This window comes from Xiphophorus couchianus, chromosome 8 (assembly GCF_001444195.1).
Source record: "Xiphophorus couchianus chromosome 8, X_couchianus-1.0, whole genome shotgun sequence".
NCBI classification, from domain to species: Eukaryota; Metazoa; Chordata; class Actinopteri; order Cyprinodontiformes; family Poeciliidae; genus Xiphophorus; species Xiphophorus couchianus.
The window spans coordinates 10785477-10907372 of NC_040235.1; the positions used below are offsets into that span (position 1 = coordinate 10785477).

General features: G+C 36.3%; 1 protein-coding gene and 1 long non-coding RNA gene across 3 annotated transcripts; one reads left to right on the forward strand and one right to left on the reverse strand.

The window, feature by feature from the left end:
* Positions 1-60767: 60767 nt before the first annotated feature.
* sfswap (splicing factor SWAP) lies at positions 60768-121076 on the forward strand. 2 transcript variants are annotated; one of them, XM_028025167.1, is made up of 19 exons: positions 60768-61147; positions 62699-62862; positions 66734-66865; positions 69773-69849; positions 73096-73321; positions 73568-73668; positions 75576-75714; positions 77458-77713; positions 77904-78056; positions 78175-78268; positions 84136-84202; positions 86888-86991; positions 87128-87257; positions 91089-91285; positions 106082-106428; positions 108539-108664; positions 109040-109177; positions 110878-110950; positions 120298-121076. In XM_028025167.1, the coding sequence occupies exons 1-19, from the start codon at positions 60948-60950 to the stop codon at positions 120361-120363; spliced, it is 2790 nt and encodes a 929-aa protein (XP_027880968.1). In that variant the 5' UTR covers positions 60768-60947; the 3' UTR covers positions 120364-121076. The 2 variants fall into 2 exon arrangements, with proteins under 2 accessions (XP_027880968.1, XP_027880969.1); XM_028025168.1 differs by having other exon boundaries at positions 61013-62355.
* On the reverse strand, positions 102661-103547 carry LOC114149366 (uncharacterized). Its single transcript, XR_003596489.1, has 2 exons — positions 103145-103547; positions 102661-102992 (listed from the first exon to the last, which is right to left on the reverse strand). It is a non-coding gene; the product is annotated as an uncharacterized LOC114149366 (long non-coding RNA).
* Positions 121077-121896: the final 820 nt, after the last annotated feature.

The window sequence follows — 121896 nt, forward strand, 5'->3', positions numbered from 1 at the left end:
TCGAGAAAACCCCTGCATATTGTGTGAATTAGGGCCACTGGTGGGCCAGAATCCCAACAGCACCCATTTGCCAAAGGTGATGTCAAGGTGTTTTCATGGTTGCTCAGCTCCATTGCAGCTTTGTTGACATTCTTTCTATACTGCGAGTAAAAATACTTGGTTTGCTTTATGGCTCATCTTGCAACTGGAGACATGATTATTAAAAACAAAATGTATTCTTGCAGAAAAATGGAAACCTGTTGTTGACCATGAATTGAACCATTCTTCTCCACACAACAAGTACTGGAAAACATGTATACAGGAGAAATGACTAAGTAGTAGAATATTTTCTGCTTTTGCTCAATATGGACCCGGTCTCTTTTTGATAGACTATAAAAACACGGCTGCTTGTTGTTTAGAGATAAATTAATCCTTAATTAGGCATAAAGATGGACAGAGCTTCATAATTCACAAATCTAAACACTAATGCACAATGTAAAAATCGTTCATAACAACTAAGGCTTTACAAATATTGAATGATGCAGGAAGAATGTTTAACATATTATAAATCTGAATATATGTGAGAAATACTTTTGATTCAAATCAAACACAGATTTTGTAATGTAAATGTTCTTCTGCTTGGCTCTGCTTTGAAGTTTGAATGGTTAAGAAGATGTACATATTTTATGTTTGTTTCTTAAAAATTCATCCTATCTGCTCTGAACTCAGTTGGGCATAATCCAACACAATTTACATGACTTGAGAAGATTTCCTCCTCAGCTTTGCTTCTTTAATGGTCAAAGATCCCAGGCTCATTTAATACTCTGTGGAATAAAGCAGCAAACATCAGCAGGATACCATCTAAGCTTTTGTTAATAACGATGCAGACTGCATTGTCAAGATGGAGCACTCTGCAGGAGGCAGGATGGCTCAGTGGTTACCTCACAGCAGGATGCTCTTATGCCTCAACCCAATGATTATTTGAAATTTGCATGTTCCTCTTCTCTTTGCGACATTTTGCCACCAAAGATTATCCAAGACTGGATGTTAGGAAAATATTTGTAGGGACCTTATGGGTACGTGCTAATACGAGTGGGGTTTTTTTCTCTTCATATTAACATTAATAATTTAAAGAAAGCACAACTTAATTATGCCACTGTTTTAGAGTGTGTAGCTTGGCAATCCTCAGGACAACAGTGTTGCAAAAGCATTTATAGTTTTAATAAAATAATGTGTTTCCCAGTGATGGTTGTTTGTCATGTTAAGAGGACGTTATGAAAATAACAACCTTCAAGCAGATATTGAGCATACTATAATGCACCCCCAGAATTTCCACGGATTCAGGACCACAGATGGAAATATACAAATACCTGAGACTCCTTAAAATGCTTAGAACTGCCTATTTCAGTGGTTCAGACACCAAAGACATCCACAGTGACAACCATCTAAATATTACCTCAGTTTTTTAAAAACATATGTTAGATATGTTCCATGAAAAATCTACAAATGGTGTTTGCAAATAATTTGCAGTCCTTAGATGAATGTGTAGGGGGTCCACTGTATTCATTATGTAGTGATTGACTGATTCCCGTAGCACAAAAATGTAGGTAGTACAACAGCAAAAAAAAGACATACAGTACATTAAAAAAATCACATTGATAATCAATCTAAGATATAAAGAGACTAAAAGCTAATAAGAAAGTATTTTTATTGGTCTAATGTAATATTGTTAAATATTAAATATTGTGTTTTCATTAGCAGCCCGAACGTAGTAGTGTACTACCATGTTTATGGAAATGTCTAGGTTTAATTCTGGCTTGTATCTGATCTGCTTTAATTAAGTGATTAAAAAACTGCATTGGTATCTCAAAATAAGAGCAATTGACATCAACATAACGTAAGTTCTGAAATAGCGTTATTAATGTCAATACCTCATGATATGAATTTCATAGCCAGTGGTACATGGGAAGATATTATTACAACAGTGATGCAATAAGACCAGCTTATTCTGCCAGATTTTGATTTACATATATAAGCATTTATTTCAAATAAAACAAAGTATGTAGGGAGAGCACAGTTCATTTATTTCAGTTTGGTTCATTTTTGCCTAAAAAATTAATTGGTTCAAAAAAGTTTTCATGAGAATGGGTTCATCAGCAGGGGGTAATTAAGAGTATAAATAGAAATATAATATGAAACAAAAATACCCAAAGAGCAATAAAGAGTTCTATTTAACAAAAAGACAAACAGTGAAGAAATAAATAAAGCTTACCACTGAGCTTCTATGTGACAGTGATTGTGAGCCAGTGGGACATCTGGTGTGTTGTGACATACGCCTATCATGTCAGCACTGACATGACTGCTGTGAATGAACACTGTGATGCCAATCATTCTGAAATGATGTCTGACAGCATAACAATCCAAATACTATTTCTGACTGAAAAAAGGTCAGGAACACGCCAGTAGAATGAACAAATCTTTAACCCTAAAAAAGCACAAAGCATTTTTATCTGGTGGCTCAGTGGGCTGCAAAAAGCTGCAAATGCATTTCTAACGCAAGCTTCAGCTGAATTGTGGTTTTATGCTTGCATCAGAGGTAACTAATAAGTTTGAATTAGTTCTTTTTTTCAAATGACAAAACCAGAGGGAAGCTGAAGAAAAACACAATCTGCTGTACGGATGGAAATAAAGACTCATTACGGGGAACATTTCCATGTGGAAAATTACTTTTCTGTGGGTCTGTCTGTTCCTGTAAAAATAGGGAATTGAACAGACACAGAAACCTGCATTTCTGATAAGATCTCACAATTACTAATGAAAAGGGATTAAACTGTGCATTTCTTCAAAGGTTTATTGTGTTCATGCAAATGATACATGCAATTTCTCATGTACTATTAAAATTGTAAAATAATTTTTTTACACAAAACAAAAATTAAAAAGCAAAAATTATAAAACCAGTTCTATTTGGAGTTACCAATGCTTTTATTTAAACATTTATCCAACACAAAAAGAGCATTTGGAATCATCTTTCTCCAAAAACATACTTATACGATGAAGTGTCTTCTGAAACTGAAGAAAACAAAGAAAAGAAAAAAAGAGATAAAAAGAGCTTTGAAATGAGTGGATGTGTGACCACTACTATAGGACAACAAGGAAATTAAATGGTCAAAATGAGAATTTGCTTTCTAGAAAGACTCTGCTATAAAGGAAACAGAGAATGAGTTTCAAGAAATAATTACGTAAATCCTACGACATCAGTTTTGTATGGACTTTGTTTGTTTTCCCTTTGTATGCATAGGTTCTCTCTCGGTGCACCAATGGCCTCCAAGTATTTCAAGTATTAATTGGTGAATTACTCTTAGCTCTGAGTATTTGTGTGCTTTCTTTATTGCTTTTTGCCTCCATAGGGCTATGTAATGGACTGACAGTATATCCAGCGTGTATTCCACCTCTTGCTCAATATCAGACCCCTACAACCTTACACAAATTAGGGAGCTACAGATGATGGATGTTGACACTGTTGATAGTCACAGGTAAACTGAACTTGCCGCAGCCTATTATGTCCCTCAGACAACATATCTTTCAGCTCACTTGTCTCACATTTCAGCTGGAAATTTGACTACTTTTTTCTTTGCTGTTCTGTTGTACATTGATCCTCAGGTTTGATGTTTCCAATTGAAATGTCATGTTTAAGCAATTTTTGCCTGTGTTCCTAGCCTTGCTGTTCTCAGCTAGGAACATTTTTTCTGTCACACATTTTTCAATTATAGACATGGAAATAAATATAACTATAATACACTGAAAGCTTGAAAACAACTGAAAATGAAAGGTTATAAAAATGATGAAAAATGCCTTTTAAAGTGCAACTTTAGCATAGCTAAAAATACATTTAGGTGATGAATGACCTTATGAACAAGTTAAGCAGAGCATGGTGATTTATAATTTTTTATCCACTTTGACCTTTCCATTTCGCTTTGTATTACATTAGATAACCCTCCTGCTGTGGCATGGACTATCGTCTCACCAGCCTTGACAAATATATGACGGGATTTCATATAAATTAATGCCACTCTTATCAAAAATATTTATCTTTTAGTGCAAGGCCGTGCATTATTGATATCATCTGATTGGCTGATTCACAGGATCTACTTCCACCTGACTGAGTTTCTTATGGCTGCACATACTCAGATCACCTTTAAAATTCTCTTTATTTTCATCTCAAATCAGGTTTACTAGCACAACTCCCTTCTGGATCATGGCATTTAATTATTATGCTCAATTACTGAGCTCTGAGGCATGAAAGATGTTTTTGGCTCACTATTGTAAACTCTTGACTTTTGACTGACCCTTCAGCTTCTGTTACATCCTTAACTCAGCTTATACATACAGTTACAGATTCTGCCATTGTAACTGTACTTGAAATCAATTGTTCTGGTGGAAACCTGGTGACCCCAAGATGCCACTCTTTGCTGTCGTACCCTGACAGTGAGATTTAGGGATTTTTTTTTAACCTTCCCTACCATAATTCTCACTGTGCGTGCTGACAAGATGAACGAGTCCTTTTCTAGCTTTAGTTGTCACAGTCTGATCTGTTAAATTACCAAAAGAATAAATGAACGAATGACTAATCAAAAGCTCCTAGACATTATGAATGACGGATATGGACTTACAATTTTATATCATATTTTGTAGCACTCATTGTGATAATAACAAAGGTATGACTGAAAAGTATTTTAAAAGCTACCTTCAGAGCATTACAAAAAAAATCTAAATAGCAGTATAGCAGAGAATACTCTCTGGTGGAGCAGAGTGTTCTGCTGCACACCTGTAATCTATCTACCTCATTATCTGGAAGATAAGAGGAGCTAGTTGCCAGTGTTTTGATGTCTGAGAGTTTACCATTGTGGTGACTGAGCCTTCCAGTGTTTGTTCCTTGCTTTGAGTGCTGACCTTGATCTAATTGCTACCTGTGTTCTTCTTTAAAAGTAACCCTTTCGTTGTTTCCTGGTCTTTGATTCCAAAATCAAGTCTAGAATAACTGCTGGTTTGCTTACCCTCTGCTGGAAACCCTCTTCATCTCCTTGTCACTGCCTACCGGTGTTCATGTGACATTGTTTAAGAAAACAATTATGACCTAATAAACTTAATGAAGTTATGGGGAAAAAGCACAGGTGTCAAACTCCAGTCCTCAAGGGCCGGTGTCCTGCAGTTTTTAGATGTGCCACAGGTATGAAACACTGGAATGAAATGGCTTAATTACCTCCTCCTTGTGTAGATCAGTTCTCCAGAGCCTTGCTAATGACCTAATTATTCTATTCAGCTGTGGTGCAGCAGGGGCACATCTAAAAGTTGCAGTCCTTGAGGACTAAAATTTGACACCCTTGATTTAGAGTTACCTTGAATGTGGAGCAGTTGTTGTTGGCTGGTCTAAATGTTTCATAATTTGCTGATCTGAGATATTTACACACAACCTTCTCTTGAATTTACTGAAAAGGGTCCAAAAAATGTGAAAATATACAGTGAATAGCAATTTCAAGGAAGAAAATGCTGCTTTTGATGGCAAAAGTTGCTCAAATAACTTTTGCCATCAAATAAGTTATTTGATGGCAAAATAACTTATTTGCCATCAATAATGGCAAAAATAATCACTCACTACAACCAATGGATGCAGAATACCATTTGTGAAAGCACATGCCAAACCTTGAAGTTAATGGGCAATAGCAGCCGAAGACAACATTGGGTGATCATCTTGTCAGCTAGAACAATACCCGAGGCTAGGCTACAGTTTGCAGCAAGCATATAATGCTATCATGTCAACATGGACCAAAATCCCTGAAGAAATAAGATATTTTTGAATACAAAATGTGGTTTAGCACAGTGTTAGCAAAGTAGTCCTAATGAAGTGGCTAGTGGGTATCTACATACATCTGGACAGAAAGAAATTGCATACGACCACAACTTTGAAAATACCAAAGAATGGACCACGTAACCTAAAAAATTATTTCAATTTTTGTTTGACAATACTTAAAAAGGTACTTTCACATATCTGATTTACTTTCCATGATAATGATGAAATGTATCATTTCAAAGCTCATCTTTGTGAGCAGTCTTGAATAAAATACCTGTGTTATTTCAGGTCTCTATCTAAAATAACTGAGACAGCTGCATCAGAGTCTGTTATTGTTTGATGCATATAGTTTGAGGTACTACTACTGTTTGTTTGAGTTACTTCAGACTTGACAGATGAATTTCTGGCTACTGCAGTCTAGTCTGAAGCTCTCCAAACACATATGGTTTCATTTTAAAGGTATTTTTAGTCCAGGTTGGTTGGTTAGTAGGAACGCAGAAAACTTGGTCATATGTTCCTCTATTTTAGACATATAAACATTGTACATGTTTTGTGGTGTTTTCAACAGCACTGTAGTACTTATTGGAAATAGAAGACTAAGAGAAATGAAAGTTTTGACCAATTTTGTTCTTTGTCTCTGAATTACATCTTTTTCACAATGTTGCTGAACAGTTTTACTTCATAAATTAACAAACAACTGCACAGTAAAATAAATACAGCTTGAGTATTTCTCAAGTTTGGAAGATCAAAGCACGGAGTTAGGGTTTTAAACATGGCGATCACAAAATCTTGATTGGTTGCTCACTCTCCAGCTTCTGACAAAAGTAGTTCCTTCCTCTGGTCTAACCAACTTGTGCAATAGCACAAGTTCACTATTGCAACCGGGTCAGTGGGAGAAAAAATAAATCTTTTCTTCCTTTAATACTTTGTTATACTCTTCCCCTCACCAATTGTTATTTTATTTTTCTTTCATTGTGCATCCTAAAAAGAAACCTTCTCTAAGGCCTTGCCTTTTGTCCAAATGTACCACAAACTAAATTATTCACAGATACTATAAATGCACAGTTGGCAGACTTTACTTGTATTGTTTGAAGTCTTGCTCCAAAAACAAAAATACCACAGGGAAACAGGAACAAGGAGTTCATTGTTGCCAGAGCCAACCTGCTCTAAAGTATCTCGGCTTCCAGTTCTTCCATGCTCCACCTTCTGACATCAATATTTCAAGTTTAATGTACAAAATATAGACAAAAGGAACTGTTTCACCCACTGAGCACTATTTGGTCGTGTGTACAAAGGATATGAACAAAGGTGCATTTGCATAAAGGCACCTGGATGAACCTGAACTACATTTCTGTAAAATTTGTTAAATATTTCTCTTTTCTGCCCACTGTAGAATTTAATGTGAGGTTTAAACACCCTTATGGGTGAACCCAGAAAAACAACATTCTGTAAAATGGAAAACCAACAATGATAGGATAGGAAAGAAAAGCAGAAAAGGAAAGAGTCCAAACACAGTGACAGGCTGACGAGGCAAACTTGTTAAATGATGTGGGAGAATAAACAACACGGACAAATTTTGTCTCGTGTCCATGATAGATGAGAATGAAATGTAGAAAGGGCGGCTGGAATCCTGCTGAGTGTTTAAGAAGCGAAAAGAAGGAGGAGGCAGAGTGAGAATAAATATTCTATCCCTTGTATTGCTCTGTCTTGCTGTGCCGTCTTTTCTCTGCTGTGTGGGTGTGAGCAGAGGCGGATGAAGAGGTCGCCTGTGGTGTGCAGTAGAAGGATGGTTAGGGGATATTTGTGTCACTGTGTGCCCAAACCAAAATGCGCCTAGAGACAAGCTGTGCCAACATACAATGACAAGAGGTATTTGGATCTTGATACACGCTTATTTGTACACTTCTAAAATGTTTTTTTTTTTGGATGCCTGTCCATTCCTGTGACCCATGGTACAAAATAAATAAATATATAAAAACAGCAAAACAAAAAAAAACCTCTATGTGGTAGAAGAGGGAGCAGGAAGTTCCTGTATGCCGTGGGTCACTTTGACAGCTAGTTAGAGCACGGGTCTTCAGAGCATCTTACAGATCCATATAGTTCCCTGCAAAGTGAATCTGAAGTGGAAGCTGGCAGACTGAGATATTTATAATACTATTCAAGGAAGTCATTGACATTGAAGTTCTCAAGACAACAGAAAACGATTTAACTAATTTTTTTTTGTTTAAATTGCAAGCCAACATTGAAGGCTTAAGGTCATAAACAAATACCTTACACTAGCTTTTTAGGCACTAATTATTAGAGCAAAACCAGAAGTGTATGATATTTCTATACACTATAGATAGATAAGACACAAAAGATAAATAAGCAGTAGACTTACTGAGATGGTTATGTCCTTTTGGGTAGGAAGTGGGGATCTGAAGACTGAGGGTACTTGCCAATGCCCGCTAGTGTCTGGGTTCCTGGCTGGTTTCTTGATTCTGGGCTGTCTTGTTGCCAGGTACTCGTATGGCCCTTGGCCACAACAAAACTTTAACTGTATTTAAACTAAATTAACTGCAAGAATTTCATCATTTATTTGAAATTCTAAAAACGTACGATGTTATCTTTGCCAACCACTCACTGGGATATGGTCAAAAGAAGCACACACATGCACATAATTATTCATACATACGGCTTGCTGTGACTCCCACCCACAAGGAAGTACAAATGCTAACTCACCACACTTAAAATGTGAAAATGTGGCAAGAAAAATGAGCTTGTGCTGATAGTTACAAATTTAGTTGCAACAAAACCATGTTGACTCAAATTAATGGGAGTTTTGAAAAAACACAAACATGATGGGTTACATGTAATGATCTCGGATGCATCCATAAAATTCTGCATAATTATTTTTGCTGTTTGATTTATGAGATGCCTAAATTATAATATGTTATACAAATGATTTAACATCCAACTTTAGGACATACAGCTTTGAGGAACTAAAAGCAAACATTGTGGTTTCCACAAACACAGTAAGGACAACATGCCCACAGAAGTAGCTAAATTAACTTAAATGCACTAAATATGGACAACAAATGCTTCATAAAACTTTCTATGTTGTGCTAAAGGACATACGTTGGCATGAAGTAGTTTTAAATTTTAATGAAGAAAATTAAAACTGATTTCAAAAACTTAAAACTAAGTCTGTGTAAAAATATTTGTTTTTATTTGTATGCTTGTAATGTTGATTGTGTATTAGGCCCACATAAACAGTCTATGTTATATTTTGGGAAATGGCTTTATTTAAATTGCCTCTTGTGAGATATTTTGTTTAATGGTAGATTGAAATCTCATCATTTGCAGCATTTTGATGATCAACATAACAAAAAATAAATTTACTCACATATGCTAAGTAACTAATTGCTTTTATCAAGTTCTTTTTAGTAAATACCTTGCTGAGGTGAGAAATTTAGAAAAGGATATCAGAGGCTGCATGAATCAGTTCACATCAACTAATTTATTCAAGGACGTTGCAAAGGTGTTTAGGACAGACGTTCCTGAGACTGAGTTTCATCCTGAACTAAACACTGTGGATTAGATATTATTCTTTCAGTTAAAGAAGTTTAGTCATCCATTTCACATTATCATTATTATTCTTTTCTATTTTTGGAAGAAGATTGTTAAATTTTATCTATTGCACGGTAATATGTTGTTCTTATATTGATTGTCTATAGCAGGACTACAGATGAAAACTAGCCTTTATGACTAACTCTGGCATACTATTTAATTTGCATTGTCCCTTTTGAAATAAATACACAACATATTGTAGAAGATGTTTGACAGCTCCGCACAAGTTAAACTTTTTCCTGGTGAAGGTTGGACAATGTTTGGGTCCTTGGTCCTATTTATAGAGTTCTTACTCCAGACCTCACGATGTAGATTTTGAAAGGAGGGTGTCTGGATTGGAAACCTCAAGATTTCATCTTTTCTTTTTACAAATGAATTTCCTTGGTTTGGTTTTTCATGGATGGACAGAGACCTAAAATCATACTGCAAAAGTGTCAGTATGTTTGTATGATAATGTTTAATGGCTGTGTGGGTGGATTCCCTGTCTAGAGAAGGAAGTGATTGTTCACAACTGTTGGCTTATTGTCCTGGCAAAGCTTAATAGTCTCTGAGATGGTTATTCTCTCTCTGTGTGTGGGTGGGAGTGTGTTTGTGCCCGTAATTATTACAGGAGACGAGACAGGGGTACATATGTGTGTGGATTTAGGTGCAAACCCATCTTAGTGTGAGCTTCTTCTCAGCATCACCTGGGTTTGTCTCTTGGGATTAATGAGTTGTGTTTATCTGCCTGCTTCTGCAACATTCAGACGCTCTGGCCTTACTTAATCAAACTGCAGGTATGTTTTCTCTGCAGGACAGTTGAATGCTGAGAAGGTCTGATGGCAATGCCACAGAAATGCAAAGTTTGCAGAGCTAAGTTACTTTATCTGTTTAGCTAAAAAAAAAAGCCCTCATATTATCAGCAGGTGCAAATTGCATGTTTACTCAAAGCATTCCTTAAAACAGCTTAACTTGGCAAACATGTTAGTACAGGAAATAATTATCATATGTGGGATCCACGCCCCTGTTGTTAACTAAGCCATTACTGAATCATTAGCAATTTTCACTGTGGAACTTATTCTAAATAGGGCAGTATTTTCAATATCACATTTACATAAATATTATTATGAATATGAGGTTATAGCCTTGCCAAGAGATTTAGTCATGCTTGTCTTGGATGGGACCTTTTATATGTACAATTAAAACATCTTCCTCATGTGTGAATTATTTTTTGGTTTTGGGGTGTCTTGTTACATTTGACTGCTTTGCAACTTTAAACTCCTCTGAGTTTTAAATGTGCATGTGTAATTTTTCTATCCAACAATGTTGTTTGAGGTGTCAGCCCAGGGAGGGGTTGTTTTGGAGTTGAATGAGAAATAAATGTAATACTCTGCTTTTTAAATGTTTTAAATGGTGTCTGCATAGTTTAGTCTTGCATTTAGTGACATTATTGAGTCATTGCTGTAAAATTTGGGTTGCAGAATAACTGTTTGTGCTGCACGTGTGCAGTGCACATGATATGTGGGAGCTGTTTTGCTTATATAATGAAAATTTTCAACAAATCCAAAAAAAATCCACATCAGTAGTTTTAGTTGTGATCACATTGTGTATGTTAAAGTATATACCACTGAAAAGAAAGTTTGATACACAAAAGTGTGACATGGGTATAATATTTGACCATGACCCTAAACTGAGGAACGAACCAAACCATAATTTATGCATACTACAACACCTTCTCGGTATAAAACATTGTATTTTTAATATGAACTGACAATACAATAGTCATTAAAATGAAACATCTCTTTGCCCAGCGGTAAAATCTGCTAACATAGTGTTTTCTCTGTCATCTGAAATAAATGATGGTCTTACTTGGAAACTGAGGAGCAAAAAAAATAAATCAATCAAATTTTCATGTCCAGTTAAGCATGAAGAAAAATGTGTAATGTTTCTTTGAATTGTGTTATGAAAACTTATTAGACAATAAAATACAAACTGAACAAAATATAACTAATCATAAACTTAAATTATAAACTATGGTTGAAGAGAGACTGCAGTGAGCATAAACAAAACACACAGACTTCATAATGTAAATATGTAGAGTTATTTATTTATACGCTAATGTTTCTTCTGAAGCGTAATGTCATTTGAGTTACTAGTTCGTGGAAAAATCCAATTTAGTGTAATGGCACTTTGTAAAAACAAAATATATAGATTCATACTTTTCCGTATTTAACTCACCATTCTATACATCCACTCTCCCATGTGGAGGTTACAGTCCTGAGAAAACTGATGGTCAGAAATACTATGGAGACCTTTTGTCTTCAAAACATTTTGATTTTGTCTTTGAGCGCATGGTTTTTGTCAAGCATCTTGTGAAATTTGAGGAAACAAATTCAATATTTTATATTTCATTATAAACAATGTCTTGTATTTGCTTGATAACTTAGTAGCATTAAAGCACAACAGTGATATTTCTAATAATGTATCTGATTTGACACATGTAGCTACAGTCTTCTAAAAGATTCTGTCTTGCTTCTGCTGGTGTATTACACTTGAACAGTCTGCAGAACTGTAAGGCTAATGTATGCATGTTTGCTTTCTGTTTTGATACAGCTTGATTGTAATTTGGCTCATGATGTTTGCTGAGTTTTATTTGTGGCACATACAGAAAAAAGTTGTTCTCCTGCTTTATAAATATGGCACTTTGCTTGTATTATATAAGGAAATGACCTGTGTTTAAACTGGGCTCTTTTCAGCTTTCTTTCCCCAAGCCAACAGCTGTATGGACAAGAACACAGAGAAGAGGGAAATTGACTTAAGGAGGCAGAAAAGAAATCCTATTGGAAAGAGTGAAAAGAAATATTAATGGAAAATCCAGATTTTTTAAGATGAAATAACTTACAAACCCAAATCCCTACAGACTTGTGTAATGCACATCCCATGTATATATGAGATCAGGAATTTTTTAATTGCTACACCTGTCATAATCTTAACCTTAGTAATTTTTCAACTGCCATGATGTTTGATGTAGTAGTCATCACTTATTTCCCAGTCTGGATCTGGAATTTTGACAGGATCTTGGCAAAGCAAAGAATAACACTTCCAAACAACACTTGGGACAGTTCACATATTGTTCTCTACCCACTTTTGTTGTTGAATTTCACCCTATTATGTGTTGGATTATAACAAAGGTTAGCTAAAGTTTAGATTTGGACATCTGTAAAATTGTATCACAGTTTATGCTGTATACATGTGAAATGGTATCCAAAAGAAGCAAAGTGATTGTTTTTGACACGTTAAGTCAACCATAAGGCACAAATGCAAGTGAATGTTTGTGTGAATGGATGAATAACTGAATGTAGTGTGAAGCGCTTTGGGATCCTCTGGACTTAAATCAAATACAAGTACAGGCCATTTACCATTTACCAATGCAAATGTTGAAAACAGCAACCAGGAAGAGGCCTTGAGGAAGTTATCAACTGCCACAAAGAGTAAGACAGATGCTTGTGAACAATGCTGATGCTATCAACACACTCTTATGTCAGGTATCAGGTTCTCTGCTGGCAAAAAGAGATCACCGCAAGCAAGTCACTCACAATGTATGAAGGAGTCCACTCCAAATTAAGTGCCTGATAAGAAAGTGTTGATGGCTTCAGCATTGTTCACAAGGGTCTGACACAGGGCGCAGCTGTGAGGGGAAAGCAGATGGCTGATTGAGGGAGAGAAAGATAGGTGACACAGAGGAGCAAGGAGGAGAAAACAAACTAGGGAACAGATGGATAATAAAAAAAAACATTTGTGGTCAAAGAGTTACTTAAATCCTTTCTTTTAGTTTTTAATTGAATAATAATAATAAAAATAAACACCAACATTTTTGCACAGAAGTATCACATAAACACAGTGATGATCCATCAAATTTGACAACATTTCAAGATATGGTGTAGAAAGTGGATTATAAATATTATTGTCTTTTCCTCCTTTGACTGAAACGTCCTTTCACATGGATAGTTTGGCCAAAGAGGGAAACAATAAGAAGTGAAAAAAATCAAACCCTTGAGGTTAATGTCAGAGAGGAAGCTACAGGCAGTCTACTTTTGTACATTTTAATTATTCAGAAAGACAAGATTTTTTGTCATCATTAATCTCCAGCTTTGTTAAAGTTTAATTGTATGACTGAATCATGGTTTAGGGCTATTCCCGGGGCAATGGTCCAATTAAGATAGAACTTTAAGGATTCATGTGATCACGTTTTGAAAATAACTTTGGGAAAAAACACTGCAGAAATGTGCTCTGTTGCATGTATTTTTTTTAAAACCATGTTTTTCCATCACATGTGGAGAAAACTGCTAAAGTTACAAATATTTCCTGAACTTTGCTATGTTTCGTTGAGAGGTTACTCATGATTCCATACAGAAAACTGTGTAAAACGTGGTCCTTTCTGTAGTGTCCCACATCAACTGGCCTAGTTGATTTGTGAACAAATAGGAGGGAAATAAGAAAAAAGCAGAAAATCACAGGAGGATTCTAAACTGATTTGACAGAGAATTGGTGTGAACTGAAGGACAGTCTCTCCTGCATACTGAACAGAGTGAACCAGATAAAAAAAAAATATCAAGCCACAAATATTTGTTTAAAAAAATAGCCTGTCAGCTGCACTATACCTCAGGGAGTCCATCTGTCCTATTTCCTTTGAAATTACTTTTTTATACACACGCTACAACATGATAAAAAAATAACAATCAGAAAATAAGAATTATTAAAACATAACAAGGTGATGTTTGTTACTGGTTTATCAATTGGTGACTGTATGTTGTTTTTAAGACTGGTTATTTTTGTTTTTTTATGATATAGAAGCACTTTACCTTGTTGCTGAAATGTGCTATACAAACAAAGTTGACTGATTAAAATCTCCAGCTGGCATTCCTCTAAGTGCTACTCTGATTGATTAATTTAAACTCAGATAGAGTCCAAAAGGTGGTGGTGGCAAAATCATTTTGTAAATCTGTTTCTCTTGTCTCACTTGCATAGAAGAATAAGATATGTCTACTAATAATTTTACACTTCCTGCAAAGCTACAATGGGCCTCCTGGATGCTTCTCTAAATAATGTACTTCTTCTTCATAGTTGATGCATTCTCTGAAAACTATGTTTCATTGTTCTTCCACTTTGTCATTAAACACTACTTTGAATTGGTCCATCACAAAAAAATTCAATAACACAAATTGAGGTTTGTGGGTAAGAGGTGAATAAAGATATGAAGTTTCAAGGCATAATAATACTTTGTCAAGGCACTGTAGCAACATAAAAGATCATACCTTTTAAAGCTGTTTGAAATCATTAACTCTATAGATTTTATAACTCTAAAAATGATAGCTGCAGTTGTAGTGTTCAGTATCAAACTCTTGACAGCACAATGAAAGTTTTTGATGTCATCTGTTTTCAGAGAATTGAAAGATTACTGGAGACTGATCACAGAGTGGTATAAATTTTGACAACCTTGTATTAGAAGGTACAGTTACTGGCATGCTGTAGTGAATGAGAAAACACTGGTTGTCACAGGACAGTTACATGCAATAAAAGCCAAAAGCACTAAGAAATGATTTTCAGCCCCATGTGAGCTACAGTCCCCTGCTGTGAGAAGACCAATATTCAGCTGGGTTTCCACTTTTTAAAGCATTTCAGGGGCCTGTCAAATATAAATGAGCTTCTGTACACAAGGCAAGATTAAACAAAAAACTTTCACACTGGTAGAATTTGGCAGAATGGGAAAATATTTATTTGCTATCTGTTTTTGTTATTTTCATAAAGCAACATCAAGAGCTTAGACTACAAGAATGACAATGTGTGTTTTTTTTCTTGGACAACTTAAAAATACATACATTAATTTACATTAACATTAATAAGAAAGAAAAATTAACATTAATAAGAAAGAAAGGCCAAGGTAGTATGGAAAAGTATTCACTGAAACACTCTAAATGTTCTTACAGAAGGAGTGTGTTTTTTTCCAGGGCTGACATCTGGCAAGGTTGGTAATACCACGGTCTTAGATCTTGAAAAGTTGAAAGAAAGGTATTCATTTGACAAGAGTTTATATGTCTGTACATTGGCTTATTTATTTTTATTTTCACATTACTCTTCCTTGCTGTACATAACTTCTCTAAAAGAGAAATCATCTTGCCAAATATCAGAAGAGCTAATCATTCCAGACAGCCTTGCAGAAAGATTTGTTCACTTTAAAATTATTTTCACTGTCTCCCATCCATCAGCACCTTTCAGCTGTGGGTTCCCTGTTCATTATCCTGATCTTTCATCTCTGTAGCTGCAGGGCAAACAGCAGTTTTTTAGGGTAATCTCCACAAACGGTTGCACTTGTGAAATCCAAATTGCATGTGCACACATGATAAAACACAAAATGCTTGCAATAAGCCTTGGTATTAAATGAGTACTAGCCTCTATGAGATCAAAGGGGTGGGTATGACACCATATTTCATAACATGGTGGACAGATTCCTCCAGGCTCTATTCTTGTTCTTAGTCTGATTGCTACAACCCGTCTAGGGGTGGCCAGATCATAACATGAAGGATCCATCCTCTTCAGATCCCAAGCAGCCAACACACACGAAGTTGAACATTTTATAATGATATTTATTTTAAAAAGATGTATTTTTGATTAGGATATTACAAATGGAGCATATGGCTTCAGAGTGAGCTATAATGCCGAAAACAACAAACAAAAGGAAACTATCTGAATATTGATCGAAACTTACCTAATTGAAAGTAAATAAACCAAAAGACAAAAACTTACCTCCCTAATTAAGAAAAGCATGAGAAAACTAAGCAAACATAAACGGCAGCTCACTCCTACAAATTCCACAACTTTACATGGTGTTAACAGACAAACAGTATGGCCGGTTGAGATGAGCTGAGGATGGATGGCAGGTAGTCCGCGTCTGCAGCTTTTACATCCGTCACCTCCGGGAGGCCACCGATTGGACGTCTCCGTCGTCTTCTATAAACCAATCAGAGACAGCCACCTGGACCCTCATATTTACATAATTAAGTTGACGACGCCAGTCGTAACACTGATACATCCTGCTACCTTTACTTACCTTGGTTTCAGTAAATTGAGCAAACCACTGATGCCTCTAGACTCAGGCTGTATCTAAGGGAATTCCACTGGTTACATCATGAATTAGTCAGGGAGCTTGGAAGGAAAACAAGAACATAATTAGGGAAGACCACCATCACGCTATGTATCCTGTAAGGCTATAGTTTCTGCTATATATCCCCAAAAATAAGCACAGGCAGAAGAAAAGCTCCTCATATATGTCCAACATCACAACACTTGTGTTCAAATCAAGAGAATAATTGATTTAGCAGAAGAAAATGAAAAATGAAAAACATTTAGATGTTCTCATAGTAAATGATCTTATATCACAAAAAACGTGGTGTTTTAAAAAGGGCCTGGGGTCTCTGGAGGAATAATGGCATAGAGGAGCAGTACTTACCTCTAGAACTATCCACTCCATTCCTCTACCTTCTCAAAGAGATCAAAATTGTACTCCAATCAATTTTCAGGCATTGTCAATTAGCTGTGCTGATAAGGAATATCCTCTTCTTCTCTGTTTGATTAACTGTCTTGTGATAGTGTCTGTCCCCATAGATTTAGTGGCAGGTTGGACTTATCCACTGCCATCTCCAGCTGTGTAGTTCCCACCACTTCTAAGCTCCAGCTATCAGTCATGATTGGAGCACTCCGATGTGATACTAAGGTCTGGCCTACAGCATTAAGACATGCTCAGTAATCCTTCATGTCAGCCTGTAATGCACTGAGAGCACCTGGAGTGATGGATGGTCATTGTTGCCCACACTCCTTCATTTGGTTTCCAGATCTTCTTCCTGCTGTTACACTCCTTCTTTCAGTTGAGTCTTTTCTCATTTTTTCCACATTGTTCCATTTGTCTCCAGGTTTCTTCCTATGTTTACTTCTGCCTCCTCCCTCAGGCGTGACTTTATTCCCACGGTGGTAACGATTGGGCCGGTCTCACTGCAGGAAGCACAAAGAGAACAAAAAGCTATGATTACACAAACAGTGTGTCAAAAGCTAATGTCTGTTCATAAACACAAGTAAAACAGTGTGGTAAAAAAATAATTTTCTTGAGACTGAACTATTGCTTACATGGTGTTTGCTTTTTTTTTTTTAGTTTTTTTTTCAACTCCTGGCATATAGATTTTAAGATCAAATTCACAAAGAAACTTTCTTGCTATGTTCAAATATACCTTCTTTATATTTTTGTTTAGTTCTTTGGTCTGTGATTTTGTCTTCACTATGTGTGTGGTGGCTCCAGAAAAGCCCTCTAATTATGCACTCATTTAGACAGATTTTTTTTACTTGTTGCTTTTTATTCTCTGTGCTAGGGAAAAAACAACCATTAAAAAGCTGCAACATACACATTGCAGATTTTTAAAGATTATTTAGTCCGACAGGTCAGTCTGGCTGAATGTCTGAAAAAAATGCAGTTTTTTAAAAATATTTGTACTATGCCTATATATGTTCTGACCAAGTCTACCAAAAGAAGTTACCTTCCCACATTATTCAACAAGAGTACAGCCTATTTTTTGGGAGGGGGAACAAGCTTTCCTTATGCATTCTCCAAAATGATTTTCAGCATTGTAAAGATGTGCTAAAATTATAAAATAAACTAACCCTTCTCAATAATGAGTATGGCAAAATATGGCAAATAAAAAGATCTCTAAAGGTGACTCTGGTTTGGTGGAAAAAAAACAACTACAGTGTAAGGTGGCCTGACACAGTCACTAAGTGTCGATAACAACCAATTCACTCTATTGATATGCCAATTGTCTGGCAGCCACTATCAACGCTCAAATGATCTGGGCTAACGGATTACTGATTCCCGTTTTAATAAGAAGATATGAATCATCAAACGGGTTGATTCAGCTCTACAATATATAATTGTTCTTATTTAAGTTCTGGTAGAAGTCAGGATGTGTATTAAGATACTTCCTAGTTTGATACTTTGCCAAGATGTTGTTTTAATTCTTTCTTTTATTTTGTCAGGAAAAAAAATCCCTTTTAATTAAATCCTTACAGTGTGAGGGATAAAGACACGCTGATATGAGTAAAGAGAATGGAAGTGGAATTTCAAGTCTGACAAAGAAGCATACATTTTCTACACTGCAATGTCAAGACTAAATACCAACAAAAGACCAAAACATTTCTTAAAGATTTTTATATCTTATTTTATGATCTATTCATAGTGAAATCCCACAGGGGAAACACTTTATATTTAGATGTACATTTCTGTCTGCTCCTTCCATGGCAGTGCAGCTCTGTTTCCAGTGTGCGACTTAAAGAGCTACTTAAACAGATTACATTTGGAATATTATTTCTCCTGCAAGCTGCACTGATCAGATTGGTCATGGATCAGGGGGCAGATGGGTTTAAGCAGAAATAGATATTGCAAAGCTCCTGTCTTCCAAATGTTATTGCAAACCATTAAAACATTTTGCACTCTTCCCTCTTTAATACCATTTCCTTCCTCCTGAGAGGAATCTAGTTTTGCTTAATGGAATTCCAATAACAGACTTGATGCTGCCTTAATGAAAAGCAAATTGAAGGGAAACAAATCAAGGAGTAGTCTGACTCTCTGTATATTTGAATGTACTTATTTTAAGTGTTATGCTTTAAGGTGAAGTAAAGCTAAAGGTATTAAATATAACAGCCTGGTTTTGGTTGTTTTTTCTCTCTATGAAATGAGTAAAACTTGAATCTTAGACTGTTTTTTTTTGTGATTCTCATATATTATGGTAAGGAAAATGTACCCCAAAATCCTAAATAAAATGATCCTATAACAGAGGCAGGATAATTCAAAATTGTAACTTGTATCATGCTGGGATTTCTTTTAGTCTTAGCATGAACTGATTGAATGTCTTACCACAGTTAACCTGCCCTAAGAGTCAGTTGTGGTCAAATTATATATAAAAAAATACATTATTTTCTTTTAGCATAAGCCCCTAAGAGAAAACATCTACTCAATATTGTAACTACCAAAAACTATTTGAAAACAGTAAAATACCTGGCTTAGGATATTGACATTTTGATCCCTCTTGCTGAACCGGCTCCTGGGACTGATGGATGTGCCGACTGGCCTTGATTTAAGCATCCGAGTTGATAAGGCGGACTGTATTAAGACTGTTTGCAATCTAACAGGTGGGTAAAGTGGTCCAAGGGAGAAATGATATGAGCGAGTTGTAAACTAGTGAATGCACTTGAAGAAATTAAAAAGAGGAGTGGAGGCTTTAGCAATTACAGAAATGATTTCTGGAAAATCAGGAAAGCTGGGACAGCTGAACGGGTGTTGCATGTTGAGAGCTGAGATGTTGTGAAAATATAATAACTTAGAGTTGTTTAGACCAAAGGCAGTTGGTCTAAAATATTAGTCATTAGTATGACTAATACTTAATACTAATTAAGTATTAGTATTTTAGTACTAATACTAGTACTGGTATTAGTATTAGTATTAGTACTAATAAGACTTAGTATTAGTACTAATACTAATACACTAATACTAGTACTACAAAAGGATATCTCAAGATGGTATTCTAATTCTTGACTGACTTTATTAAATCAAGACTTCCTCTGGTATAAAAGCAGAGATGTTGTTCAGCCAATCAGATTTGCTTTCGTGCTAAAAATAAACATTATATATTAAGCTATTTTATACCAATTGTTCCCATGATTTTAAGTCATTATTTGTTTTTGTTATGTGTTTTGTAATTGTTTTTCTTGGATGGCTTTTAGTTCAAATTTTTTCATGGCATTACTTATTCAAGTTTAACCTTTAAATCTTCTGTTAAGAGATTGAAAGGAACAGATGCTGATAGAAAGAAGGCCTTCTCATCTCAGGGCCTGACGTTTATCAGTTATTTTAAGGTAACAGAGGAATCAAGCAATTTTGAGATTCTTATCCTTTAAGGCTTGTATTTTTACCATTTCTGTCTCCTATTTATCACCAGGAGACACTTCTAAGCTTTGACTCTGAGTGTGTTTGAGTATTAATGAAAGAACTTAAAGTCCCCAGCCTGTGGTGCAAAGGACTGGAATATCCTCCAAAAAGATGCCTTCAAACATTCACAGTAAATAAATGAAAATGTTGATTTCATTTTAAATCTATTGCGTCATTATATTTTGTTTGAGGAGACTGAATGATAGGTACGCCATTTATATTTACTTTAAAAGATTTTAAAATAAATTGACCGTGATCACACTATTAAAGGTCATTTTGTCAACATGCAAAGGACAGGTCCTTGAATTTCAATGCAAATAAAGGTTGACGATTTATCTCTTTTTTTTTTCGGAATGCAAACAAACTTAGGTGATTCAAGCATTTTAGATGAGTAATTTTCATAGAAGACACCTTCTATGAATCCACGCAGACCTTTCAAAAATGCAATGTTTTCCTTGAAGCCACCACTATGAGAAGGAAAAGCTATATTTCCAAATCACTTTCAATCACTCTGTAGGAGGGCTGTTGCTGCACAGATGCATTCTGATTATCGCATCAGCTGAAAGGTCAATCTACAGGTTGACTCTCATTCCATCATATGCTGCCATTAATGAGCTTAAAAGCTTTCCTACACGAACACTATCAGCATTTGCTGTTTTTGAGTGTTCTTCATCTAAATGCACTGCACATTTCTTTCGAGCAATTAGTCCTTTTTTTTAATTGCATGTGCTTTTTTCACTGTATATAAAATTTACACTGAAAGTACAACAGCCAAGCATAGATTTGAAGCATAAATGAACTACGAGCTCATGTGAATTTATAGTTTGATGTTACTAATATGGTCAACAGACAAAACATAAATATTGCATCAATATTAATGGATGGGTGAAATTTTGGACAATGTGATCTGGAAATGCAAATAATGTTTCTCTCTCATGGAGAACTAAAAATCTCTTAAATGTAATAATTTCCAGGACCTTTCCAAGGTTCAAGTGAATAGAATATTCTTAACTGAATTAAACCTTAATTTTCAAAGTAAATTTGCCATGTTTTGTTTTCTTGTTGGACACAAATGCAGGCAGACGTTAAGGTGGAAAGTTTTAATAATAAAACAAAAGAGCTGTCACGGATGGAAGGGGACAGTAACTAGCATAAGTGTCACAGCGACTCCAGCAAGGAGTAAATGAAAACCAGATGCTTAAAAACTGAGGCAGGGGTGGAAAATGAAAAAGGAACTAGATGAACTAATCACAGATGTGGTACAGCTGTGGCAGAAAGAAGCAGGGAAACTGAGTGAGGGAGACCAACTAACACAAAGGGAGCAGAAATAAAGGCCCAGAAGGAACTACAATCAAAGAGGAAAAACTAACACTGATTTAAGATGCACAATGAACAGAATCGAGAAACTGAACACAAAGGAATTAACTAATATGGGAACACTTTAAAATGATGATGGACACATAGAAGTAAGCAGAATATGTCAAGAGATACAGAGCATAAATGAAGATTGAGAAAATGACCAGGACACAAAAAACAACACACCCAAGGATCATAAGAAAAATTGTTTCACTTGAGATAAATAACACTAATTTCTTAATATACTTAACAGCTGCATGGTGGTTTTGTGCTTTCCTTCCTTTTTCCTCTTCAGTGTTTTTATCTATCTCGCAGAGAAATGAATCCCATCAGACATTACAGAAATGTACCACAGAGGCTGAACACAGCAAACTTTAAATCTTAATTTCCTGTGCTCAGAAAGCGATACCGTGCTCTTTCCAAAAATCAATTTCAAACCAATAAACAATACATTAGCATGCTGAAGCCGCAGCAGGGCTTGATGCTGCGAGTCATCGGTGAAACACGGGTGGAATGTGTGGAACTTCAAGTCATCCTCAAAGTTCATGGTATTTAGATTTTTGCCTCTGTCAAAGCACAGCCTGTTTCACACATACCCCATAAAATCAGTGCAATCAGCTGGAGAAAATGGTACTGTTCCACATCCTCAATCCCTTTGCAGCAACTTTTACTTTAGGAAAAACAACTGCAGCTGATTACAAGTAATCTGATCATTTAAGTTTTCAGCATTTTACTAAAAACAGAATCAAGAATCCTCATCAGCTGTACCTGTTTCCTTGGTTTAGCCATAAAGGTACTGCAAAAGTTTACCTTTTTCATGTTATTTATTCTTTTATATAAATATGCTTTTTTTTTTGCTTCGTACGTATTCACAGTAATTCAGTCACTGAGCTTTCCAGTGCTAAAAGACATCCATTAAACATTAAACCTGCTCCTCCTGTTGGTTTTAGTGCTGGGCTGACCTCACTTGTTATTGAGTTCATTGTGCAGAGACCATTTACAATTGTTTGCGATCTGAATTGGCAACCATGCTGTGCCCCGCCGATGGTGTACGCTGTGGGGGGATGCTTTCTGGTGCAGAATTTGGCAAAATAAAAACACACCTGCTGGTCTAAAGTCTAATTTTCCAAAATGTTTGATGTGTTAAATGTGGTAGCATGGCATCATAACTGTGAAAATAAATCTGTGGGACATAGTCTGTAGCACTAACAGCCTGGGCAGTTTGTTGGATGGAGCCTGGCAGGTGTCTTCATTCTCTGATTCCTGCAGAGGAGAAATGATTGAAGTAAGTTGACTGGCTTCACTTAACTACAGAAAACCAGTGGGTAATTTTCAGTTGCTTCAATCTCCTTCAACTCCACCTTATATCTAACAGAATCACAATGTTTTTTTAAAAAGTTAGCATCCTGCTGCAAAAAAATAGAGTTGCAAATATCTGAACTATTTAAAGTCTTGTAAGGAGTTCTATATGTTGCTTAATCGGTTTAGTCTTGGGTTTGTAAGACACCATTGTCAGGAAATACTTAGACATGGCCGTGATTCAAAATGTATTGTGTGCTTATGGTTATTCACATATTCTCACTTTTTGTCACAGAACACAAACACATGCCCAAGTGATGCTCTTCAGCTCCTCCTTTATGGAAAATCAAACTGTTCCTTCAGGCAGAAGGGATTAATCTTTCCAGTGATTTCTTGATTTGATGGGTTTCTCCCAGTTGGAAGGATTGAGAGAATTTCCAGAGGTGAGCAGGATACATCCTGATCAGATGCCCAATCTGTCACACTAGCTATTTTTTAGCTCTTTTTGAAGTAGGAGAGAAAGAGCTTTACTCTCAGCTTCTTCTAAATGTTGAGCATTGTGGCGCTGTAACAAACTCCTTGATTTGATCCATCATCTGTTGGTTTCCTCCATTGACATTCATGTTTCTTCTCAGCTTCATGCTCAAAGTTTGACCACTTCCATTTTTGTTTGATTTCATTCGTTGACATGGCCTTGTTTACCTTTTTTTATTAAATGTTTTTCTTTTCCCTCTGAAAGAACTTATCCTTTTTTTTTTTTAAAGGTTTTATTGGCTCTAGCGGCCTTTATTTGATAGTTACTTGACAGGAAAGTGGGTAATGAGAGAAGGGGGAAGACATGCGGCAAAGGTCGCCAGGCCGGGAATCGAACCTGCGACAGCCGCAACGAAGACTAAGGCCTCCTTATGTGGGTTGTGCTTAACCCCTGCGCCACCACAGCACATCCCTGAAAGAACTTATCCTGCTACCTATCTCCTTTGAACAGTCCCATAAAAATGTGTGACAGAATCAGTCATCTTTGATTTTTCAGGTGTTCATGATGTTGTCTATCAAGTTGGATGCAGCTGTCCAACTGCAACAGGTTGTTAGTCTTCGTGTTATGGGTGATTATAGGGGATGTCTGAAGGCTTTTCCTATCTCTCAGATAGGAATTGACAAGTGGAAGCCTTGAAGACAATCACTTACATTGCTTTGAAAATGTATTCATACTTGTTAAAGGTTTTTCACATTTGACATGTTCCCATTGCGATTTTCAACATACTTTTTCAAATAAAAGTCCAAGTTCTAAAGACAACGTTTTTAAGTAAATGAAATCTATTGCAACTGCCTTTGGAAGTCACGCAATTTAAACGGTTATTCTGTAACAGCCTCAGAGGTTTAGCGGAAAACATTGGCAAACAAACATCTTGAAGACCAAAGAAAGAAAAAGTTGTGCACTAATATTTTTAATTGAAATCTTGACCTACTTGCAAAATGTAATGTTTGAAACTAACACTGAGTGTCAGATCCGGGTTGGTGGCAGCATGATGATAGGGGGAAGCATTTTGTTTAGAAGAGTTTGGCAGAAATAATCAATGGTTTGTGGTTAGAACCTGACAAAATGAGGAAAAGATCAAGGTAGTGCATGAATCATGTTGCTTGGAAATTGCAAAGACTTCCATTAATGAGGTTCACCAAAGAAAAAAACAGTAAAAACAAACTTATTGATGGTATTAAGTTGTGTATTGACAGATGAATTCTTTAACATGTAGTTTTTAGGGGCATATGTGTCATGTTTTTTTTTATTTACTTTAAACTATTATATAATTTTACATACAAAGGGAAGTTTTGGTTACCTATCACAATTTACTTTCTTATAATCCTTAAGACTTTAGAAGCTCATGGCTGTTTTTGATTGCAGTTATAAATGTACAATGAGGATGGCTTGTTCCATGTTGAAAGCAGTAGAATTGTTGATGTCTGCCAAGCTTGCAGATCATTCTTTTATGTTATGCTGGTGCATTGGCATTATGTTCAATCATAAACTCCCATCTGTCCGTTTCACTCTTCACAAGGCCCTTGGCGGTCTTTTGCATCATTTTTGACTGTGATCTACAACTACAAATGTTTTAGTACATTCTTCAACTTAACATGTGAGCTATGTAGATGAAATCAGTGATTCGTTGCATTTTACTTTACTAACTCTTTCACAGCTCATTAAGAACAAACAAAATCAAAGTTATACTGCAAGGCACATAAGACAGAAGGGAGGATGAAATAGGGAAAAAGAGATGAAGATAAAATGGAAATATAGTAATTACAGTGGCTGGCTTTAAAAGGCCAATACAGTAAAGGAAGTTAAACAAACTTTGCATTCATTGGTCCTGCACATGTAAGTTGCAAATAAAAGTTAGCTCATTCTGACAAGTGTCTATTTATTCAATGCTCTATAAAGTTTCTTGATTTAGTGCCATCCACTAAGATGGCCGTCTCTTCAAACCTTTCATATATATAGAAACTGATTTTCTCTACGTTTATCACAGAAAAATCAGAGGGGAATCTCTGAAGAACACGTCCAATAAAAATATCAGCTATTAAGTGGAGAAATCTGTCTTGAACACTAAGGAGGATAAATAAAGTCAACTTGATTAATAAACAATGTTGAGTTCCGATGAAAAAAAATACACAATTACAAATTACCTAAATAAGGCTATCATAATACCAAAAGATTCAGATATCACACATCATCATACAAAAACATCTGAAGGTGTCTATCTTGATGTGATTAGCTCAAGCGTTTGAGTAAAAAAAAAAAAAACCCGCAGATTTTGAATTTTGTGTGCATAAAACCTTTATTGCACCGTTTTGAGATATGTGCAAATGGCTGTTCACGGTTAAAGTTAATATTATTACTGTCAAAGAACAGTGCTTCAAAATGGTTTTGGAGAGCGTGGCGAGCATGGAGCAGTATCAATCCAAAGTGACAGGTGCTGAAGTAATAGCAGCATGAAATCACTTGGTTCAAAGCAATTGTTGTTTAAAACATTTATACTAAGAATGCTGGAGATTTCAATAAGGAGATTTAAAACCTAAAACAATAAGAAAATGTTCTGCATGTCAACTTATGTGTAAAAACTCCTACCTCTTAGAGACCCTTTACTTGAAAAGCTCAGTCTGCCGATAAAACGCATCAATTAAATACAAGGTCCAGGACCACTATCTTCCAAGGAAGTACAATTTAAAAAACACACAGCAGGATTTAATAAAAGTTGATTTTATAAGAAGTCTGAAATTTAAGATCTAATAAAACCCTGAAATACGTCCCCTTTTGATCTTGTGTGTTCTGTTGTCCTGCTGCACTGTGGACCAATATTAAATCAAGTTCATTCAGCTGTGATGTACAAATTGATCCCACAAACATAGAAAGAGGAAGCTTCTCTCCTTTGCTATTTCTCCTGAGAAATACATGCCTGCCTTCTGGTATTTTGGTTTCCAAACATGAAGACAGACAGGGACTTTATTGTTTATTTTTAGTGTAGGTGTTAAAGACGAGTGGTGACGGTGAAGGATTTCTAGCAAAGAGTTGAGACGAGAAGGGAATAGGTTGGAAATGCAAAACATGGCTGGAAAGATAAATGACAAGTGAGAAGAAGTGCAGTGGCATAGCAGAATAACCGGCTGAGAGAGTTGTGTGTCAAATGAGATGATTGACGGTAAATGAAGGGATGCTGGGTAAAGCTGAGCAAGCATGCTGGAGAAGTGCAGGAATCATGAGAAAGAAAATAGACAGGAGCAAAAATAAGGAGGCGTTAATCTGTGAAAAACACAGGTGGACTGATCAGTTTAAGCTGACATGCTGAAGTTGAACACTGGCTTATGTACAGTTACCGGAGGGACACAAAAGAAAATAGAACATATAGGCATGCAAACATCATTAATGAAACAGGGCAAGAGTACTGAAAAGCCCAGTAAACATAAGGAAAAGAAGAAGCTTTTACTTTTAGAAGAAAGTAAAAGCTATATTGACAAACTTTATGCAAAATATAGGTTTTCTCACTGCAGATATAAAACAAGGAAAACTTTAACAATTTATTTTGTACCATCCTGAGGAAAGTAAATTTTTATAGACTCTGTTTAAGTCTATGCAAACTATTAACTGAAAAAGGACTTTAAATGCAGAGCAAAGAAGATTTTCCTCTCTCCTAAAGGGATGCTTTGCTGGGCTTGGACAGCTCTCGCTAGCTACACTAGCAGTAAACATCTGGTGTCATTTGTTCTCCATCTGTGGGTTCCATTTATAACAACTTGCTGGTAGATGTTCCTGTCTGCAGTCTGACGGTTTGGTTTTCATCTTCTTTTTTTTCCTCCTCATAATTCTGTTTGCCATTTTTTACATATATATTTAGTCTTATAAATTCTTAGTCAGACTTTTGCCATTGAAAGTGTATGTTGTAATAATACTGTATCAGTAACTTAACCAAAGCACATCTCACACAATCTCCTGAAACTTTAACATTTGAGGCAGAATTAGTTTACTTGTTTTACGACCTTTATTATCTGGGTTTTGTAATCACAAATTTAAAGGATGCATCAGTTTTAGGATCATGACAAATCATGACAATTACTTATTCCAATTTATCTCTGAAATAAACATTAAATTTAAAAAAAATATGAAAAGCACCAGGAACACTAAGTGTCTTACTATGAGTAGCTTTAGCTTTATCTAACTTCTATACCCCTTAAACCTGTTTGGCATTTACACATAAAAAGCTATATCAAAATACAGCCATGTGTAAAATAATTGCAAGTGCAAACACAGAAAAGGAAAAAACACAAACTATCATGTAAAAGATACCAATAATATATAAATAAAAACAAACCAAAAAATGAGTATAATAAAATGAATAACATATAATAAAATAACAAAACAATTAAAAAAAGACATTTCCAAAGACCTGCTCTACTTGGCAAAATATAACCAAAATCAGTAAGCCTGATCACATGTCTCATCCATTTTAACGGCAGTTGCGCCCCATAGCTAACAAGCCCTGAGCACCAAACAGCTCTGACACTTTTTCACCTCCAGGGGTGTGTTCCTATGAACTTTAAATAACCTTTAAACTATCATTTGATTGGAGGTCATTTGCCTTTGGGCAGGTTTTCTCTAATTGGCTCATTTTCTCCTTTCCTGATAGTGACATTTTAGGCCCTCACATGCCTGTCACTTGCTCCCCTTTCTGACTCAAAGTTGTCTTTTCCAACAGCAGGCCCTGTGGAGAAAAATCATTAGAACTTTCTATGAAGAAATTTAATTGTTACTGTTTGTTTCAGAGTAACTCTTGCTAATTTGTACCCTGGAGTGATTTTTTTTTTCTGTTAGATGTGTGCTGTTGTAATTGTATTGGTTATGGGACAAATGAGCCAAAACACCTAATATTCCAATCGATATGACCTTACATAACCTTGACAATAGTTTATAAGTATATTGTAGTGCAGAAAAATCTCCTACATTTAGAAGAATGACATGTGAAAGCTCAAAAGTAAAATAGCTCAATGCTAATACATTTTGTACAGATAAGGTAAGATAAGATAAATCTTTATTGTCATTGTCACAAGAACAACGAAATTTAAAAAGTGCCATCAGTCAGTGCATAGGCTTTTTAAAAAACAAAAAAAATAACTGTCTCATAATTCACACACAATGTAAGAAATAACAAGTAACTGGTAAAAAAACCCAAAAACAACAATAACAAAAAAAAAAACACAAAAAAACTAATATATAAGAATAGCCACATTCTCACATACTGTACATCATTCATGATGATTAATGGTTGTTTTTGATTGCATTTAGTTTTGTTATTGCTGTCGGATAAAAACTGATGATTTCATTTAATGTATTATGTTTTAATAAACAGACAAATTGTCTTAGAGTTATTGCAAAATAAGATTTTTTTTTTGTTAGTTAGTTTTTGTTCATCTTTATGAACTGAAAACAACTGTTCTGGGTCACCTGTCTGCAGCCATGTGCCATGTTTTGTTGTCTAATTGTGTCCCTGGCAGGTAGCAACAAAAAGACCCTGTGTGCCAAGAGGGGGCTTTTAACTTGAAACATCTCCAACCAAGAGTAGGAAGGCTGCACATATGGTCACATGAAACACAGGCATAGCAGATGAATGAAAAACTCTCTTACTGTAGTGCAGTTATATTAGTTGGCTCTTATCGTGCCAACTTTCTGAGTGCACCTTTCTAAGAGGCACAGCAGGAGAGCAGGCCAAACCCCTTTCTCTAGGTTAGAGTGCTCTACCTCAGGAAAAAGTGGAAAGATGGAAGAAGCCAAAATGTTTTATTTGTAACATGAAATCCTTCATTTTAAGCAGTGATAGCTGTTTATCTTTCTCATATTAAACCACTGTGTTATTGAATGTCATTACAGGTTCTACTTGTAAAATGATTTCATTTAAGTATTGTCTTCTAAAAGTGTCCCGACTCCTTAAACGTTTTGACATTGCTGCAACTTCAAACTTCCATTTTATGTACTTTTATAATAGAGGAAAGGGGATTTCTCCCTTTATGAGCATTTGTCATTTTAGGCAATAAAGTGTTACAACACTATGTTGACAATTCATAAAGCTAATTTGTTTATTATGGAAATTTGTACAAAAGCACGCCTCAGTATAATTACAGCCACTCATTCTCTGTTTTAGCAGCGTCTCAGTGGTGCTGTGAGGCATCAAAATAAATGTTAAAAGGTTGTTTGTCACTTTTTTCAGATACTGTCTTGTGTCACACTGCTCCCAAAGTAGTTTTCATAAGTTTTGATTAGACAAAGATTGTTCCGCCTTTGTAGCTTTCTGACAAGTGTTAATTTTCACAGCTGCGGACCACTGCTAGAATACCCAGGGGAAATTCTTCCTCAGTTGCTATCTTTTTTTCTTTTTAGATTTATAGTCTAAAATGCGCTGAGATAAGTCTTTGAGCTGAAGTCAGCAGAGACCTTGTCAAAATTAATGACACTTCTTTTAATTAATTCAAATAAGCACTCAAAATAGAACAAAAATAATTAAAGATAACCGGTCTACGCTGTGAGCCGGCTTCACTTGTAGCTGGAAGGCGGTTTTGCTCAGCAGGATGTGACACACACGTTTACAAACACACACACACACACACACTGCCATGTGAACTTTTTTATTTATTTCAAATCAAACTAAATTTGAAATTACATGAGGTATAATTTTGCACTAATCAAAACATATCACAGTAATGCAGGACAAGCAAATATCATGTGCATAAGGATTTATATTTAGAAACAACAGCTGCCCTGGATGTGTCCAAGTGAATACTTTGAATTAATAAATGGAAATGGAATGTCACATCTTATGTTGGCAAAATCTGACTCTGAGCAGAAATAGCAATGTGGCTACAGACATATGATAAAAAATAGTTCCATCTGGAAAAAAAGAATTATGAAATGCAATAAAAATAAAAAATAAATGATCGATTTAAATAGCTGAAGCTTGATCCATGTTCTAGTTTTTAAAATAATTTTGTTTTTAAGTATCCCGTATTTTGTAGCCATCTGTCAAGGTGGGGGTTTGAGCAACAAACTTAGTCAGCAGTATTGAGACTGGATGAAAAGAATCAAGGAACAAAAGTGGATTTTAAAAGGATGCTTTCTGAGCAGTAGCAGTGATTGTGGGTCCCAGAACAGGATGTGACTAAGAAGAAACTAAGAAGAAAGGATCAGAGTTGCATCAAGACACAGGGACTTAAATCAGAGGACAATTCTTCTTCTTTGGTGTCTGTCAAGTATTTGAAGGAAACTTGTACAAGTGTCATTTTTCCTGGCAAGAAAGTGAGATGAGACATGATTAAAATTGCACCTGGATGTTCCAATCAGTGATAAATGGCACTGAGTCAGTTACATATTTCAAAAACACAATCAACTGGCTGGATATACAAGCTAGTTTTATATGTATGTTGTTCCTTCATTTGAAAAGTGATTCTGTCAGCTTGTGAGGCGAAGAGGGGCACAATGAGCACAAAACCAGCATTTACTATGAAACTAAATTCAGGTTCCTCTGAGGATTCATTGTCATATGACTTAGTTCATATGCAGAACTGGAAACCCCAATAAAAATAGTTTTAAAGGATTGTTGGTTAGCTGCTGAACAACTGATACAAGGAGGTGAAGATGTTTAGAATCAGAATTCACAGTACTGATTCTTTCATATAAAATTATTTCAACTTTTGGTTTCCGTCCAGAGCCAGCATGGAATACAAGCAAATTAGGCTGTTTTGAGGGTCCAGGCAAGTAGGTGTTATCAGGAAGCATTTGAATTCTCATACCATATGAATCTTGTTTTTTATTGCCTTGTTTTCTTTTAAAAATTTGAGTTCAATGAATTAGTGAAATAACCAATTTCCCTCATTTACTTAAACCTTTCCATGTTCTAAATCTCTTTATCCAAGCTATTAAAGTTCATTTTTTAAAGTGCAAAAATCAACCAGCAATTACACAAAATTGTATTGGTTTGGCTTATGGCCTTATCTGCAAGTGGGCAACCAAATGAAATTCTGCCTCAGCTCCATTTAAGCTTGGGCTGGCAGATTTTTGCTTTTGTCACAGAAAGGTGTTAACTCTTTTATTCAGTATATGTCCATATTCATCACGAAACTCAGATATTTTGTTAGAATCTATTTACAAATTGAGCCCATCACTCAAATCTGCAGCAATAACGTTCTTGTGGAAATACATAAATAGTCAAAACTACACATCGAGAAACAATTGGCTTTCTTTTCTCGCAGCCATATTAAAAGGTAAAATAACTCCTTTTCCCATATGGGATCAAAGACAACTTGCAGAACATACTTCTTCAGTCTTTTCTCTGTGGTGTTAAAGACCTCTGAGCACTTTCCTTTCATGCTCGGTTGTCTGCCATCGCCACTTTCCTCTGGTGCTTTTACTTTCATTTTATGTCCTCTCTCTCCCACATGAATTCACGGGATCACGCAGCTGATATCCTCCCAACAGCCCTGTTATCAGGACGTTTTTCAATAGAGCAGCTGAAAATAGAAAGAAATGGTTGGCAGGTTGCCTCGCTGTTGTCACCTTTGGGTTACAGATTAAAAAAAATCCTGCAGCAGCCCATGGGACAAATACCATGAAAGTGCCAGAGTTTAAGTGCTTTATTTCTAACTTTACTTAAAACATTGAGGAAAACAGAGTTCTAGCGTTTGTCATTTCATGACACAAACAAAAAGATTAATTGTCACTATTTAGTGACTTAGCTTAGAGCAGATGGTAATGATTTATATCACTAGTTTAAAAAAAATTTAAATGATAAATTTTAGGTACATTCTGTGTAGTAACTTTCCTACAATGTGGAAGTATTTTCCCCCTCACTCCACCATCTAGTCGTTCTCTTCTGCTCTGCACCTTTCATGTCGTCCGTCATAACAATTGTTCTCTCAGCTGATCCTCATCCTGAGGAACATTTGGATTCTGCACAGATCCATCCTAAATCCACAATTCAAAATTTATTATATTTTCAAATCATGTTTGCTCCCATTCTGCTCTTCTGATAGGATAAATAATGCAGAGGAAGCACAGCACATTTTAAATATTAAGCTCAGTGTCGAAACAGCTTTGGAATGGTTATATTCCAAGGATCGATTTTATCTACAGTCCTGTCATTTTTAATTCATATGAACAGACATACTGAAGAACTTTAAGACAACCTAAAAGAACAAGAGCATAACAATTATTTATGTACTATCATATTCTTTCTGAACATTGCAGTTTAGGAACCACACTGTAAAAAACTGTAAATACACATATTTTCTTTGATTTCATACTAAATACATGCAATATTTAATAAAAGTTATTCACAGATTTCAATAAGAATTCAGAGGCCTGATTTAGCATCACATGCAAACCTCAATACTCATGCACAAACATTGTTAAATATATGATTTTTTTTTCAGTGGTGTGGGTTGCAGCAAATTGTTACTGTCTGTGTTTGTACAGTGGAATGTTAATGCATTATTAATTTAGACTTTTTCATATTATGTACTGCACCGTACTGAATATGTACATACTGGTATTAGCTCCTTTAAGACTAAACTTTGAGTCTAATCTGTTAGTATCTAACATTGCCTTTAACTCCAATAACTTGTTTGTTCAAAGTAAATAAACAGTTAGTAAACATTACATACTGAGTTAGTTTCTGACATCACTGACATCAACAGCATTGTAGAACTACCCCATATTTTAGTTTAGAAAAGTATTTTTAGAACTCTCACAAATAAACATGTTTAAATTATTTAAAATTGGCTACACATTGCTTTGTACACAATGTGTCTAAAACATTAGGAAGGGTTCTGTATGTTGTATATACAGTATATCCATGCTTAAACTCATCTGACTAAAGTGCTTAATAGTAATTACAGTCATAATCAATAAACTGGAATGTGCATTCTGATGAGGTGGATTTGATAGATTAAAACTAAATTTATTTTTTAAAATAATGGAGAGGTTTTAAACATACCTTTCATTAAGCCCATATTTTCTGTAATAAAAATGTCTTTTTAATTCATCAATGAAATATTGCATTTGTATTTTAGAAGTCAGTCTCTTAAACCTGAATTGATATAATGTCATTGCATGGAGGGATTAGAGTTTGACACTTTGAAATCAACTTGATGGAAGAAGAGAAAACAAAGCAAAAAGAAATAATAATAAAAAATATTAAAAATATATACCCATAATGGCAAATATTTGGGGATGTCACAGTCAAACTTTTGATAATTATATAAATTTCAGAGGAAACTCATTCCTTTTTGTCAGTAACCTCAGAAGTGTGTAGCTGTACAAGCTTGACAGCTCATTGGAAAATTAACTGATACTGAAAATGAAGTGCAGTTCTACAAATAGCAATCTTCGCTGCCTTGATGCTGTGCTACTTACTTTATTCTTGCCTTGGGAGCAATGATGGCTGTTTCCAGCCAACCTCTCAAGAGGATCAACTTTTTTTAGATTCAGACACTGAACACTGAGGATAAGGAACTGGATCTATCTTCCCTGCAAATCAGTAAACAAACTCTTTATCTACTCTACAGTCAAATTGGAAAAATCCTCATGGCTACTGCTCTTTTAGATTTGCTCAGATACTTTGGATGTCTTGACTGAGAATTTTTTTTTTTCACGGTCCTCTTGTTGCTGACATTCTGTAGATAGACAGGTGTGATGTTGCTGGTTTTTAGGTCTTATTGCACACTGGAGCATGTTTATTCGGTGCAGCAGATCTTGTTCTGTTTACTTGCAAAATAGACACCTCCTTCCTACTACATGGCAGTCTCTTCCTTTTCCTCTTTCATCTTCATCACATCCTCCTCCTCTTTTCTCCAGAGGTGTCCTTGATGATCTTCACATCCCCTCCTCTTGCTTAACTTCTGGAGTCTTCCCTGCTGTCTAACACTGTAAATTATGGGTAAATTTTGTCAGCAGATTGGCACTAGTTTTAAAATTTGGGTTCACTTAAAAGACCCAGCACACATAATTCACCAAAAATAGGTGATAACTAGGTGATAACTCTGCAGTGACACAAGCAATTTGAAATTATTTCCCCTATCAAACGCACATTCACTCTGGCTGAGCTAAAGAATAAGTTAACATCAAAATTATGAGCTCTTTTCTTGCAAAATGTCAGAGAGCTATAAATATCAACCTCATATATCAATGTTTATTCTCCAGGTAAAGACGTGCTCAAGTTTTAATATATACTCTGCTTTTTTGCCTCTGAGAATGAGTTTTTCATATAAGCAATCAGCAGTAAATGTCTTTGCTGAGGTAAAGTAGCAGACATATTTATTGTATTTTTGCACTCTACAATACTTTTTCAGGCTTTTGGCATGAAAGTTATCTTAGATGTATGTTAATAATCTTGTTCCCTAAAATCATCAACACTTCAATCTAAATGCATTTCTATATTGCTTTGATTTAGGCTTTTTTTTGTGTGGTTTTGGCATTGTTTTTTTGGAGAAAAATAAATCTAAATAAATGTGTAAATATATCAAGAAGAGAACTCTGGCCCAGTGCAGGTCTGGTTCATTTGCTACAATTTTCAAATGCCTGAAACTGCTACTACAAACAGTTATGGAACAGTATAAACACCATGGAAATGTCCAGCCATCACAAATGTCAGAAAGGAGAAGGTCTTTTCGGACCACAAGAATTGAAAACTTTCTATATTTTATTGAGAATCCTGCAATCTGCTGGAAGTAAAATAAATATGTTTGGCCACATAACCATCAGTAGATATATAGAAAAAAGAGGGAATCTTGCAAGTCTGAATAAAACCATCCCAACTGTGACCTATGGGAGTGGCAACATCATGTTGTGTGGGTGTTTTTCTGCAGGAGGGACTCCTGCACTTTATAAAATAGATGGCATCACAAATAAAGATCAATGCATTAAATAATGATGCAATATTTCAAGGGGCCAACTAGGAAGCTATAAATATAAATGAGTCTTCCAAAGTGATAATGACCCTAAACCTGATGCCAAATAAGTTACAAAGACAACAAAGTCAGCGTTTAGATGATGCAAACCTCAAGTCTGGTCTAAATTTCGTGGGCAGAAGTGAAAGATGTGTGTGAGGAATGCATTCTACAAAGGTGACTCAGTTACACCACCCTCTGTCAGGAAGAATCTTGTGGTAATGTTCAGAGAAGAGGAGGACAAAAAGGATGAAAAGATGGATGAAAACACATTAAGTCAGTGATAGGCTACAAGGTGAGCTGTGGTTTTGCAGATGCTATTTACAACTTACCAAACAAACAAATGCTTGATTATCTGCATATTTCAGATTTCTGAATCTCAGTATGGCCAGGGGGCTTTGTGTTCCAAATTCCTCATTTTATTTCATTTCATTTCACAATTTGCGAGTTTCCAAAGCAGTCAGGAGAAGCGCTGCTGTCATAAAATTTCTTTGTGTGAAGTCCTTAACACTAATATAAAGATATTCAGCAGGCTGTGAAATCATTTAGCAAACCAAAGTAAGAACCTGTTCACCTAAACGGTTTGAGATGCTGTATAATTCTGAAGTTTAAGCTATTCACCCTCAATGCCAGCCCTTAAGAGTTTTCTGAAAAAATAAATTATTTTAAAACGATTTAATATTATTGCTTTTAAATTTGGTTCCTAGTGAAATGTGTAAACAGGTGCAGTATATGATTACAAGTATAGCCTAATAGGCATTGCTTATATTTTTCCTCTTTTGTACAGTAGAGTACAAATCAGGTCAATTCTTAATTAATCTCAAGAAGTGTATATGGTCTCATCCCTTATCTGCCCCATTTTAGTTTTTGCTTTAAGAGACTGCTCTGGAGCTTGACAGGAGGAACTTTTCATCCCCCTTAATCTTTCCATAAAACATCATGCAGGCAGGTGCATCTCAATAAATTCGCATAATATTATAAATATTTATTACGATTTAAATATTGGCAAAAAGTTAATCCATTTCACTAAACAACAGGGAATCCTTTCACAGTAGGAATCCTTTCACTGCATTCCCAAGATGCTTTTGACCTCATCTGATGGCATGACAGTGGCTTAATACAATGACTGCTACAACTCTAACTTTGATTCTGGATGTATCTGTGTTCACTTGTAGTACTAACGGAAGCACCAGTCCAAACTCCAGAATGGGTTTTGCCTTATAATCCTTTCAAGGCTGCCGTTATTCCATTTGCTTGTGCAAGGTTTTTTCCTCCACTGAGCTTTTCATTACCTTGCTTAGATTCAGCACCTCGAGAACAGCCAGTTTCTTTAGCTATAACCTTTTGTGGCTCACTCTTAGCTGAGTCTGTCAACGACTGTGTGCTGGAAAGCTGCCAAGTCAGCAATCTCACCTTGTTAAGGCCACAACGCGACCATCAAATAGAATGTCACTTTAGGTTTTGTCATTATTAAAGTGAATGTTGTCACCATTTTCATGGTTCTTCAATATTATCGACCTCTTGTTATCTTTACCTCTTTTCATTTTTGTTTAGGTCTCTCCTCTATAATATAACCGTAATTGAATTAAGTTTTCAACAAGGGGAATATTTCATTATCCCTCTTTTGCAGAGCAAATCTGAGCTCTTACTGTTAGACACACTCTCATTAAGGCTGGAAACACAAATAGGAATTTATTACCATTTTAATAAACTTAAATAAACCAAAATGAGTGTAAAAATAACAAGCTGTATTTAAATAGAAGTAAATGTGCATTCAATTTTTTTTCTCCAAAATCTTGACTGGTGTTTTTTGTTTATGATTTAAAATGAAGTGCACTATGATTCAATGTCTGTGAATATGAAAAATATATGACACAACATATATACAACATTTATGATTTGTTTACAGTTTGTTGATGAATAACAACTCAAAAAAAATAATCTCTTAACAAACATGACCTTTTGTGGAGGTTGTGAAGGATCTATTTTAAAAGTATTGTTCTAGTTTAGCAAATCTGCAGTTATCTGCAGCAGCTTTTATCCCTATTTTTAAATTTGTCTCCTGAAATTTTCCACCTTTTTGTACGAGTCAGTCAGTACACCCCCCAGCCCGCGTCTGTCCCCATCTTGATCTTGAATTATGAAGTACTGAGGTTGAGATCATGGAGAGAGAATCCCACTTTAGAGAGTGCGTGTGCTGTGACAGTCTACTACAACCTTTTATATTGTTTCTCTTCAGTTGAAGATTTAAAATCAACACAATACAGCACTTCACAAAGAGAAAAAGGGCTCAATACAAGTGTAACACAATTTACCAAGTTCTCTCCCCCCTCCCAACACTCACATAGTCTTTGTAGTTGTTCAAATAGGTTTTCAGAGCTGTGATATAATAACACCCACCTTGTAGGAAAAGTACATTTTAAACTGAGGAAACCACTTCGGATTTCCTTTTCTTTTTTTTTTTTTTTTTGCATTGTACGAAACTAAAATGAGCGTCAAGACTCAAACTTCTTTAGATATTTAGAGCTTCCAAAATGCATAATGCTCTTTTTTCTGTCTTACTACCAACTCAGTCTTTGTCTTATTTATTTCTCATTTTTATTCCCTTTGTTTATGTTTTTCTGAGAATTTCTGCCCACTTACCGCCTCCATTGTGAACTTTAAATCTAAGTGAATTTTCATAATTGCTGAGCTTGGTTCTATCGCAATAAATTATTCAAATATTCCTAACTAGTGAATGTTTGAACCTTCCTCAGGTTTAAAGCACAGATTAAATTTGGGGGATTAAACAAAAAACAAATAAAATCCTTGTTTATAGAGCCTGTTTGCCCTTCGAGGGGTAAAACAGAACTTGATAAGGTTCTAAAGTTTCAGACCTCAAAATAACTGGTTGCTCAGTAACTGTATTCAATGGTCAACATAACAGGAATAATTCTTAGAGATAAACTCTCTAGACTGAAGGAACGCCACAATACCTCTTATCACAACCATAGAAAGTCTTAATGAGAAAATAAAATTCCATTCAGTAGAATTAATTGCATCAGATTTTAATTTCCGTCCCAGAACTTCTTTTTATCTCGTGATTCTCATTACATAAATGCACACCTGCCTGTCATTGTGCACTATTATCAGACAGTTGTTCATTTACCAAATGAACACATTTATCAAGTGTAAATATACATAAATACAAAATTCTGTTCTCATAACAAAATATGAAATTAAAATTCTTTGTTGCTTTACAAGTCTTTTTAATTTGTCTTAACATTCAGATGTTAACTAGCAAATTGTTATAAAATAATGTTTAAGCTACATTATTGAGAGACTGTCAATATTACTTCATTAACCCTTTATGGGTTTTCAACTTTCACAAGTTTTTAATTTAATTCTCATGTTGTGGTAAATAATATGAAAGTACAATTTGAATTCAAATGGATAGATGATGGCTCCAAATGTGTTTTAATTATGTAACATCATAATAAGATATGTGTAGATGCTTTTCCAACCCCAATCTAAAACCTTTTCATTAAATGCCATGAAAATCCCAATTGTTATGTTCAAAGATGTTTCCCTCAGTTTTTCATGAGAACTCTATTTGCGCAGCCAACATTAGCAACATTCTAAAGACAACTAAGAAAGTATTTTTGATGAATCCCAAAGTAGAGATCCCAGAGGGAGTTGTCCCTGCAATATTCTTCCCACTAGGTCTGCATTGAAAAAGAGTCTAAATAGTCAAACATTTGTATTCACACCTCTCAGATGCCTCTGCTTCATCCCTTTATCTGCCTATTTAGAAGTCTTTTTACCACTGTGAATGCAGCCTTAATCTTTTGAGATCCTCTTCTTTATGGCTGGAACAATGTGTCCTGACAGCCAACAGGACGATGTCCTCCCAAGGGCATACACAACTGTGACTGCTAACCAGATTAGAAGGTTCAAGATAGCATCTCATGAGAAGACCAAAAGTGAGAAACAAAGATTGTAATGATTTTCAAAGGAAAAAAATCAGCACAATACACCATTCTCAATATCATTTTAATTTACTGGAAATATTGTTGTGTGATGTACTTGGTACCACAATATGTACACAAATACAATGCATGTAATGATGTGCATATTAAAATAAAACTCACTTAAATATTATCCCTAGATTTCTTGTAATTCACCTTCACTTTTACTTGTCCTGAAACTTTCACAAAGATCGTCAAATAGTTTTTAAAAATGAGCTGATTAAAACATTTAGAGGATAAAGTTTTAAAACTACTACAGAAGCTCTGTGTCATGTTTTTGAATTGAGACATTTGTCTCCTCTTCATCTCTTTTGCCTATTTTACCCTGATGTTGCTGCAGAGATTACACACTATCCAACTGTCCTTGCATTTAATCCTTTCCAGTATCAGAGGATTTACTTTGCTCTAAGATGTTTAAAAGTAGGAGGATTCAGCGCAACAAAACCTTGAAGAAAATAGGTAAACCAGGTAGAATTAGAGATATTTCCTTTTTATTTCAAGAGAGTAAGTCAGGTTTTAATAAAATATTCATTACTTAACCCCTTAATGCCATGATTGTCTTTTTAATAATTGACCTTATTTTTGGCGGCTCCTGGTGGTAAATCCAATATGAGATCTGAACATGTTTTTGTGTTGGTTTGTTGTTTGTTCGTGCAGAACATAATCATCTGCTTCATCAACAGCTTCACCCATCACAAACTAATTACCTTTCCCATTATCAACAGACAGGCAATCTTTAAAAAAATACAACTTTTTCATACAGGATGACCCTCTTCACACTTTGACAAAAACACAAACACAGCAGAAGCCTCTACAGCCGAGGCATTAGAATCGTGAACCATGGTGGCTTTACCAATTAGATTCAGATTTTCACCTGACAACTGCTCTATTTTCAAGTAATTTTAAAGCGAAATGAATTTGAGATGAAACACAAACACTCAAAAGGTTTTGGTCAAACGTGTAGGCTGACTTTTACAGCATAAAACCCGAGCAGTTATTCAACTGTGTAATTTCCTTTAAATCAGCAGGAGAAAAACTTCAATTGAGGGCATACACTTTGGATGTTGAAGTTATACACTTGATTATATGCTGTTAATTCACTGACCTATTTTGATTTTGGACCAACCACTTTCTGGATACCTTGTGCTTTGATGTGTGAAAATACCTGAGTTTATTCTGAGGCAACTCTGATTAATCTGTTAGAAAAAAAAAACATTTTGATAGTTAAAGACTCTAGAAACAAAAAAATGTGTTTGGCAAAAATGCTTTAATCGGCATCACATGGCTATTCAATTACAAATAGAGGATTAGAATTTGGTTTTCTATAAGTACATATCTATTTGGTTGTTTATAAACCAACTGTAAAAGTCTTACAATTGTTTCCCTCAAGGTATTTTGTTGGAGCTTCTGCTTTTAAGAACGTCCAATTGTTCTACGTCTAAAGAAAGAGTGACGTCCATATTCTAGGCACAAAGGAAAGCTTTTTACCTATTCAGTTTGGATTTTGTCCTGTTTGTGATGATCATGAATAAAATTTCAAGGTCTGGTTGTCAGGAAGAGGGAGTTTGATTTAAGGACCTCAAGGTCCACATTAAGGCTTTTCGCACTTACTGTAGTACTGTGGCTGTCTTCAAGCAGCTCTCAGTGTCTTCAAGCAATAGATTTCAGAGTACAGTTTGTAGTAGATTGTAGCTGATTCATCTTACAGTAGCAGGATGAATCAGCTACTGTAAACCCTCCTTCGATAGTCAGATTACTCCCTTGACGGTGAGTCTTTGTCACAAAAGGGGTACTTCATTTATCTTAGTTTCTTGTTTCCAGTCATTGTAATCACTGTAGAATGTAGAATTTGCTTTAGATTGAGGAGCCTCATCATCTGGGCGAAACTTAAAGGAAAGCCACTGCTTCTCCACATAGAAAGGACTCAGCTGAGGTGGTTGGGACATCTAAAAATGATGCCTCCTAGACACCATCTTTGCTTTTTGTTTATGGCTCATTAATATAAGACCCCAGGATACACCCAGGAGCAGCTGAAAAGATGTTTCATCATTCATCATTTGTTGTCTGGAAATGCCTTGGACCTTTACCAAATGAATCAATTTGAGAGATGCAAAATACAGTAGATGGAGGATTTTTATCCTGTAGTTTTGCTTTTTCTCCCTTTAGAAATGTTAGCATAATTTTAGCTTTTTATTTTCTAAAACAAATCTATTAAAATGTACTGTTATCATTGAGATTGATAAATGCTAACCAATTTCTTAGCTTTTATCAACATTGTTGCCTTAAAAATACATGCCACATTCAATTTTATTTACTACATCCAGTTGAGTCAATCTGGAAGCATCAAAACTTAAAGATATCCATTTTTGAATGGATGAAGAACAATTGGTTTTACAATGACACAATATCTTGGGAATTAACTGTTGCTTCATATCCTTCAATTTCAAAATGTGCAGAAAGACTGTGCCAGATGAGTGCTGGCATGGCTTCGTACCATTAGAGACACATTCCAAAATCGGCCTTCTGAAGCGAGGAATTATGAGTTTACACTTCAGACGTGGACGGATTTTTAAAAACTGCAGTTTGCTTGATGCTTGGCCCGACAATTTCATGTCAGCCAAAGGTAATTTACAAATTAGCCTAAGCTAATTAGCTCCTTGCTGGTGATCTAGCTGGCTTCTTTTTCCAAAGCTATGATTTTGGCAACTGTTTTGTGTCAGCCTTGTTTTCTATTCCAAAGTCCAGGTCATTTTGTAAGCCTTTGGGATCTTGTGATGAGGCTAATAAGGTAAGGGCATTTGTGAGTTAGCTTGGAATGACTCTTGAGACTGATTTTGGTACTCTCAGGTAATTACAAAATCAATTTACAACTCAAATAATAGGTTGGCAATTGTGGCAAAAAAAATATGCTCAAACAAAATGGGATTTTCATATCTAAATTACTATATACTAGGGCAAGGGTGCCCAGACTTTTTGAGACCAAGATCTATTTCTTCTCTCACTAGCCAGCTGAGATCTACCTCATGACATGAAGACATAAAAATTGTAAATGAAACTCTATTGACTTATTTTATATACGAATATACAACAGTTATAGCAGAAATAATAAAGTGATAGAAAACCTAATGCAGTATCTTCCTCAGTGGGATTCTGACACTGGGAGGAGGTTACTGGTTTCTCAGTCAGAAGCTGGTTGCAAACCTGAGGCCAGCAGGTGTCAGTCAGTTATGGTAGATCTGACATTTGGTTTGATGACGTCAATATGAGAAACTACAGACTTATAGGAGGAACCAAAGAGCTCTGTTAAGGTAAAGGCAAATCTTCTGAAGTTGGGATATAATAATTTCACATAATTATTGCGGTAGAAGCCATTTGTTTGTTAAAACTTAATTAAATATATTGATGTTTGTTGTATATTTACAAACGAATGAGGTGATTAGTCCAACTTTGTCGTTTATTGAACATTCAGAAATTATAGTGGCTGTAATACGCCACAAGTAAACAAAGGTAAAATAATCCGAACAGGTGATCAACTCAAAACCACTCCTACCTTTTTACTTTTTTTGTTAATGGATCTGAAACGCACTGAATTGCGCAACACCTTGATGAACAGTAATTACTGAGATTATTAATTTTAACACGTTTTGTTGATTTTTAAAAAAATATTATTATTCTTTAATGAAGCTACAATCTTCTTGGTGAATAGTTTGATAAGCACGTCTGAAGAGGAAGTGCTGGTCTCAGCGTCTTGGCGGCGTTCAGTTTGTCACCTACTGAGGAGATCGACTCAAAACCTTCCCGACGATCGACAATCAACGATCGACGTATTGAGCACCCCTGTACTAGGCTCTTTGAACTACTCTATATGTAGATGTCTATTTAATTGTCAAAGGGTGTTAAATTCATTTTATTTACCCTTACATGTTAAGAAAGTCCAATCTACAGTAAAAAAAAATAAAATACCTTACATTTCTTTTTTTACAATAAAAAATATATGAGGTAAAGATAGATGAACAATTGATTCTTACAGGGATGGGATGATCCTAATTTGTGACCTTCTGGTGATTAATTTGTCAGAGCCAAATATTTTTGCAGTTTTTTTTAACTGCAGATATCAAGAATTGGACTATTCAGTAAAAATCTTGTATCTTCCTTGAATCATTCAATATGCTCCTGATGCCATAAGGAAATAATTTTGTTGCTGCTTACCCATCCAGTTAATTGCAAACAAGGCATTACCTCTCAATAGTTACAGTAAAACATATTAAGCCTCCATCGATGCACAGTCAATGCAGTTGAACAAACATCAGATAATCTCCAGCTTTACTTGTTAATTAGCATTTATGTATCTAAATGAGCAACTAAAACTGGAGTTTAATTAAAAGTCTAATGCTCAAGCCTTGTGGGATTGATAAAGTTTGTCATACAGGCAGATACTACGTATTTAGAATACTTTAATAAAATAAACACAAACACGCCTGGGATGATAAGATATGTAGACTCTGAACACAAAGGTTTACATATAATAAGTAAAGTTCACTTTTTCACAAAGGCATCTTTACATTCGAGCAGGTTGAGGGCAGACCAAAAGATTTAAAGGAAGTCGTTATAATACCTTATATATATTGGATTTGGTGGTGGTATTCTGACAAAATGTGTAAAGGTTCCTGGCATAAGAAACACTTTTGCAAGGCATTATAGTCTGGCAAAAGTGACCATAAGTCTAAGGAGTTAGAAACATTGCACAATTTATTTTGAAATTTGCTCAAACTAACACAAGTCACCTTTTTTTCTCTTGATTGCTTCTGACATACATAAGAAATATTTAAACTAAAGTCAAGATATTATCTGAGCACAAATGACGTCGGATTGCAAAAGCACCCAGGAATTACATGACATTAAGCTTAAAGTTTATTGTTTTCTTTTGTCTTTTCTCAGATCATCCAAACTCACATTCAGACATCAAAACCTTTTTCCTTTATTTCATCATGAATGAATTATTCATTAACAAACATGTTATATATTCTGGCTCCTTCATTACGGAGTAACACAGCTGCTCCTCAGCAGCAAATTTTAGTCAAAGACACATTAACATTTTACCGCCTACAATTCATCACTGTATTACTAATTCAAAAACAGACTATAATTGCCACACTCTGAGGCAAACCTCTGACTGTCTAAGCTATCTCACTTGAGGCTTGCAAGCCCCAAGCACAGAAGGAACTTTGCTTTAAAACTGTGAGCTATTAAATAAATGCTCTTTTTTTTGCCTAGTGGTTAACTTCTGCAGCTCTGCTTCTGAGTTATAACATTCCTTCCTGTGGCAATGTGGGTAGCTGTTTACATTTAGCATTAAGTTTAGATTGGCAAGGCTTATGGGATTTAAAAGTTGCACAAATGGAGTTAAGGGGTTTAAAAGTAGCACAAAGTGTAGTATGGAGCTAGGAGTGCAGTGTTATGCGAGCCAGCAAGTAACATGAATATTTAGGAATGTGTCTGTGAGCATCCATTTGTAAAAGGCATGGATGGGTGCATTTCTTCTAAAGAAGGGGCTCTTCCTGTGCAACAATGCAAAAATGTCTTGAAAAACCTAGTGGAAACAAAGCATTTGCATTTCTTGAGCCGCTGGTTCAGCTGAGATATTGCTATTGATTAGGTAGAAAAATAGTAACTTTTTGTACCTTCAAAAAAAAGTCACTCAATGGTTAGTACTGACTATGCATCAATTCATACCAATATTAGGGACGTTTCAGTCCCCTTTGACCATCCATGCTTTTCTATAATCTACCCAAAGTCTAGGGGAAATGGGATTTTGTAACTTATTGACTAGCAATAGGTGGCCGCTAGTTATTTTGATTTAAAACTAAAGCTCTAGCTGCAGATTGCAAACATCTAAAAAACAAACAAACAATAAAAAAGCCAACAAAGACCATCCTATTGTATTTCTGGTTATTCTGGTTATTAATTGATGTTAAGTGTGAACTCTTACTTTTAGCAATGTATGCACATTTATGCAGCAAGGTGATCAGAACTTTTATTATTTTTTTGTTTGTACACATTTTTTGTATTTTCACTTGAATTGTATGGGATAAATTTACATACATTATATGTTGGAAGATTTTTAACATATAGTTTTTTAACATCACATAAACCTGGTGTTTTAAAAGTGATGCTTTTTAGTTTGGTTTTAAATTGTATGTACTCTATGAATTCATCTTCCATGATTTAGTCCCTTTTCAGTGCTTGAACATAACCTATTCACCTATTTTTTTTTTGTTTCTATAACAGGGATATGCCAGGACACTTCCCCACTAATAGAGTGTATGCAAAAGAAAGATGAAAACTAGAAAACACAATTTCACCACATGTTAATGTTAGTTAACATTCAGTGTCTGAAGAGATTTTAGATATCCCTTGGCTGCTTTGCTATCTCCTTTCATTGTTTCTGCTGAGGTAGATGTGTCTCCATGTAAAAATCAACAGCCTTTTCTTAGCTGTTGTTCATTTTTAAGTTTGATTTTACACAGTTTGTTAGGAGACATCAGAAAGTGATCTATTCAGAATATCTAAATGCCTCAGTTGTCAAAGCAATGTATCATCACGCCACATTCTCTCACAAATTTAATTTTACATCCACTCCTCCCTCCAAAAGCTTGTAATGGTTTTAAAGTAATGATGCATTGCAGGGAACTTGCTTCACACTTGTCTTTGTACAGACGTTCATTAAAAAAGATGTTTGGAAGAGTGGATGGGGCTATTTTTGACAGAGTAGGTTTTTGATGTCCTTTTGATGCCTCTCTGTTGGAGTGGTGCCTCTCTACCAGCAGGGTGCCAGGAGAGGTGTAAATGTTTGAGTGGAAAGTACATGCAGGGCTCTGTAATGTGGTGTGTACTCAGTGCAATCTGGGAGCTGACAACTTTCACTTTTACCTTGTGCCAAGTCTCTGCTAATTTGTTGAAACTACTGAGTTATGTATGTGCAGCCAAAAAACAAAACAAAAAAAAAACTTGATGCTGTTAAATTGAAATTGTTGTTGCTGTTTTCTGTGAACTTCCCATCTCTTTTTTTTGAGTGTGTATGTGTGTGGTAGTGAGGTGTCAGTTGAATCATACTAAAACTTTAACAATTGGGAAACAAGGGAGATATTTTTCTGGGTGTATTCCCATTCTAATTAACCAGAAACACAAAGGCTGAATCTTCTCATTTGTGTCCAGAGACATGATTTTGCCTTTGCACAGAATAAACACAGAAATGAAAATATAAAATAAAAAGGTTTCATCACCTTGATTTGCCATCACAGCTTTTTGGTGTATTTCTGCAGATGGCAGTAGGACCACAGGGAGGAGGCAAAGGAGCTTTTTTTTTTTTACATATTATTTTTCTCATAGTGTACTATCAGGACACGGCGACAGTAATAACAAATATGCAAAAATCCTATTGTTAAAGTTTGCAACTTTAAATATGAAGGAAAAGTAAGTAAAAGATGGATCACAGCGAATATAAATAATATAAACCTGCAAAACATCTGCAAAACCACAAAACACTGAATTATTTCTTCATGTGCTTTGACCCGCATAACACATTTTTAGAAGTAACATTATGCTAAGTAAATCCTATGAACTATGAATTACTGAGTTATCTGTATACTGCTGAATGTTCAAGAAGCCAGTATTTTTAAAATATATCTACCAATGTTTGCCTAATAAATCACATATTGAACATTTAGATAAATAAATATTTTTTTATTTCCAGGCTGCAGTAGTTTGTCTTGTTTGCATATTTGAATTTGTATATTGATACTACTTTGTATCAGTTGGAGTACTAATGGCAAATAACACATACTAGAGTGTTATTTTCTCATGCTTTATTGTTCTTGAAAGCTTGTGTAGAACATTTATTTTTGTTTTTACTGATCTGACAGCCAATCAACCAATTTGAATGACAAGTTCATATAAGGGCAAACTTGACAAAACATGACAAGAAAGCTTTGATACATTAAAGTTCATAGACACTGACTCTGCAATCACGCAGCTGTTGTTTTTGCTTTTAACTTGCATAATATACTGGCATTTGGTCACCAGAGTTGGTGGTAAATGGGCCAACTGAATAACATAGATAGGTCAAAAGCATCCTGCTATGAAAGTTTAGTTTGCTTGATAAACAAGCACTTAAATGAAGACAAATTAGTCTGTGGGGTCTTGTCTACCTTGGGAAGCAACCAATTACAGGTGATGGCATTACCATTTATACGATGGATGTTTGCCAAACATGCTTAGTTAGAAAGAGACACTTTTTGTAATTTAGCAAAGGCACAAAACAATAATTTGTTCCTCAGAAGAAAAAAACAAAAACCACAACAAAGTGTAGGGAAGTATAGATGTGATCTGTCTGACACTGAGCAATTGCTCGTCTATTAACTGGCTCTAAACAGAGACCCCATTGCATCTCATACAGAATCAATTTAGAGCCATTCAATAGTTTTCTCCTAGATGCTTTCACTTTGAGGTACAAAGCAGGCTCTTAGGCCTGTCACAGGAGCCGAACCAAAATGGTAAATTAGGCCTTCAGCTACATATTCCCTCTAGTAGCAGCTCTGTACCGACACCATATGCTGACTGCATTATACAAACACCATAATAGATTGTGTGTGCAAGACAATAAATCATTTTCCATGACAGTTTCAACAGGTAGTTACAGTGTCTGGAATTATTGGAGAAGGAGTCTGATTTTTACTGTCTTTGGCAGTCCAATAAGAAACACTGGGCAACATAAGCCCTATCAATATTCTGAATATTTTAGCAAGTCTTAATTATAAATGAATATTTGACAAACACAGTAATTACAAAATGGAAAGAAAAAATTAGCTGTTATTTCATGGCTATCTAGGTTGGAATTGGAAAATGTCAATATGAATACACAGCTACACAGCTTGCATTTTATCTTGTGGATCACATATAAATGTTGGGCATGACCACTGGTTTTCATCTTGTGAAAATAAAATTATGATTAACTTCTTGTGTAATCAAATACTGTTACGTTTGATCTACAATAATTCCCTGCTGTTGCATTTTAGAGTGGATACAGTAAAAATTCAAGGGCAACATGTACAAGCAACAAGATAAAAAGTCAAAACAACTAAAATAAAATGCAATCTCAACACAAAGTTATGTTACACATTCATTTTTTATTCATCATTTATTCCTGATCGTAAAAGGTTTTCTAAGGATGCCCAGCTGATTACAATGCAACTCACCCTCTTTGGGAGACAAGATTCTGACATGGTTCAAAATCCATAACAGAAAAGTGTTTTAATTTTGTTATGTTTGTTATCCTTTGAAAATGTGTTCATGATGCTTAGCATCCTACCAAAAATGTTTTACGCAGTTCTTCTATCAGAACTAGTTAACCCTTTTATCTAATCTAAATTCTAATAGTTTAAAGCCTAATGCTTTTTATGATCCTCAGTTTCAGCAATAATAAGACTCAATCGCTGACATATTGACCACATATTCTTTGGAGTATTAAGAAGAGAGGTTTTAGTTTCACAGAAAAAAATATAACCACTACAGACATTGCATTGTACGGTACATAATGTAACCATAATTACTAAATTAGTACAAAATGTATCTCATGTTTGTTTCTACACATCTTATAGACAGTTTGAAAATGTCTGCAGACTCCCATGTCAAGCTACTTACATATTTAATTGAGATGTATCCTCAATTAAATTGAGTTATACTCTGTGATGTCCAGTTTTTGATATATGCCACCACTCAGCCAGCCCTGCAGTCCTTGCTCTGTCAAAGGCCTGTCAGGTTGCCATTCCATTAGACTCCAACCAGGCTAAAGTGAAGAATGAGCTCTCTGCTATACTCTGACCACAACCCAGTCGAAGCCACTGAAGTGTCCTATTCATCATTTGCTTGAACTAAAGGAAAAGGCACAGCACTTATACGATTGTTTCCCCAGAAATTTTTAGAAGTATAAAAAGTGAATTTCCAAAACTGTATATTAGTAGACATTTAGCCTCTCCCCATATAGTTGCTTTATCATTTATGACTTAACCATTCTACATTTAATGTACAACTTCGGCTATTGGACCATATTTTAAGTCATTAATGCTTTGGATAAGGCCTTATTCATACTTTCATGAATATTTTTAACAGATTGCTGTTTTTGCACCTTTGGTCCAAATGATAAAGATGGTTTTGATAAAAAAAAAGAAAACCTGAGATTTCTTCATGATTCAATTTGAAAACTATGAGGTTAGACATTAATGATGACACAACTTATACTTCAAACACAGTCAGTGTCAATTTTTGAGCAAGAAACTGCAGAAGTTTTACACTCACCTCATTTTTTCTGAATTTTGTTTCCATAATATATAAAATGTCTACCACCTGAAGATGACACACTAATTCAAGATCCTCATTATTATATGTTTCTCCACCATGACTGAGAAAAACCTCTTTTCTCAGTAAAGCTCCATCAACACCATGTCAAGTTTGGTCTCAATTTGGTCTGATCTGGTCAAAGGTACTTCCTGTGATCTTGTGATTATCACATGAATACTTACCTGGCAGGGGAGATACCATGCGTGAGAAAAATGGCTTCATCCCTGGCCATGTCTGGTTCCCGTAGGAACGCAGTGAGATTTGATCTAAGAAATGATATGGAAATGGACAGACTTCAGTTTAGTCGCCTTATCCTGCAAAAAGAACTCGGAATTTCACCAGCACAGATGGACTATATCTTTGCTATGCCGGGAAGAAGGATTTTTGAAGTAATATTTACCACTAATACCTTTTTTGAAAAATGCTTGGGATCGTTTAGAAGATTGAAAGAGACGAGACCCCAATTAGCTAATATAGAAATGACTTCTTTATCGCAAACGGAGCCTAAGTCAATCACAGTACTCATGTTCTCTGAACAAGTTCGAATGGAGGACATTAGAACTTGGCTACAGCAAAGGTGTACAGTGAAACACGGATACGAGTTAAAGGACGAGGATGGGGTCAGGACTGGCGGCAGACGCTTCTTCGTACAATTGAAGAGAAATTTGGCAACAGGTGAGACCTATCATCTACCGCCTGTGATCCAGTTGGGAGCCATAAGAGGCCATGTTTTCTACCCGGGCCAGCCTAAGACCTGCCGTAGATGCGGTTCCCAGCAACATCTTTCGGCGGAATGCCGGATTACATATTGCAAAAACTGTGGAACGGAGGGACATTTAACTAAAGACTGCCAGGAACCGGTAAATTGTAATCTTTGTGGAGAGAGGGGGCATACCTTCAAAAGTTGCCCCAAGTCATATGCTAACAGAGTCAAGACTTTTGCTTCACAAGAAACAAGTGGGAGAGCAGACTTGGGAGACCAGTTACTACAAATGGAGACAAATACGGAACCAGATGAAGAAAAACAGCTGGAAAGCGCAGAGGAACAAAGAAAAGAGAATGGAGGAACCACACCCATGATCCCTCCTCGAGTGACACAAGAACCTGAAAGGGATCAGCTGATCCCAATTACAACGGAAACACTTCAACAGCCAGGATCGTTAATAGAGACGCCATCGTTGGAGGGAGAAGGGATGAAGAAACCAACTCGAGTCATAACAATTGGAGAATGCGGAGAATTGTTGGAACAAGCAACGAGTAATTTATTTCTTCCTCAACAAGAACAACTACAGGACAAGACTCCAGAGGAAGGCAGTGCCTCCCTTTTCCCGGAGGACGAAGGGACATTGGACGACCTGCACCTACTTTTCGAGCCAGGAATGGGGGACCAAGCGAGTTCACGGAAAAGACCTCAAGGACCCTCAACTGACTCGTCAGGAGGACCAGAACTTGAACATTGGCCGGCGATCCTACAGAACCCTACTCCATTCTTAGATGAGAAAGGATTAGTAACTTTTTCAGACATTACCCAAATATCTAGCGTGGAACGAGAGGAAGAACCGAAGGAGACTTGGCGAACACAAAAGAAAAAGAAGAAAAAAGGTAAAGACTAATGGAGATTGGTGTTTTGTTTGGAATTTTCTATTTTGGGTTATTTTACCTTATATGAGAATAAGATTCCTTTTTTCTTTAAGTAAATATAGTTTCGTTATACATAACTACAATAAACACGAGGGGCTTAAATGACCCAGTGAAATGTCAGACAGTATTTGATTTCTTACATAATAATGGTGGTGACCTTTTTTTATTACAAGAATGTTCCTTACCTTTTAGGGATAATTATATGAAATTTCAAAAGCGGTGGCAATATGGATTGTCCGTTTGGTCAGGGGATAATTTAAACAGAGCGACTGGAGTAGCAGTATTGTTGAATAATAGAACTATTAATATAGAAAAAGTTGAAATCATTATGGACGGAAGAGTATTGTTAATAGATATGGAAAAAAATGGATGTAAAATGAGAATAATTAATGTATATGGTTCAACGGATATGCAAGAAAGAGTACTTCTATTGTAAACTTTGCAATATTATATATGCAATGGGAGACACGTAATTATAGGTGGGGACTTTAATTGTAATTTGGAGAAAAGAATTGGAAATACAAGTGCCTGTTTGACAAATAGAGTAGACCTAAGTTCACAGGCGTTAAACAACCTTATAAAGGATTGTAAACTTACGGACGTCTATAGATCTTTACATTCAGAGGACGCAGGGTTTACCTGGTCCAACGGGAAAATTTTTTCAAGGATTGATTATATTTTAACATCTAGCACAGTTACACCTGTGTCATGTAAAGTTGAGCCAGTCCCTTTCTCGGACCACCACCAACTTACATGTGTCATAGAAATTCCCAGCACCCAAAAATCTAATTTTGGAATATGGAAATTAAACATAAGTATATTAAACAATAAAAAAGTAGTTGAAAAATATAAAGTTAAATTTAATCAATGGACTTCTTTGTGTCCTTTATATGACTCAGTAGGTGAGTGGTGGGAAGAGATTAAAAATAGAACAAAAACATTTTTTTGTCGAGAAGGAAGAAGACTAGCAAAAGAAAAGAGAAAATGGCAAAAAAGAAAAGAAGCTAAACTTCAAAGATACTACAAGCTACTTCATGCGGGTTTTCAAGTAAATGAGGAAATAATGAGACTAAAAAAAGAGTTAATGACAGTAATGAATGAAAGAAGCAGAGGAGCGGTGATACGAAGTAGAATACAACATTTTGAGGAGAATGAAAAATGCACAAGATATTTTTTTAGAAAACTATTTCGATCAAAAACGACAATAAATAAGTTAATTAATGAAAAAGGTGAAGAGAAATGTGAAGAGCAGCAGATTTTAACTGAAATTTACGATTATTATAAGAACCTATATAGGTACCAGGCGGCCCAAGAAGACGAGATGGTTGAATTGTTAAGGAAGCTGACTGACAAATTAACTCATACGGAAAAAAGTAGACTAGACCAAGAAATAACAATTAATGAAATTACGGAAGCCTTGATAAGTATGAAAAATAATAAAACCCCAGGACTAGACGGGCTGCCAAAGGAATTTTATACAATATTTTGGGAATCCTTAAAAGCCCCCTTACTACAAGTCTACAGAGAAGCACTAAGTGAAGGAAAATTGCCCAACTCAATGAATCAAGGTATGATTTCATTGTTATATAAAAAAGGGGAAAAAACGGATCTGAAAAATTGGAGACCATTGACATTGCTAGGTGTAGATGTAAAAATAATAGCGAAAGTTTTATTCTTTCGGCTACAGACGGTGATTACCACTATAATAGGGAAGGAGCAAACTTGTGGAGTGAAAGGACGGAAAATGACTGACAGTTTGGCTTTGATTAGAGATGGTTACCTATATAGTCAGGAAAGGCAACTTTCTACAGCTATTTTAGGGATTGACTTAGAAAAAGCATTTGACAGAGTAAACCATACATTTTTAGAAAGAATTTTAGATCATTTTAATTTTGGAGAAACATTTAAAAGATGGATAAAAACCTTATATAATGAGTGTAGTAGTGTAGTAGTAGTGAACGGGACTTTAACTCCCCCTTTGGCTATTAAAGCAGGAGTGAGACAGGGCTGCCCACTGTCCCCGCTGTTATTTATAATAGCAATAGAACCATTGGCATGCGCTATTAGGGAAAATAAAATGATCAAGGGAATAACACCACCTGGTAACGAAGGTAAAGACATAAAACTAACGATATACATGGACGACCTAATGCTTCTGTTAGCAGATAATGCTTCTATATGTGAGAGTTTAAAGATAAGCGAGAAATTTACAAAAGCTTCAGGAATGAAAGTTAACAAACAAAAGAGTGAGATTTTATATATAAATTGGAGGGAAATAAGAGAAAATTGGGGTTTAATAGAAAAAAAGGATACAATAAAGGTGTTAGGAATACTAATAGGGAAAGACATGAAAACAGAGAATTGGAAACTTAAATTACAAAAAATCCAGGGGAAGTTGATGCAATGGAGAGACAGAGAATTATCTTTTATAGGTAAAGTATTAGTAATAAAAGCAGAAATTATATCCACTCTGGCCTTTCTTGCATCAACTTTTCCGATGCCCCATAGAACAATGACGGCAATTAGAAAAATGATGTTTAGTTTCCTTTGGGGAAGCAGACAGGAGAGACTGAAAAGAGAAATTATGTATAGACAATTAGAAAAAGGGGGGAGAGAGGTACCAGATATAGGAATAAAATTTAAAGCGTTGTTCATCACTCCAATCTTGAGCGTGTGCTTGAATTTACCTCCAGAACCGTCATGGGCTCCTTTCGCAAGATTCTGGTTGGGGAGGAAAGTTTTGAAAAATTGGAATAAAAGAATAATTTTGCATAAGCCCTTTGCAGATAGATACCCTGCTATATTTCAGACGGTAATACAAGCACTGAGATGTGGCCTACAAGAAATCCCACCGGAAAGAATTAAGAGGAAAGAAATAGAGAATAAATTGGTATCCTACAATAAATTGACACCAATAGAAAAACTGAACGAGGAGGAAGTTATAAAAACATGGAAAAATGTGAATAATAAAAACTTATTGAACATCCACAAAGACTTGGCTTGGCAAATTGTGAATAAATGTTTACCTACAAGAGACTTTTTATACAAGAGAAATTGCACCAAAAGGCCGAGATGTCCTAGAGCTAGATGTGGGGACGAGGAGACGATCAAACATCTGTTCTGGACATGTCCTTTTGCAAAAAGAGTTTGGACGTTAATGCTGCCATGGTTGAGCAAGTTGCATAATGTGATTTTAACTTATGAAAATATAGCGTACGGGTTATTTAAGGAGGACTGGGAAAGAAATGAAATCAGGTGGTGGATTGTAATTAATTGTGTCAAGGAGGCAATTTGGAAAACAAGAAACATTTTGATTTACAGAAAATACAAAATAATTGAAACAAATGTTATAAAGATGGTGGGTGCATCAGTTAAAGATTACATTTTTAAATGGAGTCAAGGAGAAAAGAATGATGAGGAGATTTTCGAGTGGGAAGTGCCTACTGAATTATTAAAAATAGTGAAACAACCTTGAATAACACAAACTCGAACCTCCGTTTCTTGTTTTCCCCCTTTGTTTCCTTTAATCGGTTTAACTTATTCTGTTTTATAAATCTTTATGTATGTATTGTCTTGGTGTGTTCCTTTTTGAGTTAACAATGGTATGTTGTGACAATGTAAACTTTGGACTATTGTCCTATTGGACAAGGTGATTTATGTAAAGAACCAATAAAAATCTTTGAAAATTGAAATTGAAAATTGATCTTGTGATTAGGTATTTTGGTGCTGCAGTTCAGTGAGTCAAATGCCAAGTCTGAGCTTCACGAAAGCAGCTATATATCCAGAGACACTGGTCAGGATAAAATGCACTTTACTCCATGGTAATTTAATTCTGCGGAGAGCCGCTGTCACATAGCATTTCACTTCTACATGGAAAAAAAAGGGCACAGGAGAAGGTCAATTCCCTAGAAGAGAACTTCTATTGATTAAAATGATTTTCGAAAAAGTAAATAGTTTTGTCTAGTCTAGCCTAAACAAAGATACAGAATACACTACTTGTATATTATTATGTAAAGAAATATATTAATCACAAAATAAAGGAAAACTGACTTGTGATTCATGTTTTCAAAGAGCAGAACTCAAGTTTATTTCAGATAAATGTAAGTCTATTCACTTTGTTGAGTAAAATGCATTGTATAAGAGGAAAATTAAATAAATTCCAAGTTCATGGCTTCATTGGATTCTTGCTTATCCTCCTTGTAGACAATGTCATTGATTCTGCTGGAAAACTGTCAAATAAGTAGCATTCCCCATCATTTGTAGGTGATGTAGGTCAAAAAGGTTTTATTTGTCTGCTTTATATACAGACTTCCTGGAAACCTGAATTTGAGTTTTACAGCTGTAAGCCATGTTCATAAAAATTAAGAGAAAAAACAATTTTTCATAACTTAATATAGATGATTATGTATTTGATGACAGTATAAATCAGACAGTATGAATTAGTTATATAATTTGACTAAAATACAAAACAATTTCAAGAAACAAACTAGAACAAGGTAAAGGTAGCAAGTTTTGACTCTTTGAAATCAGACCATCTTTTTCATGCCTTTTATCCTATCATTATTTATAAGCTGGTGTTTGCAGACGTTTTTTATTCACTGTGTTTTTGTACAGCATGTCATTTGAAGACAAATCATAAACACTTTGATGATAGATGGCAGTAGCTAATAGATGCAAAAAATCTGTCAGAGTTAAGATTTAATCACAGCATTAATCACTGAGATAAGGTGAACAAAGCAGGTAAACAACCCCAAGGTGCCGAAGTCAACTTATCTAATCTACATCATTCTCAGACAAAATCTTGATTAGAAATGTGCCGTTTGGGAAAGCTATAAATATTCGTACATTAATTTCATACTTTGTTTAACCCCACGTGAAAGGGTTGGCTCTGTGTAAAATAATGATAAGAGCTCAGGGGTTGTATTAAGCCTCCGACTCATCCTTATAAATCCACTCACCACTGCAGTAAAATCCTCCCTGACTTGTTTCGAAACACTTGTGACGGCTGCAGCATTGAGACATTTGCCCTTGATGGCTCATGTCCTGTCCAACTTGTCACTCATGAAGGTGATCACCTGAATTTATAGCATGAATTTAGGCATGAGTGGTGCAAAAGAGATGCTTGGTCTCTGCTGGTGTATAGTACAGCATGTAGGGAATGATAAATAGAGTTAAAGAGTCATTTCTAACAGCTCTGTCTGACATCTGCCATTTAAAGATAAAGAAGAGATGCCCCTGCTTTCTGCAGTCGTCCACGGTCATTGCATGCTTATAATTTTGAAATGCTATTTGCTGCAACAATAAATCCAATACCAGTTTTTCTGCATGGATATCATTCTTTCTTTTTCCTCACCCTGGGGAATGTTAACATGCTGTGGTAAGCATAACAAGAAAAAACAAAGTGTCTAAATGTGGGAAGATTTGCATTTTTCACTCATGCTGCCACACAGTTTCTTGTCACAAGAAGATAGGAATCTCACTGTGGGAAATTGGAAGATTTATGTTACTCTCCACGGAAAGGAATCTATCTAACATGACAGTTTAATCCTCTCAGAAAAATCCCTCAAGATCAAAAGCAAGTATTTCAAAAGTTTCTTTGTGTTGTTGCCATTATGATTTGTTGCTACATAATAAAACAGAAACTCTGACAGCTAATTTTGAAAAGATTTCCTCTTCTGGGTTGTAGGATGTGAGTGAGTTTCAGCTTATTCTTCTTCAAAGCATTAACTTTTAAAATCCTTACCCAAAACAATAACTTAAATCTCACTTGTGTGTCATTGTACATTTTCAAATTAAATGTCAATTTATCCATTTTTCATTTAGGAAGAAATTACATACAAATAAAAGTAGACATTCACATATCTTTGTTTTCTCAGAGTCCACAATACTCTGCCTACACGTTTCTTGTTTAAGGTGAAAAGAAATTATCAAAATTATTTCTATTTATGCAATTCTAGTATAGATGAGAGAGAGATGTTTCTGTTGAAATGTATAAAGGTTCAGATGTTTACATATATTTCCTTATTGGTAGAGTTGTTTTTTACAGCATCATTTAGTTGTTTAACAGCCAAATTATGGTTTTTGGCATCATTTGGCAAAAAGCATCATTGTTTTGGGTGATTCTTCAATCTTCTCACAGTATTTGGCTGGAACATAGACCCATTCATTCAAATTTATGCTGCCTTCACTCAGTTAGTAGTGTCTTCAGGCTTGCTTACCTTTGTTTCTTTCAAATGGTTAGATCATTAAGGCCAACTATGTCCGTTTTAGTTTTAGACCACAGAGCATATGTCCACAAGGTAAGGTTTATATCCCTGAATGCATCTGCAAATAACGTTTTTTTTATTGCTTTGAAATGATGGCTTCTTCCTCTGTGATTAGTGTTTCAGTCATGTCAGGACAGAATTGTAGATAATAGATACCTGTAAATAATGCAGGTCTGTTTGTCTGCAGGTTCACAAAGTCTTTTTCTTTGTTCTGGGGTTGACAAACACATTTAGCACAAAACTGGTTTATCTCTGTGGCACTGAGCCTGTCTCCTTCCCTAACAATGGTTTCCATTATGGCTTACAATCGCTTGGGATGATCGCAAACATCTAGAAATTGTATACAATAATGTATCAGACAAGCAGAGATCCACAGTTTTCTTGCTGTTATCTTACCCAAATTTATGTGATGGTGTCACACATCTACAGCACACATACTGTATTCTGGGAGTCTTTAAATAGACTTTTTTTTGGGAAAACCTTCAATCTCAAACAGTGAAAAAGGATTTTTCAGTCTATGTAAATATCTGGTTTAACTCTGACAGAAAACAAGCAGTTTTGATGGCTTTTGATTGCATTAACTATGACAAAGAGACTAAGAGCCTTTTATGCCAAGCTCTCAGCATGTACTCATGTCAAAACCTTATGTGACACAGAACTTGCTTGCAGTTGGGAATATGGCCACAAACCCCCTTGTGAATGTTTGAAAATAGAGAACAGCACAGCCCAACTTGTAATTGATTTATTTTATTTAATCTAGCAATATAAAAAACTCATGGGCTCCCATTCTATCCTTTTTTATGTCACATATGCACACACCAACCAAGTGGTGCTTTCCTGACTAATTATTTTGGAATAAAGGAATAAACTTGGGGGCTCATCTTGCAAAAAGGGCAAACATAACAGCAGTAAACATTATCATAATTATCGGTGTTCGCGGTAAGTTTTTTTTCAAGGACACTCATGCATAAAAGATGAAAAGTGAAACCTAAAAATGCAGGTTTTTAACTGTAAAGAGTTGGATGGTCTCATCTAGATGACCGTCTTGACATTTGGAGGAGAAGGGGGGAAGCCTGTAAGTCTGTGTACATCATCCTGACTGTGAAGTATAAAGGAGAGATTTTTGCACTGCTAGGTAGATGTTGACAAAAAGATAATGGGGCTGATCATACTACCAAGTTAGTTAAAAATAATAATATCAGTGTTATGGATTGGTCATCCTCATCTTAGTCTCATGGAAACTTTGTACAAACTTGACTCAGTTACACTGGTTCTGTCAGGAGGAATGACCCAAAATTTCAGCAAACTAATTAGCGAAGCTTGTGTGAAAGATGTCCAAAAATGGTTAAAAGGACTATTCTGTCAAACTCAGAGGAAAGTAACATAAATGGAGACTGCTGCCTTGCACAGCATCAGTTTTTGAGGCAATTGTGAAGAAAATCCTCCAAGGTATATCATTAAACTCTGCTAATTAAAAAAAGGCTTCAGCTAAGCTTGAATAGAGTCCAACACGACCTATATCTCAGCCTTTGTAATACACACACACACACACACACACACACGTACATGTAGTGATGGCGATTTCAGAAGCTCCCCCTATGATCTCAAACTTGAGAAATGTGGGTGTTATTTTAATGAGCACTCCAAAGCATGAGTACGAATTGGTTTAACATTTCAGTGCGTATCGCATAGGATAGAATTAATCTTGGAAATCACTTGAGATGATATAGCCAGTGTTTGATTTAATATTTAAAATGTTCTTTTCATTTAAGGTTAGCTGCAATACAATAAAACATTGTCTAAACCTTAAAGCCTTCTGTCTTCCTTACTATCACTCCCATGTGTTTCAGTCTGTTTGTTTCTAACAACAAAGTTTAAGATAATACAGCCAGAGGTTAAAAATAAGAAATAAAAAAGGTGAAAACTTTATGGATATACTAACACTATGATCTGTCTTCTTTGTATAAAAGTACTCTGACACCTCTGCTGTGAACTTCATTAGTCTTCCCAAACTCCTTACATTTCTTGAATAAATTATTCAAAGGGCAGCTTCTGGGCATAGACAAAAGGCCTTGTTATGATTATAATAATGCACTGCTTCTTATACACACCTGGTCATTAAATCTCTTATTTATCAAGCAAATTATTTCAACAGAGCTATCTGAAAGCATTAAACTGATACTTATGAGTAAAACAAACACACACATACTGAAGGAAACTAAAATACATTTAAAGCACATCTCCATAATATCTCAAAAATATACAGCAATTATGATTTTTTTTTATGATTGATGTGTTTGGTATGGTTACTTAGACAAAGAGAAGTATCCAGATCAGTTCACAAAAAAGAAAACAAACACAAAACTAAATTAGCTATTTTTATCTCTATGTTTTGTACTTTGTTTCTCATGGCATATATTTTACTAAAGATTCAGAACATCTATTTAGTTGTTTCTTTCCTAGATATTCCCTAAAAGTGCTGCTACCATTAACTATTTTCTTTTTTCTTCAACATAAAAAGTAGTCCTGATCTTGTCCTAAAGACCCTTTATATTTATAAGATATTTATGTCTCATGACATAGAAGTGGTGTCACGCAAAAAAGTAATTTTTAGGAGAGATAAATTAAAGATTACACCTCCTGGCTTTCCATGCCCCGTTCAGTCAGCTGGAAGAACGCAACAAGAACAATTATTTAAGGCAGATTCGACATAGAATGGGAATTCAAAATGGAAAACAAACACAAGCGTAATACAAATGAACCCCTTTTCGTAAAAAAATAATGCAACTAAAAATATTCAACAATTACATGCATTTGTTGTAAATACATTTTTCTGAAATATTGCTCTAAGTATGACGCTTCAGCCGAAAGTGCTGTCGGGTTTAATAAAGTTATGATACTCCCTTCCCAATATGGCGACACGCAGAGTGCAATTTGTGCTAATCGTTGCTAGTTGCTAAACCATTTTGACTATATATGAGATATTTAGATTCCAGGAAGTCATTGTCGTGTGACTATTGTTATACTGTTCCCTTTAGCAAAACTAGTTTTCCAGTGACTTCGAGATGTTTCGCCGCGGAGCCGTAAAGAAGGACCCCAACAACAAACCTGTAAAGAAGGACGTGAGCGACAGCGATAAATACGCCGACCTCTTGGTTTTTGGTTATGCCTGCAAACTGTTCCGAGACGACGAAAAGGCTCTTTACCACGAGCATGGAAAACATCTAATCCCATGGATGGGGGACAAGAGCATCATGATTGATAGGTCGGTTGAACAAACGTAGACTGAAACATTATGCTAACTGTTTCTGCTAATCGTTAGCCTGTTTCAAATTTCAAGGGACTACTCCAGAGTTTATGTTGCAGAAGCCTGACAAGACCCGAAACAAACGCCGAATCCTTTATTTCTGTCTGCTAACTTATCTTTAGATGTGTTAAACTGAAAAATGCTAGATGTAGTTTATACAACAACATGCTAATATGCAAAGGCCATCAGTCCTTGCTAACTTTAGCCACAACAGAATAACTACACCTCAGTCAACATATTTAATTTGTCAGATAAAACTGCTATAGTACGAAAATTTAACGATGTCAAAAATGGATGAATAAGATTTATTTTTAGTATATTTGTTTTCTAGATTCTAAAATCAACATTTGTCTATGATTTCACATTTCTTTTAAAGCATATGTATTTTAGACCTCCACTTTCAGTATTTGAAACCAAATGCCATTATTATTCATATTTATTATGTTGAACTAGAACAGATTTCTACCTCTCATAGATTTTGTAGCTGATTACTGACTCACATATACTCAAAAAATCTTAACTTTGAATCTTATTCACAGATTTTTAGTGTCTAACTGGCTGATCAGTAATCAGAGCTGATCCAGGATGATGTATGACAATCCCTACCACCAGAACCTTTCTTGGTGCATCTCTGTCTAGAACAAATAGGACTATTCTGGTCAGCTTTGCATACTGGCATGTTATATGAATTTCCTCTGGAAACCTCTGATTGCTAAATAAATATCATGATATTCACTCTGTCAAATTGTTTCTTCCCTTTCAACTGCTTTGACTTGCAAGTGATCAATTTGACATTTTAGTTTGTTGATGGCATCATCCCAGAGAATATTCTAACTCAGAATAAGTTCCTCTGGTCAAAATGATTCAAAACTTTGCATCAGCGCTGTTTTCTTGTTAAATTGTGCATCTTATTGCTATTGCTATGTATTTACTTGAATCATCTTGGTCTGCAGTGGTCCAGCCTTTGTTGCGTTTATACACGATTTGTATGTGTGTCTTTATCACATAATCAAGTTTTTCCCCAGCAAGTTAGGCTTAGGGGGTCGTTCCAAACCCTGATTGTCAACAACAGCACCCCATTTCTTTGCCTTCATGAAGAAACTACATCAGAGAGATGCCATAGAGGGACCCTGGAATATATCCTCCATTTGGGTTCTTACGGATAGGTATTTATGTGCTCGGGTTTGTGTGAATGTAACTTTCTTTGCAGATTTAGAAGTAATGATGAGTGTTACAGGGGGGATTTGAACCCTGTAAGGTAAGAGGCGAGTTGCTTTGTTTGTCTTCTTTTTCTTTTTTTGTATTTCTTGTTTTTGTTTGAATCTAGGTTTGCTTATAAAACAAAATCTGAACTGTAATCATTCTTAATCTTAGGAATTTTAAGACAAGAATATATGTAGTTAAAAAAAAATCAGCATCAAAATATCTTGGTAAGTAGGTCTAGGTTTTTGTTTAAAATGTTTATTTGTTTAAACTTCTTTCACTCTAATCCTGTTTATCATTCAACAGATATGATGGGCGGGGTCACTTACATGACCTTTCAGAGTATGACAGTGGGTCATGGAATACATCCTACCAGCTGTCAGAGGAAGAGGCCAGGATTGAGGCGCTGTGTGATGAAGAGCGATACCTGGCTTTGCACACCGACCTTCTGGAAGAAGAGGCAAGACAAGGTATGCAAGATGCTTTTTTCTGGCATTCAGCTGTAAATTCAAATATGCAACATAAAAAAGTTAAATAATCGTTGAGACTGATTATGTTTCTAATGGCATACCTTTATGAAAGGAGTGGGGAGAATGGCATCCCTTTCTCCCCATAATCATTGTTATTACAGCAAGGACTGCATTTGTTTTGCTGTGATTTGCCTATGTTTGTCAAACAATTTACACTAGGACACATTAGTAATGTGAACTCTTGCTTTAGAGTTCACACTACATTATACACTTGTCTCTATACATTGCTTTATAGAGACGAGTCAGGACTGCAGAGTAGGTTTTATAAAGACAAAATCTGAATCTGGGGCCAGCTCCTCTTCAGTTTAGTTAATTCTTTTTGGGGGTGGGGGAGTCTAGGTTTTTCCTGCAGTTGGGTATAATACAAAGTGCCTTTTTGAGGGTTAAAAACAGAAATTCTGTCATAAAACCACTGTATTGTAGGCACACAAATGCCTTTAATGCCTACACATACTGTTTATGTGTTAAGGTTGGACTTGCATGCAGATTCCCACAGCAATAAACAGCCAACTTTGATGCTGTAATCCATCCATCTTAAATGAATTGCGACCAGCTTCTCCTTAGGAACATTGCAAAGTCAAAGATTTACACAAACGGTTGCCTACAGTTAGAAGAAAACAGCATATGTATCATACTGAATTATTTACAAGCCCTAGCTTTTGCATTTACTTGTCATTATGCCTTGTCAAGAGTGCTAGGATGTCATTTTGTATGGAGAAAGGGAAATAGGCACCAGACACCGTTAACAGAATATTTTCCATATTTGAACTTTAAACCCCCCCCCCAAAAAAAAAACAAGGAAAATTTTGAAGCCTGTCCGTCACTTTGACAGATTGTAATTCACACACCTGACTAGTGTAAATGCGCAGACACTTTCAACTTCATGCATAGGATACATCGTGGAGGCAAATAAAATCAATTATTACAAAAAAATAAAATATTTCTGAATATTATCTCTGACACTGACAAATACATCTTGCTGACCATTAACTGAAGAGTTATGCACAGGGTGCTTTAGAGAGCAGCTTGATTGCGCTCCAGAACACATTCAAAACTTTGGCTGAAGTAGTGTGTGAAAGCTTACAGTATACAAAGAAGAAAAAAACTAAAGAGAATGCTGTATTTTGTTAATTTATTTATAGCCTAAATAGAGGACTAGGTAGTTTATCTTGTTGAGGAAAGAAGGAAAGTAAGGAGCGGAAATTAATTAGGCTCTAACGACCTTATTTTGAATGCAGTGCGTTGCACAACTAAATGCGCACACAGCTCCCTGCTCATCATCCCAAAATATTTACACTTAGTTTGCCCTGTGCTTTGCAACAGCTTCCGACTCAATCATTAACCCTTCTGCACTTAGCACTCAGGAGGACCGCAGCAGCTGTCACGGTCGGACAGCTGGGAGGCAAAACCACACAAAAAACCCTTATCAAAGCGCATGCCTGGACCGATCACAGGGTTAAAAGCTTGCAGGTCCAATTGAGAAATTGTGAAAAAAACGGGAGAGGTTGCACTTCTTACTCAAATGTTGGATTAAAGCAGTAACATCATAATTAAAATAATATGTTGGGTTTAATTCAACCTCAGACTTCTGATTAATTAGCGCAAATTTCTGCTCTGAATGACGTTATGAGGCTGCGCGTTCAGACCCTAGCAGGTGAAGTGCTCATAATTTAAGTGGAGTTGTTTAATTTCATGTATTATATGTAGTCATTGGGGCCACAGTCTGTGGTTTTTGTCACTGCAGATAAAAAGTTAGACGTGTTCATCCGCTGTATGTGTGATATAATATGGATTCACGGTTCGGCTTGCTGAATATTAGCTAAACCGCATAAAAATTAAATCCAACTGAATAGCGTATGTCAATATCATTTAAAAATTGACGGTTAAAAGTAAAATTGACAGATTTATTCTGACGCTGTCAGTCAAAAGCAGGAACAACATAAAAGTCTAGCATGACCTCTGATGGGCACATAAAGTTAGTCCTGCCAATAACTGTTTTCTATGCACCTTTGTTCTTCAGTGTTTAAAGTGGACCATCTCTGTCTCAGTCTTAATAGCTAATGCTTAAATCCATTTTGACTTTAGGATGTCTAGGACACTTGCATCTCAGACGCTTTACATCATAGTTATGCTGATTATTTTGGTGACAAAGTACTTTTTGTGAATGACAGACTTAATGACTGCCATTGAATTAATACATAGGTGTTTTAAGTGAAATATGGTGTCCTGTGCCCAAACTGACAGCAAAGAATGAGACAGCTAATGGTTTGAGTTACGCACACTCCTTGCAGAAGGTTCATTGTGCAGACTGTTCTGCCCTTGAATTTGGAGGCTTGACCCCATTCGCTCTGTCTATTACCCATCTGACCAGTAAAAGGGCAACAGGAGAAGTATTGATAGATGTCATGAATTTTAACAGAAAAGTTTCTCCTCTTAAAGTTTCAAAGAGCCTCCTCTATGAATGTATTTGTGAAAAAAAACAACAAGAAACTAATGTCATTTTAAAAGGCAGTTTTTGTTGGCCACATTCAAATCAAAGCAATTTTTGAGTTTTATTTCCAACGTAATGCAAGAATTTTACCTTAATGAAACACTCCACATCAGAACCAAGAAGCTGTTTTCAGACCAGCGATAAACAAAACCAGGAGAGATTTGTTTGTGTGGGAAAGGCAATCTGACCCAACAGCAGGTTGCACTCTGCAAGTCTGAACTAAACGGCTACAGCTGCAGGGTACAATTTTTATCCTGGGATGTGAGTGAAATCAATATTTGCTTGCAGCTTGCTGAACTGGTCAGGTTTAGGCTGCTAATGTAATATACTGCCAGCTTTATTTTCAGCAGTCTGGATGTTGGCCTTGTGTTTACTTTCTTGTTTTCGTCTGAAATGTGTCTTTGCACTGAATCCTGCTGTTTCCCCCGGTGCTTTTTGTAGTCCATTCTGATCCTGTTCTTTTTTTCTGTGAATGTAAACAAAATATTTAAGTGAACAAACCACTAAACATACTTGTAGCTAAATAAACATGAAGTATTTATATATATTTTTTGATACTGCAAATAAGGTTATGTCTTACTTTGACTAGCTTTCCTTTAAACTGTCATTCCAGACCTGTCTTTCCAAAGGCTTTATTATTCTGAAACAATGAATTTTAGTCATCTGCCCATATTTTTGACTTATTTTACCCATTTTTCTTTCAGACTAGCCTGTCAGAGTGATAGGAGACACAATGTGCATGTCATATTTATTTGCCCATAAGCAATATTAAAAATAGACATCCTGATGGATGAAGTATATTTTCCTCTTTGTCTTGACAATTTCCATTGTACATTTGGGATGGGTGATATGGACTTAAAATTCATGACATTATTTTGTGGCATTTGAATAATGCCACAAAATAATCATGAAAAGTTATGATTAAAATTTATTTAAAGCTTCATCACAGACATTTTTTGGCCACAGGTCTGTCAGTGCATACAGTGAGAGCACATTCAACACAGATTATGTTATTGAAATTGAATATCTCACTATGTGAACGGGCTACTTTGGTACACCAATTAGAATAATGGACGTAGTTGTGCCACTAAGTAGAATACAAATCATATTTTCCTGTCAGGAGACAGTTACAATTATGTATCAAATATGTAACAACAGACATCTTTATAAAAGTTACCTATTGCAATTTTAACAAGCAGCAGTTTGCGCTTGTTAAAATATTGACCTGGTAACTTATTGAATATGTTACAAAGTCTCAATTAGTTCTCTTTATTTTATGTGAAAATGCAATTTTTCTGTATGTATGTCTCCGTTTTATAGAGGAAGAATACAAACGATTAAGTGAGGCCCTGGCTGATGAAGGCACTTACACTGCAGTGGCCTTTAAATACAGCGCTGACTACTACGATCCCTCACAGCCTACAGAAGAAGAGGATGCTAAAAAGGAACATGGTGAGAACTTGTTACAGGTCTATTATTCTTACAATAGATGCACTCATCTGCTTTTCACTGATAGATACTGATTACGTTCTGATCAAAGCAGTTAATTCCTGTTTTTTGAAGAACTATAACCCATGCAACCTTCTGTGTAAATGTGTTCATTTTAGAAGATTTTCCTCATTTATGCATATGTTTCTAACCTTAATTTGGATCTTACTGCACAGACACATGGAAGAACATGCCATTTGTTTATCTATCTGCAGATATAACACTTGTGAGTTTTCATTTTTGGAACAGGGAGAAAATTTAAATTTTTAACTCATGTAGCTCTACTGTAAGTATAGATGAAAACTATATTTACTTGTGGCAATAACACAAAGTACAAACGTTGTCAGAATCAAAAGAAAGTAAGTGGAAGGAGAATATAAAATTTCTTTTTCTTCTGTTAATGTTTTTGCTGTGGGAGCTCTTCTGTTTGTTTGTTTTTTTCTTATTCAAGTAACGTTAAAAGTACAATTAAAATACCGGGTTTGATCAATATTCTGCACTATAAAAACTGAAACAAAGCCAGCTGACAAAATACATAATATAGCAGATAAAAATAGGAATTGTCTCAAGAATGACAAATAACTCACGAAGCCCTAAGTATTGCAAAACAGAGAGAAATAAACGTCTTGTGTTAATGCTTTAAAACCTTAATCATTTAATGGTTTTATTTATTAAATCTCTTTATTGCAAGTATTTACATACAAAGAGTTACATAAACAATCAACAGCCATTCCAGGAACACTTAGAAAAAGGTTCAGGGTATGGAATTAATTTACTGTATATATAGGACATACTGTGATATTATATATAACTATTGGTGAAAAATGGGAAGAGCGTTTTCCCAATCATTCCATAATGGGTCGTTTTGTAGCAGGAAACAGTAAGTCATGCTCTAATACTTCGGTGTGTTTAATGATGGTAATAAAGAGAAGAGGTACAGGGCTGTTCTTTATAGCTAGTGTTTGGTAATGGCTTTCTTAGTTGCCGCCAGCATGACCTTTAAAAGCAGTGCATCATCCTTACTTAAATCTTCAGAGGTATGCAGAAATATATTATATAAGCATATTGGAATGTTACAGGAGAAGCTGTGATTTCTGCAACGACTGAGGCTACATCCTTTCTGAAGGTCTAGATTTTAGGACAGATCCAGTAGATGTGGGAATGATCAATCATTGGCTGTTTAAATCCTCTACAGAGTTACATCCTGTTTGTTTTTCATTTCTGCTTTTTATAAAAAAAAAAAAAACATCTTTTGTTTTCCCCCAGCAGATTTGAGACTATCTTTTGAACCCGTTCATTTCTGTTCAAAATTGCTCTGGGATTTTTGGATAATTTGAGTTCATTTTTGCCAGCAAACATGAAAGCATTTTAGTATATTCAGAAAACATTGCACTTCAACCGGATCCAAGCACATGACCTCTTACTGCCTCAGTCAGCTTTACTGACCATGTAGCACTTTGTTGGTGATCAATAAATCTTAAAATCTATTTTGTAATAAGCATGAAAATAAAGTAGAATTCTCTTTTGAGCCATCTGACTGACTCTGTGCTTCATTAGGTTGGAAATAAAAAGTTCACATGTCCAATTAAATGAAGAACAGAAACAAGCTGATGGCGGGAAAATTAATATGCCTTTAAAATAACTTGCATCACAAGACCCAATGGCCTAAAATTGAAATTAAACTTCACAAAGTTTGGGGAAAAAAAGTAGTCTCTGGTGCACTCCTCCAATTTACATATTTGATGTAGTGGCTGCTGGAGGCATTTCCAATAGGCTGACAGGTAAGTAGTGATGCTTTATATTCTCTTCGAGGAACATTTGTTGAACAGTGGTATTAAAAGGTCTGCTGAAAATGCCAATATTTGAATTTGCCTTTTGGGAAAGGCCTGTGTGGTTTAGGTGGCTGAGTTGAAGCACATCACTGGCATTATCGAAAATGCTGATTTATTAAAATAAGCACAGACCCTTCCCACAACAGTACCCTCAAAGAAGTAGTTGACGGAAACAGATGCAGACAATATAATATTATAAATAAGATCATTAGCCCTATTTTATGTCCCTGAGTGAAAGCCAAACACGCCAGAAGGTTAATATCGGTGTAATTTATCTGCTCTATGTCAAAATACAACTAATGGATTACTTCAGGCATCGCTGAAAATTCTTACTCCATTACTTGGCAGTCATTTCATAACACTCTACTTGATTTAATTTCCTTTAAAAGTTAAGATCTTTATTGGATGATTTGCTTTAAATCTGTTTGCTTTGTCTCTACTGTCTCAGTTGAGTTCCCTCTTCAATAGAAGAGGGAACAACAAAACCATAATAATCTAACTAAAATTTTTTGACAACTGTTTTTTCATGTTGGTTTTCATAGTCACTAAATTTGATCAGAGATGTGACATGAGATGGAATGAATAGTAGTCAGCCTTGTCAAAAGCTAATTTAAAGATTGTACCCATGGGTCATTACACGTGTCCAGGCAAATGAAATCCCTTGGTCTGGCAGAATGTTTGAGTTCTTTTTACAGCTCATTGTGGCTTTGTATTAAATTAAAAAGCCCCTTTATCATTCTGCAAACTCCCTGCAGTACTAAATGAAAAATTTAATCTCGTCTCTGTCTGACCTCTATGTTGTTATCAAGATGAAGGTAAAGGCTAGGGTGGTATTTCACTATGATATATTCCTGAAGTGAAGAGAATGATGGAAGGAATGTGTCTTATTAAATTTTTAGATTTTTCTGAAATTCTGTGTTCTCTTTTTCCTTGTTCAAACCTTGTTGAAATCTTGTATCAGATTTTTATTTTGTTTCAAAGGATAAATAAGGATTCTCAATGTTTTTGTTCCATTTTCTTTTCACACACACATACACAGAGGAAGCAGAGCCTGAGGAAAGTGAAGAACCATTTGTTGCCCCCCCAGGACTTGCTATCCCACCAGATGTGGAGCTGGTGAGTGCAAATATATCTGCTGCCTCGTGGCTAGTGTATCCTATTGTAGTTATATATATATATATATATATATATATACACATACATACACACACACACACAGTATTTATGAAGTCTCTGTTTCTTTTAAGGTGAGGTTCTATAACACACAAAATTCTTGCTTTACTGTGTTCTTCAGTTTTACAACCATGGCTATTTTGTTATTATATGAATGTTTCTAATTGAAGTGAATTGACAATGAACTTGAAGCCACTTGGGATTTTGTAAATAGAAGACATTTACCTGTACAGTGAGAGCAGAGTAATTGTGAGTAGTGACAGTTTATTTAAAATCCATTTTACCTGTGCATTTCTACAATTTGGAGTCCATGACTTTTTAAGTATAACCGCTATGAAACAATCAGAGATTAATGCTGTATTCATCTGATTTTAGAGTTTCTGATTTACATTAATAATTCGGACCTTGCAGTGGAAAGACCTACAATAAATCTGCCTTGGTAGATTTAAAGTGAAGGATGAGAAGCATTCAGGAATCCATGGTCAAAACAATGTGGAATGGTGGTCAGTGGCCAGAAATCAAAAATGGCCGAGCTGTCTTTTTGTAAATCTTTGCAAGAAAGAAAAAAATAACAACAAACTATTTTAGGCCATTACAGTAAAAAACATGTCTTATAGCCTTCCTGCAATCAGTGGTCATTAATTATTAATATTTGGAGCAGCGGCAGTGTCACACCTTGTGTGTGAGTGAACAGTCAAAGTAAACTGTCTTTTGCTGTTATTTTGAATCAAATACAAAATGATGATAGCCTTAACATTTTACACTGGCTGAAGGATTTTATATTACTGATTAAATAGCTGTGTTGTAAAATAGCTCACTTTAAACGTTGATATCTGAGTTATAAGGTCCAGAGCAAGAATGTTGTGGCCAACAAGACCTGATGGTACTTTCTGTTTTGTGATTGGGGAAAAAAAGAAATTGGCCTTTTGATGTTTCGCCTAGTTACAGGTTATCACAGGTTAGGGGAAAGCAAGTTGAAAGTCATCCAATTTTCAGCATTTGCAATTTAATGATGCAGCTCTAATTTGTTCATAAAATTTATGGCCCGTATGTTGCTGAGAATGTAAATAGCCTGTTTTAACTGGCAGAAAAAAATAAAGGTTCCTAAAATTCAAATATTTGTTGTTTTACATAAATGGAATAATGTAGTTTTATTACTATCTTAAAAAACGAGAAAAGCAGGAACCTGATTTATATTTATATAAAATTTTTCCAGCAGATTCTGCCATATATAATACTTTGGTAAAGGTAACTACTGGAAAGCTTGGCGTATGAAATAGGACATTTTTATATCAGTGTAGGTTGCCTAAAGCAGAATACAACTTCATGTTGACGTAACGTCTAAAATGGAAACAGTTGTACATAATTCTAAAATATTTAAACTGGTGTTTGTTCATTCTATCTGGTGTCTACAGATGGAACCCCAGTGACTCCCACTTTCTTATGCATGAGAGGAAAGAAAACAACCTAATTGTTGTCATGGGGTGCGTGCATATTCAACAGCCCAATATCCAGTTCAGGCAATAAAGCTTCAGTGGAAATAAATTGCCTTCATACGGGTCATTCTAATTGCATTTCACTGGTACACATTTCTCATATTGAATGTTATAAACAAAACTTTCTTTAAACATGTTACATTCACTACCTTGACTGAAACCATATGCAACCCCACATAGAAAGTATTATTTTAGTGTTTTCAGATTTATTTTTGTGAAGCATGTCAAACTTTCTACCTAATTTCTGTTACTTTGCAAGACCTAATATTTTCATCTGTAACATTTAAATCTCCTTTCTGTGTGTTATCCAGCTTTATCCAGCATTCTTATTTTAGTTTTTCTAAATAAATACCTTTGCACATAACAAATTTTTCTCAGTTTATATTTCACTTTTGTTTATAATAGTTTCATTAATTATAGTCATGAACAAATCCTCTATTAATTATTTTTGCCTTTTTTATTGATTTCCACAATGTTTGCATTGCACTTTGTATCTACTGATCGTCATTCTGATCTCCATTTAAGCAGTTGAATTTTGCAATTGTGACCTCTGATCAAACCAAAATAACTTTCTGTAATATATATGATCTGTACCACCCATAAAACTGCATTTACTTAAAGTAGCTTGAAACAGTCACAGATTAGTCAGTGTATACAAAATGTCTCAGACAGCTGTGAAATGACATGATTGAAACAAAATGTCCTCATCCACACTACTCCATTGTAGGACCCAAAAAAGTGAAATAATTTAGATCCATCATGAAGAAAAACAATAAATTGTTTCCAAACTCCAGAAACTAAATTGTTTCTTTTATCTCTTTTCCACTATTGATCCAGTGAGATCTGCAACAATTATCAGTATCAAAGACCCATACTCCACATATCTGACATCAGTGCACTATTCGTGTTTGTCCAGCTTAAAAAAGACTCCTAACATAATTTTAAAGAACATTAAACATCACCTACATAGTTATTGCAATAAACCCCCCAACAAAATACTGTGACTAACTTTTTCTGTCCATATCACTCTTCCCTACTGCGAAAGGACCAGCACATCTCTGGTGCAAAAATAGTTTTTCTTTGTTTTATTTTTTTTCATTATTCTATTGGATGTAAGCTGTAAACATAAAAGTACATTTTCTACACCCTTTTCCCTCAATTGCACATTTAAAAAGGGTTCTTGTATTGGTGTACAATTGGTTTTGGTTTTTGCAGGAAGCTGGGACCCGTTTTAGTCAATTTCATGACTAATATTTATATTGACTTTTATCTTGATGGGATGTGTATTCCATTAGAAATACCCACACTTCTACCAACTCTCTTGGTAATTGCTGTAATTAATCACTGAACGCATACATTGTGCAAAATAATACACGAATAGTGGACCATCTCTCATTCCACTGATTTTTATCCTGAATGTTCTTTTATAATTAATATCACAATTGACTTACAGCTCTTGGCATGAAAATGTTTCGGACATCAAATGCCTTGTGTCCTTGGGCGAAAAGGCAGTTGTTACTGTATGCTGCATCTTAATGCTTGCTAATTCATACTTGTACAACTGATGCTCAGCTTTTACACATTTTCTTACACCTGAGTTATTTTAGTACTTGTGCAATTAATTTTTATTCTTATTGTGCAAGTGAGAAGATTGTTACTGCATTTATGCTAATTCGTTTTTCCCTTCCTCCAGCCGGCAACCATCAAGACTCATAACATCATCGAGAGGACGGCCAACTTTGTGTGTCAGCAGGGGGCTCAGTTTGAGATCGTGCTGAAAGCTAAGCAGGCCCGGAACTCCCAGTTTGACTTTCTCCGGTTTGACCACTATCTGAACCCATATTATAAACACATCTTGCGGGCCATGAAGGAAGGTCGATACAACCTTGTCTCTTCTAACAAGCAGGACCAGTCGCAGGGTGAGTTTCACAAATCCTTTACTGAATCCGCAGCTATGGAACTTTATTTTTGTTTTTTGTGTGATCCAGGAAAACGATTCAATGATTCAAAAGCATCATTAAAGGGATAAGGTTAATGACGTTCATGCCCACAATACCTGTTTCCGTAGTACTTTAGCATATTCAGTCCCAACACTATCTGCATTAATATTTGAAATGTGTGTATTCATTCAGTAAAAATCATTGCAGTATTTCTTTTCTTGCCAGACTCAAATTCAGAAGATTCTGATGATGATGGAGATGGAAGCTATCTTCATCCCAGTCTTTTTGCTCCTAAAAAATGTTCTCGCCTAGAGGAACTGACAAAGGTAATTTCAGAATACAGATACTTCATTGTCTGGCTGATTTCATTGAATTTTTTTATTGTATATTCCAGGCCCTTTTTTCTTTGCATTTTTAGAAACCCTTTTTCCTTGAAATTCTGAGATATGAGTGTCCTCAGCATCTTGAAGCAGATGCTATAAAATTTTTAAAAACAAGTACATTAAACAAAATAAACGGAATTTGTCTTGTTGAAACTTCACATGCAGAAATGGGAGTTTTATTTGTTGGCAGGCACTTTTGTCCCCTGCTATTTCTCTATAGCCGTAGTTTCATCATATTTTGTTGTATTTGGACTGATTTTACTACATTCTTCAGTGACTTGATGTGTCATGTTGGGAAAGGGTGGAGAAGCTTTAAATTTTTAATGTTCTGTATGCCAACAACAATGATAAACTGTCTATTAATATAGTTTTATTTTATACAAAAGTAACATCACAGAGTTTAAGATTATATTTTTTTTATTGAATAGTGACTTTAAGCTACTGTTTAAGAAAATCTTTTGAAAGTTATGTGCATCCTCATCACTGTTCCTTAGTATCCTATAATTACTGCCTGTGTACTGATGAGACTAATGTGTAATTGTCTTGCATTTCCCTGTTATCAAACTGTTAGATTCTTGTTAGTGCTTTTATGTGATTTGTCATGAAACGTGTTGATCTCTATGCAGCAGCAGTGAAAGCATATCTTATTTTTTTATGAGGACATAATCAGATTCTTTTACAAAAAGTTGAAGAACACTCATTTCTTATAAGGAGGGATTTTTTTTTCACATTTTCTAATTGGGATTCATTGTCCCATAATTTGTGGCTTTATTTTCTAAATTCTTCAGAACTTTGACATTTAACTGAGGAAGACACTGCAAGAAAATGCAGTCTAATTATGTTGTCATCATCTCTGGTTTTAGAGATCTTTAAAGACTTGGTATAAACTTTTTTATTGTTACAGTAAAATGTTTTCATCTAGTGATAATCCTAAGTGTTATATAGGAGTGCACTGATAGAGAAATTTGGGTCGATATTAAAATTTGGTGTTAGTGCTGCTGTTATGACCGACAACCAATATTTACCTACAGTTTTGACAGTGTGTAAAATTGACCACTAATTCTTTGCTTCAGTTAAACAGTCTGCAACCCAAAACACAAACAGAAACAAAGTGGAAATGAACATTTGTTGTTCATTTTGGCCCAGTTGTCCATCCATCCATTTTCTGTACACCCTTGTCCCTTAGAGAGGTTGGGAGGGGTGCTGGTGCCTATTTCCAGCTAACTTTCCAGGCGAGAGGTGGGATACACCCCGGGCAGGTCGCCAGTCTGTCGCAGGGCAACACAGAAACAGACAGGACAAACAACCATGCACACACACTCATACCTAAGGAGAATTTAGAGAGACAAATTAACCTAACAGTCATGTGGGAGGAAGCACAGTTGTACTTGGACAAATTTATTGCAAAAATGACTTGCATCAGCTGATACCGAAGTCAATGTTGTTGTTCAGGCTTCTGAGTGGCTTGCACCCTGCGGTGAAACCTTTGTATTGACTTTCATGCAGTTTTCTCTTTATGGTATACTTAAATATTGACCTCCTGGACAGTGTTGTTGACTTGCTTGGCTGTTGTGAAGGGGCTTTTCTTCACCATGGAAATTATTCTGCAGTCATCCATTTCTATTGTTGTTCGTGCCCTCAAATGAAAGCTGAGAGTATACACATTATGTCCATGTCTGTTATATAACTATAATTGAAACATGTTTCAGTAAACAGATGAACTAAGTTTCAGTGTCCAAATATGTATAAACCTAACTGAGTCTGAAAAAGTGTTGAATTTTTGAAATGGAAAAAAAAAAGTACTTAAAATGGCATATAAAATTTTCCTTAATGGTCTTGTTGTTCTGCAGCCTCTTAAGGTTATGGACCCAGATCATCCCCTGGCAGCAATTGTACTAAAAGCTCAAAAGGAAAGAAATGGCACAGCAGCTGCAGTCACCGCTCCTGAGGAACCTGCACCCACTCCACCAGTCCAGTACTCAGCTGACCGTGAGTACATGTACAGAGAAAACTGAATCAGTTCTATTGCATCTCTCAGACTGCTGGTCAAGTCAGAGTTAAATGTATATGTAAAAATTTAATTTGCGATAATGTTGAAGAGACCAAATTGTCTATTGTGCAGTATTGTATTAGTAGTGGGATTTTACAGCTTTTCCAAAATTCTTTATATTCTTGTTTACCTGCATCAGTAATAAGAACTAAACGCATGTGCTGATATTAATCTGATGTGCTAAAAACAAATGTGGCTAAGTGATTGATCCTGTATTCTAAAACCTGGTTTGCAAGATGCCAGAAAAAGCACAAGTGTGACCAGATTTTTCTTTGTTTGTGTAATAAACCTCACATCACTGCCCCTCCCTCATCTGTAAAGGACTGCACTTTTCAGTTGCTCACAAGAAGATATGTATTATAATAGATGCATGTCCTATATTTTTGTCTTGGGTCTATGTATTCAAATAACACCAGTACCAGTAATAACACCAATATTTAAATAGCAAGTAAATATTTGTGAATACATCATGCTGCTGCATTTGTAGATTTTCAGACCATGGAAATCTCATACCCTTCCTTATTGGTGTTTTATTTTTTTAAATAGTATTTACTACTTTCCTATATGTATGGATATCTACAATTCAATTTAGACCTCCTTTCACAAACATCAGCTCTTAATCTTGTGCTGCATGACAAGTGTGTAAATCGGAGTCCCTGCTTTGACTTTTTATTTTCCAAACTATAAAATATAGTGTCATTAACGTCAGCCAGCTCAGTGAGTAATGTGCTAATATCACACTGTCTCTATATTGACATTGACCATTTATTTTATCCCTGTCTCTGCATTTCTAGTCTTTCTTTTAACAATAAAAGATCTTTCAGATTAAAAAACTTCTGACAACTAAGACGACCTTTTTATATACAGGTCACATGCGCATTTTTATCACCTCCTTCTGATAGAGTTGTAGGATCACAAGGGTTGTTGTTTTTAATATCGGTTTCATCTGTATGTACAGGACACTGATGTCTTTTTAAACCTTTGGGTTTGTGTTTGTTTTCTCAACTTGAATCATCAGTGAAAGAACTTCTAGAGGCATTGGTGTTGCCCTGTCTTTCATTTTCACTTTCCTTGGAAAAGTCATTTTAACACAGCAAATGAGCCAAATAAAATGTGGCATTTGTGTTATTTATAGTACATTTCCATTTCCACCTCCATCAGCGGGTGACTTTTCCTTGACTGATCCATGCTCTTTAGCAAGGTTAAAATGCAAAGCCTGCATAATTCAAGAGGCTGAAATGATTCCGTACAGTGTCAAATTAATGTTTTAAGCTCATCATGCATCCATTATCATGACATCAGCGTCTGACATAAAAACACCCCAAAATCACAGCCTAAAGCAGATATTTAAATTATTGATGCCAGTCTCAACAAAAACTGATAATTATTTTCCACTTAAAGCTATTATTTGGTTGTTTGGACAAGAAAATTAGTTGCACAATATTGTTCCTGTTCAAAAGCATAACTGTGTTTGTATTCATCAAAGCATCTCTATTGAATGAGCTGAACTGTTTGTCCTTTAAATGGAACATTTAGGTTATTTCTAAGCTCTATTACAGTGATTTGTAAAAATGTTTAACTTGACATGAAACGTTTGACGTATCTGCATTCAGTCCCCTGTGTACTCCAATACATCTAAATAAAGACACTGTATTTATAATAGTTTCTTCCTTTGTCTGCAGCTGTCTACTACGGTTATTACATGCTTCCAGATGGCTCATACTGCTTAGCTGCACCTCCACCTGGTGTAGATGCAAATTCATACTACAACAATATGACTTCAGCTGTCGTTTCGGCCCCTGCTTCCTCTGAGCCTTCGTCCCACAGTGAGAACACTTCAACACCTGCTGTAACTGTCACTGTGGCACCGCAAGCTGCAGCTCCCCCACAGGTTTCCACCCCAGCTACTACTGCTGCTGTGAACATACCCGAAATCAGGTATCAACTTGATGAATATATATATTTTTTGTCTAACATTTGAATAGAATTGAAAAATGCTTTCTTAGAAAATGAAAAAGACACTATCAAATTGATATGTAAAATAACTTTTTATGTGCATACTGGCGTGTATCTGCCGTGTTGCCCGTTGATGACTTGCTTTGCATTTCCACATTTTCCCCCAATATAGCTCCAAAGTTGAAGCTCCAGTTTCCACACCAGCGATGCCAGCCATCATTCCCCCACCACCCGACATCCAGCCAGTCATAGACAAGCTGGCTGAGTATGTTGCGAGGAACGGACTGAAGTTCGAAGCTAGCGTCCGTGCTAAGAACGATCCCCGGTAATTGTTTTCATGATGCACAAATCTGTTGTGTAATCAAATTGAAATAAATAAAAAATTGTCACTCCAGTACTTTTTCATCATCTTTAAGCTTAACTTGTGCTTCTGTCTTTTGTAGGTTTGATTTTCTGCAGTCGTGGCATCAGTACAACGCCTATTATGAGTTTAAGAAGAATTACTTCTTGCAAAAGGAAGGAAAAGCTCTATCAGAGGTATGAAACTAAAGATTCTTATATACATATTAACCTAATGCCTAAAAGAAGAGAATTAAGGTTTCCTTGTCATTACCTTTTTTAATCTGTTTGTGTCTTTAGTGTTAGTCTTTTGTCTGTAGGTTTAGGACAGATGTTTAAAAAGCTAGCTAATCACTCACTTCATCGGGAAACTTTAGCTATGTAATATTAAATAAGATGATATCATAATAGTTAATAATGACAGTATTGACAGTTTGTTTTTAGCAGCTGCAATGCAAAACATAGATACCTGAATAAATGTTGTCAGCTGTTGATCCTGCTGATCTTGAATACAAAGGATGTTCTGGATTAACATAAAATTTGCTTTACAATGCTGGTAATGGGCAAGTTCAGGTTTGTTTTTCCAGTGCAGCCCAGAGAATTCCCATGTAGTTGTTGCACTCAGTTTGTAAACATCTTTATATAGTAAAAATGTGACTGATGTTAATCATGTGAAGCCATGTTTTGACAGTACAACCAGAACATTTTCAGATTCCATAGAATGATGTGAATTACATCTGCTGACACATAAAGCATCTCTTTTTTTATTCTACTGGATGAATCTGGCTGCTTAAAAAATGTTATAAAACTATTAGGTTAAATTCAGCCACTATCAGCTCTACGTACCCTCTTAATTTTTTTAATTCCATGTATTTAGAAGTAATTCTCATTATTATCTGGAGCACAATGTTCATATTCAGCCATCGGTTTAGCTTTAGCGATCCTGGGAGAGAAATTATTGCTAGGTCTGAATGAAAAAACTGAACTATTAATATGAGCAGTTTTTATATCAGAAGGCCTCTGAGATTGAGAAAAGGTTGTGTCATTCAGTGCACTTGGTCAACCTAGAAATTAGTTGCTTTACGTTCCAAATATTCTTGGATCTGACATGCTGGAGTTGGAGACTTCCTGATTCATAATATTTAAATGAGGAAAAGACAAAATACTGTGACAATGGAAAATATTATGTGCCAGGGATATTGTCAAAAGTTGCATTGAGTACAGATTGATAATCATTTCAAAGTCATCTATATTGAGGATGAAGGTTTTTCCACTATGATAACCGAGCCAGCAGAATCTGCTTTGTGCGTGGAATCTGCTTAATTTGAGTCCTGGGCACTTTTCACATGTTTTTGCACACATTGTTGGTGCAAAAATAACCTCCCCACTAAGCAGCCACGTCTTCACCTTTGGAATTTCATAGACTGACAGAACTTAAAAATAGCAAGTTGCAGAATCAGCTGTGTTGATGTTTGGTGTTGTGCGTTTTGCTTTGCCAGCTCTCTTGTTTCTGTACACATCTGCCATTCTGCTGTTCACACATGCTGCTGTTGCTGACGTGCAACAGAAACAAAAAAAAACTGCTTTGCAATCGCAAAATGCGACCCTCTGAGAAGACTGTACAATGAAGCAAACATATAATTGCTAAGTGACCTTTTCCTCTACTAACCAGCTCTGAAAAGTTAAGCGGTGTAGACCCGACTGGTACAAAGAGGTTTTATTTAGTTTCTCAAATCATGGCAGCTGTTTTGAGTGAAAACTCTGGAAACTCATCACCTTATATTTCTGTAGCAGCTGTGGTTGTGACAGTGTAGGTATGCTTCTTATTCTCAGGCATTGAGACAATACATGCGTTACATATCACAAATGTGAAATGAAACATCGAGGACAAATATGATTTCTTAACATAAAGCTTCTTGTTTTGGTCAAACAAATGAATTGACCAGGTCTCTTGTTGCTGAGATGCCTGGTCAAGTTGACAACTGCTATTTTGTCAGTGTAGATACAGGTGCAGATCTAGAGGGAAAAGCAATAAAAAATGGGTACCTATAAGGTCATCAACGTAAGTGAATTATATGCTCTCCAACCTCTTCGTTGAACAGAGCAATGATAGCTGCACAATGTCCCATTTTATTCTCCAGCTGCAACCACTCCAAAGCCAACCTACCAATTTGAAGCACTCCTTGACTAAGACGGATCTCATGAATCAGGAGTGGGAGGAACAAATCTGGCATTCAGCATCTTAAATGACATTTTCTACATGTAATACATGCATCTAAATTTTACCTGGTGTCGATGTTACTCACCTTCTGCACACCTATCGTTCAGCTTGTTTCCTTTATGCATTATTCACAAAATATTTATAAAATTTCTCATTCTCCACCAAGTTTTCCATGCATCAATCAATCAGATTGGTCATTATCAATCAATCAATCAAATTTTATTTGTATAGCACATTTCAGCAGCAAGACATTTCAAAGTGCTTTACATCATTACAAACACAGAATCACAATGCAATATAGAATCAATCATTAAGTCAAGTTACATCAATAAATTTGTAATTGATTACATTTCAAATACAATTCTAAACATTATCAATCCATTTATACACTGTTGTATGTACTATTTATTCATCTGTCATGAAACATATCTACTTACATGGAGTTCTCAAGTAATTAGTTGATAAAAATTTGACTTTCTCAAATGGACTCTTTCTCTCTACATCTTCAGAAAAGTAAGCTTGGTTTGTGTGCATAAGTTGGATTTCTAAACACCTGAAGAAGTCCTACACAGTCTGGCTGGTTGTAATTTCCCCAAAAAGCTCGAGTTCAATTAATGGGTCACTTAACTGTCCCAATAATTAAGTGTTCTTTGACTTATTAAAATTAATAAGTGCTTTGACCTATATTAAATAAAACTAGGCAGTTTCAAACATGGTTATCCATGTTTGGTTAGTCTGAGCACAACGTCTGGTTTCTCCATTTCTTCTTCAACACACTATTACACACAACTCTGCTCATTAACATTGAAGAAATATTTTTTGTCACACCGACATTTAAATAAAAATCATCCTACTACTGCTTTTTAAAAAAAAAAAAAACTTTTACTTGCATTTCTAGAAGACATAGAATCTTGGCAGATGACAATATTTTCTGGAGCAAGTGCATTCCTTCGAGGTTTCACATGCACTGAGAAGTGATAAAGCTTAGAAATTTTTATCATCAAATTTAAAGAACATTAATTCAGCATTTTATGAGACGCATTTAAGTTTAATTAACTTCGGAGTTATTGCATTTGAGACAATCTCAGTCTATGGTAGATTTAATGTGATGTCGCCTATCAGTGAAGTGTGTCCAAGAATTTTTTTGTGCATTTCTCAATGCTACCCTGATATAAAGGTTCAACAAAGTTTTTGTTTTTATTTTTACTTTAGCATAAATTAATCAGGAATGAGAAAATGTGTTGAAACTCTGAATTCAACTATTTTCATTTTGTGGTCAGGATCTGTAGAATATTTCTGCAATTTCATTGCAGACATTTCTGCTTTCTGTCAGTACCGATATTCTATCTTATAGTTTACAAAAGGCAAGGACCTCACAACTAAAGAAAGCTAACAGGTGTGAAAGGTTACCCTCTGATCTGTTTGAGATCATTTTTATTTTTTCAATCAAGTCTTCCTGGGATGTTTTAATCTGTCTTTCCTCCCACTTATTCAACTCTGAGCTTTGATATTTGAGTTCTCTAAAGAGGTCATCTTCTGGGGTCATTCTGATTTTGTTCAGTGACTTTAAAAGTATAGATCACTCACAATCTAATATTCCTCTCAAATGTTTTTTAAACCTTTTGAAATGTATCTGATGAGGCTACATCTTTCCCTTTCATTTGACCTTCATCACCCCTCGTCCCATCAATTCTTCCCACGTATTATATAATAGCCAGATGTTTAAGCTGAGTGTATTAGATTCTATAGGGAAACATGGAAAGCTTTTTTTGAGAATAATTAGGCAAGCAGGTGTATAAATGAGAGTCATGGGAAGAAAAATGCAGCCTTGACATTATAAGAAAGATCAGAATATAAACATGGCTATTTGGATAACTATGTGGATTGTTTATTAAAAATGACATGCCATTAGTTTGCTACATTACATTATCAATGAATATAAACTGTAGATGTAAGGAATATTCTGCCACAACCTCATTTATCAACCTTTGGGTTTTTGACAAATGCTGAAATCGCAACATGTTTTAAAATAATCATTTTTTTAAATTATTTTTTGTAAGCCTAACTTCATGCTTCTCATTTTAAAAAATGGACCCTATCAGAACATGCTACAACAGGAAATTAAAGAAGTAAATGTCACTAATGAGTTAAACCTAGCTTTCAATAAGTCAGAATTTGACTCCTAGATCCTGATTGGGTGGAAACTGTTTGTCATTAATTTGTTTGGTGATTTCATTAACTGAGGAGGACAGAATGGCAACATAAACAACCTTGAAGCATAATCTAGAACAGTGGTTCTCAAACTTTTTTCAGTGATGTACCCCCTTAAAAATATATTTTTAGTCAAGTACCCCCTGACACGGGCAAAACATTTTTAGAATAAAAAAGAGGTACAGTGCTGTAAAATCACTGTCTGATTTATTAAAGCCAAACAACTTATATCAGTGAACCTGACAAATACATCCATATTGCAAACATTGCATGGTTAAACAAAAAAGAAAAACAGAAGACGGTGACCACCAGGAAGGTATAAAACCAGTCAAAACTGAAATATGCAAAACGCTGCTAATTTATATTGGTCTCTGTAATGGTACAAAATTAAATATATACATAAATAATAATTCAGTGCATGAACACACATTTATATTTTATCGAACTTTTTACAAACTAATTTTTCCCAAGACTTATTATGAGGAGCCTACTGATTTTTTAAAGATATTTTGAAAAGCTTCACGTACCCCCTGCAGTACCTCCACGTACCCCCAGGGGTACGCGTACCCCCATTTGAGAACCACTGATCTAGAAGTTACAGATGGTTTTATACTACATGTCATGGGTGAACTAGGTTTTTTTTCATCTGCTGGAATAGCAAAGACCCCCAAACATCCTTCCATGCCAACCAAGGAGTGGCTGAAGAAGCACAACATTGGGGTCATACACTGGCCAAGCAAAGCTGCAATTCTCACTCCTACGGAAAGTATGCCAAGTAGTTGGCATGAAACTTTAATTTCTTTAAAGCATTGGGTTAAAATCCTGATGATGAACAACAACAAACACCTTACCCCTGTGCTAACATAAGTTTCCCTGCACATTCAAGGTCATTTTTTGCTGAGTGATAAAATACTTATTTATTGAGCAAAGTGAAGATCAAAATATAACTTTTATCAAATGTTTTTAGAGTGATGTCTGGTTGATTATCTTGTCTTCCGCCATTTAGAGTAAATTACCATAAAAAATATTGTGCTTCTTATTTCCTTTTATGTGGACAAACTTTACCCTACTTTTGCATTTTTCCAAATATTGCATATCTTTAATAGTGCCCAGCTTCTGTTACAGAAATATTGTAGAACAGAGAATTTACCCAGGAGTCTCCTTTCATGTTTTCCACATCAGCTTTTTTTTTCTGCAAAATTTTAACCTCAAATTTAGATTCGCCCCCTGTATAAAGATAATTACAATGATTAAATAAAATGGCTGTAATTTTAGTGTACCAATGAAAAGAAATGACCTTTTGTAACATTTCAGCGTCATCCATTTGTGGTACTGCACAAGGCGGATGCGTTGCAAACACTTGTATGTGTTAAATAGCTTTCCTAACTAACTTTTTCACACACTGCTGGTGCATACCTAACAGTGCATTATGTAACAAATGAACGTATTCAGGTTCTACTGAAGTCTCATTTTCAGCACCATCTGCCTCTTGTCAAAGTTTTGCTGTTTTTGTGGATTCATCACAGAAAAAAAGCAATAAGTTTTGATGGATGTCCTACATTTTACTGATCTGCATTTTAATAGTTTAAACTGATCTCATTTGAATTATCGCTTTTGCTTCCTTTTCATGTAGAGTCTGACAACAAACGAAGATAAGCTTCAATCAGACGACTCAGCTAATGACGCCAAGCTCACAAAAGGTAACTTATTATTGCAAAACATACAAATAGGTCATTTTGAAATGTATTAGTATTTAAACGTTTTTCACAATTTTACCTCTTGCAGCTACAAACTTTAATGTGTTCTATTCGGGAATAGACCAATATAAAGTAGTTCTTAAAATTGTGACGTGGAAGGAAACGGTTCCAATGTCTTGAAAAAGTGCATGTTTGTATGTGTTATGCCCCCTTCAAAGATTTGTTAAACAAAGCAGTGAAACAGCAGAACTATGAATAAAATGGAACACACCAGACAGGTCACAGATGAAGTTGTGGGGGAGTTTAAAGACAAGTGTTTGTTTTTTTTTTAATAATTATATTTATTGGTTTTCAATGTTTTGACAAATAAACAAATACAATACAAGAACAAGAGAACAATCCAGCTCTTATAGTTACATACCTGTATATATACATATACATACACATACACACATATACATACATACACACCAAAGAGAAAAGAAGGGAGGGAAAAAGAAAAAGGGAATAAAAAAACAACAAAAAAAAGACAATGAAAGACAAATGGTCTACACCAGAACATTTCAGATGTTTACAATTTGGTCCTCCTCAAATTACGAATCCTCTCCAAAGAAGCACAGAAGTTTCAAATCCTACATAAGAAATAAAAGTTTCCCAAACTTTATGAAAGTTATCTTCTTTATCGTGCAGTTTGCTCGTTAAATTGTCCAGAGATATATAGTCCAGTACTATATTTAGCCATTGTGATTTACTTGGAACTCTGTCAGAAATCCAATTCAGTACCACACATTGTCTTGCACAAAAAGTAAGCATTCTGTAGAGTTGACGCTGACATTTACCAGTAATGCCGGCGTCAGTTATTTAAAGACAAGTTAAGATGTATAGCAATATTCAAAGTGTTCAAATAAGCTCTGTTCAATCCCTCATTTGACATCTACTTAAGCTACCAGAGAAGCAGAGCATTAATTGGAGAATATACCATATTTTACTCTGGAGTGGCTACAGAGATCTTCGTCTTAGTTAAGAGAATCTGTTAAGTCAGCTATCAGTTATCTACTTTACAAATCAGGCCTTTGCAGAATAGTGGGAAGAAGGAAGTGAATAGTCTCTTTCAGAGAGTCCTTTCTTTCTCAGATCTATGCATGTTTATCCACGCCACTTGATAAACTGACCGAAGATGAGGCTTTGAAGTTGTCTGCCAATATTACGCCCCTCATCCATCTCAGGATGGTACTCATAACCCTAGAACTGTGAGGGACAATATGCCAAAGTAGTTTGACATGGTACAAAAACATCTGGAGCATCTGTTTAGTCTACAAGTGAGAACAGAACAGAGTGTCATATTATCCCCTTAGTCCATTTGATCTGAGAATTATGTTGATTAGCACAAACCAATGTAGATAATATTATGCAGATAATAGAGCTTAGTGCTGTGTGTGGCATTTCCTCCTAAGGGTAGTGCCAACACGTAGGTGAATGCTGCATGTTGTGAGCCACATCCTTTGGTTCTGCAATTTCAGCTCCATGATGTGAAACATCAAACTGATTCACAATGGGGGTTTCATCATTCCCCAAAAAATCCTGCCATGGCAACCAAAGAGTGACTAAAAAGCACAACATTAGTCATACACTGGCCAAGTACCCTGGTAATTGATGGCAGCACAGCATCATTGGGATTCTTTTCTCCACTAGTTAGACTAGGGAAAGCTAAATATATATGAATATTGGTAAGAAATGTAAACATTATTTGTTATTTTTATTTTATTTCAACATTATACAGTACTTCAAGTTGGTGTAGCACACTAAATCCCAATTAAATGTATTGAAATTTGTAGTCAAAGTGTGGTGAAATAAAAACAAGTGCAAAGAAACAAATTTGCAAGGCATAGTATATGTTATGCACTTCAGTTGAGATTTTTTTTATGACTGTCCTTCTAAATAAGATGGAAAGTCCTTGAGCAAATGTGTGCATAATTGCCCCTGAGCATTTAGTTACTTTAATGTGTGTCTGTCTATGAGCTTTATATTGTCATTTTTGTACAGGCACCCATGAGTGTAGTTGTGTTTATGTTGACAATTTCATTCGATGATATCGGGCCACAAATGTCTATGCAAAGATTAGACTGCTTACCTCTGTGCTGGTGGGAGCCATAAACATGCACAGGCTCTGTATGGAAATGAGGCATCCATGCAGACTGATTATTGGGATGCCACTGATCATGGACCAGGCTGGGGAAAACTAATATTAAGACAGAAAATAGCCCAAGTAACCTATACAGCCCTTCACTATAAGGATCTTGGTCCTATATTAAAGATATTGCTTCGGGGAATAAGGCACATAGTCTTCTTTCAACTCTGCTAGAGAAAATTTATTTGGTAATGAAATAGAAATACATTGTATCCTACTGCTTCAACTGCCTGTTTTCCTGGCTGTTTATGATTGGCTATTTTTTTTATTTCTTATTAAAAAAAGTCCCAGTTCTCTTTTCTCCTTCTGTCATTTGGCCCTCCTTTCTCTCTTCCTCTTTCACCTAATCTCTTTCTTCTTCAGTTTTTTAACCTACCTTTCCTTTGTTCCAATTTACTAAAGAAACCAAAATAGGCTTGGATGATCATGTCTGCCCTCTTTCGAACCCTCCTTTGGTCTTTTTTTAAAATCGCTTAACCTTTGTCTTTGTGCTTTCACAGCCTCTTTTGCCCCCATCTCTTTTGCCATCAAGCCAAAGGAAAATGACCTGCTTCCCTTGGAGAAGAACAGAGTTCGACTGGACGATGATTCAGACGAGGACAAGGTCAGTTTTTAATTTGTCTTTTATATAACATCCACAGTCATGTGTAGATGTTGTGTTTTTTAATATTAAAGTAAGCACCTTCCTCAGAATACAGTTTTAACACATTTGACGGTGATTGTTGTTTTTTTGCTGGTAGTTTTTGGAAGAGGAGGGGCTTGATGCTGTGATAAGTGGAGCTATAGTGGTTGAAAAAGAGCCTCCTCCTGTGATTACATCTGAAGAGAAGAAACCTGTTCTAACATTAGAAGAGCTGGAAGCAAAACAAGGTAAATACAAAAAACAAATTAGACTGACAATCTTGAGCTCTGTTTTATTTCCACATTACTTATTACGCAGATACAATCTGTTGACTGACTGGACCTTGAACTGTAATCTTATAAGGACTTTCAAGATGTCGAACTGGCTTATTTTAACCTTTTATGGTGTGGGAAAACATGCTCAGTTTTTTGCACTTACCTAAAACACATGTTTATGTCCTGTTATTTATTGTGGGGATGAATTTGTGGTCTGGCCTTCTTTGGCATCTCTTACAGCATCATTGTGGTGTGACACAGAAGTCATCCACCTGTGGTGTAAAGGAAGTCCTTGTATTCTCTGAGCGGTTTAGATCAGCCCTGTTTTTTGGACAATCAAGCACATCGTACTATGGTTATTAAGTCCCATATTGGTACTTTTTGGAGTGTGAGCAGTTGCCATGTCTGGTTGGAAAATAAAACCAGCATCATTATAAACATGGGCAGCAAAGGGAAGCATGAAGGTTCTCTTAAATTCCCACTTCCGGTTAAGCAGCTGTGCTGACTTTGGTCTTGAGTTAACACAACAAACCAACAGCAGCAGATGTCATAGCTCCTCAAACCCTTACATTACTCTTCACCCCTTGATTTTGTGCCTCTCATCTCTCAGTGACTCTAGGACCTTAATTTCCTTTCTAAAAGCAAATTAAATTTTCAATTAAAAACAAGATCGTTGACCACTGGGCTAGGAATGCAGATCTCTGGCTGATTAGTTACCTTTAAAAAGCCTGACATGCCAATACCGATTTTGACCAATAATGATTTTCTTGTCTTAAAAGTCAATAAGTTGGTCACAGTGTGACTATTGTTAATTGCACACATGCAGAGGTGACCTGGTGGACAGGACTGTCAGGCAGCCCTCACTCACAGCAGAGCAAAAGAAGACAGTGGTTGATTTTCAGATATTTGCAGAGGTAGATAAGATTGGTAGATAAGACGTCTCTCTCATGTCATCTCATCAGCCAATCACTGATGTCACAACATCAAAGAAATCTGAGCCAATTTATTGGTACACCGCTACACTGAGCAACTGTCCAGTCCTCTTTCTTCTTAGTCTAGGTAAAGCATGTTTGTTATGTCTGAATCAGACTTGGTTAAGAAAAAAGAAATATTACTTATTGGTGGCAACTGTTAAGTGAGCAGTCTTTCCCACTCTTGTGTAAACCATGGTATATCATTTCTCAGTTGGTCTTATGTAATATTCAAGATTTCATTTTCCAAGTAATGATATTTCAACCTAAGCATGTTAAATATACAGTATGTGTGTGTTATGAATCTATAGGTTGTTTCACTTGTTGAAATGAAATTCTGAAAAGAAAGACAGTACTTCAAAGTCATTTTTACATGTGATCACTGTCATATAATGCCAATGAAGTAGAAATTCAGTATTTCCATGTTGATTTATTAAGGAAGCTTGTTGTCAAGCATGGGCCGTTACAGCCTAATATAACCTTTTGCAGGCTTTAATTAGTTGGTCAGCTTTTATCACTGCAGTTAATAAAACCTGAGCAGGTGCATGGATGGCTGTCCTTGAACTCTTCATCACAATTATCGTACTAATTTTCAAATAATGAAAAGGCAAGTGACCAACAAAAAATTCTCTTCAGCAATACTCCATGACTTTGTGTTCTGTCACCATTCTTAGTGCTGTGAATTTGGAATAGCAGACTAAATCATTATTGCCATGCATATCAGATTTTCCTGATTGAAATCATTTTGTAAATGCTTTCAACAAATGCCCTTGAGACAGCCTGTGTCTTTAAAGAGAAATAGTTTGCACTTTATTATAGTTACCGATTAGATCAAAATCATAATAATGACCTTTTGACTAGAAAGACAGCTGTTAAATTGAACCTTAAAAGACAGATGGATGGTCAAAGACAAATGTGCTACTTTCAGCATCAATGAGGTTGTCAGGTTTCTTTAGGTTCACTGGAACAGTTTTAGAATCTAATGGCTTTTTTTTTTTTAAATTGACAGGCAGCCAGAGAAAGAGGCTGCAGCAGCCTAATAAAAAGCTGACCAAATTGCTTCTGCTGTGCAGCAATGTGGCTGTCAGTCAGTAGGCTTAATTTGATCAGATAGCATAAGGATCAGTAGCAGACAGCAAACACTTATCTGTGGTGATGGCGTGAAGAAAGGCCACCCACATTAAATGGTGGTTGTGATAAACAAACTGGAGATGCAAACATTTCCCAGTAGATGTGCTGTTTTGATTGTGGGCAGCTGGGAATGATTATCGATGTATAAGTTGTACCAGTTATCTCTCATTTTTAGTTCTCATTTTGGGGTTGTTTTAAACAGTTACAGACTTTGATGGTGATATAGTTTGACTTGTATGATTAACCAAACAAGAATCATCAAAAGTGAATGACTTTCATTACCTTTTTATTTTCATTTTCTTCAGTTCACTCCCGATTTTATAGAATGCAATTTATTTTTTATTTGAATTCAGTAAGATAAAAATTGATTTTGTCAAAAGAAAACAAAATATATAATTTTTTAAGACCATAAACATTGATAGTCCTCACAGATTGAGCTCTAGAGTACTCTGTAAACTTGATTTAGATTTTTTTTTCACTTAGTTTAAGTGTTTTAGTTTTTAACATATATCTGACTTCAATACTATAAATTCACAACTTGGCTGTTGATGTTTTCATCTACAGCAGTTTACAAATTAAATGCGTGGCCTATATTGCAGTTTTTACAAACTGTGTGCTAACTGTAGGCTGCTGGTAAAATTGGCATACCTTTTGTCATCTGTGTCTCATACGCTGATCATTTAAAAATACCTTAAATGAGATTCTAATCCAGTACTTGGAATCAGATCCGGCATCCTTTTCCAGCATTTTCATGCTGCAAAAGTCTGTAAAATTAATTGGATAATAATTAAATACCAAATTCTTGTCTCATTTTCCCACAGCTTTTATATTTTTATGCATCTAATTGACTATGATTCTGAAAATACAACAGTGAGACGAATGAATGCCAATATTGTGTTTTCATTGTCTGGGGTACAGATGGATTCTACTCATCCTGGCTGCTGTTCACTGTACTCAAGTGTGATTTGCCTCAGCAGCTGGCCTATTTTTAGCGCGTTAGAGATTCCTGTATCCCCAGCAGTTGCATAACCTAAAAAAGCGGAGTTTTAGTTAGCATTTTCTTATATATTATGATTCTACATTGGACTTCCTTTGTTTTCATTTGTCCCTTAGCATCTCAGCATTCCTTGCTGTTCTTCATTAACCTAAGTTCTTTCTAACCCCAACTTCCTTTTACTGCACCTCATTTTTTTCACTTACCAAATAGTTAATATTTTCATTATTACCAACATGTATTTTCTCCTATACCATATTTTCTATCCTACTTTGAATTTTCCTGTATAAACCCTAAATTGCATGACAATATGTATTGCACAAGATGCAGTTGGGTGTTAAAATTATTTGCAGAACTTCTGTCAATATTTAGCTGTTGCGAACTCAGAAAATTGCCTGAAATTACTTTGGTTAGAAGTGTCGGTAAATGTGGAAAAGTACTTTCGGTATCTTTTTTTCCCGTTTTTTTTCTCCTGTTTGTTGCTTCACTTTTGATTTTGTCTAAGTATGTTTTTTTTTTTCTTCCTGTCTTTCTTTTAGTCATTCTTGTTATAAACAGGCTCCTATTTTATACCTCCTTTTTGAATGTCTTCTAGGTGGACATTCAACTCCTTAGTAGTTGAATGTCTCAGTGGTCAAAACATAAGAGGAAAGTGACTACCTTCCAAACATTTCTCCTGTGTTTCCTTGTTCATCTTGTTGCCTTCAGCCAAGCAGAAACTGGAGGATCGCCTCGCAGCTGCAGCCAGGGAGAAGCTGGCCCAGGCATCTAAGGAGTCCAAGGAGAAACAGCTACAGGCGGAGAGGAAAAGGAAGGCAGCACTCTTCCTGCAGACGCTCCGCGGTCCAATCGCTGGAGAGCCTGAGGCCAAAAGAGCGGAGCTAGAGTCATATACACAGCAAGAGGTAAGAACAGAGGTCTTTGTGGTGGGTCTTTTTGTCAGAATAAGTTTGGAAAAAGTTAACACTCACTGACAATTTACATAATTTCTAAGAAGATATGCTTGAAAAGTAAATTATGTTAAAATAATGTCGTAAGTATTTTGAGCTGAAAAGCATACAGAATATTTGAGTGTCACATAAAACCCAAAAAACTTTCCACGTTTTATTTTTTTGTCATTCTCCCTCCCTTTTTTCCCCCTTTTTTACCTACCTCTTCCTCTAGTACCAAAGTAACTTGAGGTCAAAGCATGTAGTAACAATTTTGGAGAGTGATTCAAAAGTGGGGAGAGACAGTGTCATGTTTTATTCACATGAGACTAGGTCCCTTGTATCTTTTTTGCCTGAAGTGTCTGACACGTCTGTATACCATCCTACCTGGTGACTAACCATATCTCGTCTTTATTGTTTCAAATACCTTGAATAACCTTCAACTTAGTTTCACGAAGATTGTAACTTAAAGTTGGGTCATTGCCAACCTCTTAGAGACAAAATGTTATCAAGGAAACTGTAATTATTTGAGTGCAGACTTAAAAGTAATTATTTTGCTTTCAAATTCCCGAAGACAACAATGGAGTTTGGTGTCTGGCTAAACCTCTCCAAAGCAGTGCTGCTGTACTCTAATACATTCTATTATGAGACAGTGTGTGTCAGATGTCATCCACAAAATACAGAATACAACACATATACCAATGTTTGAAGGCGAGATGTAATTGCTGTGTTAAACTCAAAGACAGACTTTATACATTGACATATCGAGAATTTTTATGTGATTTTGAAAATATCAGTCTCCTTTTATTTCTTTTTACCACTGCTGGGTGCAAGCCATCACTGTGACCCCTTTTAGGCTTTCATTGTCATAAATGTTTTATAAAGCAACTCTTCTCTACAGGAGAGAGCTTTACGTGTGACAACAAGTGTCAAAATATTGAAAAGGATAGGTGGGCAATTAAAGCAAAAATACTTTTTGAAAATCATCTGCTCATTTTTTTTATTATAGCACAGAATGCACACTCATACTCTAAAAGGCGGCAGGCATTAATCATTTTGACATTGCACTTGTGTATGTCATTTTTTACTCATGTTGAATAATAACATCTCAAAGTGTCAGCTTAATAACAATTTACAAGTCTTTTCTAACACAATTTTCAAAACAGAACCTCAAATAACATCTAAGACAGCAAGTGATGACAAAATCTTTCAGACTGTTGTCTATTTTACATTTTGGTTTCAAAAACTGAACTCATAGCCTTGAGATGCCTTAAGTCTATCTGCTGAAGTCCCATTTAATGGAACAAGGCTTTTTTACACTAATGATTCCATCTTGCACTCGTTCAGAGGAGCAAAGCAGAAAGTTAATACATTCTCTGGCAGAAATTGCAGCTCACCTTTGATCTTGTTTTCCACCTTATAATTTATACTATTAAAGCTACTATAGTAGGCATATTGCTGCATCATAGCGGTTATTGAAGAAGTAGGTGCTCTATTGCCACCTTAGTACTAAGTATCCGTTGCAGGTCCACCAGGTTCCGAAACAGTTTTTTCCCACTTGCCATCAGACTACTGAACTCTTAACTGGACTGCACTTAAAATCTGGTCTCCACTTTATACCTTGCACATGTACAGAGCTAAATAACTTCTATTTTACTGTCAGTCCTGCACTTTATATTTTATATTTATATTCATATTTTATACTGTATTTTATTTTTATTCTGGAGTAACCTCACAACATTGAAAGCTCAAAACACTGTCCTGAGCCGTATGCAACGAAATTTCGTTCTGTATACACCCTGTGCATGCAAAATGACAATAAAGTCAGTCTAAGTCTAAGTACACCTGTAAGTACTGTTCACATGATAAGCTATGTAGGCTATTCACATTGCATGGGTAAGACTCAGTGCTTGGGGAAGAGGGCACACGTCTTTTCAAATTACACCTTGAACACAGCATACAGCTGTCTGCCAAAGAAAAGCCCCAGTGCCTTTATTCACTAATGATGAGAAGAAGAAAAAAAAAAACATCAGCGATAATATCATCTAGCTATGAAAGTTGGGCTTGCTCCCCCAGCTGCTGTACTGAAACAACAGTGTCTTCCACACTGATGTGAGACAGCGCAGAGCTGTGTGGCAGACTGAGAGTCTGCTCTAAAATTAAAATCAGTCACAACTCAAACAGCTCTCTGTGATCAGGTTGTGGTCATTAGTGCATAAACAAACAGATATGGATGGGGTTTTTTTTTGTAGAATTTCTTCTGATGAAATGATATGAACTACCTCATCAGAAAGCTGTTTTCAAATTAAATATTTTGAACTTGGCTGCAAGGCAAAGAAAAACACTGTGATATGGTGCATTGTGTTGCACTCTACATGTTCTTCAGTTCTGTACACCATACCCACCTCTGTCATTCTTCAGAAATCAAAGCAGCCTGAAACAGTGAAAAAAACTCGAACTATATTCTACTTTACTAGTTAGATTTGTCCACTTTTATTACTAAATTAAAATCATTGTACTTCCTTAAAATGAGTCCAAAGTTGATGTTGTTTACTTGCGATTAGCTAAGGCCATAAAACAAATATTACAAATATTATTTCCAACATTTAACAGTAATTTATACTGTTAAATTATGGAAATGGATGTTCTACATCATTGGCTGGCTTGTTAACAAATGCTTTTGTATTTCCCTGTCAAGCATACTGAATTAGTGGCTTAATTCTTGTCCGTATAATGGCTGGTCACAACATTTTTTTTTTAATTCAAAATTAATGCAGAAATGTTATCAAGAAGAAAGTCTTATTCCCTCAAGTCAAGGGAATAAAACTGTTTTACACCCTTCATGAGTAGAGTAGAGTTGAGTATTAATTGTCCCATAAGGGGAAATTCAGGGTAGATGGAAATATAAACATTTTTAAGAGCAGATCTATCTCTTTAGGAAAACCTTTCAGTGGTTTTTGTTAGAATTCATGTCTTCATTATTTGTGTTTGAATTTTATTATTAAAGTTTTGACCCATTTTTATCTTTTATTCTTTTTTCTTGGATGTTAATTGCAATTTTTTGTTCATTTTAATTTATTTCACGTATTAGTCTTACCTATTTTTTAGCCAAGTCATCAGATATACATGTCTTACATTGTATTATTTTCACTTTTTTTATTTGGCCTTTCTTTTCTTTAATTCTGTAATCTTATCTGAACTCCATATTACCTCATTATAGACAATTATGCTTAAGACTGTGCTACTTTTGTAGTCATAGCCATTTGCAAGTCTGTGGGTGGTCATGTGAAGTCTGTGTGTGAAGGGGTGTGCATGCGACTATAAGTGGTTGGGTTGGGCAGGAGTTATCCTTTTGTTTCTGTTGCTTTATGTTGAACACTTCATCCTACATTCTTTTTTGTTTGAAATGTTCTTTATATATAAAGATTTATGTATTTTTAGTTGATGTGCATCCCAATTCAATAACAGGAAAAAAAAAACATTTGAATTTATAGTACAATAGTTCATCCAAATCTCCATCCATCCATCCATCCATCTTCTTCCGCTTATCCGAGGTCGGGTCGCGGGGGTAGCAGCTTCAGAAGGGAGGCCCAGACTTCCCTCTCCCCAGCCACTTCTTCTAGCTCCTCCGGGGGAATCCCGAGGCGTTCCCAGGCCAGCCGAGAGACATAGTCCCTCCAGCGTGTCCTGGGTCTTCCCCGGGGCCTCCTCCCGGTGGGACGTGCCCGGAACACCTCACCAGGGAGGCGTCCAGGAGGCATCCTGACCAGATGCCCAAGCCACCTCAACTGGCTCCTCTCGATGTGAAGGAGCAGCGGCTCTACTCTGAGTCCCTCCCGGATGACTGAGCTTCTCACCCTATCTCTAAGGGAGAGCCCAGCCACCCTATGGAGAAAACCCATTTCGGCCGCTTGTATCCGCGATCTCGTTCTTTCGGTCATGACCCAAAGCTCATGACCATAGATGAGGGTGGGAACGTAGATCGACCGGTAAATCGAGAGCTTCGCTTTTTGGCTCAGCTCTCTCTTCACCACGACGGACCGGTACAGCGCCCGCTTGACAGCAGACGCTGCGCCAATCCGCCTGTCGATCTCCCGCTCCCTTCTTCCCCCATTCGTGAACAAGATCCCGAGATACTTAAACTCCTCCACTTGGGGCAGGACACCCCCCCTGACCCGGAGAAGGCACTCTACCCTTTTCCGGCTCAAGACCATGGCCTCGGATTTGGAGGCACTGATCCCCATCCCGGCCGCTTCACACTCGGCTGCGAACCGATCCAGCGAGAGCTGCAGATCACGATCTGATGAAGCCAAAAGGACCACATCGTCTGCAAAAAGTAGAGATGAGATCCTAAGGCCACCAAATCGGATCCTCTCAACACCTTGGCTGCGCCTAGAAATTCTGTCCATGAAAGTGATGAACAGAATCGGTGACAAAGGGCAGCCCTGGCGGAGTCCAACTCTCACCGGAAACGAGTCCGACTTACTGCCGGCAATGCGGACCAGACTCTGACACTGGTCATACAGGGACCTGACAGCCCGTATCAAAGGGCCCGGTACCCCATACTCCCGGAGAACCCCCCACAGGGCTCCCCGAGGGACACGGTCGAACGCCTTCTCCAAGTCCACAAAACACATGTAGACTGGTTGGGCGAACTCCCATGCACCCTCCAGGACCCTGCTGAGGGTGTAGAGCTGGTCCAGTGTTCCACGACCAGGACGAAAACCACACTGCTCTTCCTGAATCCGAGGTTCGACTATCCGACGGACCCTCCTCTCCAGGACCCCTGAATAGACCTTGCCAGGGAGGCTTAAGAGTGTGACCCCTCTATAATTGGAGCACACCCTCCGGTCCCCCTTTTTGAACAGGGGGACCACCACCCCAGTCTGCCAGTCCAGGGGAACTGCCCCCGATGTCCATGCGATATTGCAGAGTCGCGTCAACCAACACAACCCTACAACATCCAGAGCCTTAAGGAACTCCGGGCGGATCTCATCCACCCCCGGGGCCTTGCCACCGTGGAGCTTTTTAACCACCTCGGCGACCTCGCCCCCAGAGATTGGAGAGCCCAACCCAGAGTCCCCAGACTCTGCTTCCTCAGTGGAAGGCATGTTGGTGGGATTGAGGAGGTCTTCGAAGTACTCTGCCCACCGGCCCACAACGTCCCGAGTAGAGGTCAGCAGCACACCATCCCCACTATAAACAGTGTTGGTGCTGCACCGCTTCCCCCCCCTGAGACGCCGGATGGCGGACCAGAATCGCCTCGAAGCCGTGCGGAAGTCTTTCTCCATGGCCTCTCCAAACTCCTCCCACGCCCGAGTTTTTGCCTCGCAAACCGCCCGAGCCGCATGCCGCTTCGCCCGCCGGTACCCATCAGCTGCTTCCGGAGTCCCACAGGCCAAAAAGGCTCGATAGGACTCCTTCTTCAGCCTGACGGCATCCCTCACCGAAGGTGTCCACCAACGGGTTCGAGGGTTGCCGCCGCGACAGGCACCGACAACCTTGCGGCCACAGCTCCGATCGGCCGCCTCGACAATGGAGGCACGGAACACGGTCCACTCAGACTCCATGTCCCCCACCTCCCCCGGGACGTGTTCGAAGTTTTGCCGGAGATGGGAGTTAAAGCTCCGTCTCACAGGGGATTCCGCCAGACGTTCCCAGCAGACCCTCACAACACGTTTGGGCCTGCCAGGTCTGACCGGCTTTCGCCCCCACCACCGGAGCCAACTCACCACCAGGTAGTGGTCAGTGGACAGCTCCGCACCTCTCTTCACCCGAGTGTCCAAGACATACGGCCGCAGATCCGATGAAACGATGACAAAGTCGATCATCGAACTGCGGCCTAGGGTGTCCTGGTGCCAAGTGCACATATGGACACCCTTATGCTTGAACATGGTGTTCGTTATGGACAATCCATGGCGAGCACAGAAGTCCAGCAACAGAACACCGCTCGAGTTCAGGTCGGGTGGGCCGTTCCTCCCAACCACGCCCCTCCAGGTCTCACTGTCGTTGCCCACGTGAGCGTTGAAGTCCCCCAGCAGAACAAGGGAGTCCCCAGGAGGAGCACTCTCCAGTACCCCCTCTAAGGACTCCAAAAAGGGTGGGTAATCTGAACTGTCGTTCGGCCCGTAAGCACAAACGACAGTCAGAACCCGTCCCCCCACCCGTAGGCGGAGGGATGCTACCCTCTCATTCACCGGGGTAAACCCCAACGTACAGGCGCCGAGATGGGGAGCAACAAGTATGCCCACTCCTGCCCGACGTCTCTCTCCCTGGGCAACTCCAGAGTGGAAGTATGTCCAGCCCCTCTCAAGGAGACTGGTTCCAGAACCAGAGCCATGCGTCGAGGTGAGACCGACTATTTCTAGCCGGAACCTCTCGACCTCACGCACTAGCTCCGGCTCCTTCCCCACCAGAGAGGTGACATTCCACGTCCCAAGAGCCAGTTTCTGCAACCGAGGATCGGACCGCCAGGGCCCCCTCCCTTGGCCGCCACCCATCACACAGTGCACCCGACCCCTTTGGCCCCTCCCACGGGTGGTGGGCCCATGGGAGGGGGGGCCCATGTTTCCTCTTCGGGCTGAGCCCGGCCGGGCTCCATGGGTAAAAGCCCGGCCACCAGACGCTCGCCATCGTGCCCCCCCTCCAGGCCTGGCTCCAGAGTGGGGCCCCGGTGACCCGCGTCCGGGCGAGGGAACACCAAGTCCAAGGTTTTCTTTCATCATTGGGGTCTTCGGGCTGCACTTTGTCTGGTCCCTCACCTAGGACCTGTCTGCCTTGGGTGACCCTACCAGGGGCATGAAGCCCCAGACAGCATAGCTCCTAGGATCATTGGGGCACTCAAACCCCTCCACCACGATAAGGTGGCAGCCCATGGAGGAGCATCCAAATCTCAATCTGACAAAAAGGCTTGTCCCATTAAACAGTCCATCCTGACATTCCCCATTGTACATTTACAAAGCAAGCCACGTCTGAAACTAGCCAGTTTCATTTCCTCTCTTTGTGTGGGAAGAGGTCTTTTGTGACAGAGCTTTCTTATAGCTTTGGATATAAACAATATAACTGATTGGGGTGAAATTGAGGGGTTTGTAATATGAGGCTGGCAGCAGGAGGGGAAAAAAACATTCATTGCCACAGGAGGGCTGTGAAAGAACAATGACAAATTTTATCAGAGCAAAAGAAACATCTATCTTGTCACATTTTGTAATCTAAAGGTCGGAACACAATCCTGACTAGAACTGTCTCTCTCTTATCTTTTTAACATCTATTTATATTTTTATTCTTTATACCTTTTAAATTTAATCCAACTTTTGGTTTGATAAGACACTTTGTGCATAACTCTTTTACAATTTCACAGTGTCTTGAAAATATACTACTTCATCACCAATGTGGAAACCCTTTCTAATCTGGAAGATCCTGTGGCACTAGAGGCGATGCCTGCAGTGAAGCCAGTTTAACGTCACCATGAAATGGAAAGGTAACACCAATAAAGAAGAGCCTGCTCAACAATTGTTACCTTCAAGCACAACTGAAATTAGTTGTGTCCCACATGGAAAAGATAAGACAGAAATTGAGCAATTTGCCCACAATGATGAGAAGGACGTTTGGAGGAGTCAGAGCAAGAATTAAAAATTTTAAAGACATTGTTCCTTCTGCTAAGCATGGCAGGAGCACCATCATCCTGAGGGTCTGTTTGCTGCCAGTAGTATTAGTGGACTGTAGAAATGGGTTGAAGATTGTGCACTATCTCGAAATTAGTCAACATTTTGCAATTAAAACTGGACAAAGATCCCAAAATCATATCGCAGTTTGGATATAGCTCACGAACATTATCCACCTAGAATGGCTGCAACCTGAACCCTGTTGAAAAATTATGGTCTGTGCTCTGCCAACCAATCAATCAATATAATCTCCAATGTTTCTTATGAGAAAATAGTCACATATTCAGGCAGAACTGGGCCAGGATCTCAGCATGGCTAGAAAAAGCATGTTATTTCTCTGCAGCCTAATAAAGGACAGATTGTGAGCATTTGATGGGGTGTATGTTTACGTTTGACCCTGTATTTATCATTTTCACACTAGTTTAAGTAAATGAAACCTATAATAAAACAGAACTTGTGCAACCATTTTTTTCTTTTAAAACTCTTGAATGTATCTTTGTTCCACCATGGGAAAAGAATGGCTCAAAATGCTGAATTAAACACCCTCAGATAAATGGGATTTGTGCACCTGGCTCCCTGTCTACATCTAAGCAGCATTGTAGTGATTCTGCTTGTCTTATTTTTTTTGTAGAATGTCTTTTTTGTTAAAATGTTGTTGTTGGTTTTTTTTGATGCAGTGGCAGTTATTAACATGCAACCCCACATTAGCGTATCACATCTCTAAATGGTATCACATAGAAGACACAATTGACATCCACTGCACATTGAAGGTTTTTTCAAATTTTTTTATGCAGGATGAAGTGTAGTGCACATAATGATGAGCTGGCAGGCTCGGCTTAGACACTTTTCATGTGGGCAGCTTTATTCCAGGGGTTTCATTCAGTCATTAAAAAGAGAAGAGGCTGCATTTGTATGCTGAATAAGTTTATCATCCTGCAGCTGCTGGCACCGATAATGAATTCTTGCATCTTTTACTTCAAAAAGGCACACTTTTTACTAACAGAGTGGGGGCTGAATTAGTCCTAATGTTTTGATTGAGCTAGATAATCCATAGAGTTCATGGTATTCTTTTTTGCCTTTATTTCCTGTCATGATTTTGGTGTCGGTACTTATTGTATATTCTACAAGAAGTAGAATAGTACTTCTGTTAGTAAAAAGTTTTTTGCTATGATGGTACCTGTTTATCTATTTTCCTCTCCAGTGGCAAGGCAGGTGTAGTAAATGTTATTAAATACTCAGAGCACACTGTGTGGAGGTGGTGAACCAATCAGCTAGAGTGACTCATAGTAATGAAAACTGACGCTTAAATCTAGAAGCTTTTTCATTTAACTACAGTTTGTCTTTTCTCCTTTAGCAAAATGAGATATGTTTTATAGTTTTTTTTTTAGGATTCATATAGGCTTTTCAAGCTTTTGTCATATCAAAAAAGTACTAAAAGGCAGGAGTTCTTTATAGTGTAAATAAGACACAGCATCCATTTGATGTGGAGAGTGAACTTTCATATGATGGATGTTGGATGTCGGATCCTCTTGTTGTCACGTCAGGTGCATGCAGAACTGGCCTACTGCCTAAAAGGCCAGGTGGCCGTAGGTTGGCTCCTGTCACTGCTGCAGCAACACGCTCATTCTAGTCTGCGGCTGCTGCAGTGGCCCTCAGGGTGTACTCATCCTCTAGCAGTACAATAAATATTTAGTGTAAGGGCTTAGCGATCAGTAAATAGATGCAGTACTTCGTAAAAGCATTCATGCCCCTGGAGCTTTTTTTACATTATCACTCTGCAACCAGAATTTTTATGCATTTTATTAGGTTATTTTTTTGGTGTCAGATAATTAAGTGGAACAAATGATATATGGTTTGAATAAAGTTTCACTTGTAATGGAAGTTGATATGTGCAATTGCGTTTAGCATCCTTGACAGAAGCACCTTTCATTTTGCTTGCATATATCAAGTCTTCTGCTATATGTTTCTATCAACTTTACACGTCTAGAGACTAAGAAAACTTAGAAAATCCTTTGCAGAATTGCTCAAATTCACCTTGTCTGCTTTTACTGCATCTGGCAGAGGGAATACAATAAGTACAAATATATCAATTTATTCAATAAAGTTAAAAAGACACTGAACTTGCGGAGAACTAACCCACTAGTGGGAAGTAATTTCAATTCTGAGTGTATGTTTCTGCAGGTACATTAATGCTTACAAGATCCTCCTAATTAGATGACTTGTTCAAAATCAAAGATGAAGTCAGATAAAAAAACAAAACTGCAGCCTTGTGCATCGATTTGTTCATTTTGTAGATGCGCTTTTTGGAGCCAGGGCTAGCCGAATTCTGAAATGCTCAAAGGTGACCAAAGCTGCTTCATTTTTGCAAAGAAGTGGATCTCAAAACATTGATGCCATCTTTGGAAAGCACAGGTAGCATTGTGGCTTACTGTGAGTGGATTGCAGACCTGAGGACAGATGCTTAATGCCATGTGTTTGCAGAGTTGGTTGAAGTAACCATCTTGGATCCAGTGATGCAAACACTGCATGTTTCCTACAGTGTTTATTGTGTTGAATATGCAACATGATTGGAGTAGGCAGTGTAAGCTGTCATGAGAAGATCAAAAAGCTGTGTAGTTTTTTGCCTTTTTTTTGTTTGTTTTTTTGGCTGCTGTTTATAATATTTTGAAGTACAAGCATCTTGTGATAATCTTTAAATTTTCCACTCTACAAGGACTTTATATTTTATTTTATCTTTATTATAGAACATATGAAGAGGATCTTGAGTTTTATAATTGGCTATCAGTGAGAGATTTTACAACTTTTCAGCTCATGTTGGGGTCTTACTTATTATGCAGTGTGATAACAACTCCAGTTTTCCTCACAGTGAATCCTTTTGATAATATCTTGTTAATTAGTAAGATGCCCACTGCCTACTATTTAGATAATTCCTGTTTATGGTTCTGTTTTTAATATATAAAAAAAAAACAAAAAAATAAAAACGTTTTTTTTATACAACAGCCTCTCATCCCTTCTGACCAGGCTCGTCTTTTGATTTGTAACTCATATCTGATCTTTCCATATGAAGATGCCAGGTATGATTTTGTTTTTTTTTTACCACATCTCGGTTTCTACCATTTCATTATTGTTTTGGTGCTAAATCACACTCCTAAATAATGTTTAAATTGAGCATTGGAATAAATGTTGCTCTTTTTCTCACTCTATTTATTGTCTTATGCGTCTTTGTTTCTTTCCTGCCAGCTCCTTTACCAATTTGCCTCTTTCTTTCATCTCCTTTCATCATCCCCAGCTTACTTTCTTTCCCTGTACGCTCCACCCATTGCTTACAAATTTAAGTTCATGCGTAAGAGGTGGCTGAATTGGAGAAACACATTCACTCTGTTTTTATTTTGTTGAAAACTACTGTTTTAAAGATAGTGTTCAGCACCCTCAAGGTTTCTTGTCACTCCAGGTAAAGATTTATTAAATGTTTTAAAAGGAATTTATCTTTTATTGTAGTTCTATAATCTTAGACAGAAAAAGTAAAAAAAAACACAGCTTTTAATTTGATTGCATTTGTAACCCACATTGCATTCAAGGATTAACAGGATTTTAAATAATCCGAATTAAAATTTATCCAAACAGTTCTTAAAGTCTAGCTAGGTTCGGCTACTGGAGGAGATGGCAATTTGTAAGACACAGAGACAGTAAGATGGTGCAAATTAGTGAGTTGTATTTAGTATTTACAATATATATACACATTAGTCCATAGTTTAAAGAAAAACAAGTTAAAGTTCCTTATATCAAGGACGTCCACCAGTCTTTGTTGATGATGGAAAAACTCAAAATAATCCACTTCCTTCAATGGGGACTTGAGCTGATCCTCCAATTAGTTCGGAAGAATGTTCCCAGATGATAAGTCTTGTGTTTCTGGATCCTGCTTATTTTAGCTCGCCAGTCTGGTCAGTGAAACCAGACAATCCTTGCTATTGTCAAGATCCCTCCAGCCACTCCTTACGCGAGGGATCTGCAACGCACCTGGCCTGTACAAACAGACCTAATTAATCAGTACATGTACAGAAGCTTCATAAGTATATATAACTTATGCAACCAATATTGTTACGTAACAAATCAATATACAATCACAACAGGCTGGAAGGCTAGTGCTAGCACACTAGCTCCCGACCACACTCACCAGTTCCTTCTTGACTAACCGTGATTCTTGCAACGCTTGGTTGAGTATTCACCCGGCTGCAAGTTAACATAATTACACGATTGAAAAATAGACAATAAAGATCTGAAACCTCTTTGGAAACAGACCAGTCCTACCTGCACATCAGAGTCCCACAGCGGTTCTGCCTAAGCTGCGATTTGCAACCATATAAACTGTGCTATCAATTTAGGACGCTGATGTGCAGCTGTCACATGACGTCAGAGTCACGCGAGAACACTATTGTTCTCGCCTGGTTGGTGTTAAATAAATTAAAGGGGAAGAGGAAAACATTTAATTAAACCTTTTTTTTCTTTTTAAATAAATCTAACAAAATGGAAAATAAAATAAATAAATTAAACCTAATATAGAAAATGATCCTGGTTACACATTGATAACAAAATAAATGTATCTGAAGCATTTTTGTCATTTTAATTTCTAATTTGATAAGAGTGTCTTGGAAATTATCATTTGAAACATTTCACTTTGTTTTCTTGGGAAACGTAACACAACTTGGAAATTATTATAGCCACCCGTAAAAAAAAAAAAATGTGTACTGCATTTATTTTGTTGCAGCAAACCGTAAGCAAGATAGTAGGAATGATTAAAGATCTATAAAACTCACTATTATGAAATTAAAACAAAAATTAACCTTTGAGGCAATGATGGCTGCACAACAACTATTAGACCCAATCTACATGCCAACTTCTTTTTCGGTGGTGAGGCTTTCCTGTCATTTCTGTCGATCTTTTGTAAGGAAAAATGTTTTTTCATGCACAGACATTGAAACAAAGGTCTTAGAAACTGCCCTCCAAATAGGTCCAAGTAATCCTTTAATTTTTAAATTGCTCCCCTATGTGAAGTTGGTATGACTGTTACGTTGTTAATCAGCACCAGCAGTAAAATATGTATTCACTGGAAATGTTTCACCATTACAGCCATTAGATGATGCATGTGGATGCTTTCTGTTTACTATCATTTTCACATTACTTGAAAGACAGAAAAATTGTATCACATTTTTGTATTTTTCAGATGATCAAAATAATTACAAAAAGTTGTACTCCGAAGTTCCGAAGTTTAATGTAATGTGAAATAAATATTTTGCTAGACCTCAGCGTACTTTGACTAGCATTAATATACCTCATGTATGTTGAAAATTATTGGACTTAAGGAGTAATATCTTCTAAATTGTTTTAATTGATCTTTTACTGTATCCATTTATCAAAATCAATCAAATTTTGTTTGTATAGCACATTTCAGCAGCAAGCCACTTCAAAGTGCTTTATATCATAAACATAAAAACACAAAGTCATGCAACATAGAATCAACAATCAAAACATTACATTAAGTCAAGTGGCATCATTAAATTCGTAATTGATTACGTTTCAAATACAGCTCTAAACAGGTGGGTTTTTAGTTGAGATTTAAAGAAAGTCAGTGTTTCAGCTGTTTTACAATTTTCTGGAAGTTTGTTCCAGATTTGTGGTGGATAGAAGCTGACTGCTGCTTCTTCTCGTTTGGTTCTGGTTCTGTGGACGCAGAGCAGAACCAGAGCCAGAAGACCTGAGAGGTCTGGAAGGTTGATACAACAACAGCAGATCTTTAATGTATTGTGGTGCTAAGCTGTAGAGTGATTTATAAACTAACAACAGTATTTAAAGTCTATTCTCTGAACTACAAATAGCAAGTGTAGGGACTTTAAAACTGGTGTTATTTTAAAAAATTATGCATTTCAAATGTATTAAATTATGAATTAATACTGAATTGTTTTTAAATAAAATTTCCTGTGTGATATTATTCTTCAAATAATTTTTTATGAGGCTTTTTAATGCATCTTTACCAGGATTGCCAGGGAATGTGTAGGATGCTGTAAAACTCAATGTTCATAATTGTTATAAGAACAACTGTATGTTGTTCTTATAATTTGATCCATTATGGTGTAAAATTTCATCTTGATGCTTTTGTCAACATGCCCCTTGTAGGAATATACACACATTAAAAACTTATAACCTTTGAAGCACTCTGAGGCTGACAGTGACATGTTTATTTCATAGATGAACTAAAAACAGTTAATTTTTTCCCCCCAACCTTAATCCAGCAGCAGATGTATCTAAAATGAGCAGGCAGGCTCACATTGGGGTAATTAGTTGCAATTTGCAGCTGACAGTTGTAACTGTGGATATTCTCAGAGGGGCTGTGATGTTACCCACACTCTTTTCAACAGCTGAGTAATGTCTCGCCCTTCTTCCTCTTCTTCTTTAAGGAATAGTCTGAATAGTAACTCCCCAAAATCTTATGTGTCTTTGTTTCAGCATTTAGGAACCCATGTCTCTTTCAGTGGGTATGCTATGTTATAATGATACCCACTTAATAAAATCTGCTTCACTGTACATCTAGATTATTTGGGTAGAAAAAGATTGGGTAAAAAAAAAATATTTCACAAAAATCCTTTCTTCTATTTTATTATAAATTGTGATAAATATCTGAGATGTGATTATTTATTAAAACCATCTCAATGACACAATTATGCTCCCGGCAAAAAGTAGGTCCTTATTTTCCCCGCTGAAGCTGCCTCCCCAAGTTCAAATACATGCAATGTTTTGTTGTTTCACCAATTCAAAATTCTGCGATCAGCATCCATTGCATTAATGTGTAATGTTGACAAGGCCTCACATGGAAGTATTGAATAAATAAATCCTTAATCAACACACAGCCTTTCATTTCCTGAAGGAGACAGGCCTCAGTATTGATTTTTCACTGACGTACAGAGTTTTGGGAATTCATTGTCGCCAACGTCAATATAGGGGACAGGATGTCTAATCTGATCAATCATTTGTCCAATCTTTTCTCTTTATCTTCAGATTGTTTAATTGGAAAAAAGCCGCTTGTGGTAAAATAATATTGTTTCTTATTTCTCTTTAGCTGCAGGAAGCCTACTCTGCTCTGTCCGGTTCTGGATCTCCTCAATTGTACAACGTGCCACCCACGTATCCTCAGGATCAAAAATTGTCCCAACGAGCAAACCGCTCTAGGGAGCTCCCAACCGGCTCATCATCATCATCTTACACCACGTCCAAAGGCCCAGAGAGACACAGGGAGAGAGATCGGGACAGAGATCGAGAAAGAGATCGCGATAGAGACAGAGCAAGAGACAGGGATCGGGACAAAGGGAGGGATAAAGACAAAAAGAAGAAAAAGCACAGGAGGAGATCAAGATCAAGGTCAAAGACCAGACACTCTCTTCCTAGTGCCTACAAAAGAGGTCACAGGTAAGAACCCACAGATTAATTGGCCCAGAAATTATTGTGATAAATAATATCGTTGTTTTGAGACCATTGTTAACTGATTAACTAAAAGTGGCAAAGTAATGGAAATATGCCCTCTGAAAGATTAATAAACCAATTTCTAAACAACAAAACATTTAACACTGTAACACTGGAATTTGATCAAGTCTGTGTAATCAAACGTGATCTTAAAAATATTTTAACCATTAGGCTCAGACAAGGAAACCATTCAGTGGTGCTAACTGTTTGTACTAACAAAGCATAGTTTTGTTTTTTTACTCCTTCAGTTGTTGTCTAAATCTACTGAAGCTGTGGAAATCTTACACAAGCCCATATTTAATTCATATTTTAAACAGTAACATTTGTGTTTATGTTGGGAATACTTCTCCACAAGCATGTTTTACCGAGAGACCAAGCCAAAACAGACTTGCAATATCATTTTTCTCCCTGCATTACATCATAGCCAGCTCCTCTTCATGTTCGTTGCCCCCTGAAGCCAAAAGCAAATTGTTAGACTGTAGCTGCTGACACTAAATTGCGCAGCGTATTACAGTGTCACAGTGTAACAGCTGGATGGATGCAGAGACATCTGGTTTATCATGCCCAGATAGTAAGTGTGAAGGGTGGAATCTTTTCACCTCGGTCTGGTTAACTATGTTGATTAATGGAATTATCAATGGTTTTGATGGAGCACTTTTTAATAACCATTAAATAGCACTGAGGGGCAGTAGATTTTTTTTTTTTAGGATTAATAGTGCATTAATAATATCTGTCACACGCTTCCTTTACCTTTCACACAGCTCTTATTCACCACCCACTCTTCTAAGCTGCATAGGTTATCCCACTGTTTTCATTTTAGGATAAGGAAGTGTACCAAAGCATCCCACATTAATCTTTTTGTCTATCATTCTTTCAAAATATAATATGCTTTGGTTTACATGCTAAAAATATATGTTGAGGGTCACATACCACATCTCTCCTTGTGTGGAAGAACCAAGGGAAAATAAGACATTAATAGCTCAATTTCCATGTCAAGATTAGCAATTATCAGGCTTGGATTTTGTATTAAAATACATTCAGAAGGTGCATTTCTATGGATATTTAAATGGTAGGATATAAGGCAACTCCACACTGCAAAGAGGATGTTTGCTTTTTTTATTTTTTAATTCCTAGTGCTCACTTGTAGTATTGATCCTAGACACTGCTTTTAAATGAGGCCCTATTGCAAAATAAATATTAATTTGTGTATTCTCTATTATACAATTACTTACTCCCCTGCCTCCACCCCGCCCAATATAATAGCTTTAGACTCTGCACAGAAATGTAAGGCTTTTTATTAAAAACTAAATTAAAATGGGAGAAAAAAATGACAAAGCGGACAAAAAAATAATTGTAATCCTTGCATTTAGTTTGGAATGTCTTTCAATGTTTTTAATTATTCTTTTCTCCATACATAATTCCTTTTTGTTGGCTGATAAAGATCTGACCCGGACAGGATTTGAAGTCATGTCTTAATACAAGACCCTGTTCTCAGTAGTCTGCTCATTTATGTCATCTTCTGGATGTTTGGTTTTGACTCTAGAGCTTATTGCTGTTAAAATTGGACCGCAATTTCTTTTTTTGCTTCCTTTACCAATTTGTATTTGCAAAGGATATTTGCACAAATCACACAGCTGTGCATGGTAGTCAGTGGACAAAATGAAATTAGCTCCACCCTTTGTGCAAAGAAATGGAGGAGGGTAACTAATTTCTTAAAGTAATATTTACTTTTTTCACAGCATGTTTTGTATTATGTAACATCTACATGTCAAGAATCTATCTGAACTGACTTTTATTATCGCAATGAAATTATTTTTATTAGAAATTAATTCTTATTCTTAATGTAAACTGTGGGGTGTACAAATTTTAAAATACAGCTTGGTACATTAAGTCTCCAGTGTTTTGCTTGATTTTTAAACTGTTACTGTTTTTATACCTTCTATTTATTTGTTTTAAACGGATCAGCTCTCATCTCATATATATATATATATTTTTTTTCTCTTTACGTATTGACTCCGGCCCATCTTATGTTTTCATTGTCCGTTCTTATTGCCAGATCCCGTTCACGTTCCCCTGGGAGGAGGGACAGGAGGGCTCCCTCGCCTGAAAAGAGACGTGAGGAGAGAGATCGTTATCATCCCAGCAGCCGGTCCAACTTGCCCAGGGCACATTCAAGATCCAGGTAGCTTTAACTCCAGTTGCTACCATTTTGTCCTGAGAGCAAGAGTCACTGCGCTGGAGATTTCTCGAGTATTTCTCATTTCAACTGTCAAAGTAGACAAGGTCATTGATGCTGTCATGTCTGATGTGAATTCCGTTTTTTTCCCCTCCATTTTAGCTTTTATATTCATTTTAAAGTATTGTTTTCTTGAACAATGGTGTAATTTGCCTGTCATACTATGATCTATGTTTTTAGAAAGTCATATCTTTGTGGGTGGCTTACCAGTGTTTTGCTCTTCATCTCAAAATTTCCATTATTCGAAGTTGCGATAAACACGGTCACGCATTCTGGTACAAACTGTTAGGTTAATGTTGTCTTTCTGCTCATTTCTTCCAGGTCCCCTTCGGAACAAAAAAGAAACTTGTTATCTTTGTCAGGGCAGGTGCAAACAGCAGGATTCTCTGTCTCTCCTTATTCTTCACCCAGAGTTTTGTCGGAATCTGTGAGCCCTGCGTCCAGCCTCAGCCACTCAAGGTTATTCTTCCCAACTTTTAGTAATCCACCTGAACTTTTATAGGATTTGCCCCATATGTGTCACATCAGCGCCTCACAAAATGATTTATATGCCTTTAAATTTTTCATGTTTTTCCATGCTACAACCCCAAACTTCAATGTATTTTATTAATATTTAATGTCATAGACCAACACATAATAGCAGAGAATCTTTTGCTAAGACTTGGTAACAAAGTGTTTCCTGAAAGTTTGCTTTGAAGATTTGAGTGTTTTAATCCATATAATTTAAACCTCAACCCACACCATGACCACTAATAAAGGAGAAGCTTGGATATAAGATGAGCAAAAACCATAGAAAACACTGTCTCCAATAAAAGAGAAGAAACCAGAGCAGCAGAAAAGGTGCACTGAAAAATATATTCCAAGGTAGTACAGCAATTTGTCCATACTTGTGTGCCCTTGAGACTGCCAATCAGCAGTTCCGACTAGCCACATGAGGAGGTTCAATTGAAGAGCAGAAGCCAGTGTATTATTGAGGATGTTTTCCATTGCACCATCCAAACTGTTAGGATTGTAACATGAGAGTAACATCCTTGGACTGGGATTGAACCAAACTGAAAAAAGCTATTTGAAGGAGGAGGCATCGACAAAACCTCAAGTATAAAGGATCTAAGAGTTGACTGCTGCTTTCTGTCGGAAGAGAGAATCACAAGTATGAACAACTGCAATGCACCAGGCCCTGACATGATTAACACCTACTGAATAACTGATTGCACTCTATAAACTGCTGCCAGCACAAACGAGCGGTTGTTAATGCATGGGACCCCAGGCCAGAGGCAATCCCAACCTAGTCATTGACCTGCCTCTGCAGAGCTTTTCTTGCTTTTTTAATTTCAATACCATAAGGGCTCTTTTTATGTTAATACAAACTCTTCATTGAAACTAGTAAAAATGGCTGCAGTTGTTTTTAAAAGGTGTTGCTTTCTTCTATGTTGATCTATTAAAACTAAAGGAATATTAAGATTATTTCTGTTGTCTCAGCTCAGGATGTTTATTTTAGCCAAAAATAATGCTATCTTTACCTTTTAGTTATTTTTTAAAGGATTAGTCTGCCATTAAAAAAATATTTTTCTGTTTCATATGAATTAAAGACAACATTGGACTTTTTGCCCGTTTCATCTTTTTTTATTTGGTCATCAAATTTTTACTTTGTCTTTGCAGACAACTCACCAAATGACTGAATAGATGGAACTGACTTTTGTCAGTTTGGACCCAATTCAAAAACCCCACAGCATCAGTCGCTGTCTTTTCTGCAGTTTCACCTGCTGTGTTCAATCAGCTTGATGTGCACGTTGTTCCCCTATTTTAAAAATACTATGCTAAATTATGAAGTGCTTGGGCTGTAGAGAAAATAAAAAAAGCTTTGAACAGAACCATGATGGTAAAGTTAAAGCCTGCAGTTTTGGCCCTATTTGCTTGATTTTACTTTTGGCTATTTTTACCCGGGTAGTTTGGCCTCTGGATGGATATTTGTATTTTTACAGGTCAAATGCCATTGTCTTCTCCTTTCTTGTTCTTTTGCTCTTTTTTCCTACTAGTACAATGCTTGATGCCTGTCCTAGTTAAGCATTTCAGAAAATATCATGAATATTGCATGTTCGCTTCTGGTAACACAATTGATTTTTTTTTCTCTCTTTATTTCTCATCTCTGTTCTATTCAGGGGTTGTTCTCAGGAGAAAGACAAAGCAGTGTCTTCATCCATAGTGTCCTCTGTGCAGTCCAAAATAACTCAGGTATTGTTCTTTGCTTTTATCTCAGATGTATCCCATGCTGAACTTTACGGCCTACCTAATAAGTGCACTGAGTAGAGTTCTTTGTTTCCATCATATAAAAAAGAAAAAAATGCTAAGTGCTGTGCACTTTAACATTCAGTTTTTATAGCTTTTGTTTTGGGGAGTGCTGTATTAGTTCTTTTTTTGTTGTTACATCAACATGTCCTTGGGAACCTACAGAATAATTCTGGAGGACATTATGGTGTTATATTTGGATTCGTCTTATAAAGTTGCTCGGTGTGCACACTTGCTTGTGAGCGATCTCTTTGGAACGTTAAGGACAGTTTTGGTAAAAAAAAAACAAAGATTACGCTTGAGTACAATACAATGTAAAAAAAAAAAAAGGATACAAGGAGCATTCAAAAAGCATTGCACAGTCTTATGCTTTATTACATTTATAGCAATATGTAGAAACAGTTACAGCAGTTTATCTTCTGGTTATACTGGTGTTTGCCTTGAGTTTTCAGCTATTTGTAGAGGATCATTGTGTGCAGATCAAGGGGCTGAAACACAAGAACTTCAATCTATTTTGACGACTGTAGTTTGTTGAACTATTTTAATGAGAACCTGTGAGTGTTTAGCCAAGATGCAATAATTTTCAAGGGTTGTGAAACATCTTGATAAATTGCTAAGTTGCAATTTTGTTTATTTCTGCTTCCATAAGTTTGTTTTCCAATTCAAGACATTGTCATATACTCGTATAAACCTGTATCCTAACTAAAATTTTATGTGCGAAAAATCCCAAAAGTTTTATATGGAGCCATGTTCATTAAAATAAAAATGTCTAAATAACAGCTATGAAACTGCAGAGAATCATTATGTAAACCCTCAGCCAACATTAAATGTTGCATCCCATCTTGGACACAAAAACCCAGTAAAACACTTTGTTTACATTCTATTTTTTTCCTTCTTTCTTAAAATTACTTTGCTCAAATCTTCCCTGTATTTTCATGGTTCTATTTTCTCCCAACTCATTTCCATCTGTATCCATTAGGAAATCTTGCAGAACACATGTGCTTAACTATTGTGTATTCATTTATTCCTGTATGCAGTCTGTTGATAAATTATTGCAAACAATTAGACATGATGATGAAATTTGATTTATTCAGTTTCCCTAAATATGTTATATTGTCCCATTATGTTATGGTTTTAGTCTGCATATAGGCATTTTAGGAGTATAATCAGCTCTTATGAACATATGACATTACCACCACTGATTAAATCAGATTAACTTTGAGAAACCTCATGGAGGTTTAAAAAACACTGCAGTAGACTATGATTAGATTCTAAATAACTTTAAATAATTTGTTCTCAAAGTAGTGTAAAACATCCCATAGAAGACAACTTCATTCCCTGTCTGTCCAAGTAAAAGGACTTGGAAATGTTTTTTTTTAAAATGCGAGTGATAAGACCTTGAACTAGAGAATTGCTAAAATGTCACTGCAGTTTAAGTGTGCACAATCTTGCAAATGCAAAGCACTGCTTGGACACAAATATTTGGTCAGTACATTTCGTGTTTGATTCACTTACACACTGTCGATAATATCTAGTCGGATGATCCTCTATTGTCTTTTATGCTAATCTGACATAGATTTTAGTAAAAAAGCTGCTGAATCTTAAATTGAATAATAGGATCATTGTGATAATGCAAAAGGAAAGATTGATCAAAATGTTACCTTATCACAGCTGATATTGTCATCTCAATTTTCAAATTAATATTGCAGTGTCTAGTTTTCTAATATTGTGCAGTCCATCCCTAAAACTTTACTTTGGTAAAAAAGGTGTGGCTTTGACCCTTCGATAAAACCAAAACCTGCTGTTTTAAAGCTATTTGAGTATGAATTCTTTCTAACCTATCACAAGATCTTGAGGTGTTTTCTTGCCGACACTGAAAAGAGGAAAAATGAGCTGCTGTAGTTCATTGTGAGGATCTGGTGACTTTTATTTAGACTTGTGAACAATTCTCCCACACACTTTGTGGTCTCCCCCATAACCGTTTTGGAAATGCCCTTAGGACTGCTCCAAGTCTTCACTTTCTTGCCTGTCAGTTACAAACAGATTTTATATGAGAATGCTTATTTGGCGAACTCAAACGATCTTTGAACACTGCTGCTAAAGTGTGTGCTGCTTATACCTCAGAAATAGATGCAACAAAAAAGGCCTACCCATTTATTTTTCTTCCCTCACTCAAACGGTGACAGGCTACCTGCCATTATGCTAATGCAGATTTATCTCTAGACAGACATCACATTCTGAGAGAGGCAAATCACAGGAGTGAGAAAAATAGGACATATTTTTGTCATGTAACGTTGTATGACGAGGTGGCATAAAATAAATGGATGTTGAGTTTGAATCACATTTTCTTTTCCTTAGCCTGACAAATTTGACTAATCTTTTTGTTTTGGACCATTCATAGAGCTTAGATTTTTTTTTTTACTTTCAGACAGTTGGTTGATTCCTAAATATGGAAAAATAATAAGGCAAGATGACAATTTCACATCAAGACTAATATAACCTGTCGTGATGCAGCTGAATATTGTTAAATCTACACATTTTGAGTTCAATAGACATGCACTACTCCAAACACAAGCAACACATACTTGAAAAGCATGACGTGTCTACTTGTTACGCCAAAAATCTCCTTCATTCCTCCCTGTTTAGACCTACATTACATGCATTTTTCAATACACCAGTGAACACGACAGGAAAATACAATAGTTTTTAATTTCTTGCTAATATCTCTTTTGCTTAATGTAAAAATAGTGTTTTGCTTTAGTCTTCATGATACTGTAGCATTTGTTGGCTTATAAAAACACATGGGGCAGTCTTAAAGTAAAAGCCAGGACATAAATTTATACATAAATGGCTTTTTTATTACATCTAAGGCAACGTCGGTCTGACATGCTGATTCTTTGATTCTTGTTTTCCCCAGCCTGACATCAAACGTGGTCTAAATACCAAAACGAAATCTGGAAATTTGTGTTTATGTACATAGTTTCATAGTGTGCTCATGTGTGTATGCTTTACAAAGGATTTATTCATGTTCATCATATCCATATTAATGTATTTGCATTCATAATTTGGGCGTAAGGACCTGGTTTGCAGGTTATTGCTGTAAATATTTACTTACTAAATGAGTACCACTGATAAAAATGTGATGAAGAGATATTTGTTCCTGGGAAAACAACAGAGATGCTCCAGCAAAGACCAGAATTAGACGCTTTGACACTTGATGTAATGAAGGTCAACAATGTTATTCAGTAAACTGGTGCTACTTAAACTCTATTCAGCACTCGCACTGCTCGTGTGGGAGAGAAGGAGCTTCAATCTGTCTCTACAGTTTAGGCAATAAACACAAAACAGAAAAAAACTACATATTTTTCTTCATGTTTCCCAATCAAGAAAAACCAACAAAAACAAAATGTCTTCTGTGTACTTATTATCTCTCACAACCCATTTATCTGCCTTCATTTCTACTCACTAACAACATTAGCTTGTTCATGAAGATGCTGCGAACATGCTTTGAAACTAAACCACTCACTACATCTATCCCATTTGTGATGTTTTGCGAAGATGCATTGACGGTTTCAGCTTATTTTCATCTGGGTAATGTCCTCCACTCTCTTTTTGTTTATTTCCATATTTGTGCTAGGTTATTGCTGTGCCTTTAGCATACATCTAATACTGCTTAACACATTATCAAAAACCCTAACCACTTAGCTTTTTAATGTGTTAAATACCAGGCCCAGCATTTCCTTTTCTTCTACTCTACAGCAGATCAAGTTGACCTATATTCTATTTTCACAAGTCTGTTTTAAATAAGTCTGAAATAATTTAGTCCAGGTTTGTCTAAGTAAGTGTAAGTGATGCAGTTCTTCAGCAACACCCCATCTAATGTGATCATAATGCCAAAAATATAATTGAAATGTAACAAATACGGGTTTCAGAGTTAAACTGTTTTAATTTATCTTTTTTCATGATTGGATTTTCTGGTCAAATTTGATTTGATTTGATTTATTTTTTCCAGTTTTGAACAACTGAAAGAAAAAGACCCAGACCAGATTTCTTTAAAATATTGAACATTTACTAAAGCTGGGAGTCACATTCACTTAAAAGACTTTTCAACAGTCCCAGAGCCCATAGAGAGTATTCTTTGTGTTCTCGAAAAAGGAATAAAGAATTAATAGATAATACAGTGGATTTTAAATAATTCTGATTAGTTTTGACTGATAAAACAAATTCAGATTTTTGATTGTGGGTGTGATGCTACAAATCTTAAACCAGCCTTATATTTGTTTTCTAGCCATACTGTACTGCAACATTCATGTCTCCCTGAAGTTAACTCATATATGCAGTTATCTCTACAAATTCAGTCTTACTCAAAATCTGAAAATTATTTGTGACACATCTACTTATCGGTGTGACTGTACAAAATATACTCTGAGTTAGTAATGTCTTGAGTAACCAATTGTCCTCTTTATATTCAAACAAACACCAATGATTAATTAAATATGGCTTTACTCACCCTAGCTGCGATTCATTCATTAATATTACAGATCTTTCCCAAACATATCATATCTTTACTGTAAACACCCTGTTTATTGCTTGCAATGCGTTTCTTTGTTGTGTGTGTTTGACTTTGCAATGTGCAGCAACACATTCCACCCTTGCTCTGTCACTTCAAGTTTATCTCTGCTTTATCGTGTTGAGCCTTTCTGTCTGTGGAACAGAAAGTTGCTTTGATCAGCTCTAAATGTTGGAGGCAAAAATTCAACTGTAGAGACAACCTTTGTTGAGGGACAATCAAAACCTGGTTATTATTGACTCTCAATGGTCACAAATCCTTCCCAGTGTGCTTATGTGTTCAGCCTCGTCTCACAATTACCGCATAAAGTAACCCAAGAAAGTCTTTGTATTTATTTATTTATTTACGTTAAAGACATTGATGTTACGTGATTCATAATCATCCATGTCACACATTTCTTTTCAGGAAAAAGCATATTTTATCCCTCATCTTGTACAACCATGCCATTTTCAGTTACTGACATCACCTTCATTTCACATTCTCATGTTTTGTTTAACCTTCAACAAGTTGTGTTCTCTATGTCATTGTCTGATTTACTACTTATGATAAAACCATTAGACTGGTAAACTTAATAAGTTAGCCAGTACTTAAAGAATGTATGACAGTAATTAGATTGTAGAAAGACTATTGAGGACTTTTAAAGCAGGTCATACAAGACTACAAAATTTCAACATATAAAAACCCAAACCAAATTTGTCTTAGGTTTAAACTAAAAATAAAATTATGTAAAAATGTGAATAACCAATACAGGATTTAGGTTTATGGAATATTTTTGCCTCTTTAGCACATTTTATAAACAGTTCAGCTCAATCAATAGGCAAATGTTTCAATTACAGCTCTGGTTTTAAAGGGACAGTATCATGTAAAATGGACTTTTGAGCTTTATATCATGTTATATTGTTAACTTATACCAGCTACTGGTCAGTGCAACATTGGTAAAAACGTTGTTAAAGGGTTAACAAAGGAGCGCTGTTGTGATTATTTCCTGAAGGCGCAGTGTTGGAAAGAGCAGACATTTCTTTAGAGAGACAGAGGTCCAATTTCAAGGCGTTAAATTACAAAGTGAAATTTCTTTTTCATCATATTTGACATTTACAACATTTTTAGAACAATTGAATAACATCTAGTTACTTGATTGTGCTATCAAATAGCACTATGCGCCTGGAATAAAAATAACACTTCTCGTTTAAAAAATAGGCCTTAGTCCTTTGTTGGTTTTATTGTTTTCACAAGATTAGGAAGTGTAGGAAACTTTTAGGTCAACATGTCAGACATTCATTGAAGTCTTTCCTTTAATTGAAGCATAAAGGCTATTCATGTAAGATTATTTTCATATCACATCAGGTCATCAATTACTTTTGCTTTATCAGTTTCCCAGGACATTAACTGTTCAGAAGAGCTGAGTTACTGTTAGTTATTTGCTCGATTTGCGGGAGATCATGTGTCCGTGTTTGCTCAGCCACACCAGGGCCTTCAAGAAAAAAATGACCTTTTGAATAATTTGATGTGACAGCTCCTTCCCCCATGTGATTACAGCTGTTAATTTGTCTCGTCTGTCAGGAGAGTTCAGGGGTGGAATTTTGTCCATGCGTGTATGAATCACTCATGGGACGCAATGCAAATTAACACTACTTTTCTGCAGTGCAAGCATTTGGCTGCCAGTCAGCAGAATTGAAAAAAGTCTACCTATACAGACGTGGGGAAGGAAAACAAGGTCTTCAAACTAAGCTTTTCAGCAGATTTCTGCACTGGATTTTTAATTTCTTCCGCTTACAGCTGCAGCTTTTCCTACAAATTTACATTTTATTTTTCATTTCGACACACCAGTTACTTGAAAAGTCAACGTTTTTGTTTTAGTAATTCTAGCAGAGGTGTATCAATATGTTCATAAGAACTTAGCGGGTGTTTTGACCTTTCCTGGTAGATTCAAGATTGACTCCACTGTGCAGCAACAAAAGACTAACATGGTTCTTTTTACAACGTCCTTTTAGCCAAGCCAATGGCATTTGGCCAGAACCCCCTGCTTTGCTCTTTCCTGAGAAACGGCTTCCTCACAATTTAACGGCTCCGTTTATTCATGCAAGTTTCCAGCAAAGTCGAAACAAAAACAAATCAGTGAGCTTAAGGCCACTGCAAGCTGCTTAGTTGATTCCCTATGGGAGTGGTGTTACTACCAGCCCTTTTCACGCCTCAGGGAGTCATTTGATTAATTATACACAGAATAATTATTCATTGAGGAGCTGTAATGCAGTGCAAAGACAACAGAAAGCGTTACAACATCAGCGTAATCCCTGTTGTCAGTTATTTCAAGTGATGGTAATTAGTTTACATATCAGTCTAGAGTGTTGCTCTGGTTCAGGCTCTGATTGCAGATCAATTGGGCTTGTAGAGAAAATTAGAGAGCATCCACTGTAGTAAATCTAAAGCACACAGGGAGTGTTAGTGCACAGTAGATATGGGTCTGTCTTAGAGTCCCACATTATTACCTTAGACCAAAATAAAACTAAAATTGTTTTCTTTAATCAGACTTTTTGAATTCTACATACATATAATGTTCCCTTTTTTTTTTTACTTGTTTTATCTTTTGAGACATTCTGTTATCAGAGACAAGCTTCTTGGCTGAATGAAATGTGATTTGAATCTTCTATCTGAGATGGGTTTAACTAATTTTTTGACTTTTCTGTCATTGTATTTCTAAATATAATTTTTTTTAAATTACATCCATAATTACATACTTGAAACATTCTTTCAGGTGTAAATCAGTCTTTCTCTCATCCTAGGGAGCATTAAGTTGGATGAGATGAATAGAGGAACTGACCTGGAGGAAAACTGGTGCTGTAGCTGTTCTGTGCCCCAAGATATACTTTGCTAACTGCTATGCTAGCTACTAATTGTTTTCAGTCTCTTCAGTGAGTCTTGTTATTCAGCAAATAAATGACAAAGCACGGTATTCATTCTCAGCTCATTTCTATTTGATTTGTATTCATAATTAGCAGAATTCAGGAGGATGCTGTAAATGCCAGCACTGTGGCCACTCCTCTGGGAGACTCCATGCTGTTTGTTTACGTAGGTCAGTAAACGTAAATGAATCAGAATTATAATGAAGTCCCAAATGTAAAGGATCAGAAATTGGTTGTTCTGATCTTTACCTAAAAAATGACCATGCCAACACACATAACCACATTTTAACAAATAACTCCACACACCAAGCTCTGTGGCCCAGGTTTCTACAGCACATTTCAGGGGTTCTTCGGATGTTATGCCATGTACATATACCTGGTCACTACCTCATGTATTCTGACATTATCTTCTTTGATCCCTGTCTCTCTATAAATCCTCATGGTATTTTGAATTACTGCAGCTGAAACACTCCTGGACATCTTCACAACATAACAGGAAGCCATACACTGCTTTGTTTACGTCTGGGCGGTGTTCTCCTCAGTACTCTGCCTTGTCTCTGACCTAAGGCCGTTCAGCTATCGCTCTGTTGGGGATTGCATTTTTGGTTTGTTCTTATTTTACTACCGTATTTTCCTTATGTCAAGTCGCTCCAGGATGTACTGTAAATCACGTCAGTCAAAAAAAAAAAAAAAGTGTCATGAAGAGGAAATAAACATATACATTTCACTGGAAGTTACATTATTTAGAAATTGTCAAATGTAACAGAGACCTTGTTGATGATATGACCTGGCAAGAAGTTGTGTTCAGTTACCTGCTTTTCAACAAACTCATGGAAATTGTCAACCATGGCTTGGAAGTCTGCTGCCAAAAATGTCTGATACACCAATATTTGTGCTCTAAATCGGGGAGGTCAGAAATGACTCCACTCTGCCAGCAAAGTGTGCAGCAGAACACAGTGTTGACGCATGCATTGTCAATTTAGGGCCATGCCTTGCATGAAACAATAACACCAAGAACGCCTGCCTGGAAGGTCATTTTTTATTCATCTCCTTGGCAACTACCAGGATGAGGAGGCATAACTTCTGCCTACCTTGGTAGCATGTTCTTTAAGCACCCTCCAGCTCTGGCCATCTTCCTTTCTGCCCACCATTAGCTTTCCTCACGGCTGCAGATGGGAATGTTTAATCCTTGACTCATGTCTGACAGTATAATGTTTCGGTCAAGAAATGCTTTTTGAACAGGGAAAAAAAACGTATGAGTTGCACCTGAATATATGTCGCAGGACTAGTCACACCGTACCAAAGAAGTGCGACTTAATAATCAGGACTATATGGCAGTACAGTAAAAAGCGCCAAAATCTGTTTCTCTGGCCAGGAATACATAAAATGTTAAAAAGTGGTTCATATTGGTGAGATAGGTTATTAAACAGCTATATCACCTCTATCTTGCTATCTGTAGTTTTAAAGCAGCATCACCATAAGAACAGTGACTTTTTTTCTTCACACCAGGATCATCTGGGCTTTTTGTAACAGAATATTTTCAAGGAGCCAAATTAAGCTTTCTTCTAATTGTGTGAAAATAGCTTTTAAGCCTGCTGACTAGCAGTGCGTATCAATAGGTGAGGAAGGAGTTATACTGGAGTCATAGTATATGCTTCACTTAACAGGAGAAAACTTTTGTAAATGCTTTTTCTTGCATCTTAATTAAAATAACTGTCAACTGTGGAAATGGTATGAAATAATTTAGCAGCTTTGAATGTCTTCCGGAATCATGAATTAATATGGCTGATTTTAAAAATGCACCTTTTGCTTTTGTCTTTCAGGATCTGATGGCCAAAGTGCGAGCCATGCTTGCTACGTCCAAGACCTTCCAGCCTCCCACTTCCTGAAGAGGGCAGATCTTTTTTTTTGTACCCACTGCAGCATCTGTTGGTCAGACAGCAGTATTCTCCAATTTCCTGGAGATTCATCTTGCTCTCATCGGTGTTTATCAGCGACGTCTTTATCTATGATTTATTATTTCAGTTATGTTTGCTCTGCAGACTCTGTTTAGCTACAGAATGTCCTTTGCAGTGTCGTAAGAATGAAGCAAGCTGGAGCCGTAAGTGTCTAGTTTCACACCTGACTGGAGGCGGCGGCTCATTTGCTGGGAGATTAAGACACAGTTGATATGTTTTGGTGCAGCAAGAATCAACTGTGGAAGTAATCCATGTGTTATGCATTCTGTTTTATGATAAACCCGTAAAATGATGTCAGTCATTTCTGCAGCGTTATGTGGAGCTGTGGCAAGTGTAATTATCTCCTTCTGTGAAGGTTTGTGTTTGATAACTTCATTTCTCTCACATATCTGCTTTTCAATGCTGCTGTTTCCTTCTCTCTCTCTCTCTCCCTCTCTCACTCTCTCTCTCTTTGTTTCTCTCTGTTTCCCTCTTTCTTCTCATTATTTCACCCTCTAACTGGAGAAGTGGTTTTAATTTTTTATTCATTCCCTCAGCTGTACGATGTGGCCTTCTATTTCTGTTCCTGGTTTGTACTGTAATGAGTTTGACGCAGGGCAACTTTGTAAACTGAACAGTCAATAAAGTCTCAGTTGTGAATCATGTCTGGTGTTTAATATTTTTTAAGGTTAAACCTTATGCAAGAGATAAGGAAATAAAATGTTTTTTTAAATAAACTAAATAAAATGTTTTTTAAGCGTTTTGAGACTTTGATTTTAAATTAAATTTCAAAGCTATAACTGGAGTCATAGTTTGAAAATTACATGTAAAGGTCTGGAAAGATTCCTGGGAGTTGACTTTAACTCTAAATATTGATTCTAGACATTGTTCAAAAACAGACTATTTGTAAAGATTTGAGTGGTTGTAACATATTTAAGATTTTAAACTGCTCTATGGAAGATATTAGATATGCAATTGAAAACTGCAAAAAAATAGTAGATGGTGCAATTATCTGTGACTAATTCCATAATTTAGTTTTGTGATCTGCTACATCTCCCTGTTAGGCACTTTGTTATGAGCTACTAGCCACAATTAGGATAATTACACGAGGAATATTTCAGTACCGGTACTTTGCCTGGGATCAGTAAATGGAACAATGTTCGTTCGTTAACTTTTATGTTTGGGTGCTGATCTATAGTTTTTTTTGCCAACCAAGTCATTCAGCATCCATTAACAGGTCAAGTGCAGTTGTTTGTGACTGTCATTCACGGTCTCACCTTTTTTAGTGGAATTCACTCACACCATTTCTATTTTTGCCCTTTAATAAAAAATTAACAGTGATGTAGTAAAAAGGGTTTGCAAGCCAACAGATTTAATCTGTTTTTACTTTTTTCCACACCCAAATTTTTCAGATTATCAAAGAAATCCTAACATTGGATTAGAAAAAACCGATTCAATACAAAGCGCTTTTCGTTTTTGATGTGA

Coding starts and splice junctions, on each gene's coding strand:
- sfswap (XM_028025167.1), top strand. CDS start 60,948: ATGTTTCGCCGCGGAGCCGTAAAGAAGGACCCCAACAACAAACCTGTA. Junction 78,269..84,135: donor AAGGAAAAGCTCTATCAGAG/GTATGAAACTAA, acceptor CTTTTCATGTAG/AGTCTGACAACAAACGAAGA. Junction 109,178..110,877: donor TCCAGCCTCAGCCACTCAAG/GTTATTCTTCCC, acceptor TGTTCTATTCAG/GGGTTGTTCTCAGGAGAAAG.